This window comes from Micropterus salmoides, unplaced genomic scaffold (genome assembly GCF_014851395.1).
Source record: "Micropterus salmoides isolate LMB-PRFRI ecotype aquatic unplaced genomic scaffold, ASM1485139v1 Ms_hic_scaffold_17, whole genome shotgun sequence".
Classification (NCBI taxonomy): domain Eukaryota; kingdom Metazoa; phylum Chordata; class Actinopteri; order Centrarchiformes; family Centrarchidae; genus Micropterus; species Micropterus salmoides.
This window is the reverse complement of record NW_024040817.1, coordinates 30,726,113-30,870,291: the sequence shown is the minus strand read 5'-3', so window position 1 is coordinate 30,870,291 and position 144,179 is coordinate 30,726,113. Positions and strand designations below refer to the sequence as shown.

At 41.2% G+C, this 144,179-nt stretch overlaps 2 protein-coding genes, 1 long non-coding RNA gene and 3 pseudogenes across 3 annotated transcripts; 2 read left to right on the top strand and 4 right to left on the bottom strand.

Moving 5' to 3' along the window:
* Window positions 1–19,300: 19,300 nt before the first annotated feature.
* On the bottom strand, window positions 19,301–31,287 carry LOC119906865 (annotated as a pseudogene).
* Window positions 31,288–52,540: 21,253 nt separating this feature from the next.
* Window positions 52,541–64,488, bottom strand: LOC119906864 (annotated as a pseudogene).
* Window positions 64,489–65,597: 1,109 nt separating this feature from the next.
* Window positions 65,598–67,686, top strand: LOC119906836 (homeodomain-interacting protein kinase 1-like). The gene has a single exon (XM_038724251.1). It carries the CDS (start codon window positions 65,851–65,853, stop codon window positions 67,528–67,530), a length of 1,680 nt encoding a protein of 559 aa, XP_038580179.1. The 5' UTR covers window positions 65,598–65,850; the 3' UTR covers window positions 67,531–67,686.
* Window positions 67,687–77,928: 10,242 nt separating this feature from the next.
* Window positions 77,929–82,288, bottom strand: LOC119906863 (annotated as a pseudogene).
* A 14,582-nt stretch (window positions 82,289–96,870) lies between these two features.
* On the top strand, window positions 96,871–109,716 carry sdhaf3 (succinate dehydrogenase complex assembly factor 3). The gene is made up of 2 exons (XM_038725804.1): window positions 96,871–97,192; window positions 109,285–109,716. The coding sequence occupies exons 1-2, from the start codon at window positions 97,016–97,018 to the stop codon at window positions 109,477–109,479; spliced, it is 372 nt and encodes a 123-aa protein (XP_038581732.1). The 5' UTR covers window positions 96,871–97,015; the 3' UTR covers window positions 109,480–109,716.
* A 12,251-nt stretch (window positions 109,717–121,967) lies between these two features.
* LOC119906744 lies at window positions 121,968–122,553 on the bottom strand. The gene is made up of 2 exons (XR_005445020.1): window positions 122,303–122,553; window positions 121,968–122,201 (listed from the first exon to the last, which is right to left on the bottom strand). It is a non-coding gene; the product is annotated as an uncharacterized LOC119906744 (long non-coding RNA).
* Window positions 122,554–144,179: the final 21,626 nt, after the last annotated feature.

Here is a 144,179-nt window from a genome sequence, read left to right as displayed (position 1 = left end):
ACAGTGAAGTGAAAGAACAAAAGGAGACACTATAGGAAAACACTGATGACAATCGCATTAATCACCATTCACTCCCTGGTCAAATGACATCGGCAGTGATGCAGGTAGTGTCCTCTGATTAGCAGATGTCTATCAGGCCTCAACATTACAGGCATGTGTGTAGTAATAATACCATACTAGGTCTGCCGGCTGAGACTTTATAGCTGCACTGTTACCAATACCAAATGCCCTATCCTAAAAACCAAATACCCAATCCTAAATACTAAATGCCCTATTCTAAATACCAAATGCCCTATCCTAAAAACCAAATACCCAATCCTAAATACTAAATGCCCTATTCTAAATACCAAATGCCCTATCCTAAATACCAAATCCCCAATCCTGAATACCAAATGCCCAATCCTAAATACCAAATTCATTTTCGACTTTGACTTTTAGTTTTTGATTTCAACTTTTAGTTTCGGTTTTTGACTTTTAGTTTTAGACTTTTAGTTTTAGTTCTGACCAAATAATCCCCCCATAATCTGCAATAGTATAGATGCTAAACCAAAAAATAGTTTCTCAAAATCTTTCTTACCTCAAAATCCTTTTTTTCCTCTATATATTCTGAATGCATTTCTTTCCAGAATTGCCTGATCGGGTAACAAGTAGGTAAATTCTGAAATGATCACCTAACTCCTATCTTATTTCCAGTTGGTGGAATTGGTGTTGTTACAACTCTCCCCATCTTACAACCATACCCAGCCTGCCTTATATAAACCTAATAATTATTTATTGATTAGGGCCAACATAAACGTAATAATGGGGTGCGTTCCGATTGCCTGTGAACTGTGTAGGGAAGAAGGGAACGACGGTTCATCAATTCGCAGGAAGTTGACAAGAAAGATTACCTATAAGCCTTTGCACCTCATAGGAGCTACCAATAGAGCAGACCACAGAGTTTCTGTAATCATATAGGGGTGGTGATGGAGTAGCGCATAAGGCTCATGCCTTTCGTGTGAGAGACCTGGGTTCAAATCCACTATGAGACACCAATGTGTCCCTGAGCAAGAGATTGGATAAAAGCGTCAGCTAAATGAATAAATGTATGTATTGTATCTAGTGTTATTATTATTTTTATGATTATTTCAGAGGTTAGGTTGACTAAAAACAACAATGCTCGTATGAATCTTTTTAAGAATGACGCTACATATCTTGTAAATTAATCCAATCACAATTATTCACAAGTTACATACATTTTAATAGAATATAAATAGAAGACGTTATGGAAATATAAGTTTAGTAATTGTATCAGTTTATTTTAACATATATTCAATATTTAATTTCAGTAAATGTCCACAGTAGCAGCGGGTATCCGAGGCGTTTACGTTACACACTGCGGAACTGACGTGTGCTTTGATGATGTTGCAGGGTGTTCCGAATGGAAGAATTTTGTCGAGGGAGGTTCCCTTAACCGACATTCCCTGAGCAGGGAACAGTGAGTAGGGAGTACTGTTTATGTACACTGTGGATCGGAACGCAGCCATGGTTTTGGTCAATTTCAAATCAATACAAAATGTGACGTCAGGATAATAAGGTTCTTTGACATCATTCAATTATTTATTATTTTTTAAATCAGGTGTGACATTGTGCTTTGATCTTTGAAGATAAAGGCAAAAAGTTACACTGCATTCAAAATGTGACATCACCTGGCACATTTCTTGGGATTGAGTAGGGTTTTTTAGTAATCTATTCAACATTTAGTGTATATACAAATGATCTACCCAGCTTCTGACTTTATAATATACATTAAGTCAGACGTCCAAGGTGATATCTTCACATATCTTGTTCTCAAAGCACGTTTTTTGGCACAAGTTACAACAAAAAAAAAGAGAGCTGGTGGAAACATTTAACTTGTAGAAATGGGATCAACATTAGCTAAAGTAAAGTGTTATTATTACATCCCAAACAATTACTATATGTTTGATGAATCAAGATCAAGATGGTATATTGTAAGAGAGCCCCTGTGGGTTGGAGGTACTGGGCGAGTGTTCCGATGCAAACTATTTCATCGGGCCAAGAAGGACGTGGCTGTGAAGATTATGCATAATAACTTCCCCTGGTCTGGTCAAAGGGAGTTGGCCAACCTTAAAGAACTCAGTAAGCTTGACCCAGACAAGAACAACTTGGTCAGGTTTAATAGGCATTTTAAACACTTTGAACGTGTTTGTCTGGAATATGAACTGCTCGACAAAAGTCTGTACGACTTCATGAAACTACAGCACTTCAAGCCATTGTGTTTATCTGAGATCAGAGTAATCACACAACAGCTCCTGGTGGCTCTGAATGCTCTCAAGAGCATCGGTCTGGCTCATAAAGACATCAGCCCAGAAAAGGTAATGCTTGTGAATCAGTTGCAGTCATTCAAGGTGAAACTGATTGGTTTTGGTGCAGCAGGACCGGTTTCCACATTCAGGCATGGCACCACCGATCAATGCGTTGCTTACAGGGCCCCAGAGGACTTGTTGGGCCTCCCAATGAACGAGGCCAGCGATATGTGGGCACTAGGTTGCACTTTGGCCTTCCTGTACCTGGGACAGCACCTTTATCCAACAGAGTCTGAATATGAGGTCATGAGAGCCATCGTGCAGATGCAGGGTCCGCCTGATGAACACATGCTGAAAGACGGAGGAAGGACCAGCACGTTTTTCGCCTGTGAAAACTATTTATGGAGGCTGAATGATCCAGATGAATACTGTCGCAGAACATGCCAGACAGTCCATCGCTCTGAGGGGATTTTCAACAAGTTTACCAGTCTGGATGACATGGTGAAGACCCACTCAGAAGTGAAGAATGGTGCTGAATATGAAGACACACAGGCCTTTTTAAGCCTCATCAAACAGATGCTGCAAGTGAGTCCTGAAAAGAGAATCACCCCCAGCGAAGCTTTAGGGCACAGTTTTGTCACAATGAAACACTTTCACACTAACAAAGACCCTTATGTGACATCTGCCCGTTTGGCCATGGAGGACTGCCGGCAGGAGCATTCATTGGTTGAAAACAAACCGTTAGGAATATTCGCTGGAGGAATGTATCGTCGTCCAATGAGAAAAAATTGCGTTCTGCATGATGAATCAAGACTGTATGCTGTAAGTGCGCCCCTGTGGAAAGGAATTACTGGGCAAGTGGGCCGGTGCAAACTATTTCAACAGGCCACAGACGTGGCTGTGAAGATGATGCATTATAACATCCCCATGACTGGTAAAACGGAGTTGGCCACACTTGAAGAACTCCGTAAGCTTGACCCAGACAAGAACAACTTGGTCAGGTTTAATAGGCATTTTAAAGTCGCTGCACAAATTTGTCTGGAATATGAACTGCTCGACATAAATCTGTATGAGTTCATGAAACTAAAGCACTTCAAGCCACTGTGTTTATCTGAGATCAGAGTAATCACACAACAGCTCCTGGTGGCTCTGAATGCTCTCAAGAGCATCGGTCTGGCTCATAAAGACATCAAGCCACAAAAGGTAATGCTTGTGAATCAGTTGCAGTCATTCAAGGTGAAACTGATTGGTTTTGGTGCAGCAGGACCAATTTCCACATTCAGGAATGGCACCACAGAGCAATGCGTTGCTTACAGGGCCCCAGAGGACTTGTTGGGCCTCCCAATGAACGAGGCCATCGATATGTGGGCACTAGGTTGCACTTTGGCCTTCCTGTACCTGGGACAGCACCTTTATCCAACAGAGTCTGAATATGAGGTCATCAGAGCCATCGTGCAGATGCAGGGTCCGCCTGATAAATTCATGCTGTATTACGGAAGAAGGACCTACATATTTTTCACCTTTGAAAACTCTATGTGTAGACTGAATGATGAAGATGAATACACCAGCTTAGCAGGCTACGTGGTCCATCGCTCTGAGGGGATTTTCAACAAGTTTACCAGTCTGGATGACATGGCAAAGACCCGATCAAAAGTGAAGAATCATGCTGAATATAAAGACACACAGGCCTTTTTAAGCCTAATCACACAGATGCTGCAAGTGAGTCCTGAAAAGAGAATCACCCCCAGCGAAGCTTTAGGGCACAGTTTTGTCACAATGAAACACTTTCACTCTAACAAAGACCCTTATGTGACATCTGCCCGTTTGGCCATGGAGGCCTGCCAACTGGAGCAGTCATCGGTTGAATGCAAACCCTTTGAAACATCCAGAAAAGTGACAGGTTGGAATGGTTCGTCCATTACTAAATTGGATGATACACTAAATGAACCACCAGCCACAGCTGACATTGTCACTGCTGGAACTACAAACAATGGACAACCAGACAAAGTAGCCAGTGCTGGCTTAAATGACCCCAACTCTGCTGGGACAGATGAAAAAGCATCAGGCACAGATAAGGCAACTTCACCTACTCCTGTTAGTCAGAATTCACATGATAGAACTGAGGAAAATGAACCACCAGCCACAGCTGACATTGTCACTGCTGGAACTACAAACAATGGACAACCAGACAAAGTAGCCAGTGCTGGCTTAAATGACCCCAACTCTGCTGGGACAGATGAAAAAGCACATGGCACAAATAAGGCAGCTTCACCTGCTTCTGTTAGTCACAATTCACATGAGGGAAACACTAACAACGACAAAGGAAACACACACTTTGTTGAAGTCAAATGCCGGAAGAAGTGGCTGAAGAAGATCAAGCAATTCTTCTCCAGGATGATTAAGCCATAAGTTGCTGCAAAGATTTTACTACACAGCACATTTGAATCACATATTGAATTGATAGTAATAATTGACTGTAATAATGCAAATATTCATATTTTGTAAATAACTGCCAGTTTTATATTATTCTTTCATAACATGTAGCTTGTGGACTACATGCATCTATTTAGTCCAAATTTATATATATTTTCTTACATTTATTTATGTCAACTGTATGTTTGTCGAATATTTTTCATATCAATGCACAAACTGCCATTTATATTTGTGTTTCTGACAATTTTATATTTATGTAAGTACAAATCCTCTCCCTCTGTAAAATGTAAATATTAATGTAAAAACAAATCCTCTCCCTCTGTAATATGTAAATAAGTAAATGTTTATGTAAATACAAATCCTTGCCCTCTATAATATGTAAATATTTATGTAAATACAAATCCTTGCCCTCTGGAATATGTTTGCACAACATCCAATGAAGGTTAAAATCAAGGGCAACTGGACTTGGTTGAGACATTCAGAGATCAAAGCTGCAAAGAGGTGCTATGCTGAAAAGCTAAATAACAGCTTTGCAGCCAGCGACCCTGTGTCAGTGTGGAGAAGCCTACGGACACTCACAAACTACAAGAGACCATCCCCCAACACTGCTGGTACTCAACGACTGGCAGACGAGCTGAATGGTTTCTACTGTAGGTTTGAAAAGCCCAGAGTCACACCTCTCCCCCGCAATCTTCAAACAGTCACCTTCCTCCTCTGACCTTTCACCTGCACTCAAGATCTGTGAAGAGGACGTGAGCCACCTCTTCCAAAAGCAGAAGATCAGGAAGGCTCCTGGACCTGATGGTGTCTCACCAACGTGCCTGAAAATCTGTGCGGACCAGCTGGCCCCCATCTTCACTCAGATCTTCAACAAATCACTGGAGCTGTGTGAAGTTCCCTCCTGCTTCAAACGCTCCACAGTCATCCTGGTCCCAAAAAACCCTCCATCTCTGGACTAAATGACTACAGGCCCGTCGCCCTGACATCTGTAGTCATGAAGTCCTTTGAAAGACTGGTGTTGGCCCACCTGAAGGACATTACAGGCCCCTGCTGGACCCCTTGCAGTTTGCCTACAGTGGATGATGCTGTCAACTTGGGTCTGCATTACAACACTCTCCAGGGACATATGCAAGGATCCTGTTTTTGGACTTCAGCTTGGCGTTCAACACCACCATCCCGGACATCCTTAGCACCAAACTCACCCAGCTCACTGTGCCAGCCTCCACCTGTCAGTGGATCACAGACTTCCTGACTGACAGGAGTCAGCAGGTGCGGCTGGGAAACATCACATCCAGCACCCGGACTATCAGCACTGGCGCCCCCCAGGGGTGTGTGCTCTCCCCACTGCTCTTCTCCCTCTACACCAACGACTGCACCTCAAGAGACCCATCTGTCAAACTCCTGAAGTTCGCTGACAACACAACGGTCATCGGCCTCATCCGGTACGGTGATGCGTCGGCCTACAGACAGGAGGTTGATCAGCTAGCTCTCTGGTGCGTCCAGAACAACCTGGAGCTTAACACGCTCAAAACTGTGGAGATGATCGTGGATTTCAGGAGGATCCCCCCCACTCTGCCCCCCAACACCATACTCAACAGCCCTGTGTCTGCTGTGGAATCCTTCAGGTTTCTGGGTTCCACTATATCCCAGGACCTGAAATGGGAGCCCAACACTGACACCATCATCAAGTAGGCCTAGAAGAGGATGTACTTCCTGTGTCAGCTCAGGAAGCACAACCTGCCTAAGGACCTGCTGATCCAGTTCTACACAGCCATCATCCAGTCTGTGCTCTGCACCTCCATCACTGTCTGGTTTGGATCTGCCACCAAAAAGGACAGGAGCAGACTACAACGGACAGTCAGGACTGCAGAAAAAATCATCGGTGCCAACCTGCCCTCCATGGCGGTTGACAACCAGCATTTAGGAGCATTACCGCCACCTACCGGACTGGAGTGTGGAACAGACTAACATAAAAAGCAAATAAACAAATGAAACAAAAACAAACAAACAAAAAAATTAAAAAATTAAAATTGAAAAGCTATATCCTTTCCATTAATCCCGTATCTTTCAGATATTTAATGAGGTGCTTAGATATTCCCCATGCTTTATCCCCAAGGAGGTTCTCGACAGTGAACTTAAGCTTAGCTTTCTCTACAACTGCTGCTATTTTCCTCCTCGCCTCCACATAGCCTCTACACTCAACCAGCACATGTTGAATGGTCTCTATACCATTACACGCACATTACATTAGACAGGTAATGACTGTCTCTGTCTTCCGTCACCCACCCAGTTTTCTTCCCAGACCAACATGTTTCTGTATGCTAGCCAGAGATCTTCCCCGGGACACATCCTTAACAAACGGTGTGTGTGAATGTGTGTGTGTGCAGTCACTGAAAATCTTTCTGCTAGTAAACTGTTAGGGGGAGTAAGATCTCTGAAATTTAACTGGTGACTGACAAAGACCTCATGTTTGTCTGAGCTCCACCTGGCCTGTTAATAATGCTTTATTTGTCGTAATTGCATTAGTTGTGTTTCTGTGTCTACCTCTGGTATGTCTGTGCTTCTGCTCCTTGTGTGAGATTAATGTTCGCCGACTAATAAAGTAAACTAAGTATGTGGTGACAAGTGATGCCAGGAGGGTCTGATGGGTCTGGCGGGTGGCAGCAGAGTTCGCTTGACAATGGGCAGAGGATTAAGCATTCTGCTGACACAGCATATGCTCATCTTTGACAAACAGGGGCAGCTTTTTCATAGTTAGTACTTAACATTTGCTTTATACTTACTTAATAATACACATACTTGGCTTTTGCATGAAAAGATGAATTAATACTGGTACAGCCATGGCCTAGGATCACTTTATAACAACAACAACAAAAGGGTCTTGTTTTCTGTGTTTCTTTGTGACAATGTTGTGTACATGGTTCATTTAGCTTAAAAAATAGCTGATTCTCTCACCCATCAACAAATCATTAATGAAAAATGGGAAGTTATGTATACATAAAGTAACTTGGAGACAAAGAAATGTACATTATGTTATCCTGCAGAGTGACATTACCTGTATTTTGTCAGTCAGGCCTCTTATGAGCAAACTGTTCAAATAGCAGAAATCCAAATACACTTGTATGGGATGTGGGAAGACTACTGTCAACACCAGTCACAAATCTATTATATTTAACCAACACATTCTCACTCCCAAAGCATCACATATTGACGCTTGGTCAACACCCTTTGGCATCGCTTTTTAACTGCCTGGGTACCCTTTTACCAATGTATTTTAACATTTAGGGCTCCACTGTCAAGTTAGCAACAATAGCTACATATGCAACATCCGGTTAGACTAAAATAAAAATGGCCTTTTATTGTGACCAGCCTAAGGCACACCTGTGCAATACCCATGCTGTCTGATCAGCATCTCCAAATGCCACACCTGTGAGGTGGATGGCTTATCTCGGCAAAGGAGAAGTGCTCACTGACACAGATTTAGACAGATTTGTGAAAAATATTTGAGAGAAATAGGCCTTTTCTGTACATAGAGAAAGTCTTAGATCTTTGAGTTCAGCTCATGATGAATGGGGGCAAAAACAAAAGTGTTGCGTTTATAATTTTGTTCAGTGTATGTTATGTACATCAGTTAACTTACGTAAGTTAAGTAGCATTACTTGTATAACTTGCACAATTTAGGTGACTAATAGAAACATTTGTGTTTCACACGGGAAACTAACACCAGTCTCCTGTTTCTGCCCTCTATCCACCCCAACCGCCTCCTCACAGACTTTTCTGTTAAATATCCTACGCCTCCCTTTAGCCTCCATAAACAACGCTACAGGGCTTTCCCATGCGTTGAACCGGGCTTCCCAGTGTGTTACAAACTAACGGCAAGGGCTCTTGACCATGCGTCCAAATGTGACGACTTGGAAGTGAGAACAGGTTGATTTAACCTGTGTGTGTTTTTTACACCCGTGACCTAGTGGCTGTAAAAATTTGAACAGTCATTAATATAAGCCGGACACCAGCCTCAGAAAACCGACCTGGCTTCATGTGCTGATAGGGGTCACTATTTCACACGTCCTCTAGTTCCCATAATGACATAAACCATGAGTATGCCTGGTCCAGCCTTTTTTTTATGGTCCCATGGGAGAGAGACAGTGTTTTCCCGGACAATTAGGCACTGCTTGGAGATGCTAAATCACCCATCTGCAGGTAATTTCTCTGATGAAGTAGATGGTGATTGCAGCTGGAATCACGAGAGGTCTCTTTGTCATTGTTGTAGCTGTGAAGCCACCGGGGAGGAGGTAGTCACTTTCATTATGCCTCCCTATATTAATATGTATTGTTTTCAAACCCAGAGTCCATCTGAATCGGTCCCAATCAGGGGACGAGGGGCTTTTATCATATTTACCCACAGCTTTGGCTGCATTTGGAAACATTTCTAGGGAAAGTTAATTGGGCCAAAACCACTGGGAGGCATCCGTGCCTGGATTGGCTCAGAAATGTACAGAAACATGATAATAAGGTCCCTGACTAATTGCTGTATCATCTAGCCAAACCCAAACAACTAAAAGCCAAAGTTGTCCACATTAAATTGGTGTGAAAAACACCTGAGCTAGACTGCTGGCCCAGAGCAGACAGATACTCTCATGGTAAGGGTTTTAATAGCCTTTTGTTTTAATGGACTCTGGTCTAAGGCCAAAAGAATGCGTTTGTAATTTTGATCGTGAGCTGATAAAAAGGGCTGCAGGAACAGTGGCAGCTATTGGTGGTTAAGGGGGGAAATTAACATACTGGGTGAAAAAAAAACAAAAATCCAGCATAAAAATTTATTGATTTATACACAAATATGGAAAGTATGCCACATAGTTATTTTGTCTCATATGAATCATTAAGGGAATGTAAACCTCTCGTGTATATTATTTATGTCCTCACTAACATCACTGTTGACTGTACTAACAGCCGTTTTGTAACGTCTGGCGGCATATTAGCATTCAAAGAAAATTATATTGATCGATATAGCTTTTTAAACAAAATACAGATAAACACTTGAAATGTAAAACTAACAAAGTGCACAGGAGTTGTAAACATTAACACTTGAACTCTACATTAATCAGGGAGCGGGAGTGTGTCCGCCATTACTCTCATTCTCAGCAGGCGTCCGCCGAGTCAGAGTATCTTATCTGAAAACAACAAAACACATTGTGAATCCTAAAAACATCTTAAACATAAGGGCTAATGATTTACTATGCTTATTTATTATTTATTTATCTTTTGTACACTGTACTGACCTATAAAACAGGAGAAATAATCAAGCAGAGGAAACTTGCTGCCATTCGTGCGGTCGCCAGAATGTCGAGGTTACGACAGCTGCGTCATCTAAACAGTCCCCATCAAGGCGAGCACTCTGCTGCCCCCTACTGTCAGTAGTGGTATACATGTTTGTAATACAGAAGCCTTGATGGACTTACTCGACTCACTTTTAAATGAATATAAACAGTGCTACAAAATATATTACGTTAAATTAAACCAAAAATGTGACCATTAATATTGTGTGAATCACATGCATCAAAATTTTGTTCTGAGCTGAAGGTCGTGGTTTTCCAAAGCCCTTTGTCTCAGTCTTGAGAAGGCTTGGCTGGCATAACTGAGACAATAATGTATTTCAATATCAATGTTATGCTTTGGAGGAGAGATGGCTGCCAAGATATGGCAAGTGTTCCACATTATGGAGTCTGGTGTTGTCTACAGCGATGGATGGGGACAGAGCAGGCATACTTTGCTGGGGGTTGATAGAGGATTTGGGTCTTTTTTATATTAAGGGCCAAGCCAAGCTGCTCGTATGCTTTTGCAAACACGTCCAGCAGGCTCTGTAGGTCGTCTTCCGCGAGGGCACTAAGGCGATGTCTTCGGCAGTTCAGGGATGGACGTGGTGGTAGTTTTGCTTTTAGCACTGAATCTGTTAATGTTCAGAAGTGTGATGTAGGCTAGTAGTCGCAGTACTCTGATTTATTTGTCAGGGCAGCAGCCTATTTTTGTCAGGACTAGCCAGAGGGCCTGGCGGTTCATGGAATCAAAGGCTTGGTTAGGTCAGTAAAGGCCGTACTGTGGTTGGTTCTGTCCCTAGGCTTTATCTTGGAGTTGGCAAGCGGTAATAATCATCTCCATTATGCCTCTGTAAGATATCTGTTAGCTGAGACCCTGGCCAGAGATCTTTCCCGGGACACCTCCTTAACAAAAGGTGTGTGTGTGTGTGTGTGTGTGTGTGTGTGTGCGCGGGCGGGCGTGCTGGTGGGCGTGCGTATATCAAGTCGGAAGCTTCCGGTCTACAATATGAAGCCGATGCGGAAGTCCCTGAAACCTGCATTCTATTGAAAATCCAGCAGGGGGCGACTCTTGACTCTGGTTGCAAAAAGAAGTCTGGCTCCATTAGAAATAATGGGAACATGACCGTACTTCTCAGCTGAAGTACCCCGGTAAACACTTTCCTGATGAGTTTATGGTCTCAGTTGCTAGTTTCAAGTCTTCTTCAATACAAAATGATGTTCATTTAGTAAATTATGGCCCCATTTATTTTAAAATAGACCAAAAAGCAGAGTATATTTCAGGGCGGGATTATCTGACAAGTTGACAAGTCGTTACTATGGGAACCTGTCAATCAGGCTGGAGCAGACTCGTACCCTCGGCCCTGTGTAAATTTAACCAGCACCGTTGAAAAAGCTTATTAGGAGTCGGCTGTTCACTTTCTCTGGTGAGTACATTTAGATTTAAGACTGTTGTTCGCTAGACAAAGTTATCAGCCCTGTTAAAATGACGTTGATGTTAACGTGAATTACAGATGCACCTAGCTAAGCAAGCTAGCTAGCTCCGCACACGGCCGTTAGCTCCGCCGTATCGTCATTTCCGGGCACTTCCTGGTTGCAAAAACTCGACATGGCGGCGACCTATCGGCCAAACTCGAGGCTTCAAAACGGCAGTCCACAAACCAACGGGTGACGTCACGATGACTACGTCCATTTCTTATATACAGTCTATGGTGTGTATGTAAGTAAGTAATGACTGCTGGTCAACACAGTATGTATAAGCTGCAATCTAATCTCCTACTTTTTCCGTGATATGTAAATATGAACAACTATAGCTGCATTTCCACCAAAAGTAGCCGGAACTTTTTAGTCCCCGGATCTCTTTTCATGGAACTAAAAGGTTCCTTCAGCCCATTGTTGTGTGCGTTCAGTGGTCTAAAGACCTGCGAAGATTAGGCAAATGAACCAGCTGACGTAGTCTGTAGGCCTGTATGCCGTACAAAGCGATGCACAGGCATCATTACTTGTAACCACTATCCATGAGCAACATTTCTAAAAGAACATCAGTGATGGTGATCTGATCACAGTATGGAGGTTAACAAGCCGTCTAACTCACTCCTCATTTTCCTTCTTTCCTTTCTCTCTAGTTCTGTGTGCATGTGTGAAGACAGTTAGTTTAAAAAAGATGTAAAGCTCACTAATTAACACCTTATTTGTTTGTTTAAGCCATACAAAAGCCAAAGTGTAAAAATGATAAGCTGTGGTTAGACGGTAAGATCAGTCAATCCCACAAAAATCTCCCCAAATGCTTGATGATCTGACAAGTATGTTTTTCACATTTTGCAGGTTCATTAACATTTAGAACATTATAGCAATGCATGTGGGAATTTTCTGTACTTGTTGATGTGGAAGCCCATTTCCACCAATGTGATGAAAAAAAAAAGATGCTGCAAGTCATTATAATGAGAAACTTTCAAAGAATAATGACTTAGTATCTCAAAATACTGATTTACTTATCTCAAATGATTTAGTATCTCCACGACCCTGTGCACAGGATAAGCGTATCTAACCAAGTCATTATTTTAAGATATAATGACTTACAAGCCTGCCATTGACTGAATATTTTAGTCAGAATTCTCCTCCCCTTCCGTTGTCTTCTGACTAGAGATGAAATGGTATTGACATTTTTAAATCAAGATTAGAGTAAACAACATGATCACACTTATCAGGTTTATTGTGTTATTAAAATGTGCTGAAAATGTTCAAATAGCACCGATACACAGTTAAACCAAGTTTCATATTGGAAACCACAAATAAAATTAGCAGCACTGTGCACATTTTGTTTGCATAAACAACACCTTGTGGAAACATATGGAAACCAAAACACATGTCCATTAACAAGTATAATATTATAAAGTATGAACCAGTGCACAATTTACATAAATACAAATAGTCTTGTATCTGTCTAGAAGACAGTGATAGTACAACTGTTATAAATACAGAGGAGTCTTGTAAAGGAGTCTGCAGCGTTTCTCCTGTTGAGACAAAAACCCAGCGAGTTTTTCAAAGCAAGGCAATTGAACACAGTTTTCATGATAATAAAAAAACCTCGGAACTCGGACATTTGCGCCCCCAACTAGAACTTATATAATATATACTATCATATAGTAGGGCTGAACGGTTTGGGGAAAAAATCTAATTGCGAATTTTCTGTTAGACATTGCGATTACTATTCGATTTGCGATTTATATACTTTAAGTTTAGCTAAAGTTCAATATTCACTGCCAGTCTATTTTTGACGAAACCCGATTCAAGCAGCACAGAGCAGATGAAGTCAGACACAGAACGGCATAGAGAATCCGCTGGACTTTCTAAATAAAACACCCTGTGCAGACTTCCAATCGTGTATCAACTATATACAATTATTTAAATTAAAACAATTTAGATTTGAAAATGATTAATCTTTCAGCCCTATCATCTAGTAAAACCTGTTCTGGATGTAAATTGATGTAGAAATACTGTATGCTGTCATTGTTATTGTAGGTACACCAAGGCCACTGCTGAGGGTTCAACTGTGTGCACACTTGACATCAGTCAGTCAGAACCATCAGTTTGTCACGTCAGCCATGTTTTTCATTCACATTCGGCGTCATTACACATTATGCATCTGGAATGCTTTCAGGTCGGAAGTCTGAAAATTCACCTGGGAAATATCCAAGTTCCAAGCGATCGGGAACGCATCATTAGCAACACCCTAACGGCAGGGATCCTCTGACTGCGTCTACGGTACATTACGGCTGCACCACGGTTTTGATGCGTCCACTGGAAGCGTCTCAGTAGCGGAGCGTGCAGCCTACCCCACGTTGTTGACTTGTTTATTTGTCATTTTGTGTGCTTATACAACCGATCTCAGCGCTCCGTGAACCGTTTTCCCCCAGTTCCCTGCAGGGCTGTAATTCCCACATGGAACGTTTTTCCTGCCTGATTTTGCTGAATTGTTTAGATTTAGTTGATTTTTGTGCTTCTACCGTGGTTAAGGCTACACAGTTAAATTATTTCTTCGTTGGTCTTTTTTGGTCTGTGTTTATTGTTGATATATGATCGGGAGTCTGTACAAGGAATTTTATTTTGAAAATCAACCGAATTCTCTTTGCGCTGCACTGCGGCGCTTCTAGTGTGAGCACAATCATTGACTACAATGGCAGCGATTTGCTCCAGCAGCCGTGGCTCAGCCGTAACGAGGCGCATACGCCGCCTGTGTGAGTATCCCGTCAGTGCAGGTGGTAGGTAGAGGCATTTTAATTTAGATGCAAATAAAATAGTTTCAGTGTGAGTGTGAGTGGTTGTTTGTCTATGTGTGGCCCTGCAATGGACTGGCGACCTGTCCAGGGTGTACCCCGCCCTTCGCCCGATGTCAGCTGGGATTGGCTCCAGCCTCCCTGCGACCATGTACGCAGGATAAGCGGTTGACGATGGATGGATGGAGTTCCACGTTAGCTTTATCATAATAGAGGCTATTCATGGTGGGGTCCAATCACACACCACATTATTAAAAACAGACAAATTCCCACACAACAAAACCATTTGTACCAATTTGACAGCAGAAAAGTCTATAATATAATGAGTATAGCAGAGCTCAAACAACACAAACTCTCTCCTGTAGTCACCCTAGTCCTCTTTCTTTTCTGCCTGTTGTTTCAAAAGGAGGCAAATTTCTGTTGCATCTCCGCTTCCTCAGAAAAATAGTGGGAACAGACGAGGAGCGAGACTTAAAATAAAATTACAAGCACTGAGCGTTCAGTGTGTAATCCATTTATTTCAGGAGGCACCCATGGAACTTATCTGCGCCTAATAAATCGGCTCTGTTGGCCTAAACAAGCTCTTCCCAAAGAGAAAGAGAGAAATGTTTTTAAGGAACAAAGGAAAAGATGAATGAGTGGTGAACTAAATGAGCTGCACTGAGCCAAAGAGGTCAGATTTGTTAAGGTTTGACCCCAACCTGGCTCACTAAAAGATGAGTAGAATGTGAGGCCACATACTGCTGTAGCTGTGTTGAATTCACTTATTTGAATAAGGACAAGGCTGTCTTCTCAGGCTTGACTGAAGCCAATGGCTGTAGGTCAGGCCAGTTTTATTTATGTAGCTCAAATATACAACATACAACCTCTATCCTTACTTAGCCATTAGAATGAGCCTACATAATACAAATACAAAAATGTATTTAAACAAACTTGTGTTCAAACCAAAGAAAAGTCCTACCAAAGTCTTACGAGCGACTACATGACTGTGACTTTACCAGAAAAGACGCAAGCCACTTTTTGTCTTTTAGGATTTGTCACATTCTCTTTTGATAAAAAGACAATGTTACCAGAAGCCTTAACATGGCTCAGTAAGTGACGTGGCAGAGCCCTGTTAATGTAACAGATCCAGAGGCAATGAGACTGAGCGAACACCACCCACATTTACCCACCTCGACCTTTCTAATAAGCCCTTGAATGAGAAAGTAAAAAGTATGAGCACAAGTGTGCCAAACTGTTGGAGTATTCCTTTAAGCTGTAACCTTCCTGCCTCAGGGAGGCTACTTTCCCTTGGCAAATTTTTATTTTATTATTAAATTATTATTATTTATTTATTTTAATTTTCATAATTACATTATGTGCAGGAAAAAGCCTCTCAGATAAATGGCTCGTTAATGCTTCCAGAGCGAGAGAGAGCTCTGTGAATGGGAAAACACGGGACAATTCACTGTGTGCTTTTCGTTCAAATGATGGATGGCTTTTCAGAAGTGAAACACACGGAGGTGGCCATGGACCTGCCCACGGTGATTCATATACAGCACTGACAGCTTAGACTCGTCACACACGGGCTGAGGTTAAGTAGCAGGGCTTTTCCTGGCTCAAAATGAGGCAGAGAGGGTACCATCCTGATCACGTGCACACTTGATGTGTAATGCGCCTTATCACATTAATGTTTATTTTGTCATAAAGGTAATGTGTAGGTGTCCCAGTACTTTTGTCTATATAGTCTAAAGTCAGCTCTTGTTTTCATTTCTAGTTCAGTGTCTTCTTGCAGTGTAGTTGATTTGATATCCTGTCCAGTTTTCTGTAGTATCCTGGTAAGCTTTCATTTCTACAGAGCTGTTTAACTGTAGTAAAGGATGTACATTTTATGGAACAGTACTCCAACAGGAGGAATTGGCACATTTGTAGGGGACTATTTCCAGCATATATAAGATACAGTGGGGAGAACCAGTATTTGATACACTGCTGATTTTGCAGGTTTTCCTACTTATAAAGTATGTAGAGGTCTGTAATTTTTAATCGGTACTCGTCAACTGTGAGAGATGGAATTTAAAACAAAAATCCAGAAAATCACATTGTATGATTTTTAAATCATTAATTTGCATTTTATTGCATGACATAAGTATTTGATACATCAGAAAAGCAGAACTTAATATTTGGTACAGAAAGCTTTGTTTGCAGTTACAGAGATCATACGTTTCCTGTAGTTGACCAGGTTTGCACACACACTGCAGCAGGGATTTTGGCCCACTCCTCCTTACAGACCTTCTCCAGATCCTTCAGGTTTTGGGGCTCTTGCTGGGCAATACGGACTTTCAGCTCCCTTCAAAGATTTTCTATTGGATTCAGGTCTGGAGACTGGCTAGGCCACTCCAGGACCTTGCTTGTTACGGAGCCACTCCGTAGTTGCCCTGGCCGTGTGTTTCTGGTCGTTGTCATGCTGGAAGACCCAGCCACGACCCATCTTCAGTGCTCTTACTGAGGGAAGGAGGTTGAGGCCAAGGACTCGCGATACATGACCCCATCCTCCTCCCCTCAGTACGGTGCAGTCGTCGTGTCCCCTTTGCAGAAAAGCATCCCCAAAGAACGATGTTTCCACCTTCATGCTTTACGGTTGGGATGGTGTTCTTGGGGTTGTACTCATCCTCCTTCTTCCTCCAAACACGGCGAGTGGAGTTTAGACCATAAAGCTCTATTTTGGTCTCATCAGACCACATGACCGTCTCCCATTCCTCCTCTGGATCATCCAGATGGTCATTGGCAAACTTCAGACGGGCCTGGACATGCGCTGGCTTGAGCAGGGGGACCTTGCGTGTGCTGCAGGATTTTAATCCATGACGGCGTAGTGTGTTACTAATGGTTTTCTTTGAGACTGTGGTCCCAGCTCTCTTCAGGTCATTGACCAGGTCCTGCCGTGTAGTTCTGGGCTGATCCCTCACCTTCCTCATCATCATTGATGCCCATCTTGCATGGAGCCCCAGACAGAGCGAGATTGACCGTCATCTTGAACTTCTTCCATTTTTTAATAATTGCGCAAACACTCACCAAGCTGCTTGCCTATTGTCCTGTAGCCCATCCCAGCCTTGTGCAGGTCTACAATTTTATGCCTGATGTCCTTACACAGCTCTCTAGTCTTGGCCATTGTGGAGAGGTTGGAGTCTGTTTGATTGAGTGTGTGGACAGGTGTCTTTTATACAGGTAACAAGTTCAAACAGGTGCAGTTAATACAAGTAATGAGAGGAGAACAGGAGGGATTCTTAAAGAAGAACTAACAGGTCTGTGAGAGCCGGAATTCTTACTGGTTGGTAGGTGATGCAATAAAATGCATGTTGGTGATTTTGCAGGAAAACCTGCAGGAAAACCTGCAAAATCAGCAGTGTATCAAATACTTGTTCTCCCCACTGTATATCAGGCTTTGGATACACGCACGCTCACACAAAATACATGTTAGCAGTATTCCTTGGTGTTACAACCATAAAGCAGTGGCCTGTACTACGAAGCGAGATAACTGGCTTATTCAGGTAACTTCAGGAGTAACTTTGTGATGTCAGGTGTAACTTCCCGATTAACTCGTACTACAGTATTCAGTGTTAATGAGATCAATTAATACCACTTAACAAAATATCTTCACAGCAAAATCCCAATGCATATGATAATATGGTAACTGTAGGCTGAAATCATGAGTATTTCCTCACTGCTAAATCTGACTGCAAAGAAGGCTATATTATTTTTCACTGCATGCGTAATACAGGGCGTGTGTGTGTGTGTGTGATGCTGCAGCCTTGCAAAATGAAGCGATTTGGTTCTTTGACCAAAAAACAACACTATTTTCTCTCATAAATGTCTGACTATAATTTAAGAGAATATTCAGATTTTTTACTTGTAGATTTGAGATCATTTTTCAGTTTTTTCTCAGATTATTAGCCCACTCCCCTGGCTCCTGGCTGGTTTTATTATAGTGGACCTAATATACAGCTGTACCTTTTACATCTTAATCACTGTTAAGATAACTACAAATGTACAGTATACGCTATATACTTTTTACAATTTCCCAAATAAATAATAAAGTAAATAAATAATAATTTCCCCTCACACCACGAACTGAGAAAAACCAGTGCACCTAAAATGACCTAATAATTAGAATTAATTATTATTTTATTTGTCATTTTTATTCCATGGCAGGTGAATATGTTACTGCTGGACATATTTTAAATGCAAGATAAATTTAGTTTTTAGGTCATTTTTAAAAAATAAATATTTTTTAAATGTTATTGTTTATATGATACTTTGAGCTTTGGCAACAGAGAAAGAGACGGACAGAAGGAGAGAGACATAGAAACTGCCACAGAGAGGGAGACGGTGGAGGGACACAGTTGAAGGTCAGCCTGTGGCTGCGTCCTCCGGCAGACAGTTAAAACTATAGATCCAGGACAGAGTCATCAACACAGCTTATTGATCCGAGGCTCAAACAGTGGGAGACTGACCACACTTTAGCTGGAAGGACCAACCAGCGTCCCATCATGCACTGCTTCCACAGGAGTGTTAAATGCAGTCATACCCAGCCAGTCTGATGTTATTGATCAACTGCTGTCCCTCCACTGTTAGCATCGTTAGCATCAACAACAGCTGACCCCACTAACGTGTTTTAGGGAATTACTGAGCCGTTTCAAACGTGAAACTTCATTTCTGTCAGGAAGCATTGAGACGGACCGACATGTTGTTGGTTAAAGTCAGAACATGAGATTTGTTGATAATAAAGATATAGAATAACAGAATCACGCATCAAATCGTAGGACTCAAGAAAACATTTGTGTTTGTGTAACTAATCAATACCGTGATGCTTCAGCTCCCAGCCTCCAATCAATAACCACTCCCCCCCCCCCCCCCCCCCTTTTATAATTGTAAATCAATAACAGGGCGGCCAGCTGTCACCCCAGTTTGTTCAAAAGAGTGTAATTAGCAACGTGTGCTAACATGAGTTAGCGAGCGCCATGGCCTTCAGCGTCACGGCCTCCTCGGGGCTCAGGTTCACCGCCTGTTATCTCGCCGTCAGGTGACGCATAGAGTCTGTGCAGCATTGTTATTGTTATAGAGCTCGGCCAGTCCCGCGGCTCGACACTGGGCCTCGTCCAGCCGCAGGTTCCCGGCGAACACGATCTCCTCCGCCGCTGCGACTGCCAGGCCACGCCCACAAGCAGCGCCTCCATCCAACCGCTCTGCAGCAGTGACATCTGGTCGACCAATGAGAGCCTGGAGAAACCTGAGCGGGGTGGGGAAGAGCCGATTACTGAGTACTAAAATATAATTTGATATATCCGACGTGATCCCTTTTTACTTGTAGTTCTGGGTGAAATTATTAACATAAGTCGCTATAAAGATCTCCTCAAAACGGTAATTTTCACTAACAGTAAAATTTGCAGAACATGGAAGTTGCTGGTTAGTTTGTGTCATTTTGGTGGGTTTTTAAATTTGTGTGACTTGTGTGTTTTAAAGGGTTAGAAACCCCACAGTTACACAATAACACAAACTAACCGATCAAGGCAGCGCTGGACCACAAAGGTAAAATCACTGTTTTTATCAATGGAGTCTGGTGTCTGACAAGAGCAACATAACGACTGTTTGAAACTTCACCAAAGAACACAATTGAAGCCCATTTCGTGTAATTACGACTTCTGTATCTCATAATGAAAATATCTTGTGATTACGATAGTAGCAGGTGTTACGGTGTGTTCTGTACGGTGGCCCAGAGGCATGAGGCCAAATACAAAACCCACAACAGTCATAATTCAGACAAATCCGCTGTATATTAGATCAGAACAACGTATTACTGATTTATCAAACGGGTAAGAAGGTTCCTCCCCCACCAGGTGATTTGAATATTTACCTGGTATCTGTTTGGCCCAGCTAATCAGAACCAGCAGCTCCCGGTTCAGGAGGTCACACAGGGTCAGCAGGGTCCGCAGGCTGCTGTCATTGGTCGAATCGATCAACAGATCGACAGAGCCCGATCATTGGCGGCTGATCGGGCTCTGTCAGCAGCAAATGGGAAATCACCTTGTTTGCTAAAAGACAGGTAATAATTAAAGAAACGACTCCAACATAAACATGAAGTGTGAATGAAATTAAAACCCTGTGTGTGAACGTGTGAACTCACGGCTGCTGACGGCGTGGCTGTACGGGGCTTTGGCGTATAAACTCAGTCCTGTCTCCACCCGCCTCTTGTACTTCTGCCGTCCTCCTCTCACTCGGTCCATCCGAACACCTGCAACACAGAGAGGAGCTTTACCTGTCAGGTAACTGTGCTTCGGCCTGCAGCACCTGACCCGAAATGCATCCGGGTCTGAGGTTGGAGAGGAGGAACCACGGGTGTATCCCGACAACAACGCCCCTACAATCTGAATCTGTTCAGTGATTGGTCAGCTGAAAGAGACACAAACTGACCACAAATGACACAGCCAGTCTTTGTGATCGTTTTGTGTCTGTCGTCGTTTTACATCTTTTTGTAGTTTGTAATTATTTTGTCTGGAAAAGTTTTGCGTCTCTTGTCCTCTCTTTGCCTTTAAACTTCAACTCTGACTTTCCAGTAAGACGTACTAACAGTCTCAGGCTCAACAATGCTGCACAGACTCTGACAGGCCGGCGTGACGTACCTTCCCTCATCATCCCGGCCTGGAGACATTTCTGGAAGCGGCCGGCCTGACAGGCTTTCCTCCTCCGCTTGGTGATCTCACACTGGTTCATCACTGGGCAGCTGTATTCGATGTTGCCTAGATAGATATAGAGAGAGATAAATTATTGTACTAATTTTCAAATTATTATTATTTTGATTGTTTGATATTTTAGTAATTATATCTTTTATTTTTGTTTTAAAATTTCACATTTGATACAGATTTTTTATTTTTCTTTATTTACTTTTATTTTTAATATTTTTATGTAATATTTATTTTTATGTTATGTTTTAAAGAACTTGTTTGTTTTGTTTTATTTACTTATTTAATGAAATGTGTGAAATGAATTGTAGTTTATTTGTAGCTTTGACGAGAGAGAGAGAGCGCGTTTGATTTACAGAAACAACGGAGAGGTTTTTTACATTAAAGCATCAACAACATATCAGACATGTTAAAATACTGTTTCAATGCTAAGCGCGCTAGCATGTTCCCAGCTGACCCCGTCAGTCTCTACACGCTTTATAACTTCCTGTCTTCTCTTCGTCTTCTCTGAAGACATTTACATTTATTAGTTTAGCGGACGCTTTTATCGAAAGCGACTTACAATTGCTGTACATGTCAGAGGTCACACGCCTCTGGAGCATCGAGGGGTTAAGTGTCTTGCTCAGGGACACACTGGTGGATTGAACCCGGGTCTCTCACACTAAAGGCATGTGTCTGATCCACTGCACCATCGTTACTTTACAAAGTCAGATTTTTACACATAAAGAGTTTATAAAATGTAAAGTTTTGTTTAAACTCCCCAACAGTTTATAGGAGTACAGCTGAAACGCTTTGTTGATTGACAGAAATTTAATTGTCAACTGTTTTTTTTTTAAATGACAAACAGAACCACACTAAAAAGATTTTTTACTTTTTAAAAGCAGGTGCTTTTGCACTTTGACTCAAGTAGAAATTTAAATTGAAGACTCTTAGTTGGGTCAAAACAGGAAGGGAGCGGATTTGAACTCTGATGTCTTGTTGACCCGTCCTCCTCGGCGCTCTGTGAAATACCTGATGCTGCCTCGCCAGGAATTGTAGCAATGTGCCAACAAAGGCAGTGAAGAAAAAGAAGACAACCGCTAGCAAGTAATTCCACGTGTTCGTTAGACCTCGCAGATGCTGATAACGCCTTCTAGTGAGAAACATTGAAAGTTAAACTTTTTGTTTGTCTACGTTGGTGTTTTCTTTTAGCATTTCACAACTTTTCCAGTCTTTTGTTGCCAGTGTCACAACTTTTTTTGAAAATTGGCATATCTTCCAAAAACATAAAATTGTCTCCATTTCATCATCTGATGCTGGAGTGTTTGTGCTTTTTACTATTAAATGTGGGGTTTCACTGTTTTGCACACCTTCACATTTTGTTTCTATTTACATTTTTGGAAACGTACTGTAGAAGCACAGATTTCTGTCTGTGGGTAGATTTCAGTGGAAAAACCTGTTTTGCCTGCTAAAACTGCTCCTACTATTAAAACTAGTAGTGAACGTGCTGCTGTGAATACTTCCAGTACTTAAACTAGTATTTACACGACAGCCCCCGGGGCGTTGCTTTGCTTTGTGTTGGAAAGTGGTGGGGACCTCTCAGATTAGAGGCGTGACGATGCACGAAATTGGGGTCACAAGAACAAGACCAGAAGACATTTAACGTTGTTTTAATTAAATCTTCAGTGCTGAAATATGTGAGTGGGGGGTTCTGGGGTTGTTTTTGACCATTAAACATTTAATTTCCTGCATTCTGGAGACATTTTCTGCACTAATTTATGGCGGAAATGTCTTTAGTTTTATAAAGAAACACAAAATTCAGGTGACAATTCAAAATTCAAAAATAAAAGGGTTACTTATTTGGTCAATGCACATTTGTTCCTTCTATATTTACTTTGCATTGCATGTTTTGTTATACAATAACTACATTACTTACGTGACTTAACAATCAATATTGACTTTTTGTTTTACACGGGAAACGAACACCGGCTCCTCGGTGAAAGTCCGGTTTCGGAGCCACCCGTCCACCTCAACCTCCTCCTTACTCAGACTTGCGTGTTATTTATACTAGGCTTTCTTTTAGTGTTGAACTATGAGGCTAAATGCTGCCATGTGCGTCGGTACCAGATGCTGAAGGACGTGAACCTGGTAATGAGAACGGGCTTTCTTAGTATACTTTCACTGCTGGTCTGAGTCTGAACACGGGATTTGAATATCGCCAGAATGATCTCACACATTCATTGTTTTTGGTATAGTGAAAATCAATCAAAGTGTTTTTAATTAATCGTTCACACAGGCAGTGTTGATTATAAAACTTTTATGGTATCTGTAAGTCCGTCAGAGTGCATACATAACAACCTGCAGTGTAAATAAAAAAATGTATTTCTTTTTGAATTTTGGTATCACCTTTTGTTCACAAATTTCAGGATAAAGCGTTCTGACTTCACTAACGTCACATCTCTGATTCACACCTCTGGCAATGGCTGCAGAGGCTCATGGGTATAGTAGTATTTAGAGCCAGCCCACCAGACTGAGCAGATTGTTTAAAGAAAAGATTAAAATGGGAAAACAGAACAGGGCAACCGGTGGCTCCATTAGATATGATTTTCTTACCTATGGTTGGGTTTCTAATATTTTCCATATTAATTATCTTTAAATTTGACTCTTGTAATATTAAATTAATTTAATCAAGATAATTTGTATTTTATCCAACAGAATTACATCTGGGCAGTGTGGAGATTTACACCACCTTCATTTGTCAAGTGAAAAACTAAATAGCTGTAACTAAGCAAGACGAAGCTCCTTAAACTCTTTTACTTTCCACCCCCAAGCTAACACTTTCCAGCCTGTTTATTAACCATTGAGCTAACAAGCTAAAACAAACTAGGCCAGAATATAAAATTGTAACTAAATTGTAATCAAACTTAAATGGATCAACTTGGGATTTATGAGTCATGTCCTTTGTATTTCAATGGCTGCATCACAAATAATTTTTCCAAGTAGAACAATGCTCCTCCAATTAACCCAGCTATTAGCTAATCCAGCATATTAACAGCAGGTAAGAACACCAACCTTAGCTATTAGTTCCTTGCTAGGGGATGGATCATTACCAATACACATGGAGTGTGTTGGAAATTATTTCAGCAACATCAGAACAAACTGTAGTTTCCACATGAACAACACTAGTTACTGCTAGGTTGCTTAAAATAGTAACGTTAGCATAACCTTTCTGTAGCGTGCAATGGGGTCAGATATGTTTGCTAAATTTAGGCACGAGCTATAAAATGAAGAGTGGGATTGTAATTAAAGCAGCCAATATTACTTTTAATTGTTTTACTTCATGTAATTCATTCATTAACATTTATAAAGTCAGACGACGTTTTCTTCTTTGTTTACGTCTACAGATGACGCCCTTTAAATCTTTGCTTTATTAAACAGATTGGTGATTTGTGGTGATAGTGAATGTGGTGTTTTATATATGTTATGCTGTAGATTATGAATGTAATGCATTCTAAAAATCATACAAATACAGTTTACACACCTGAGCGTCAGTTAGACAAAGATCTACAGTATAAGGTGATGTTAATGTCGTTCCCTCTGTTTTTTATTAAGTTCAAATGTAAAGTTATTGTTTTTCACCTGATCTGCTGAGTGTTTCTCTGCAGGTGTCACCCGGTGAAGTCTGTTTAGTTTCCTAATATAACAAACACACATTACTGTTTCTTCTTCTACTGCACAACTTCACACGTCTCAAAGCACTTTTCTACCACTGAAAATAACCTACCAGGCTTTTCAATACATTAAACGTCCAAGCAAGAGTTGTGGTTGATGAACTTTGGCACAGTGAAGGCCGGCCTGGTTTGCACTACGAGGCTAATCAGAGCAAGCCTGGAGGTTAGCCTGGTTTAAACACTGGGCTAAACAGGGCTAGACTGGTTTAGACTGGGCAGAAATCATGTGGATTTTATCTTTGTACTGTTTTAACTTACACTGCACATTTTAACAGACCTTTGTGTGAGGTTTTAATCCCCACATTGAACGTAAACACTTAACTCCTGATCCTTTCTTTTCTGGAATCTTAAAGCAAAGAATTGCTGAGACAATGAACACAATAAACCGGGACCAAAACCAAGTGAGGTTGTACTTAAGTGGCTGAACAAATAATTTACTAACTTAAAAAAGATGTCGATTTAGTGTTAACTTACTCAGTTACTTGTTGTAGGAAAGCAGGCTTTGTGTTTATGGTCAGATAGTTGTTGAAAGCTTGTTTTATCCACTCTAGTTGAGTTGCTATAAGTTTAACTTAACATAAATGAAGTTAAGTTAAGTTTATATTTTTCAATATTTTTTGTGACAGCGACTTCTATGTGAGTGTTTTCCAGCTGGTGTGAATTTTATTTTGACGTTGGGATTAGCAACATTGTAAGCTGTATCAGCCTTCATACGTTCTACTTCGTGTCACGGTTATAGATCGTCAGCACAACTGGACCTGTTAACGAGGGATGGCTAATGCTATCTTACCCTTTCTGGATGAACACAGCACTGAGTGTGAGACAGGTAAAGGTAACAGTCAGTGCTAACATAAGCAAGAAGGGCTAACTAGCTATCTAGCCTAGCCTGCTAGCGTCTACTTTCCAAGCAAAATACAAACTTATCAGCACAATGGGTCCTCCCAAACGATGACTGATAAATCACTAAAGGTACATTTAACATTATGTGTAGTAAAAATACGATCAAAAACTGTTTAATCCTCTTGAGTAATAGAGAACTATTCACACGTAGTCCTCACACAAAAAAATAGGAAAGGTTTAAACGGCACATCAGTTGCAGTGTTGGGCAAATTGCTCAGAATTGTAATGACTTACTGTTTATTTATTACTCATTTAAAAAGTAATAATATTACTTAGTAAATAGTCACGTTACTCGTTCTGTTACAATTACTTTCCACCACCGCACCCCGTCCTTAAAAGTGACAGGAAACCTGTTCAGCAGCGCGTTTTAGAAATTAATCCACTTTACTGGAACAATAATGAACCTGAGGAGGCAACAAGCAGCCGGACTGGAAACACTGCAGCCTCTCAGACCAGAGGATGCTGGATCAGACAGGCTGTTTAAAACTAATCAAAAACAAAGCAGGGCCCTCCTGACTTTTTAACTGATCGCGTCCTCATAACAGCAACAATGAGGAGGATTTTTACGAAGCCTATTACATTTTTGGGAGATTTAAAAAAATCAAGCAAGCGTCTCGACCGTAACGTTCCTGTTTTGCACATATATTTATAAGAGAAGTATTCAGTGCTTTTACAAAACACAAAATGCTGATTAACACCGCTCTGTCCAGCGGAGTGGAGGCTTCACTGGCAGCAAAGTCAGCAGCCGGAGTTTCTTTCTACAGGCCAAGTTTCACGTTTCTTGGCAGATGCTTCAATACAAAATTGTTTGCGGTTGAAAGCTTTTTGCTGGTCGCACAACGTTTACAACAGAAGACCGTGTTCTTTGCACCTCTGAGTGTGACACAGCTAAGTTTGGCCTGATGGCAGCACTTCCAGCTGTGGAGAGAACACCTCTCTCCCTCGTTCTTCCGTTAGCCTTTTAGCTAGCAGCTGACTTAAACGACACAGACCTGCAGCGCGGCTGTGCTGTTATGTTAATATCCAAAATGAAACACAAACAAAAAGATCCAACCCTGAAATGGCAGTTTATTATTAACCAGCGCCGCTGAAAAAGCTTATCAGGAGTCGGCTGCTCATTTTTCAGTAAGTACGTTTTGTTTTTTAAGCCTGTTTTAAATGAACAGATATGTAATTATAAATTAAATGAAGATGTTCTGGAAATAAAGTTTTGCAAAATAATTGTGAAATTAAAGCTGCAAGCAGCGTTGGGCGGGCCCTCGCACTTGTAAGCGCGTCCGCGCGTGAGCCGGCCGAGTTGCACATTCTGGAGTTCTGCCGGTGCGGCTGTGAATTTCCTACGCGTTTCCGACGCCGCATGAATGTACTATATGTCACTTCCTGTGTCCCCTATGTGGAGCTACATAGCACTTGCCGCTATGAATATAAATCGGTATTGACGTGTAGATGTCTGCGGGGTGGGAGAGTTATCAAGCACGTAAAGTTTGTTTCAGATGTGAACATGTACACTGAACAATAATGTACCCAAACAATAAAATAAATTCCTTTTATATTTCCCTGCCTTGTTGTTTATGTGTACATACAGAGGAAGAATGTGAGAACAGCACACATTTCATCGTTACTGTGTGTTAGAGCATGGGAGAACAGTGGATACTTTTAATACAGCCCACACCCCTAATACTGTGTAACTATAACAAGTAGAGAACAGAAGAAAAGATGTTCTTTCTTTACAACTGTCTGCATAGCTTATTCATATTGTGTAATGAATGAAAATAAATAGGCCTACTAGGCTCCTCTCCACTTTGACATTTAAGATTAGCTCTTTTGATCCACCTTCATACACATGTGACATTACTGTACAACTTGAGAAAGGTGAGTTGTTTTCTGCTCCAGCCTGCCTAAAAGAAAAGCGTTTTGGGGATTAAATGGACTTTATTAGCTGCTGCAGTGCAGGATGAACTCAGAACAGACCCATTTCTCACCTTATTATTCTAAACCATGCAACGAAGAAGAAGAAATGCATAATAAATCCTGGGACAAAATCTGTCCACAAATACTGTACAGCATGTAGTCTAATGAACAAGACTCGTGTTATAGCTGACTTGGGCAGTGAAATGTTTAATTTTTTTAATTCATGTGGTCATAGTTGTCCACAACTCAAATCAGAATATGAAGAAATGTTTTATACCACCTCAAGAAGGCTTCCTATCAGAAAGGTAGGAAGGTATTTCAAATGTACAACTGCAGTCCTGAAATCTAAGTAAAGTAATTTCCCTGACATTTTTGTGTTACTTTACTTTTAATAGACGCATGTAACAGGTTTTATACTTCCTGTGAGTATAATCCAATCAATCTTATTTTCATACTGTATATCCGATGTGTAATTTGATAAATTGTGTTGTATGTCAGAGAAGACTCTGACTGCAACATGCGTCTTTGTAAAGAGAGAAACGGACAGAAAAAGTCTCTAACTCTGCCTGTCAGCTCGCTCTGCTCCGTTAAAACTGAATTTACCATACAGAATTGAATACGAGTGCACTCCAGATTTAGCTGCAGCCAGCTGACCGTGTGCTTCTCCCTATACCGCAGTTCTGTGTCCATGCATGCAGCAAACTGAAAGCACTGTCTGTCGGAGCGTCTACGTGAAAAGAGAAGGAAGAAATTGCTGGTAGTATTGTCTTCAGAGTTGTTAAACACCTCAGCGCACTGAAGGAAGCCATCTGACTGTGTGAGGGGCAAGATCGTTGATTTCTGCAGGTAGAGTAGGAGCTCTCCTGTCTGACTGGTCCACCAATAGCAGAGAAGATGACCCCTTGAGACACAGCCCCTCCTCATTTGCATAATGAGACAGAAATTTAAAAAGGACAGGCAGAAATAAATACCATGGGTGAAAATAAATAAGGTAGAAAAATACAAAGGAAGAATAAAACAGACAAAAATATTAAAACACACACATAAATAAATACATTAAAAAAATTAGTAATAAATAAAGTTGAAGATTATAACAGAGAATAAATAAATAATGTAATTATAACAAAGGTGAATAAGTAAAGGAACTAATTAAAATATATACATTTATGTCTCCTTGTATAATTTAATTACTGCCAACATTTATTTATTTACTTTATTTTTTGTGTATTTAATTGGAAGCTTATTTGTTTATTGAGCATTTATTTATTTCTGTATTTATTTCTGACTGTGTCAGGATCGGTCCTCCATAGGGGTGGGAGAGTTATCAAGCACGTAAAGTTTGGTTCAGATGTGAGCATGTACACTGAAGTTACAACAACTTCCTGTGTCATGGCGAAGACTTGATCTCTGACGCCACGCCACGGACACACCCATTGACGAAAACTCGCAAATAGCACAACTTTTCATCTTCAATGCCTTTAGAAGGCACAGCACAAATTTGAAGTCGGTCGGACTAAATCCCTAGGAGGAGTTCGTTAAAGTACGAAGTGTGTAAATCATCCAAAATTTGACGTAAAATTCAAAATGGCCGACTTCCTGTTGATTTTAGGGCATCGCTCCAAGAGGCTTTTTTGTGCGTCTGGACAAGATACACGTACCACAGAAAATTCGTGCACGTAGGTAAAACGTGCGGCGGGGGCTGCTTCGTTAAAAGTCACTTCCTGTTGCCAGTAGGTGGCGCTATGACTGTCTGTGAATGTGAGCATGTACATGTGTTCAGGGCGGGACTCTCATCCTACATGTACAGTTTGGTCCAGATGTGAGCATGTACACTGAAGTTACGACAACTTCCGTGTCATGGCGAAGAGCTGATCTTTGACGCCACGTCACGGACACGCCCATTGACGAAAACTTGCAAATAGCACAACTTTTCATCTTCAATGCCTTTAGAAGGCACAGCACAAATTTGAGGTCGGTCGGACTAAATCCCTAGGAGGAGTTCGTTAAAGTACGAAGTGTGTAAATCATCCAAAATTTGACGTAAAATTCAAAATGGCCGACTTCCTGTTGATTTTAGGGCATCGCTCCAAGAGGCTTTTTTGTGCGTCTGGACAAGATACACGTACCACAGAAAATTCGTGCACGTAGGTAAAACGTGCGGCGGGGGCTGCTTCGTTAAAAGTCACTTCCTGTTGCCAGCAGGTGGCGCTATGACTGTCTGTGAATGTCAGCATGTACATGTGTTCAGGGCGGGACTCTCATCCTACATGTACAGTTTGGTCCAGATGTGAGCATGTACACTGAAGTTACGACAACTTCCGTGTCATGGCGAAGAGCTGATCTTTGACGCCACGCCACGGACACGCCCATTGACGAAAACTTGCAAATAGCACAACTTTTCATCTTCAATGCCTTTAGAAGGCACAGCACAAATTTGAGGTCGGTCGGACTAAATCCCTAGGAGGAGTTCGTTAAAGTACGAAGTGTGTAAATCATCCAAAATTTGACGTAAAATTCAAAATGGCCGACTTCCTGTTGATTTTAGGCTATGGCTCCAAGAGGCTTTTTGTGCGTCTGGACATGATACACGTACCACAGAAAATTCGTGCACGTAGGTGAAACGTGCGGCGGGGGCTGCTTCGTTAAAGGTCACTTTCTGTTGCCAGCAGGTGGCGCTATGACTGTGGGTGAATGTCGGCATGTACATGTGTTCAGGGCGGGACTCTCATCCTACATGTACAGTTTGGTCCAGATGTGAGCATGTACACTGAAGTTACAACAACTTCCTGTTTCATTGCGAATCATCGACGCCACGGACACGCCCATTGACGAAAACTCGCAAATAGCACAACTTTTCATCGTCAATGCCTTTAGAAGGCACAGCAGAAATTTGACGTTGATCCGACTAAATCCCTAGGAGGAGTTCGTTAAAGTACGAAGTGTGTAAATCATCCAAAAATGGCCATAAAATTCAAAATGGCCGACTTCCTGTTGACTTTAGGCTATGGGTTCTTGAGGCTTTTTTGTGCGTCTTGATACGATACATGTCCCCAGAAAATTTCGTACATGTAGGTTGAACGTGAACGAGGGGCTAATCATTTCCAATTTTCAAGGTGGCGCTAGCGAGTCATTTTGCCACGCCCATGTGCGAAACTTGTAGAATACGAAATTTTTCACCGGTTCTGACATGTTTGCAAATTTTGGTGAGTTTTCGAGTATGTTTAGGCCATGTCATTTGGGCCTACTTTGCAGAAAAAAAAAAAAAAAAAAAAAAAAAAAAAAAATATAATCCGAGCAGATTCAATAGGGACCTCGCACGGTCGTGCTCGGGCCCTAATTACAAAAACATACACGAAAACACAAACTTAGTTCAGCTAATTACCCATTTTCTCACAAATTTGAGCCAAATTTTAAAATTTTTTAGGAAACTTTATCTGAAATTATTTGAAAATCAAGTGTTACTACTCACTCTCATACACCCTCCTCGGTGCTCCTCCTCGGCTCCTCTCGGTGAAGGGAGGGCCCGGCCTCCACGCCGCCTCCTCCTCTTCCTGCTCCTGGTAGGGAGCTCTGGGCAGCGGGGCCAGGCTGAGAGGAGCACCCTCAGCCCGAGACGGAGGAGGTGGACGCGCCCCGAGACGGAGGAGGTGGACGCGCCCCGAACGCCCTCTCCGCCCGGGGGTCCGGATGGAAGTGGATGGACGGAGTCCTGGGCAGGGAACCATCCGGGGGGCCAAAGTCTCCTTCAGAGTAGTAACCAGTGCTGAGAGACAGACAGACAGCTGTTAACAAATACAAAAACTAGTCTCCTATAATAGAAATTAAGGCGAGACACCACAGTCCAAAACGATGATTTTGCTTAAATCTGTCAATTTTCTACTATACTCACTATTATTACCATACTTTCATAAAACGTGTAAAATGAGCTTGAATAATATACTGTGTATAAACATTATTATTTGTCTATTTTATACCAAGTCTGTTATGTAAATTTCATCTTTGCCTTTTTAAACACTCCATATTGAAACATATATAATTTGAAAGTTTGTATTCTAGAGCACAAAGTTAGCAGGTCCATATATCAGACATCTATAACAGATGTGTTCATGTGACAAAAGTAAAGTTTCTAGTTAATCTGGGGGTGGTGATGGCGCATAGATAAGATGCTTAGGTGAGACATCCACCATTGTGTCCCTGAGCAAGACACTTAAGCCCTAGTTGCTCCAGAGACGTGCGACCTCTGACATGTATAGCAATTGTAAGTCGCTTTGGATAAAAGCGTCAGCTAAATGAGTAAATGTAATCTTTAACAGCTGTTTTCTCAAAATGACATGTTTCCTGTAAACCAAGTACTTTTAAATGATCATATTTTTACACACTGTTTCTGAGTTCATATAGTGAGACATTTACAGAGTTTTAAAAAATAGTGTTGGGGTAGTAATCCTAAATACCAAATGCCCTATCCTAAATACCAAATGCCCTATCCTAAATACCAAATCCCCAATGCTAAATGAGTAAATGCCCTATCCTAAATACCAAATCCCCAATGCTAAATGAGTAAATGCCCAATCCTAAATACCAAATGCCCTACCCTAAATACCAAATGCCCTATCCTAAATACCAAATCCCCTAACCTAAATACCAGATGCCCTATCCCAAATACCAAATCCCCAATGCTAAATGAGTAAATGCCCAATCCTAAATACCAAATGCCCTATCCTAAATACCAAATCCCCTATGCTAAATGACTAAATGCCCAATCCTAAATACCAAATTCATTTTCGACTTCGACTTTTAGTTTTTAATTTCAACTTTTAGTTTTCGACTTTTAGTTTTAGTTCTGACCAAATAATCCCTCCATAATCTGCAATAGTATAGATGCTAAACCAAAAAATAGTTAGTCAAAAACTTTACTTTCTTACCTCAAAATCCTTTTTTTCCTCTATATATTCTGAATGCATTTCTTTCCAGACTTGCCTGATCGGGTAACAAGTAGGTAAATTCTGAAATGATCACCTAACTCCTATCTTATTTTCAGTTGGTGGAATTGGTGTTGTTACAACTCTCCCCATCTTACAACCATACCCAGCCTGCCTTATATAAACCTAATAATTATTTATTGATTAGGGCCAACATAAACGTAATAATGGGGTGCGTTCCGATTGCCTGTGAACTGTGTAGGGAAGAAGGGAACGGCGGTTCATCAATTCGCAGGAAGTTGACAAGAAAGATTACCTATAAGCCTTTGCACCTCATAGGAGCTACCAATAGAGCAGACCACAGAGTTTCTGTAATTATATAGGGGTGGTGATGGAGTAGTGCATAAGGCTCCAAATCCACTATGAGACACCAATGTGTGCCTGAGCAAGAGATTGGATAAAAGCGTCAGCTAAATGAATAAATGTAATGTATTGTCATTGTATCTAGTGTTATTATTATTTATATGATTATTTCAGAGGTTAGGTTGACTAAAAACAACAATGCTCATATGAATCTTTTTAAGAATGACGCTACATATCTTGTAAATTAATCCAATCACAACTATCCACAAGTTACATACATTTTAATAGAATATAAATAGAAGACGTTATGGAAATATAAGTTTAGTAATTGTATCAGTTTGTTTTAACATATATTCAATATTTAATTTCAGTAAATGTCCACAGTAGCAGCGGGTATCCGAGGTGTTTACGTTACCAGGGTAACACACTGCGGAACTGACGTGTGATGATGATGTTGCAGGGTGTTCCGAATGGAAGAATTTTGTCGAGGGAGGTTCCCTTAACTGACATTCCCTGAGCAGGGAACAGTGAGTAGGGAGTACTGTTTATGTACACTGTGGATCGGAACGCAGCCATGGTTTTGGTCAATTTCAAATCAATACAAAATGTGACGTCAGGATAATAAGGTTCTTTGACATCATTCAATTATTTATTATTTTTTAAATCAGGTGTGACATTGTGCTTTGATCTTTGAAGATAAAGGCAAAAAGTTACACTGCATTCAAAATGTGACATCACCTGGCACATTTCTTGGGATTGAGTAGGGTTTTTTAGTAATCTATTCAACATTTAGTGTATATACAAATGATCTACCCAGCTTCTGACTTAATGACTATAATATACATTAAGTCAGACGTCCAAGGTGATATCTTCACATATCTTGTTCTCAAAGCACGTTTTTTGGCACAAGTTACAACAAAAAAAAAGAGAGCTGGTGGAAACATTTAACTTGTAGAAATGGGATCAACATTAGCTAAAGTAAAGTGTTATTATTACATCCCAAACAATTACTATATGTTTGATGAATCAAGATCAAGATGGTATATTGTAAGAGAGCCCCTGTGGGTTGGAGGTACTGGGCGAGTGTTCCGATGCAAACTATTTCATCGGGCCAAGAAGGACGTGGCTGTGAAGATTATGCATAATAACTTCCCCTGGTCTGGTCAAAGGGAGTTGGCCAACCTTAAAGAACTCAGTAAGCTTGACCCAGACAAGAACAACTTGGTCAGGTTTAATAGGCATTTTAAACACTTTGAACGTGTTTGTCTGGAATATGAACTGCTCGACAAAAGTCTGTACGACTTCATGAAACTACAGCACTTCAAGCCATTGTGTTTATCTGAGATCAGAGTAATCACACAACAGCTCCTGGTGGCTCTGAATGCTCTCAAGAGCATCGGTCTGGCTCATAAAGACATCAGCCCAGAAAAGGTAATGCTTGTGAATCAGTTGCAGTCATTCAAGGTGAAACTGATTGGTTTTGGTGCAGCAGGACCGGTTTCCACATTCAGGAATGGCACCACCGATCAATGCGTTGCTTACAGGGCCCCAGAGGACTTGTTGGGCCTCCCAATGAACGAGGCCAGCGATATGTGGGCACTAGGTTGCACTTTGGCCTTCCTGTACCTGGGACAGCACCTTTATCCAACAGAGTCTGAATATGAGGTCATCAGAGCCATCGTGCAGATGCAGGGTCCGCCTGATGAACACATGCTGAAAGACGGAGGAAGGACCAGCACGTTTTTCGCCTGTGAAAACTATTTATGGAGGCTGAATGATCCAGATGAATACTGTCGCAGAACATGCCAGACAGTCCATCGCTCTGAGGGGATTTTCAGCAAGTTTACCAGTCTGGATGACATGGCGAAGACCCACTCAGAAGTGAAGAATGGTGCTGAATATGAAGACACACAGGCCTTTTTAAGCCTCATCAAACAGATGCTGCAAGTGAGTCCTGAAAAGAGAATCACCCCCAGCGAAGCTTTAGGGCACAGTTTTGTCACAATGAAACACTTTCACACTAACAAAGACCCTTATGTGACATCTGCCCATTTGGCCATGGAGGACTGCCGGCAGGAGCATTCATTGGTTGAAAACAAACTGTTAGGAATATTTGCTGGAGGAATGTATCGTCGTCCCATGAGAAAAAATTGTGTTCTGCATGATGAATCAAGACTGTATGCTGTAAGTGCGCCCCTGTGGAAAGGAATTACTGGGCAAGTGGGCCGGTGCAAACTATTTCAACAGGCCACAGACGTGGCTGTGAAGATGATGCATTATAACATCCCCATGACTGGTAAAACGGAGTTGGCCACACTTGAAGAACTCCGTAAGCTTGACCCAGACAAGAACAACTTGGTCAGGTTTAATCGGCATTTTAAAGTCGCTGCACAAATTTGTCTGGAATATGAACTGCTCGACATAAATCTGTATGAGTTCATGAAATTAAAGCACTTCAAGCCACTGTGTTTATCTGAGATCAGAGTAATCACACAACAGCTCCTGGTGGCTCTGAATGCTCTCAAGAGCATCGGTCTGGCTCATAAAGACATCAAGCCACAAAAGGTAATGCTTGTGAATCAGTTGCAGTCATTCAAGGTGAAACTGATTGGTTTTGGTGCAGCAGGACCAATTTCCACATTCAGGAATGGCACCACAGAGCAATGCGTTGCTTACAGGGCCCCAGAGGACTTGTTGGGCCTCCCAATGAACGAGGCCATCGATATGTGGGCACTAGGTTGCACTTTGGCCTTCCTGTACCTGGGACAGCACCTTTATCCAACAGAGTCTGAATATGAGGTCATCAGAGCCATCGTGCAGATGCAGGGTCCGCCTGATAAATTCATGCTGTATTACGGAAGAAGGACCTACATATTTTTCACCTTTGAAAACTCTATGTGTAGACTGAATGATGAAGATGAATACACCAGCTTAGCAGGCTACGTGGTCCATCGCTCTGAGGGGATTTTCAACAAGTTTACCAGTCTGGATGACATGGCAAAGACCCGATCAAAAGTGAAGAATTATGCTGAATATAAAGACACACAGGCCTTTTTAAGCCTAATCACACAGATGCTGCAAGTGAGTCCTGAAAAGAGAATCACCCCCAGCGAAGCTTTAGGGCACAGTTTTGTCACAATGAAACACTTTCACTCTAACAAAGACCCTTATGTGACATCTGCCCGTTTGGCCATGGAGGACTGCCAACTGGAGCAGTCATCGGTTGAATGCAAACCCTTTGAAACATCCAGAAAAGTGACAGGTTGGAATGGTTCGTCCATTACTAAATTGGATGATACACTAAATGAACCACCAGCCACAGCTGACATTGTCACTGCTGGAACTACAAACAATGGACAACCAGACAAAGTAGCCAGTGCTGGCTTAAATGACCCCAACTCTGCTGGGACAGATGAAAAAGCATCAGGCACAGATAAGGCAACTTCACCTACTCCTGTTAGTCACAATTCACATGCTAGAACTGAGGAAAATGAACCACCAGCCACAGCTGACATTGTCACTGCTGGAACTACAAACAATGGACAACCAGACAAAGTAGCCAGTGCTGGCTTAAATGACCCCAACTCTGCTGGGACAGATGAAAAAGCATCAGGCACAGATAAGGCAGCTTCACCTGCTTCTGTTAGTCACAATTCACATGATAGAACTGAGGAAAATGAACCACCAGCCACAGCTGACATTGTCACTGCTGGAACTAAAAAATATGGACTACCAGACAAAGTAGCCAGTGCTGGCTTAAATGACCCCAACTCTGCTGGGACAGATGAAAAAGCATCGGGCACAAATAAGGCAGCTTCACCTGCTTCTGTTAGTCATAATTCACATGAGGGAAACACTAACAATGACAAAGGAAACACACACTTTGTTGAAGTCAAATGCCGGAAGAAGTGGTTAAAGAAGATCAAGCAATTCTTCTCCAGGATGATTAAGCCATAAGTTGCTGCAAAGATTTTACTACACAGCACATTTGAATCACATATTGAATTGATAGTAATAATTGACTATAATAATGCAAATATTCATATTTTGTAAATAACTGCCACAAAGTTTTATATTATTCTTTCATAACATGTAGCTTGTGGACTACATGCATCTATTTTGTCCAAATTTATATATATTTTCTTACATTTATTTATGTCAACTGTATGTTTGTCGAATATTTTTCATATCAATGCACAAACTGCCATTTATATTTGTGTTTCTGACAATTTTATATTTATGTAAGTACAAATCCTCTCCCTCTGTAAAATGTAAATATTAATGTAAAAACAAATCCTCTCCCTCTGTAATATGTAAATAAGTAAATGTTTATGTAAATACAAATCCTTGCCCTCTATAATATGTAAATATTTATGTAAATACAAATCCTCTCCCTCTGTAATATGTAAATAAGTAAATGTTTATGTAAATACAAATCCTTGCCCTCTATAATATGTAATATTTATGTAAATACAAATCCTTTCCCTCTGGAATATGTTTGCATAACATCCAATGAAGGTTAAAATCAAGGGCAACTGGACTTGGTTGAGACATTCAGAGATCAAAGCTGCAAAGAGGTGCTACGCTGAAAAGCTAAATAACAGCTTTGCAGCCAGCGACCCTGTGTCAGTGTGGAGAAGCCTACGGACACTCACAAACTACAAGAGACCATCCCCCAACACTGCTGGTACTCAACGACTGGCAGACGAGCTGAATGGTTTCTACTGTAGGTTTGAAAAGCCCAGAGTCACACCTCTCCCCCGCAATCTTCAAACAGTCACCTTCCTCCTCTGACCTTTCACCTGCACTCAAGATCTGTGAAGAGGACGTGAGCCACCTCTTCCAAAAGCAGAAGATCAGGAAGGCTCCTGGACCTGACGGTGTCTCACCAACGTGCCTGAAAATCTGTGCGGACCAGCTGGCCCCCATCTTCTCTCAGATCTTCAACAAATCACTGGAGCTGTGTGAAGTTCCCTCCTGCTTCAAACGCTCCACAGTCATCCTGGTCCCAAAAAACCCTCCATCTCTGGACTAAATGACTACAGGCCCGTCGCCCTGACATCTGTAGTCATGAAGTCCTCTGAAAGACTGGTGTTGGCCCACCTGAAGGACATTATAGGCCCCACAACACAACGGTCATCGGCCTCATCCGGGACGGTGATGCGTCTGCCTACAGACAGGAGGTTGATCAGCTAGCTCTCTGGTGCGTCCAGAACAACCTGGAGCTTAACACGCTCAAAACTGTGGAGATGATCGTGGATTTCAGGAGGATCCCCCCCACTCTGCCCCCCAACACCATACTCAACAGCCCTGTGTCTGCTGTGGAATCCTTCAGGTTTCTGGGTTCCACTATATCCCAGGACCTGAAATGGGAGCCCAACACTGACACCATCATCAAGTAGGCCCAGCAGAGGATGTACTTCCTGTGTCAGCTCAGGAAGCGCAACCTGCCTAAGGACCTGCTGATCCAGTTCTACACAGCCATCATCCAGTCTGTCCTCTGCACCTCCATCACTGTCTGGTTTGGATCTGCCACCAAAAAGGACAGGAGCAGACTACAACGGACAGTCAGGACTGCAGAAAAAATCATCGGTGCCAACCTGCCCTCCATGGCGGTTGGCAACCAGCATTTAGGAGCATTACCGCCACCTACCAGACTGGAGTGTGGAACAGACTAACATAAAAAGCAAATAAACAAATGAAACAAAAACAAACAAACAAAAAAATTAAAAAATTAAAATTGAAAAGCTATATCCTTTCCATTAATCCCGTATCTTTCAGATATTTAATGAGGTGCTTAGATATTCCCCATGCTTTATCCCCAAGGAGGTTCTCGACAGTGAACTTAAGCTTAGTTTTCTCTACAACTGCTGCTATTTTCCTCCTCGCCTCCACATAGCCTCTACACTCAACCAGCACATGTTGAATGGTCTCTATACCATTACACGCACATTACATTAGACAGGTAATGACCCCGGGACACATCCTTAACAAACGGGGTGTGTGAATGTGTGTGTGTGCAGTCACTGAAAATCTTTCTGCTAGTAAACTGTTAGGGGGAGTAAGATCTCTGAAATTTAACTGGTGACTGACAAAGACCTCATGTTTGTCTGAGCCCCACCCGGCCTGTTAATAATGCTTTATTTGTCGTAATTGCATTAGTTGTGTTTCTGTGTCTACCTCTGGTATGTCTGTGCTTCTGCTCCTTGTGTGAGATTAATGTTCGCCGACTAATAAAGTAAACTAAGTATGTGGTGACAAGTGATGCCAGGAGGGTCTGATGGGTCTGGCGGGTGGCAGCAGAGTTCGCTTGACAATGGGCAGAGGATTAAGCATTCTGCTGACACAGCATATGCTCATCTTTGACAAACAGGGGCAGCTTTTTCATAGTTAGTACTTAACATTTGCTTTATACTTACTTAATAATACACATACTTGGCTTTTGCATGAAAAGATGAATTAATACTGGTACAGCCATGGCCTAGGATCACTTTATAACAACAACAACAAAAGGGTCTTGTTTTCTGTGTTTCTTTGTGACAATGTTGTGTACATGGTTCATTTAGCTTAAAAAATAGCTGATTCTCTCACCCATCAACAAATCATTAATGAAAAATGGGAAGTTATGTATACATAAAGTAACTTGGAGACAAAGAAATGTACATTATGTTATCCTGCAGAGTGACATTACCTGTATTTTGTCAGTCAGGCCTCTTATGAGCAAACTGTTCAAATAGCAGAAATCCAAATACACTTGTATGGGATGTGGGAAGACTACTGTCAACACCAGTCACAAATCTATTATATTTAACCAACACATTCTCACTCCCAAATCATCACATATTGACGCTTGGTCAACACCCTTTGGCATCGCTTTTTAACTGCCTGGGTACCCTTTTACCAATGTATTTTAACATTTAGGGCTCCACTGTCAAGTTAGCAACAATAGCTACATATGCAACATCCAGTTAGACTAAAATAAAAATGGCCTTTTATTGTGACCAGCCTAAGGCACACCTGTGCAATACCCATGCTGTCTGATCAGCATCTCCAAATGCCACACCTGTGAGGTGGATGGATTATCTCGGCAAAGGAGAAGTGCTCACTGACACAGATTTTGACAGATTTGTGAACAGTATTTGAGAAAAATAGGCCTTTTCTGTACATAGAGAAAGTCTTAGATCTTTGAGTTCAGCTCACGATGACTGGGGGCAAAAACAAAAGTGTTGCGTTTATAATTTTGTTCAGTGTATGTTATGTACATCAGTTAACTTACGTAAGTTAAGTAGCATTACTTGCATAACTTGTACAATTTAGGTGACTAATAAAAACATTTGTGTTTCACACAGGAAACTAACACCAGTCTCCTGTTTCTGCCCTCTATCCACCCCAACCGCCTCCTCACAGACTTTTCTGTTAAATATCCTACGCCTCCCTTTAGCCTCCATAAACAACGCTACAGGGCTTTCCCATGCGTTGAACCAGGACGCTATTTAAAGGGCTTCCCAGTGTGTTACAAACTAACGGCAAGGGCTCTTGACCATGCGTCCAAATGTGACGACTTGGAAGTGAGAACAGGTTGATTTAACCTGTGTGTGTTTTTTACACCCGTGGTCGCTGAGATAACAAACAGAAAAAATTGGCCATTTTCAGTTTGAGTGTATTCAAAGACTAGTGGCTGTAAAAATTTGAACAGTCATTAATATAAGCCGGACACCAGCCTCAGAAGACCGACCTGGCTTCATGTGCTGATAGAGGTCAGTATTTCACACGTCCTCTAGTTCCCATAATGACATAAACCATGAGTATGCCCGGTCCAGCCTTTTTTTTATGGTCCCATGGGAGAGAGACAGTGTTTTCCCGAACAATTAGGCACTGCTTGGAGATGCTAAATCACCCATCTGCAGGTAATTTCTCTGATGAAGTAGATGGTGATTGCAGCTGGAATCACGAGAGGTCTCTTTGTCATTGTTGTAGCTGTGAAGCCACCGGGGAGGAGGTAGTCACTTTCATTATGCCTCCCTATATTAATATGTATTGTTTTCAAACCCAGAGTCCATCTGAATCGGTCCCAATCAGGGGACAAGGGGCTTTTGTCATATTTACCCACAGCTTTGGCTGTATTTGGAAACATTTCTAGGGAAAGTTAATTGGGCCAAAACCACTGGGAGGCATCCGTGCCTGGATTGGCTCAGAAATGTACAGAAACATGATAATAAGGTCCCTGTCTAATTGCTGTATCATCTAGCCAAACCCAAACAACTAAAAGCCAAAGTTGTCCACATTAAATTGGTGTGAAAAACACCTGAGCTAGACTGCTGGCCCAGAGCAGACAGATACTCTCATGGTAAGGGTTTTAATAGCTTTTTGTTTTAATGGACTCTGGTCTAAGGCCAAAAGAATGCATTTCTAATTTTGATCGTGAGCTGATAAAAAGGGCTGCAGGAACAGTGGCAGCTATTGGTGGTTTAAGGGGGGAAATTAACATACTGGGGAAAAAAACAAAAATCCAGCATAAAAATTTATTGATTTATACACAAATATGGAAAGTATGCCACATAGTTATTTTGTCTCATATGAATCATTAAGGGAATGTAAACCTCTCGTGTGTATTATTTATGTCCTCACTAACATCACTGTTGACTGTACTAACAGCCGTTTTGTAACGTCTGGCGGCATATTAGCATTCAAAGAAAATTATATTGATCGATATAGCTTTGTAAACAAAATACAGATAAACACTTGAAATGTAAAACTAACAAAGTGCACAGGAGTTGTAAACATTAACACTTGAACTCTACATTAATCAGGGAGCGGGAGTGTGTCCGCCATTACTTTTTCAACAGTAATGGCGGACTCAACAGGCGTCCGCTGAGTCAGAGTATCTTATCTGAAAACAACAAAACACATTGTGAATCCTAAAAACATCTTAAACATAAGAGCTAATGATTTACTATGCTTATTTATTATTTATTTATCTTTTGTACACTGTACTGACCTATAAAACAGGAGAAATAATCAAGCAGAGGAAACTTGCTGCCATTCGTGCGGTCGCCAGAATGTCGAGGTTACGACAGATACGTCATCTAAACAGTCCCCATCAAGGCGAGCACTCTGCTGCCCCCTACTGTCAGTAGTGGTATACATGTTTGTAATACAGAAGCCTTGATGGACTTACTCGACTCACTTTTAAATGAATATAAACAGTGCTACAAAATATATTACATTAAATTAAACCAAAAATGTGACCATTAATTTTGTGTGAATCACATGCATCAAAACTTTTGTTCTGAGCTGAAGGTCGTGGTTTTCCAAAACGCTTTGTCTCAGTCTTGAGAAGGCTTGGCTGGCATAACTGAGACAATAATGTATTTCAATATCAATGTTATGCTTTGGAGGAGAGATGGCTGCCAAGATATGGCAAGTGTTCCACATTATGGAGTCTGGTGTTGTCTACAGCGATGGATGGGGACAGAGCAGGCATACTTTGCTGGGGGTTGATAGAGGATTTGGGTCTTTTTTATATTAAGGGCCAGGCCAAGCTGCTCGTATGCTTTTGCAAACACGTCCAGCAGGCTCTGTAGGTCGTATTCCGCGAGGGCACTAAGGTGATGTCATCGGCAGTTCAGGGATGGACGTGGTGGTGGTTTTGCTTTTAGCACTGAATCTGTTAATGTTCAGAAGTGTGATGTAGGCTAGTAGTCGCAGTACTCTGATTTCTTTGTCAGGGCAGCAGCCTATTTTTGTCAGGACTAGCCAGAGGGCCTGGCGGTTCATGGAATCAAAGGCTTGGTTAGGTCAGTAAAGGCCGTACCGTGGTTGGTTCTGTCCCTAGGCTTTATCTTCGAGTTGGCAAGTGGTAATAATCATCTCCATTGTGCCTCTGTAAGATATCTGTTAGCTGAGACCCTGGCCAGAGATCTTTCCCGGGACACCTCCTTAACAAAAGGTGTGTGTGTGTGTGTGTGTGTGTGTGTGCGCGCGCGGGCGGGCGGGCATGCGTGCGTATATCAAGTCGGAAGCTTCCGGTCTACAATATGAAGCCGATGCGGAAGTCCCTGAAACCTGCATTCTATTGAAAATCCAGCAGGGGGCGACTCTTGACTCTGGTTGCAAAAAGAAGTCTGGCTCCATTAGAAATAATGGGAAAATGACCCTACTTCTCAGCTGAAGTACCCCAGTAAACACTTTCCTGATGAGTTTATGGTCTCAGTTGCTAGTTTCAAGTCTTCTTCAATACAAAATGATGTACATTTAGTAAATTATGGCCCCATTTATTTTAAAATAGACCAAAAAGCAGAGTATGTTTCAGGGCGGGATTATCTGACAAGTTGACAAGTCGTTACTATGGGAACCTGTCAATCAGGCTGGAGCAGACTCGTACCCTCGGCCCTGTGTAAATTTAACCAGCACCGTTGAAAAAGCTTATTAGGAGTCGGCTGTTCACTTTCTCTGGTGAGTACATTTAGATTTAAGACTGTTGTTCGCTAGACAAAGTTATCAGCCCTGTTAAAATGACGTTGATGTTAACGTGAATTACAGATGCACCTAGCTAAGCAAGCTAGCTAGCTCCGCACACGGCCGTTAGCTCCGCCGTATCGTCATTTCCGGGCACTTCCTGGTTGCAAAAACTCGACATGGCGGCGACCTATCGGCCAAACTCGAGGCTTCAAAACGGCAGTCCACAAACCAACGGGTGACGTCACGATGACTACGTCCATTTCTTATATACAGTCTGTGGTGTGTATGTAAGTAAGTAATGACTGCTGGTCAACACAGTATGTATAAGCTGCAATCTAATCTCCTACTTTTTCCGTGATATGTAAATATGAACAACTATAGCTGCATTTCCACCAAAAGTAGCCGGAACTTTTTAGTCCCCGGATCTCTTTTCATGGAACTAAAAGGTTCCTTCAGCCCATTGTTGTGTGCGTTCAGTGGTCTAAAGACCTGCGAAGATTAGGCAAATGAACCAGCTGACGTAGTCTGTAGGCCTGTACGCCGTACAAAGCGATGCACAGGCATCATTACTTGTAGTCACTATCCATGAGCAACATTTCTAAAAGAACATCAGTGATGGTGATCTGATCACAGTATGGAGGTTAACAAGCCGTCTAACTCACTCCTCATTTTCCTTCTTTCCTTTCTCTCTAGTTCTGTGTGCATGTGTGAAGACAGTTAGTTTAAAAAAGATGTAAAGCTCACTAATTAACACCTTATTTGTTTGTTTAAGCCATACAAAAGCCAAAGTGTAAAAATGATAAGCTGTGGTTAGACGGTAAGATCAGTCAATCCCACAAAAATCTCCCCAAATGCTTGATGATCTGACAAGTATGTTTTTCACATTTTGCAGGTTCATTAACATTTAGAACATTATAGCAATGCATGTGGGAATTTGCTGTACTTGCTGGAAACCCATTTCCACCAATGTGATGAAAAAAAAAAAGATGCTGCAAGTCATTATAATGAGAAACTTTCAAAGAATAATGATTTAGTATCTCAAAATACTGATTTACTTATCTCAAATGATTTAGTATCTCCACGACCCTGTGCACAGGATAAGCGTATCTAACCAAGTCATTACTTTAAGATATAATGACTTACAAGCCTGCCATTGACTGAATATTTCATTCAGAATTCTCCTCCCCTTCCGTTGTCTTCTGACTAGAGATGAAATGGTATTGACATTTTTAAATCAAGATTAGAGTAAACAACATGATCACACTTATCAGGTTTATTGTGTTATTAAAATGTGCTGAAAATGTTCAAATAGCACCGATACACAGTTAAACCAAGTTTCATATTGGAAACCACAAATAAAATTAGCAGCACTGTGCACATTTTGTTTGCATAAACAACACCTTGTGGAAACATATGGAAACCAAAACACATGTCCATTAGCATTAAAGTATAATATTATAAAGTATGACCCAGTGCACAATTTACATAAATACAAATAGTCTTGTATCTGTCTAGAAGACAGTGATAGTACAACTGTTATAAATACAGAGGAGTCTTGTAAAGGAGTCTGCAGCGTTTCTCCTGTTGAGACAAAAACCCAGCGAGTTTTTCAAAGCAAGGCAATTGAACACAGTTTTCATGATAATAAAAATTTGAAACGGTAATACTAACCTTTGGAAATTTTCCCGTGGTTTATCATTAAATCATTAAGCACTTTTTCCTTACTTCTGACACTTTTTTGTAAAGGCACCGTAGCTGCATCCTGGGCTTATGCTGCGATCCAGGTACCTCGGAACTCGGACATTTGCGCCCCCAACTAGAACTCAAAGAAAAAATATGTACCCTGACTTCATGAGAAGCAGCTGAATGATGTCACACTTTGATGGAAATGGTAAACCATAAACTAAAAGACAACATAAAGTATATTAGCCTGTTTAATTAAAATAATATATACTATCATATAGTAGGGCTGAACGGTTTGAGGAAAAAATCTAATTGCGAATTTTCTGTTAGACATTGCGATTACTATTCGATTTGCGATTTATATACTTTAAGTTTAGCTAAAGTTCAATATTCACTGCCAGTCTATTTTTGACGAAACCCGATTCAAGCAGCACAGAGCAGATGAACCGGGCAGGAAGTCAGACACAGAACGGCATAGAGAATCCGCTGGACTTTCTAAATAAAACACCCTGTGCAGACTTCCAATCGTGTATCAACTATATACAATTATTTAAATTAAAACAATTTAGATTTGAAAATGATTAATCGTTCAGCCCTATCATCTAGTAAAACTTGTTCTGGATGTAAATTGATGTAGAAATACAGTATGCTGTCATTGTTATTGTAGGTACACCAAGGCCACTGCTGAGGGTTCAACTGTGTGCACACTTGACATCAGTCAGTCAGAACCATCAGTTTGTCACGTCAGCCATGTTTTTCATTCACATTCAGCGTCATACACATTATGCATCTGGAATGCTTTCAGGTCAGAAGTCTGAAAATTCACCTGGGAAATATCCAAGTTCCGAGCGATCGGGAACGCATCATTAGCAACACCCTAACGGCGGGGATCCACTGACTGCGTCTACGGTACATTACGGCTGCGCCGCGGTTTTGATGCGTCCACTGGAAGCGTCTCAGAAGCGTTTCGGCAGTGGAGCGTGCAGCCTACCCCACGTTGTTGACTTGTTGTTTATTTGTCATTTTGTGTGCTTATACAACCGATCTCAGCGCTCTGTGAACCGTTTTCCCCCAGTTCCCTGCAGGGCCGAAATTCCCACATGGAACGTTTTTCCTGCCTGATTTTGCTGAATTGTTTAGATTTAGATGATTTTTGTGCTTCTACCGTGGTTAAGAAGGCTACACAGTTAAATTATTTCTTCGTTGGTCTTTTTTGGTCTGTGTTTATTGTTGATATCCGATCGGGAGTCTGTACAAGGAATTTTATTTTGAAAATCAACCGAATTCTCTTTGCGCTGCACTGCGGCGCTTCTAGTGTGAGCACAATCATTGACTACAATGGCAGCGATTTGCTCCAGCAGCCGTGGCTCAGCCGTAACGAGGCGCATACGCCGCCTGTGTGAGTATCCCGTCAGTGCAGGTGGTAGGTAGAGGCATTTTAATTTAGATGCAAATAAAATAGTTTCAATATGAGTGTGAGTGGTTGTTTGTCTATGTGTGGCCCTGCAATGGACTGTCGACCTGTCCAGGGTGTACCCCGCCCTTCGCCCGATGTCAGCTGGGATTGGCTCCAGCCTCCCTGCGACCATGTACGCAGGATAAGCGGTTGACGATGGATGGATGGAGTTCCACGTTAGCTTTATCATAATAGAGGCTATTCATGGTGGGGTCCAATCACACCACATTATTAAAAACAGACAAATTCCCACACAACAAAACCATTTGTACCAATTTGACAGCAGAAAAGTCTATAATATAATGAGTATAGCAGAGCTCAAACAACACAAACTCTCTCCTGTAGTCACCCTAGTCCTCTTTCTTTTCTGCCTGTTGTTTCAAAAGGAGGCAAATTTCTGTTGCATCTCCGCTTCCTCAGAAAAATAGTGGGAACAGACGAGGAGCGAGACTTAAAATGAAATTACAAGCACTGAGCGTTCAGTGTGTAATCCATTTATTTCAGGAGGCACCCATGGGACTTATCTGCGCCTAATAAATCGGCTCTGTTGGCCTAAACAAGCTCTTCCCAAAGAGAAAGAGAGAAATGTTTTTAAGGAACAAAGGAAAAGATGAATGAGTGGTGAACTAAATGAGCTGCACTGAGCCAAAGAGTTCAGATTTGTTAAGGTTTGACCCCAAGCTGGCTCACTAAAAGATGTTTATGTTTGTTTATGTTTATTTGTTTAGCACGTTTGGTACAAGTCCAGAACAATGCAAGGAGGGAACGAAGCCAGACTAGGCTTGTACAGAGTTCCACTCCTTTTCCCATATTAAGTCACGAGATATGCAGACTAAGCATCAAAGTAGAAGAAAAAAAGAACAACAACAAAAAACAGAACACACAAGAAAAAAAGAAAAAATGAAAATAAAATAAACAACAAGCGATAGAAAGCAATTCAATACAAACCAACAATACTTAGAAAAAAAAAAAAGAAAAAAAAAAAAACTACATAAAGGCATCAAGCTAGCAGTAGTAAACTCTTCAAATGCTTTTTAAAAGCTGAATAAGAGGACATTGATCGCAACGATGGACTTAAGTCACTCCAGAGCTTAGGACCTCTAAAAGAAATATTAAATTGTTGTCTTGTAGTTCGTGTGATTGGTAAGACTAAGTTATTATTGCTATGTCTAGTGTGAAATGAATGAACATGTGAGATAGGAATAAACAAATTCTGGAAAGAATCTGGTAGATCTTGTTTCCTATATATAAACTTATGCATAAGTAAACATATTTGATAAATATTTACCTTATCAATAGGGAGAACTTTAAATTTATTATAAAGAGGGGCCGAAGGAGCGTATCTATTTGAATGTGAGATAAATCTGAGATATTTTTTCTGTATAACTAATAATTTCTTAAGGTGGGTAGGATAAGTAGCTGCCCAAACAATGTTGCAATAATTAATAAATGGAAACAAAAAACTATAATATAAAGTTAAAAATGCTGATGAATGAACCAAAGGACAAACCCTCCTCAATATGCCCAACATTTTAGCTGACCTCTTAGATACAAAATTGATATGGTTAGACCAATTAAGACCACTATCTATAATGACTCCTAAAAATCTGGTATGCTGAACCAATTCGATTTGAGTATTATTTATGAAGATCTTAGATAATTCAATTGGGTAATGTTTGTGAGTATTACAAAAAATCATAAAGTTACATTTTTTTACATTAAGAGTAAGTTTGTTCCATTGAAACCATTCCATAATATATGATAGTTCCTCGTTAACCATTTTTATTAGAATATTGAAGTCATGGTGCGAAGCTACAAGATTTGTATCATCAGCGAATAGAACTGGGAGGAGTTTGGTACAAGTCATAGGCATATCATTAATATAAATTAAGAATAAAAGAGGCCCCAAAATTGATCCTTGAGGGACCCCAATCTTAATTTGTGACTTCATTGATTCATAGCCTTCCAGGTAAACATATTGCTCTCTATTAGCTAAGTAGAAGAAGATGAGTAGAATGTGAGGCCACATACTGCTGTAGCTGTGTTGAATTCACTTATTTGAATAAGGACAAGGCTGTCTTCTCAGGCTTGACTGAAGCCAATGGCTGTAGGTCAGGCCAGTTTTATTTATATAGCTCAAATATACAACATACAACCTCTATCCTTACTTAGCCATTAGAATGAGCCTACATAATACAAGTACAAAAATGTATTTAAACAAACTTGTGTTCAAACCAAAGAAAAGTCCTACCAAAGTCTTACGAGCGACTACATGACTGTGACTTTACCAGAAAAGACGCAAGCCACTTTTTGTCTTTTAGGATTTGTCACATTCTCTTTTGATAAAAAGACAATGTTACCAGAAGCCTTAACATGGCTCAGTAAGTGACGTGGCAGAGCCCTGTTAATGTAACAGATCCAGAGGCAATGAGACTGAGCGAACACCACCCACATTTACCCACCTCGACCTTTCCAATAAGCCCTTGAATGAGAAAGTAAAAAGTATGAGCACAAGTGTGCCAAACTGTTGGAGTATTCCTTTAAGCTGTAACCTTCCTGCCTCAGGGAGGCTACTTTGCCTTGGCAAATTTTCAACATAATTACATTATGTGCAGGAAAAAGCCTCTCAGATAAATGGCTTGTTAATGCTTCCAGTGCGAGAGAGAGCTCTGTGAATGGGAAAACACGGGACAATTCACTGTGTGCTTTTCGTTCAAATGATGGATGGCTTTTCAGAAGTGAAACACACGGAGGTGGCCATGGACCTGCCCACGGTGATTCATATACAGCACTGACAGCTTAGACTCGTCACACGGGCTGAGGTTAAGTAGCAGGGCTTTTCCTGGCTCAAAATGAGGCAGAGAGGGTACCATCCTGATCACGTGCACACTTGATGTGTAATGCGCCTTGATATCCTGTCCAGTTTTCTGTAGTATCCTGGTAAGCTTTCATTTCTACAGAGCTGTTTAACTGTAGTAAAGGATGTACATTTTATGGAACAGTACTCCAACAGGAGGAATTGGCACATTTGTAGGGGACTATTTCCAGCATATATAAGATACAGTGGGGAGAACCAGTATTTGATACACTGCTGATTTTGCAGGTTTTCCTATTTATAAAGCATGTAGAGGTCTGTAATTTTTAATCGGTACTCTGTGAGAGATGGAATTTAAAACAAAAATCCAGAAAATCACATTTTATGATTTTTAAATCATTAATTTGCATTTTATTGCATGACATAAGTATTTGATACATCAGAAAAGCAGAACTTAATATTTGGTACAGAAAGCTTTGTTTGCAGTTACAGAGATCATACGTTTCCTGTAGTTGACCAGGTTTGCACACACACTGCAGCAGGGATTTTGGCCCACTCCTCCTTACAGACCTTCTCCAGATCCTTCAGGTTTCGGGGCTCTCGCTGGGCAATACGGACTTTCAGCTCCCTTCAAAGATTTTCTATTGGATTCAGGTCTGGAGACTGGCCACTCCAGGACCTTGCTTGTTACGGAGCCACTCCGTAGTTGCCCTGGCCGTGTGTTTCTGGTCGTTGTCATGCTGGAAGACCCAGCCACGACCCATCTTCAGTGCTCTTACTGAGGGAAGGAGGTTGAGGCCAAGGACTCGCGATACATGACCCCATCCTCCTCCCCTCAATACGGTGCAGTCGTCGTGTCCCCTTTGCAGAAAAGCATCCCCAAAGAACGATGTTTCCACCTTCATGCTTTACGGTTGGGATGGTGTTCTTGGGGTTGTACTCATCCTCCTTCTTCCTCCAAACACGGCGAGTGGAGTTTAGACCATAAAGCTCTATTTTTGTCTCATCAGACCACATGACCGTCTCCCATTCCTCCTCTGGATCATCCAGATGGTCATTGGCAAACTTCAGACGGGCCTGGACATGCGCTGGCTTGAGCAGGGGGACCTTGCGTGTGCTGCAGGATTTTAATCCATGACGGCGTAGTGTGTTACTAATGGTTTTCGTTGAGACTGTGGTCCCAGCTCTCTTCAGGTCATTGACCAGGTCCTGCCGTGTAGTTCTGGGCTGATCCCTCACCTTCCTCATCATCATTGATGCCCACGAGGTGAGATCTTGCATGGAGCCCCAGACAGAGCGAGATTGACCGTCATCTTGAACTTCTTCCATTTTTTAATAATTGCGCAAACACTCACCAAGCTGCTTGCCTATTGTCCTGTAGCCCATCCCAGCCTTGTGCAGGTCTACAATTTTATGCCTGATGTCCTTACACAGCTCTCTGGTCTTGGCCATTGTGGAGAGGTTGGAGTCTGTTTGATTGAGTGTGTGGACAGGTGTCTTTTATACAGGTAACAAGTTCAAACAGGTGCAGTTAATACAAGTAATGAGAGGAGAACAGGAGGGATTCTTAAAGAAGAACTAACAGGTCTGTGAGAGCCGGAATTCTTACTGGTTGGTAGGTGATGCAATAAAATGCATGTCGGTGATTTTGCAGGAAAACCTGCAGGAAAACCTGCAAAATCAGCAGTGTATCAAATACTTGTTCTCCCCACTGTATATCAGGCTTTGGATACACGCACGCTCACACAAAATACATGTTAGCAGTATTCCTTGGTGTTACAACCATAAAGCAGTGGCCTGTACTACGAAGCGAGATAACTGGCTTATTCAGGTAACTTCAGGAGTAACTTTGTGATGTCAGGTGTAACTTCCCGATTAACTCGTACTACAGTATTCAGTGTTAATGAGATCAATTAATACCACTTAACAAAATATCTTCACAGCAAAATCCCAATGCATATGATAATATGGTAACTGTAGGCTGAAATCATGAGTATTTCCTCACTGCTAAATCTGACTGCAAAGAAGGCTATATTATTTTTCACTGTATGCGTAATACAGGGCGTGTGTGTGTGTGTGTGATGCTGCAGCCTTGCAAAATGAAGCGATTTGGTTCTTTGACCAAAAAACAACACTATTTTCTCTCATAAATGTCTGACTATAATTTAAGAGAATATTCAGATTTTTTACTTGTAGATTTGAGATCATTTTTCAGTTTTTTCTCAGATTATTAGCCCACTCCCCTGGCTCCTGGCTGGTTTTATTATAGTGGACCTAATATACAGCTGTACCTTTTACATCTTAATCACTGTTAAGATAACTACAAATGTACAGTATACGCTATATACTTTTTACAATTTCCCAAATAAATAATAAAGTAAATAAATAATAATTTCCCCTCACACCACGAACTGAGAAAAACCAGTGCACGTATAAAGTGACCTAATAATTAGAATAAATTATTATTTTATTTGTCATTTTTAATAATTGTTCCATGGCAGGTGAATATGTTACTGCTGGACATATTTTAAATGCAAGATAAATTTAGTTTTTAGGTCATTTTTAAAAAATAAATATTTTTTAAATGTTATTGTTTATATGATACTTTGAGCTTTGGCAACAGAGAAAGAGACGGACAGAAGGAGAGAGACATAGAAACTGCCACAGAGAGGGAGACGGTGGAGGGACACAGTTGAAGGTCAGCCTGTGGCTGCGTCCTCCGGCAGACAGTTAAAACTATAGATCCAGGACAGAGTCATCAACACAGCTTATTGATCCGAGGCTCAAACAGTGGGAGACTGACCACACTTTAGCTGGAAGGACCAACCAGCGTCCCATCATGCACTGCTTCCACAGGAGTGTTAAATGCAGTCATACACAGCCAGTCTGATGTTATTGATCAACTGCTGTCCCTCCACTGTTAGCATCGTTAGCATCAACAACAGCTGACCCCACTAACGTGTTTTAGGGAATTACTGGGCCGTTTCAAACGTGAAACTTCATTTCTGTCAGGAAGCATTGAGACGGACCGACATGTTGTTGGTTAAAGTCAGAACATGAGATTTGTTGATAATAAAGATATAGAATAACAGAATCACGCATCAAATCGTAGGACTCAAGAAAACATTTGTGTTTGTGTAACTAATCAATACCGTGATGCTTCAGCTCCCAGCCTCCAATCAATAACCACTCCCCCCCCCCCCTTTTATAATTGTAAATCAATAACAGGGCGGCCAGCTGTCACCCCAGTTTGTTCAAAAGAGTGTAATTAGCAACGTGTGCTAACATGAGTTAGCGAGCGCCATGGCCTTCAGCGTCACGGCCTCCTCGGGGCTCAGGTTCATCGCCTGTTATCTCGCCGTCAGGTGACGCATAGAGTCTGTGCAGCATTGTTATTGTTATAGAGCTCAGCCAGTCCCGCGGCTCGACACTGGGCCTCGTCCAGCTGCAGGTTCCCGGCGAACACGATCTCCTCCGCCGCTGCGACCGCCAGGCCACGCCCACAAGCAGCGCCTCCATCCAACCGCTCTGCAGCAATGACATCTGGTCGACCAATGAGAGCCTGGAGAAACCTGAGCGGGGTGGGGAAGAGCCGATTACTGAGTACTAAAATATAATTTGATATATCCGACGTGATCCCTTTTTACTTGTAGTTCTGGGTGAAATTATTAACATAAGTCGCTATAAAGATCTCCTCAAAACGGTAATTTTCACTAACAGTAAAATTTGCAGAACATGGAAGTTGCTGGTTAGTTTGTGTCATTTTGGTGGGTTTTTAAATTTGTGTGACTTGTGTGTTTTAAAGGGTTAGAAACCCCACAGTTACACAATAACACAAACTAACCGATCAAGGCAGCGCTGGACCACAAAGGTAAAATCACTGTTTTTATCAATGGAGTCTGGTGTCTGACAAGAGCAACATAACGACTGTTTGAAACTTCACCAAAGAACACAATTGAAGCCCATTTCTTGTAATTACGACTTCTGTATCTCATAATGAAAATATCTTGTGATTACGATAGTAGCAGGTGTTACGGTGTGTTCTGTACGGTGGCCCAGAGGCATGAGGCCAAATACAAAACCCACAACAGTCATAATTCAGACAAATCCGCTGTATATTAGATCAGAACAACGTATTACTGTTTTATCAAACGGGTAAGAAGGTTCCTCCCCCACCAGGTGATTTGAATATTTACCTGGTATCTGTTTGGCCCAGCTAATCAGAACCAGCAGCTCCCGGTTCAGGAGGTCACACAGGGTCAGCAGGGTCCGCAGGCTGCTGTCATTGGTCGAATCGATCAACAGATCGACAGAGCCCGATCATTGGCGGCTGATCGGGCTCTGTCAGCAGCAAATGGGAAATCACCTTGTTTCCTAAAAGACAGGTAATAATTAAAGAAACGACTCCAACATAAACATGAAGTGTGAATGAAATTAAAACCCTGTGTGTGAACGTGTGAACTCACGGCTGCTGACGGCGTGGCTGTACGGGGCTTTGGCGTATAAACTCAGTCCTGTCTCCACCCGCCTCTTGTACTTCTGCCGTCCTCCTCTCACTCGGTCCATCCGAACACCTGCAACACAGAGAGGAGCTTTACCTGTCAGGTAACTGTGCTTCGGCCTGCAGCACCTGACCCGAAATGCATCCGGGTCTGAGGTTGGAGAGGAGGAACCACGGGTGTATCCCGACAACAACGCCCCTACAATCTGAATCTGTTCAGTGATTGGTCAGCTGAAAGAGACACAAACTGACCACAAATGACACAGCCAGTCTTTGTGATCGTTTTGTGTCTGTCGTCGTTTTACATCTTTTTGTAGTTTGTAATTATTTTGTCTGGAAAAGTTTTGCGTCTCTTGTCCTCTCTTTGCCTTTAAACTTCAACTCTGACTTTCCAGTAAGACGTACTAACAGTCTCAGGCTCAACAATGCTGCACAGACTCTGACAGGCCGGCGTGACGTACCTTCCCTCATCATCCCGGCCTGGAGACATTTCTGGAAGCGGCCGGCCTGACAGGCTTTCCTCCTCCGCTTGGTGATCTCACACTGGTTCATCACTGGGCAGCTGTATTCGATGTTGCCTAGATAGATATAGAGAGAGATAAATTATTGTACTAATTTTCAAATTATTATTATTTTGATTGTTTGATATTTTAGTAATTATATCTTTTATTTTTGTTTTAAAATTTCACATTTGATACAGATTTTTTATTTTTATTTATTATTTATTTATTTTTACTGTTTTCTTTATTTACTTTTATTTTTAATATTTTTATGTAATATTTATTTTTATGTTATGTTTTAAAGAACTTGTTTGTTTTGTTTTATTTACTTATTTAATGAAATGTGTGAAAGGAATTGTAGTTTATTTGTAGCTTTGACGAGAGAGAGAGAGCGCGTTTGATTTACAGAAACAACAGAGACGTTTTTTACATTAAAGCATCAACAATATATCAGACATGTTAAAATACTGTTTCAATGTGCTGTCTGAGTAATAAAAATAAGGGTTTTAAATGCATGTCCTCTGTTTGATTCCTTCCTTCCTTCCTTTCCATCTTGTGTATTCTCACAGAAATCTATAGTCTATCCAGACACCCCCCCCCACAAGTGTTTATTGGGGCTTAAGCTCCAGAGTCCTGTTAACAGGATATTGACTGATGATACTCACACTGTTGAGCATCGACACAGTGATCGATGGACCCTGACCCTGATTCACAAAGCCAGTTCAACTTGTTCTGGCTCTTCATGGAGTCTAACATCAGAGGTTATAAAATGGCTCAGTTAACTCTTTTCCTCTCCACCTGTGAGGTGGAGCTCTTCACTCCTGGTTTGTTCTTAATCTCACAGGAGAAGAAACAAAGATGAGCATAAATTCGGTATATTATCGGATACTCCAATAAATACAAAAACCACTTGTTATGTGGTAAGCCGACTTCTAATTGCACGAATGTTTTCTGAAGTGTTAAACAGTTTCAAGTTACAGGAGAATTCAAACTATGAAGCTTCAGAGAAACAGTTTTTGAAATAAATAAATAAATTACATTTCAGTATAAGTGGGCAGAGGTGGAAGATGTGTTGGGATATTTTACTCAAGTAAAAGTAATAACGCCACTGTGTAAAAATACTCCAGTACAAATGCTGAAGCATTAAAATTTAAAAGAACTCCTGCAAAATGTCATCTATTTTGTTTTGTTTAATTTAATTAATTAATTCTTTTTAGTACTTAGCTATTTTTATCATGTAGCACTTTGGGATTTAAATATAAATAAAATATTATTATTTTATTTCCTGTTTTTTTGCAATTTCAAGTTATATTTTATTTGTTGTTTTTTATTGACTGTTATTTTGGCTTGCCTTTCTTGTCTTCAGTATTTCACTCCTATGTCTCATCTCTCTGTGAAGCACTTTGTTTGATAAGTACTATACAAATAAAGTTTTTATATTTATATATATATAGTGTAATTTATAAGAATGCATATTTCTTAAACTGATCACAAATGTTTTACATGAAAACTGACTAGTAACTAAAACAGTCAGATAAATGTACTGCAATATTTCTGCAGAGTAGAAGTCAAAAGTAGCCGGAAATGGAAAATACTACAGTATTGTACTTGAGTAAATTTTTACTTACTTTCTATAAGGGACAAAAGTGTTTTGGCCTCTCTTTATTTCCATAGATCTGTGAAAACCAAATGACTGAACTGATCAGATCAATCACTCGTCTGAGCCTGCGATGCTGCAGGTCTGAATCCCGCAGCTGATGTGTGAGCTCACAGCTTCACACACTAATTAATGCAGCGGGTGTTGAGCTGCATCGACCTGCTCTGCTCATTACGACTCTTACTGATTAACAAACACACCCTGTCGCTCTCACCTTGTATGGTCCTCTTGAAGAAAGCCTTGCAGGCCTCGCAGAACGTCACGCCGTAGTGATACCCGGGGGCGAAGTCGCCGCACCCCAGACAGAGCCTCTTTGGCCCCGCGGCGCCCATTGGCGTCAGGAAGTCGCCCCTCAGGATGGAGTCCACCTGCAGAGAGGAAACACTCCACGTCACTGAGTCGACCTCATTAAATGATCTAGATTTCTTTCTGGTCGACAAATCTCTTTAAACGTGTTCACCAGCATTTAAAACTTTATCCACCAAATTAAAAATGTGAGTATAAACTGCTGCTGTGTCTCAGGCAAGGCTGTTGAAAAGTGGTGGGGACACAAGGGCTCAGATCACGAGACACAGACATCACGATACACAACATAAGGTTCACGAGAACGAGACAAAAAGATCCTTAACGTTTTTAAAGACATCCTCAATGCTGAGATATCTGGGGGGGACAATTCATATTTGTTTCTTCTAAATTTTAATTGCATCGACTGTTTTCTTAATGTGCAAATAAACCTTTCATTTATTAGTTAACTACAAGCTGTATTTCAGAACGTTTTTAACAAGTTATGCTTTAAAAAGTGCGTTAGTGCGTTCACGCTGAGAAGTACGGCAACACGCAGCGCAGTAGAGTTCCCAGACGGTGCACTCATAACGGTGGAAAAGTTGAGTTTGGGACGCCGGACACTTCTCCCGCTCAACAGTCGCCATCTTGGCTACGTAGCAGAAGAGGAGGGACCACCAACGTGTTTTCAAACTTGCAGATGAGGAACATTTTTAATAAAAAGTAGAAGGTGGTGAAGAAGAAGAAAAAGGCAAAGAAGGCAGCGAAGAAGGTAAAGTAGAGGAAGACAGCAAAGTAGCAGGTGGTGAAGAAAAAGAAGTAATAATAATAATAATTCCGGCAGCACGTCCATGTTTGATTTGAGACGACACTACCCTGTCAAAATTCACGAACTACACAAGTACACAGTGTACTGCATGTTCGTGCACTAACCAAAGTATCCAAACTGACACACAGCTTTGTCAACCCGTTAGCGAGCAAGCTAACGACCCGTTAGCAGCCTGAGCTTCTTTCTCTCTTCAGCGACTCTAATGAATGAAATGTCAGAGAAAAGAGGAAGAAGCTAAGAGCGCTAGCATGTTCCCAGCTGACCCCGTCAGTCTCTATGCGCCTTATAACTTCCTGTCTTCTTTTCATCTTCTCTGAAGACATTTACATTAGTTTGGCGGACGCTTTTATCCAAAGCGACTTACAATTGCTGTACAAACGTACTGTAGAAGCACAGATTTCTGTCTGTGGGTAGATTTCAGTGGAAAAACCTGTTTTGCCTGCTAAAACTGCTCCTACTATTAAAACTAGTAGTGAACGTGCTGCTGTGAATACTTCCAGTACTTAAACTAGTATTTACACGACAACCCCCGGGGCGTTGCTTTGCTTTGTGTTGGAAAGTGGTGGGGACCTCTCAGATTAGAGGCGTGACGATGCACGAAATTGGGGTCACAAGAACAAGACCAGAAGACATTTAACGTTGTTTTAATTAAATCTTCAGTGCTGAAATATGTGAGTGGGGGGTTCTGGGGTTGTTTTTGACCATTAAACAGTTAATTTCCTGCATTCTGAAGACATTTGCTGCACCAATTTATGGCGGAAATGTCTTTAGTTTTATAAAGAAACACAAAATTCAGGTGACAATTCAAAATTCAAAAATAAAAGGGTTACTTATTTGGTCAATGCACATTTTTTTCTTCTATATTTACTTTGCATTGCATGTTTTGTTATTGTGCAAATAAACCTTTCTCTAAGCTTTTTCAGTTGTAAGTTAACATTTATTGTTGTTATTTTCAGAACAATGTTTTAAAAAAGGCACGGGGACACCTCTGCACAGCGTATCTCAGACGTGAAACTGGAGTGAGCCATGTTTGTGTCTAATGTTTCAAGACATCAGTGAATTTAATGATTCATAGTTCAGATTTTATAGTTCACCTGTGTTGTTGTTGTTGTTGTTGTTTAAAGCTGGTATTAAAGTTATTTTCCTGGGAAGTTTTATTCACATCTTAGATAATGATCCTTTAAATGACCAAAATAGTTGCTTCTATTAAAAAACCAAATCAACAGCTGACATATCGTCTGTTTTATTTAAACTCCTAAATATTGCTATAAGCATCACCCTCAGACTTCCAGCATCGTATAAAAAGTCCTACTTATCTACACCTTGTAGCAGTAAAAGTACTCCTGGTGCTGCTGTTACAGTGGCAGAAGTTATATTTCTCTTTCTAACTTTATCTAAAAGTGCTTTGAAGTGTTTGAAACAAGTTGAACATCACAGAAGAAATACTTGAAATAAATAATGAGCCATCTGTTTCTCACCGCTGTGGACTGATGAAGGGATAGCGGTCTGTCAGACAGAAGTCCTTCAGCTCCATCCTGAACCTGATCCCAGATCAATTCCAACAGCCTGAACCGCAAACGTCAGACCTGCAGCTTCACCGCCCCCCAGATCCACCCAAAAAAAGTGCAAAAACACCTGCTTCTGTCCTCCGTGGTGCCTTCACACGCTCAGCTTTCAGCCAGTGAAAAAGGCTTTCTGATGGTACCTTTAAGGACCAACACCAACGCAGGAAATAATGAACTCCGGTTTCCTGCAGAGAGGAGGGTGAGACGAACAGATGACTGTGGAAACCTCGTACAGACAGACATCTGGTACTCAGAGGTGTCCGCAGTGTTATTTATGTGTCTCTCCTGTCATCCCACAGGAGGCGAGGTATGGGGGAGGGGCCTGGAGGATCAGCCAATCAGTGCGCAGCATCATCCGTCTGTACAGGGGATTGACGACTTCTTCTTCTGTCATCTCTATTGATTTGGACAGTGACAGATGTAGGCCACGGCAGCCTGAAGCGCCGCTCAGTTCAAGTGACTGACAGCCTCCTTATTATGATAATAAAGCAGAACTCCAGCCTAAGACTGATCTTCTACCAGAAAATGAACGATTCACAACTTCATCTAAGTGTTTTGAAGTGTTTGATGCAAGTTGAACAGAATAACACAAAGGTCCTCTGTGTTGTCTCTGGGGAACTTTTAACCACTTCATAGAAAAACTACATTCAAATAAAAGGGGTTTAGTATTTATCTCCCAGATACAGCATCTCACAAAAGGGAGTCCACCCCTCACATGTTTGTAAATATCTGATTCTATCTTTTCATGTGACGACACTGAAGAAATATACTTTGCTCCAGTGCAGCTTGTATAACAGTATAAAGTAGCGAGCGTGCAGCTTGTATAAAGTAGCAGCTTGTATAAAGTAGCAAGCGTGCAGCTTGTATAAAGTAGCGAGCGTGCAGCTTGTATAACACTGTAAAGTAGCGAGCTTGCAGCTTGTATAAAGTAGAGAGCGTGCAGCTTGTATAACACTGTAAAGTAGCGAGCGTGCAGCTTGTATAAAGTAGCGAGCGTGCAGCTTGTATAAAGTAGCAGCTTGTATAAAGTAGCGAGCGTGCAGCTTGTATAAAGTAGTGAGCGTGCAGCTTGTATAACACTGTAAAGTAGCGAGCATGCAGCTTGTATAAAGTAGCGAGCGTGCAGCTTGTATAAAGTAGCGAGCGTGCAGCTTGTATAACAGTGTAAAGTAGTGAGCGTGCAGCTTGTATAACAGTGTAAAGTAGCGAGCGTACAGCTTGTATAACAGTGTAAAGTAGCGAGCGTACAGCTTGCATAACAGTGTAAAGTAGCGAGCGTGCAGCTTGTATAACGGTGTAAAGTAGCGAGCGTGCAGCTTGTATAAAGTAGCGAGCGTGCAGCTTGTATAAAGTAGCAGCTTGTATAAAGTAGCAAGCGTGCAGCTTGTATAAAGTAGCGAGCGTGCAGCTTGTATAACACTGTAAAGTAGCGAGCGTGCAGCTTGTATAAAGTAGCGAGCGTGCAGCTTGTATAAAGTAGCGAGCGTGCAGCTTGTATAAAGTAGCGAGCGTGCAGCTTGTATAACAGTGTAAAGTAGTGAGCGTGCAGCTTGTATAACAGTGTAAAGTAGCGAGCGTACAGCTTGTATAACGGTGTAAAGTAGCGAGCGTGCAGCTTGTATAACGGTGTAAAGTAGCGAGCGTGCAGCTTGTATAACAGTGTAAAGTAGCGAGCGTGCAGCTTGTATAAAGTAGCGAGCGTGCAGCTTGTATAACAGTGTAAAATAGCGAGCGTGCAGCTTGTATAAAGTAGTGAGCGTGCAGCTTGTATAACAGTGTAAAGTAGCGAGCGTACAGCTTGTATAAAGTAGTGAGCGTGCAGCTTGTATAACAGTGTAAAGTAGCGAGCGTGCAGCTTGTATAACAGTGTAAAGTAGCGAGCGTGCAGCTTGTATAATGTAGTGAGCGTGCAGCTTGTATAACAGTGTAAAGTAGTGAGCGTGCAGCTTGTATAAAGTAGCGAGCGTGCAGCTTGTATAACAGTGTAAAGTAGCGAGCGTGCAGCTTGTATAACAGTGTAAAGTAGCGAGCGTACAGCTTGTATAACAGTGTAAAGTAGTGAGTGTACAGCTTGTATAACAGTGTAAAGTAGTGAGCGTGCAGCTTGTATAACAGTTTCAGGTAGTGCAGCTTGTAGAACAGTGTAAAGTAGTCAGCGTACAGCTTGTATAACAGTGTAAAGTAGTGAGCGTACAGCTTGTATAACAGTGTAAAGTAGTGAGTGTACAGCTTGTATAACAGTGTAAAGTAGTCAGAGTGCAGCTTGTATAAAGTAGTGAGCGTGCAGCTTGTATAAAGTAGTGAGCGTGCAGCTTGTATAACAGTGTAAAGTAGCGAGCGTACAGCTTGTATAAAGTAGTGAGCGTGCAGCTTGTATAACAGTGTAAAGTAGTGAGCGTGCAGCTTGTATAAAGTAGTGAGCGTGCAGCTTGTATAACAGTGTAAAGTAGCGAGCGTGCAGCTTGTATAAAGTAGTGAGCGTGCAGCTTGTATAACAGTGTAAAGTAGTGAGCGTGCAGCTTGTATAAAGTAGTGAGCGTGCAGCTTGTATAACAGTGTAAAGTAGTGAGCGTACAGCTTGTATAACAGTGTAAAGTAGCGAACGTACAGCTTGTATAACGGTGTAAAGTAGTGAGTGTACAGCTTGTATAACAGTGTAAAGTAGCGAGCGTACAGCTTGTATAACAGTGTAAAGTAGTGAGCGTACAGCTTGTATAACGGTGTAAAGTAGCGAGCGTGCAGCTTGTATAAAGTAGCGAGCGTGCAGCTTGTATAACACTGTAAAGTAGCAAGCGTGCAGCTTGTATAAAGTAGTGAGCGTGCAGCTTGTATAACAGTGTAAAGTAGTGAGCGTACAGCTTGTATAACAGTGTAAAGTAGTGAGTGTACAGCTTGTATAACAGTGTAAAGTAGTCAGAGTGCAGCTTGTATAAAGTAGCGAGTGTGCAGCTTGTATAACAGTGTATAGTAGCGAGCGTGCAGCTTGTAGAACAGTGTAAAGTAGCGAGCGTGCAGCTTGTAGATCAGTGTAAAGTAGTGCAGCTTGTATAACAGTGTAAAGTAGTGAGCGTATAGCTTGTATAACAGTGTAAAGTAGTGAGCGTGCAGCTTGTATAACAGTGTAAAGTAGTGCAGCTTGTATAACAGTGTAAAGTAGTGAGCGTGCAGCTTGTAGAACAGTGTAAAGTAGCGAGCGTGCAGCTTGTATAACAATACAAGTGAAAGTTGAAGAAACCGTGATTTAAACTTTTCTTTATGGTCAGAACACGTGAGGCCAAACAGTGGATCACTTCACAGAGTGAGGTAGAACATTCAAAACTATTATGATAAAACTTTGTCAACAAATATGCACAAGTGAAATTAAGTAAAAGCTTTTTTCAGTCCGTTTTTGAACAAAATAAACATCCTAAGTCCTAATTCGTGTATGATTCTAGTGAATAATATCAAACATTAATTGAACAATTGTTACATTGTTATTGAAGAAAATATATCACAATAATTATTAGTATTGTTGAGAACCACTAGTAAAGTGTTTGATGGTGTTTCAGTTTTGAAAAAGAGAGTTTTGTGGGACCAGATCCTAACTAAGTAAAGTCCTAATAACGCTGTTCTGTATCTATTCGATTTGTAGTAACCGTATTGATCACAGCAGCAACATTAAAACCTCTGTGCTCTTGTGTCATTTTAATGCAGGCGGAAATTTATTTTTAGTCTGGAGGGTAAACACAGCTGGTTTGTGGGAGAGCTGATGATATCAAAAGCTTAAAACTGGATAAAGGTATTTACTGAGCGTTGCATTCAGTGTCAAAAAAACAGTGATTTAAACGACCTGTAGTTGAGATGGTTAAGGTTAAATTAAGGGTTAAAGGTCAGGCCTGTAGTTGAGATGGTTAAGGTTAAATTAAGGGTTAAAGGTCAGGCCTGTAGTTCTGATGGTTAAGGTTAAATTAAGGGTTTAAGGTCAGTTAGTTGCATTATGTTTATGTCAATGAGATGTCCCCACAGGGATAGAGGAACAAACGTGTGTGTGTGTGTGTGTGTGTGTGTGTGTGTGAGGATGCTGAAGCAGCACTTCCTGACACACCAAGACGTGAGAACCACACACACTAACCCGGCGTCCTAATCTCACCCTCAGACAGGCAGCTCAGATCAGTCTCACCTACATCTGCTGTTTCATTCAAGTGCTGCATAACTGGGCCTGTCTGTCTGCCCCGTGGAGCAGTGTGCTTCAGGGAGCTGCTTCCCAAAGTGACTTGTGACCGCCGTTTCACATCCAGTTTCACAAATGTCTGTTGCTAAATGTGCAAAGTGCTGCAGGCCTCTCGCGTGCTCATGCATGAGTGTGACGTTTGTTTTGATCAGTAAAGCTAACCCCCTAACATGCATTTCCTGTTCTATCTACTTATAACTCTCTTGTCTTGGTCGCATTATTCGTTAACTCTCACTGCTTCCCCTGGGTATTTACCCCATTAGCTGTGTTCCATTAAAGTTTGACCTAACTTGAGGTGGTCTTTGCCTTTCAACATTCTAATCAATAGCGGCCGGGTGAAATAGGATGAATCTTCTCCCCGTTGAGAAATACAGCAGCATAACTTTATTGATTATTTTAATTTCCCGGCACACTGACTCTGATGACTGACTCTGATGAGGAAAGGAAATCATTAAAGATGCAGAATTCTGTTTCTGCACGATCCAATATGATAAAGATGCAGAGAAATAGAATATTGTCAATATTTTAGGCTACGCTCAGACTGCAGGCCAATCAGATCTGAGTCAACCACATGTGACTCAGATCTGATCTTTTCTGACCGTGTTAACAGGCCAAGTCACATGGAATCTGATCTTTTCCACTTCGGATTTGTTTATAACTGGAGTTTTTCCTCCTTTGTTTAAAAAAATCTCCGTCCACATGAAAACGCAAACACACGCTATCAAGCGCTGTCAAGAGCACACCAAACTGCCTGGCAGCGATATGGCCCTAGCTGTAAAGCCACGTTGGCCAATCAGAGCCTAATAAAATTGTAAACAAAGCAGGTAGTGGCGCACAATCTGACGTCGCGAGGCAAAACCCTGTCCACACGACAGCACAGCAACCGGCGTTTCTGAAAATCCTCACCCCGGCAGGGGTTTTCAAAAATGGATGGACGGCCGAACCGCGTACAAAAAGTCATGGTTATGAAAATACCCGTGTTCGTGTAGACAGTTCGTGTTTACATTGGAGCGTGCCCATTTTAAACCCAATTCTTAAAACCTCTCTTCACATTTCTCACATTCATGGTCTTTAGGTCCATGCGACTGGTTTTGTTTCCGGTTTTTAACCTCTACTTCCTGTTTGTTTATTACAGCCAGTAATCAGTTTATATCTAAAACTGACATAAAGTGCTGCAGATCAGTGGTTTGTCTCGACATTCATGCTGGTCCTCCAGCAGAGCATGACATCCTTTCATTTCCTTTCCTCAGCAGAGTGGTGAAATGATCCTCGAGAGAGATAATCTGAGTATAAATATCCAGAGATAAACGGAGTAAATCTGGATTCACACGGTGAAATCCCTCTGAGAGCCTGACGGCGTCCACACAGCTGACCCACTCACCTCGATCAGATCTGGGTCACTGCTGCTCCGGATCGGCGCCGCCTTCACCTCACAGCAACTCGGCTCTCTCTGCAGGTCGAAAGCAGCCTCACTTTCAGAGGAGAGACCATCTCTGCTGAGAATCAGAAACGGCCTCTCTGCTGTTTTTTCTGTCTAAACAGAGCGACAGCAGCTAACAACAACTCTTTCTCTCTGTTAATGAAACGGGAAAATGTGTTGAACATCTTCTGGTGTAACTCACGTGCCTTCACATCTCATCACCTCCTTCTTGAGAGGCCCGCTCGTCGTCGTCAGCTACGAGCATTTTGATTAGACTCGTCCACTTCACGCTTCAGTTTAACAAACCTGACGCGTTTTATCTGGCAATTTCCAATTGGTGGAATTGGTGTTGTTACAACTCTCCCCATCTTACAACCATACCCAGCCTGATAATTATTTATTGATTAGGGCCAACATAAACGTAATAATGGGGTGCGTTCCGATGGCCTTGTAGTTCCCTGCTAAGTGGACTGCACAGGGTATTCCAAACCGCAGAGAGCACAACATGTTCACTTCAAAGGGCACTGTGAACTGTGTAGGGAAGAAGGGAACGACGGTTCATCAATTCGCAGGAAGTTGACAAGAAAGATTACCTATAAGCCTTTGCACCTCATAGGAGCTACCAATAGAGCAGACCACAGAGTTTCTGTAATTATATAGGGGTGGTGATGGAGTAGCGCATAAGGCTCATGCCTTTCGTGTGAGAGACCTGGGTTCAAATCCACTATGAGACACCAATGTGTCCCTGAGCAAGAGATTGGATAAAAGCGTCAGCTAAATGAATAAATGTATGTATTGTCATTGTATTATTATTCTATTCTATTATTATGTGTTATTATTTATATGATTATTTCAGAGGTTAGGTTGACTAAAAACAACAATGCTCGTATGAATCTTTTTAAGAATGACGCTACATATCTTGTAAATTAATCCAATCACAATTATTCACAAGTTACATACATTTTAATAGAATATAAATAGAAGACGTTATGGAAATATAAGTTTAGTAATTGTATCAGTTTATTTTAACATATATTCAATATTTAATTAAAGTAAATGTCCACAGTAGCAGCGGGTATCCGAGGTGTTTACGTTACCAGGGTAACACACTGCGGAACTGACGTGTGATGATGATGTTGCAGGGTGTTCCGAATGGAAGAATTTTCGAGGGAGGTTCCCTTAACCGACATTCCCTGAGCAGGGAACAGTGAGTAGGGAGTACTGTTTATGTACACTGTGGATCGGAACGCAGCCATGGTTTTGGTCAATTTCAAATCAATACAAAATGTGACGTCAGGATAATAAGGTTCTTTGACATCATTCAATTTTTATTTTTTAAATCAGGTGTGACATTGTGCTTTGATCTTTGAAGATAAAGGCAAAAAGTTACACTGCATTCAAAATGTGACATCACCTGGCACATTTCTTGGGATTGAGTAGGGTTTTTTAGTAATCTATTCAACATTTAGTGTATATACAAATGATCTACCCAGCTTCTGACTTTATAATATACATTAAGTCAGACGTCCAAGGTGATATCTTCACATATCTTGTTCTCAAAGCACGTTTTTTGGCACAAGTTACAACAAAAAAAAAGAGAGCTGGTGGAAACATTTAACTTGTAGAAATGGGATCAACATTAGCTAAAGTAAAGTGTTATTATTACATCCCAAACAATTACTATATGTTTGATGAATCAAGATCAAGATGGTATATTGTAAGAGAGCCCCTGTGGGTTGGAGGTACTGGGCGAGTGTTCCGATGCAAACTATTTCATCGGGCCAAGAAGGACGTGGCTGTGAAGATTATGCATAATAACTTCCCCTGGTCTGGTCAAAGGGAGTTGGCCAACCTTAAAGAACTCAGTAAGCTTGACCCAGACAAGAACAACTTGGTCAGGTTTAATAGGCATTTTAAACACTTTGAACGTGTTTGTCTGGAATATGAACTGCTCGACAAAAGTCTGTACGACTTCATGAAACTACAGCACTTCAAGCCATTGTGTTTATCTGAGATCAGAGTAATCACACAACAGCTCCTGGTGGCTCTGAATGCTCTCAAGAGCATCGGTCTGGCTCATAAAGACATTAGCCCAGAAAAGGTAATGCTTGTGAATCAGTTGCAGTCATTCAAGGTGAAACTGATTGGTTTTGGTGCAGCAGGACCGGTTTCCACATTCAGGAATGGCACCACAGAGCAATGCGTTGCTTACAGGGCCCCAGAGGACTTGTTGGGCCTCCCAATGAACGAGGCCAGCGATATGTGGGCACTAGGTTGCACTTTGGCCTTCCTGTACCTGGGACAGCACCTTTATCCAACAGAGTCTGAATATGAGGTCATCAGAGCCATCGTGCAGATGCAGGGTCCACCTGATAAATTCATGCTGTATTACGGAAGAAGGACCTACATATTTTTCACCTTTGAAAACTCTATGTGTAGACTGAATGATGAAGATGAATACACCAGCTTAGCAGGCTACGTGGTCCATCGCTCTGAGGGGATTTTCAACAAGTTTACCAGTCTGGATGACATGGCAAAGACCCGATCAAAAGTGAAGAATTATGCTGAATATAAAGACACACAGGCCTTTTTAAGCCTAATCACACAGATGCTGCAAGTGAGTCCTGAAAAGAGAATCACCCCCAGCGAAGCTTTAGGGCACAGTTTTGTCACAATGAAACACTTTCACTCTAACAAAGACCCTTATGTGACATCTGCCCGTTTGGCCATGGAGGACTGCCAACTGGAGCAGTCATCGGTTGAATGCAAACCCTTTGAAACATCCAGAAAAGTGACAGGTTGGAATGGTTCGTCCATTACTAAATTGGATGATACACTAAATGAACCACCAGCCACAGCTGACATTGTCACTGCTGGAACTACAAACAATGGACAACCAGACAAAGTAGCCAGTGCTGGCTTAAATGACCCCAACTCTGCTGGGACAGATGAAAAAGCATCAGGCACAGATAAGGCAACTTCACCTACTCCTGTTAGTCAGAATTCACATGATAGAACTGAGGAAAATGAACCACCAGCCACAGCTGACATTGTCACTGCTGGAACTAAAAAATATGGACTACCAGACAAAGTAGCCAGTGCTGGCTTAAATGACCCCAACTCTGCTGGGACAGATGAAAAAGCATCAGGCACAGATAAGGCAACTTCACCTGCTTCTGTTAGTCATAATTCACATGAGGGAAACACTAACAATGACAAAGGAAACACACACTTTGTTGAAGTCAAATGCCGGAAGAAGTGGCTGAAGAAGATCAAGCAATTCTTCTCCAGGATGATTAAGCCATAAGTTGCTGCAAAGATTTTACTACACAGCACATTTGAATCACATATTGAATTGATAGTAATAATTGACTGTAATAATGCAAATATTCATATTTTGTAAATAACTGCCACAAAGTTTTATATTATTCTTTCATAACATGTAGCTTGTGGACTACATGCATCTATTTTGTCCAAATTTATATATATTTTCTTACATTTATTTATGTCAACTGTATGTTTGTCGAATATTTTCATATCAATGCACAAACTGCCATTTATATTTGTGTTTCTGACAATTTTATATTTATGTAAGTACAAATCCTCTCCCTCTGTAAAATGTAAATATTAATGTAAAAACAAATCCTCTCCCTCTGTAATATGTAAATAAGTAAATGTTTATGTAAATGCAAATCCTTGCCCTCTATAATATGTAAATATTTATGTAAATACAAATCATCTCCCTCTGTAATATGTAAATAAGTAAATGTTTATGTAAATACAAATCCTTGCCCTCTATAATATGTAAATATTTATGTAAATACAAATCATTTCCCTCTGGAATATGTTTGCATAACATCCAATGAAGGTTAAAATCAAGGGCAACTGGACTTGGTTGAGACATTCAGAGATCAAAGCTGCAAAGAGGTGCTACGCTGAAAAGCTAAATAACAGCTTTGCAGCCAGCGACCCTGTGTCAGTGTGGAGAAGCCTACGGACACTCACAAACTACAAGAGGCCATCCCCCAACACTGCTGGTACTCAACGACTGGCAGACGAGCTGAATGGTTTCTACTGTAGGTTTGAAAAGCCCAGAGTCACACCTCTCCCCCGCAATCTTCAAACAGTCACCTTCCTCCTCTGACCTTTCACCTGCACTCAAGATCTGTGAAGAGGACGTGAGCCACCTCTTCCAAAAGCAGAAGATCAGGAAGGCTCCTGGACCTGACGGTGTCTCACCAACGTGCCTGAAAATCTGTGCGGACCAGCTGGCCCCCATCTTCTCTCAGATCTTCAACAAATCACTGGAGCTGTGTGAAGTTCCCTCCTGCTTCAAACGCTCCACAGTCATCCTGGTCCCAAAAAACCCTCCATCTCTGGACTAAATGACTACAGGCCCGTCGCCCTGACATCTGTAGTCATGAAGTCCTCTGAAAGACTGGTGTTGGCCCACCTGAAGGACATTACAGGCCCCACAACACAACGGTCATCCGCCTCATCCGGGACGGTGATGCGTCGGCCTACAGACAGGAGGTTGATCAGCTAGCTCTCTGGTGCGTCCAGAACAACCTGGAGCTTAACACGCTCAAAACTGTGGAGATGATCGTGGATTTCAGGAGGATCCCCCCCACTCTGCCCCCCAACACCATACTCAACAGCCCTGTGTCTGCTGTGGAATCCTTCAGGTTTCTGGGTTCCACTATATCCCAGGACCTGAAATGGGAGCCCAACACTGACACCATCATCAAGTAGGCCCAGCAGAGGATGTACTTCCTGTGTCAGCTCAGGAAGCACAACCTGCCTAAGGACCTGCTGATCCAGTTCTACACAGCCATCATCCAGTCTGTGCTCTGCAACTCAATCACTGTCTGGTTTGGATCTGCCACCAAAAAGGACAGGAGCAGACTACAACGGACAGTCAGGACTGCAGAAAAAATCATGCCAACCTGCCCTCCATGGCGGTTGACAACCAGCATTTAGGAGCATTACCGCCACCTACCGGACTGGAGTGTGGAACAGACTAACATAAAAAGCAAATAAACAAATGAAACAAAAAAATTAAAAAATTAAAATTGAAAAGCTATATCCTTTCCATTAATCCCGTATCTTTCAGATATTTAATGAGGTGCTTAGATATTCCCCATGCTTTATCCCCAAGGAGGTTCTCGACAGTGAACTTAAGCTTAGCTTTCTCTACAACTGCTGCTATTTTCCTCCTCGCCTCCACATAGCCTCTACACTCAACCAGCACATGTTGAATGGTCTCTATACCATTACACGCACATTACATTAGACAGGTAATGACTGTCTCTGTCTTCCGTCACCCACCCAGTTTTCTTCCCAGACCAACATGTTTCTGTATGCTAGCCAGAGATCTTCCCCGGGACACATCCTTAACAAACGGGGTGTGTGTGTGTGAATGTGTGTGTGTGTGTGTGTGTGTGTGCGCGCGGGCGGGCGTGCGGGTGGGCGTGCGTGCGTGCGTATATGAAGTCGGAAGCTTCCGGTCCACAATATGAAGCCGATGCGGAAGTCCCTGAAACCTGCATTCTATTGAAAATCCAGCAGGGGGCGACTCTTGACTCTGGTTGCAAAAAGAAGTCTGGCTCCATTAGAAATAATGGGAACATGACCCTACTTCTCAGCTGAAGTACCCCAGTAAACACTTTCCTGATGTGTTTATGGTCTCAGTTGCTAGTTTCAAGTCTTCTTCAATACAAAATGATGTTCATTTAGTAAATTATGGCCCCATTTATTTTAAAATAGACCAAAAAGCAGAGTATGTTTCAGGGCGGGATTATCTGACAAGTTGACAAGTCGTTACTATGGGAACCTGTCAATCAGGCTGGAGCAGACTCGTACCCTCGGCCCTGTGTAAATTTAACCAGCACCGTTGAAAAAGCTTATTAGGAGTCGGCTGTTCACTTTCTCTGGTGAGTACATTTAGATTTAAGACTGTTGTTCGCTAGACAAAGTTATCAGCCCTGTTAAAATGACGTTGATGTTAACGTGAATTACAGATGCACCTAGCTAAGCAAGCTAGCTAGCTCCGCACACGGCCGTTAGCTCCGCCGTATCGTCATTTCCGGGCACTTCCTGGTTGCAAAAACTCGACATGGCGGCGACCTATCGGCCAAACTCGAGGCTTCAAAACGGCAGTCCACAAACCAACGGGTGACGTCACGATGACTACGTCCATTTCTTATATACAGTCTGTGGTGTGTATGTAAGTAAGTAATGACTGCTGGTCAACACAGTATGTATAAGCTGCAATCTAATCTCCTACTTTTTCCGTGATATGTAAATATGAACAACTATAGCTGCATTTCCACCAAAAGTAGCCGGAACTTTTTAGTCCCCGGATCTCTTTTCATGGAACTAAAAGGTTCCTTCAGCCCATTGTTGTGTGCGTTCAGTGGTCTAAAGACCTGCAAAGATTAGGCAAATGAACCAGCTGACGTAGTCTGTAGGCCTGTACGCCGTACAAAGCGATGCACAGGCATCATTACTTGTAACCACTATCCATGAGCAACATTTCTAAAAGAACATCAGTGATGGTGATCTGATCACAGTATGGAGGTTAACAAGCCGTCTAACTCACTCCTCATTTTCCTTCTTTCCTTTCTCTCTAGTTCTGTGTGCATGTGTGAAGACAGTTAGTTTAAAAAAGATGTAAAGCTCACTAATTAACACTTTATTTGTTTGTTTAAGCCATACAAAAGCCAAAGTGTAAAAATGATAAGCTGTGGTTAGACGGTAAGATCAGTCAATCCCACAAAAATCTCCCCAAATGCTTGATGATCTGACAAGTATGTTTTTCACATTTTGCAGGTTCATTAACATTTAGAACATTATAGCAATGCATGTGGGAATTTTCTGTACTTGCTGGAAACCCATTTCCACCAATGTGATGAAAAAAAAAAGATGCTGCAAGTCATTATAATGAGAAACTTTCAAAGAATAATGACTTAGTATCTCAAAATACTGATTTACTTATCTCAAATGATTAAGTATCTCCACGACCCTGTGCACAGGATAAGCGTATCTAACCAAGTCATTACTTTAAGATATAATGACTTACAAGCCTGCCATTGACTGAATATTTCAGTCAGAATTCTCCTCCCCTTCCGTTGTCTTCTGACTAGAGATGAAATGGTATTGACATTTTTAAATCAAGATTAGAGTAAACAACATGATCACACTTATCAGGTTTATTGTGTTATTAAAATGTGCTGAAAATGTTCAAATAGCACCGATACACAGTTAAACCAAGTTTCATATTGGAAACCACAAATAAAATTAGCAGCACTGTGCACATTTTGTTTGCATAAACAACACCTTGTGGAAACATATGGAAACCAAAACACATGTCCATTAACATTAAAGTATAATATTATAAAGTATGACCCAGTGCACAATTTACATAAATACAAATAGTCTTGTATCTGTCTAGAAGACAGTGATAGTACAACTGTTGAGTTTTTCAAAGCGAGGCAATTGAACGCAGTTTTCGAATGCGAATTTTCTGTCAGACATTGCAATTACAATTCGATTTGCGATTTATATTTTTTAAGTTTAGCTAAAGTTCAATATTCACTGCCAGTCTATTTTTGACGAAACCCGATTCAAGCAGCACAGAGCAGATGAACCGGGCAGGAAGTCAGACACAGAACGGCATAGAGAATCCGCTGGACTTTCTAAATAAAACACCCTGTGCAGACTTCCAATTGTGTATCAACTATAAACACAGTTAAAACAGACAAAAAATTTTTTTACTGCGTGGCTACTTAACAATGGTAGACGCACAAAAATCAATGACAACCGAACAAATCCACAAAATCTGAACAAATCAGCAAAATCAAGCAGGCAAAATGCTCTTATTCTGAAATGCTCCGTGTGGGAGATGTAACATGCAGACAACGGAACGGTTTGTAATTTAGATTTGAAAATGATTAATCGTTCAGCCCTATCATCTAGTAAAACCTGTTCTGGATGTAAATTGATGTAGAAATACAGTATGCTGTCATTGTTATTGTAGGTACACCAAGGCCACTGCTGAGGGTTCAACTGTGTGCACACTTGACATCAGTCAGTCAGAACCATCAGTTTGTCACGTCAGCCATGTTTTTCATTCACATTCGGCGTCATTACACATTATGCATCTGGAATGCTTTCAGGTCGGAAGTCTGAAAATTCACCTGGGAAATATCCAAGTTCCAAGCGATCGGGAACGCATCATTAGCAACACCCTAACGGCGGGGATCCACTGACTGCGTCTACGGTACATTACGGCTGCACCACGGTTTTGATGCGTCCACTGGAAGCGTCTCAGTAGCGGAGCGTGCAGCCTACCCCACGTTGTTGACTTGTTTATTTGTCATTTTGTGTGCTTATACAACCGATCTCAGCGCTCTGTGAACCGTTTCCCCCAGTTCCCTGCAGGGCCGAAATTCCCACATGGAACGTTTTTCCTGCCTGATTTTGCTGAATTGTTTAGATTTAGTTGATTTTTGTGCTTCTACCGTGGTTAAGAAGGCTACACAGTTAAATTATTTCTTCGTTGGTCTTTTTTGGTCTGTGTTTATTGTTGATATACGATCGGGAGTCTGTACAAGGAATTTTATTTTGAAAATCAACCGAATTCTCTTTGCGCTGCACTGCGGCGCTTCTAGTGTGAGCACAATCATTGACTACAATGGCAGCGATTTGCTCCAGCAGCCGTGGCTCAGCCGTAACGAGGCGCATACGCCGCCTGTGTGAGTATCCCGTCAGTGCAGGTGGTAGGTAGAGGCATTTTAATTTAGATGCAAATAAAATAGTTTCAATGTGAGTGTGAGTGGTTGTTTGTCTATGTGTGGCCCTGCAATGGACTGGCGACCTGTCCAGGGTGTACCCCGCCCTTCGCCCGACGTCAGCTGGGATTGGCTCCAGCCTCCCTGCGACCATGTACGCAGGATAAGCGGTTGACGATGGATGGATGGAGTTCCACGTTAGCTTTATCATAATAGAGGCTATTCATGGTGGGGTCCAATCACACACCACATTATTAAAAACAGACAAATTCCCACCATTTGTACCAATTTGACAGCAGAAATGTCTATAATATAATGAGTATAGCAGAGCTCAAACAACACAAACTCTCTCCTGGTGTCACCCTAGTCCTCTTTCTTTTCTGCCTGTTATTTCAAAAGGAGGCAAATTTCTGTTGCATCTCCGCTTCCTCAGAAAAATAGTGGGAACAGACGAGGAGCGAGACTTAAAATGAAATTACAAGCACTGAGCGTTCAGTGTGTAATCCATTTATTTCAGGAGGCACCCATGGAACTTATCTGCGCCTAATAAATCGGCTCTGTTGGCCTAAACAAGCTCTTCCCAAAGAGAAAGAGAGAAATGTTTTTAAGGAACAAAGGAAAAGATGAATGAGTGGTGAACTAAATGAGCTGCACTGAGCCAAAGAGGTCAGATTTGTTAAGGTTTGACCCCAAGCTGGCTCACTAAAAGATGAGTAGAATGTGAGGCCACATACTGCTGTAGCTGTGTTGAATTCACTTATTTGAATAAGGACAAGGCTGTCTTCTCAGGCTTGACTGAAGCCAATGGCTGTAGGTCAGGCCAGTTTTATTTATATAGCTCAAATATACAACATACAACCTCTATCCTTACTTAGCCATTAGAATGAGCCTACATAATACAAGTACAAAAATGTATTTAAACAAACTTGTGTTCAAACCAAAGAAAAGTCCTACCAAAGTCTTACGAGCGACTACATGACTGTGACTTTACCAGAAAAGACGCAAGCCACTTTTTGTCTTTTAGGATTTGTCACATTCTCTTTTGATAAAAAGACAATGTTACCAGAAGCCTTAACATGGCTCAGTAAGTGACGTGGCAGAGCCCTGTTAATGTAACAGATCCAGAGGCAATGAGACTGAGCGAACACCACCCACATTTACCCACCTCGACCTTTCCAATAAGCCCTTGCATGAGAAAGTAAAAAGTATGAGCACCAGCAGTATGTGTGCCTAACTGTTGGAGTATTCCTTTAAGCTGTAACCTTCCTGCCTCAGGGAGGCTACTTTGCCTTGGCAAATTTTCAACATAATTACATTATGTGCAGGAAAAAGCCTCTCAGATAAATGGCTTGTTAATGCTTCCAGAGCGAGAGAGAGCTCTGTGAATGGGAAAACACGGGACAATTCACTGTGTGCTTTTCGTTCAAATGATGGATGGCTTTTCAGAAGTGAAACACACGGAGGTGGCCATGGATCTGCCCACGGTGATTCATATACAGCACTGACAGCTTAGACTTGTCACACGGGCTGAGGTTAAGTAGCAGGGCTTTTCCTGGCTCAAAATGAGGTAGAGAGGGTACCATCCTGATCACGTGCACACTTGATGTGTAATGGGCCTTATCACATTAATGCTTATTTTGTCATAAAGGTAATGTGTAGGTGTCCCAGTACTTTTGTCTATATAGTCTAAAGTCAGCTCTTGTTTTCATTTCTAGTTCAGTGTCTTCTTGCAGTGTAGTTGATTTGATATCCTGTCCAGTTTTCTGTAGTATCCTGGTAAGCTTTCATTTCTACAGAGCTGTTTAACTGTAGTAAAGGATGTACATTTTATGGAACAGTACTCCAACAGGAGGAATTGGCACATTTGTAGGGGACTATTTCCAGCATATATAAGATACAGTGGGGAGAACCAGTATTTGATACACTGCTGATTTTGCAGGTTTTCCTACTTATAAAGTATGTAGAGGTCTGTAATTTTTAATCGGTACTCGTCAACTGTGAGAGATGGAATTTAAAACAAAAATCCAGAAAATCACATTGTATGATTTTTAAATCATTAATTTGCATTTTATTGCATGACATAAGTATTTGATACATCAGAAAAGCAGAACTTAATATTTGGTACAGAAAGCTTTGTTTGCAGTTACAGAGATCATACGTTTCCTGTAGTTGACCAGGTTTGCACACACACTGCAGCAGGGATTTTGGCCCACTCCTCCTTACAGACCTTCTCCAGATCCTTCAGGTTTTGGGGCTCTTGCTGGGCAATACGGACTTTCAGCTCCCTTCAAAGATTTTCTATTGGATTCAGGTCTGGAGACTGGCTAGGCCACTCCAGGACCTTGCTTGTTACGGAGCCACTCCGTAGTTGCCCTGGCCGTGTGTTTCTGGTCGTTGTCATGCTGGAAGACCCAGCCACGACCCATCTTCAGTGCTCTTACTGAGGGAAGGAGGTTGAGGCCAAGGACTCGCGATACATGACCCCATCCTCCTCCCCTCAGTACGGTGCAGTCGTCGTGTCCCCTTTGCAGAAAAGCATCCCCAAAGAACGATGTTTCCACCTTCATGCTTTACGGTTGGGATGGTGTTCTTGGGGTTGTACTCATCCTCCTTCTTCCTCCAAACACGGCGAGTGGAGTTTAGACCATAAAGCTCTATTTTGGTCTCATCAGACCACATGACCGTCTCCCATTCCTCCTCTGGATCATCCAGATGGTCATTGGCAAACTTCAGACGGGCCTGGACATGCGCTGGCTTGAGCAGGGGGACCTTGCGTGTGCTGCAGGATTTTAATCCATGACGGCGTAGTGTGTTACTAATGGTTTTCTTTGAGACTGTGGTCCCAGCTCTCTTCAGGTCATTGACCAGGTCCTGCCGTGTAGTTCTGGGCTGATCCCTCACCTTCCTCATCATCATTGATGCCCATCTTGCATGGAGCCCCAGACAGAGCGAGATTGACCGTCATCTTGAACTTCTTCCATTTTTTAATAATTGCGCAAACACTCACCAAGCTGCTTGCCTATTGTCCTGTAGCCCATCCCAGCCTTGTGCAGGTCTACAATTTTATGCCTGATGTCCTTACACAGCTCTCTAGTCTTGGCCATTGTGGAGAGGTTGGAGTCTGTTTGATTGAGTGTGTGGACAGGTGTCTTTTATACAGGTAACAAGTTCAAACAGGTGCAGTTAATACAAGTAATGAGAGGAGAACAGGAGGGATTCTTAAAGAAGAACTAACAGGTCTGTGAGAGCCGGAATTCTTACTGGTTGGTAGGTGATGCAATAAAATGCATGTTGGTGATTTTGCAGGAAAACCTGCAGGAAAACCTGCAAAATCAGCAGTGTATCAAATACTTGTTCTCCCCACTGTATATCAGGCTTTGGATACACGCACGCTCACACAAAATACATGTTAGCAGTATTCCTTGGTGTTACAACCATAAAGCAGTGGCCTGTACTACGAAGCGAGATAACTGGCTTATTCAGGTAACTTCAGGAGTAACTTTGTGATGTCAGGTGTAACTTCCCGATTAACTCGTACTACAGTATTCAGTGTTAATGAGATCAATTAATACCACTTAACAAAATATCTTCACAGCAAAATCCCAATGCATATGATAATATGGTAACTGTAGGCTGAAATCATGAGTATTTCCTCACTGCTAAATCTGACTGCAAAGAAGGCTATATTATTTTTCACTGCATGCGTAATACAGGGCGTGTGTGTGTGTGTGATGCTGCAGCCTTGCAAAATGAAGCGATTTGGTTCTTTGACCAAAAAACAACACTATTTTCTCTCATAAATGTCTGACTATAATTTAAGAGAATATTCAGATTTTTTACTTGTAGATTTGAGATCATTTTTCAGTTTTTTCTCAGATTATTAGCCCACTCCCCTGGCTCCGGCTGGTTTTATTATAGTGGACCTAATATACAGCTGTACCTTTTACATCTTAATCACTGTTAAGATAACTACAAATGTACAGTATACGCTATATACTTTTTACAATTTCCCAAATAAATAATAAAGTAAATAAATAATAATTTCCCCTCACACCACGAACTGAGAAAAACCAGTGCACCTATAAAATGACCTAATAATTAGAATTAATTATTATTTTATTTGTCATTTTTATTCCATGGCAGGTGAATATGTTACTGCTGGACATATTTTAAATGCAAGATAAATTTAGTTTTTAGGTCATTTTTAAAAAACAAATATTTTTTAAATGTTATTGTTTATATGATACTTTGAGCTTTGGCAACAGAGAAAGAGACGGACAGAAGGAGAGAGACATAGAAACTGCCACAGAGAGGGAGACGGTGGAGGGACACAGTTGAAGGTCAGCCTGTGGCTGCGTCCTCCGGCAGACAGTTAAAACTATAGATCCAGGACAGAGTCATCAACACAGCTTATTGATCCGAGGCTCAAACAGTGGGAGACTGACCACACTTTAGCTGGAAGGACCAACCAGCGTCCCATCATGCACTGCTTCCACAGGAGTGTTAAATGCAGTCATACCCAGCCAGTCTGATGTTATTGATCAACTGCTGTCCCTCCACTGTTAGCATCGTTAGCATCAACAACAGCTGACCCCACTAACGTGTTTTAGGGAATTACTGGGCCGTTTCAAACGTGAAACTTCATTTCTGTCAGGAAGCATTGAGACGGACCGACATGTTGTTGGTTAAAGTCAGAACATGAGATTTGTTGATAATAAAGATATAGAATAACAGAATCACGCATCAAATCGTAGGACTCAAGAAAACATTTGTGTTTGTGTAACTAATCAATACCGTGATGCTTCAGCCTCCAATCAATAACCACTCCCCCCCCCTTTTATAATTGTAAATCAATAACAGGGCGGCCAGCTGTCACCCCAGTTTGTTCAAAAGAGTGTAATTAGCAACGTGTGCTAACATGAGTTAGCGAGCGCCATGGCCTTCAGCGTCACGGCCTCCTCGGGGCTCAGGTTCATCGCCTGTTATCTCGCCGTCAGGTGACGCATAGAGTCTGTGCAGCATTGTTATTGTTATAGAGCTCAGCCAGTCCCGCGGCTCGACACTGGGCCTCGTCCAGCCGCAGGTTCCCGGCGAACACGATCTCCTCCGCCGCTGCGACCGCCAGGCCACGCCCACAAGCAGCGCCTCCATCCAACCGCTCTGCAGCAGTGACATCTGGTCGACCAATGAGAGCCTGGAGAAACCTGAGCGGGGTGGGGAAGAGCCGATTACTGAGTACTAAAATATAATTTGATATATCCGACGTGATCCCTTTTTACTTGTAGTTCTGGGTGAAATTATTAACATAAGTCGCTATAAAGATCTCCTCAAAACGGTAATTTTCACTAACAGTAAAATTTGCAGAACATGGAAGTTGCTGGTTAGTTTGTGTCATTTTGGTGGGTTTTTAAATTTGTGTGACTTGTGTGTTTTAAAGGGTTAGAAACCCCACAGTTACACAATAACACAAACTAACCGATCAAGGCAGCGCTGGACCACAAAGGTAAAATCACTGTTTTTATCAATGGAGTCTGGTGTCTGACAAGAGCAACATAACGACTGTTTGAAACTTCACCAAAGAACACAATTGAAGCCCATTTCTTGTAATTACGACTTCTGTATCTCATAATGAAAATATCTTGTGATTACGATAGTAGCAGGTGTTACGGTGTGTTCTGTACGGTGGCCCAGAGGCATGAGGCCAAATACAAAACCCACAACAGTCATAATTCAGACAAATCCGCTGTATATTAGATCAGAACAACGTATTACTGTTTTATCAAACGGGTAAGAAGGTTCCTCCCCCACCAGGTGATTTGAATATTTACCTGGTATCTGTTTGGCCCAGCTAATCAGAACCAGCAGCTCCCGGTTCAGGAGGTCACACAGGGTCAGCAGGGTCCGCAGGCTGCTGTCATTGGTCGAATCGATCAACAGATCGACAGAGCCCGATCATTGGCGGCTGATCGGGCTCTGTCAGCAGCAAATGGGAAATCACCTTGTTTCCTAAAAGACAGGTAATAATTAAAGAAACGACTCCAACATAAACATGAAGTGTGAATGAAATTAAAACCCTGTGTGTGAACGTGTGAACTCACGGCTGCTGACGGCGTGGCTGTACGGGGCTTTGGCGTATAAACTCAGTCCTGTCTCCACCCGCCTCTTGTACTTCTGCCGTCCTCCTCTCACTCGGTCCATCCGAACACCTGCAACACAGAGAGGAGCTTTACCTGTCAGGTAACTGTGCTTCGGCCTGCAGCACCTGACCCGAAATGCATCCGGGTCTGAGGTTGGAGAGGAGGAACCACGGGTGTATCCCGACAACAACGCCCCTACAATCTGAATCTGTTCAGTGATTGGTCAGCTGAAAGAGACACAAACTGACCACAAATGACACAGCCAGTCTTTGTGATCGTTTTGTGTCTGTCGTCGTTTTACATCTTTTTGTAGTTTGTAATTATTTTGTCTGGAAAAGTTTTGCGTCTCTTGTCCTCTCTTTGCCTTTAAACTTCAACTCTGACTTTCCAGTAAGACGTACTAACAGTCTCAGGCTCAACAATGCTGCACAGACTCTGACAGGCCGGCGTGACGTACCTTCCCTCATCATCCCGGCCTGGAGACATTTCTGGAAGCGGCCGGCCTGACAGGCTTTCCTCCTCCGCTTGGTGATCTCACACTGGTTCATCACTGGGCAGCTGTATTCGATGTTGCCTAGATAGATATAGAGAGAGATAAATTATTGTACTAATTTTCAAATTATTATTATTTTGATTGTTTGATATTTTAGTAATTATATCTTTTATTTTTGTTTTAAAATTTCACATTTGATACAGATTTTTTATTTTTCTTTATTTACTTTTATTTTTAATATTTTTATGTAATATTTATTTTTATGTTATGTTTTAAAGAACTTGTTTGTTTTGTTTTATTTACTTATTTAATGAAATGTGTGAAATGAATTGTAGTTTATTTGTAGCTTTGACGAGAGAGAGAGAGCGCGTTTGATTTACAGAAACAACGGAGAGGTTTTTTACATTAAAGCATCAACAACATATCAGACATGTTAAAATACTGTTTCAATGCTAAGCGCGCTAGCATGTTCCCAGCTGACCCCGTCAGTCTCTACACGCTTTATAACTTCCTGTCTTCTCTTCGTCTTCTCTGAAGACATTTACATTTATTAGTTTAGCGGACGCTTTTATCGAAAGCGACTTACAATTGCTGTACATGTCAGAGGTCACACGCCTCTGGAGCATCGAGGGGTTAAGTGTCTTGCTCAGGGACACACTGGTGGATTGAACCCGGGTCTCTCACACTAAAGGCATGTGTCTGATCCACTGCACCATCGTTACTTTACAAAGTCAGATTTTTACACATAAAGAGTTTATAAAATGTAAAGTTTTGTTTAAACTCCCCAACAGTTTATAGGAGTACAGCTGAAACGCTTTGTTGATTGACAGAAATTTAATTGTCAACTGTTTTTTTTTAAATGACAAACAGAACCACACTAAAAAGATTTTTTACTTTTTAAAAGCAGGTGCTTTTGCACTTTGACTCAAGTAGAAATTTAAATTGAAGACTCTTAGTTGGGTCAAAACAGGAAGGGAGCGGATTTGAACTCTGATGTCTTGTTGACCCGTCCTCCTCGGCGCTCTGTGAAATACCTGATGCTGCCTCGCCAGGAATTGTAGCAATGTGCCAACAAAGGCAGTGAAGAAAAAGAAGACAACCGCTAGCAAGTAATTCCACGTGTTCGTTAGACCTCGCAGATGCTGATAACGCCTTCTAGTGAGAAACATTGAAAGTTAAACTTTTTGTTTGTCTACGTTGGTGTTTTCTTTTAGCATTTCACAACTTTTCCAGTCTTTTGTTGCCAGTGTCACAACTTTTTTTGAAAATTGGCATATCTTCCAAAAACATAAAATTGTCTCCATTTCATCATCTGATGCTGGAGTGTTTGTGCTTTTTACTATTAAATGTGGGGTTTCACTGTTTTGCACACCTTCACATTTTGTTTCTATTTACATTTTTGGAAACGTACTGTAGAAGCACAGATTTCTGTCTGTGGGTAGATTTCAGTGGAAAAACCTGTTTTGCCTGCTAAAACTGCTCCTACTATTAAAACTAGTAGTGAACGTGCTGCTGTGAATACTTCCAGTACTTAAACTAGTATTTACACGACAGCCCCCGGGGCGTTGCTTTGCTTTGTGTTGGAAAGTGGTGGGGACCTCTCAGATTAGAGGCGTGACGATGCACGAAATTGGGGTCACAAGAACAAGACCAGAAGACATTTAACGTTGTTTTAATTAAATCTTCAGTGCTGAAATATGTGAGTGGGGGGTTCTGGGGTTGTTTTTGACCATTAAACATTTAATTTCCTGCATTCTGGAGACATTTTCTGCACTAATTTATGGCGGAAATGTCTTTAGTTTTATAAAGAAACACAAAATTCAGGTGACAATTCAAAATTCAAAAATAAAAGGGTTACTTATTTGGTCAATGCACATTTGTTCCTTCTATATTTACTTTGCATTGCATGTTTTGTTATACAATAACTACATTACTTACGTGACTTAACAATCAATATTGACTTTTTGTTTTACACGGGAAACGAACACCGGCTCCTCGGTGAAAGTCCGGTTTCGGAGCCACCCGTCCACCTCAACCTCCTCCTTACTCAGACTTGCGTGTTATTTATACTAGGCTTTCTTTTAGTGTTGAACTATGAGGCTAAATGCTGCCATGTGCGTCGGTACCAGATGCTGAAGGACGTGAACCTGGTAATGAGAACGGGCTTTCTTAGTATACTTTCACTGCTGGTCTGAGTCTGAACACGGGATTTGAATATCGCCAGAATGATCTCACACATTCATTGTTTTTGGTATAGTGAAAATCAATCAAAGTGTTTTTAATTAATCGTTCACACAGGCAGTGTTGATTATAAAACTTTTATGGTATCTGTAAGTCCGTCAGAGTGCATACATAACAACCTGCAGTGTAAATAAAAAAATGTATTTCTTTTTGAATTTTGGTATCACCTTTTGTTCACAAATTTCAGGATAAAGCGTTCTGACTTCACTAACGTCACATCTCTGATTCACACCTCTGGCAATGGCTGCAGAGGCTCATGGGTATAGTAGTATTTAGAGCCAGCCCACCAGACTGAGCAGATTGTTTAAAGAAAAGATTAAAATGGGAAAACAGAACAGGGCAACCGGTGGCTCCATTAGATATGATTTTCTTACCTATGGTTGGGTTTCTAATATTTTCCATATTAATTATCTTTAAATTTGACTCTTGTAATATTAAATTAATTTAATCAAGATAATTTGTATTTTATCCAACAGAATTACATCTGGGCAGTGTGGAGATTTACACCACCTTCATTTGTCAAGTGAAAAACTAAATAGCTGTAACTAAGCAAGACGAAGCTCCTTAAACTCTTTTACTTTCCACCCCCAAGCTAACACTTTCCAGCCTGTTTATTAACCATTGAGCTAACAAGCTAAAACAAACTAGGCCAGAATATAAAATTGTAACTAAATTGTAATCAAACTTAAATGGATCAACTTGGGATTTATGAGTCATGTCCTTTGTATTTCAATGGCTGCATCACAAATAATTTTTCCAAGTAGAACAATGCTCCTCCAATTAACCCAGCTATTAGCTAATCCAGCATATTAACAGCAGGTAAGAACACCAACCTTAGCTATTAGTTCCTTGCTAGGGGATGGATCATTACCAATACACATGGAGTGTGTTGGAAATTATTTCAGCAACATCAGAACAAACACATGAACAACACTAGTTACTGCTAGGTTGCTTAAAATAGTAACGTTAGCATAACCTTTCTGTAGCGTGCAATGGGTCAGATATGTTTGCTAAATTTAGGCTCGAGCTATAAAATGAAGAGTGGGATTGTAATTAAAGCAGCCAATATTACTTTTAATTGTTTTACTTCATGTAATTCATTCATTAACATTTATAAAGTCAGACGACGTTTTCTTCTTTGTTTACGTCTACAGATGACACCCTTTAAATCTTTGCTTTATTAAACAGATTGGTGATTTGTGGTGATGGTGAACGTGGTGTTTTATATATGTTATGCTGTAGATTATGAATGTAATGCATTCTAAAAATCATACAAATACAGTTTACACACCTGAGCGTCAGTTAGACAAAGATCTACAGTATAAGGTGATGTTAATGTCGTTCCCTCTGTTTTTATTAAGTTCAAATGTAAAGTTATTGTTTTTCACCTGATCTGTTGAGTGTTTCTCTGCAGGTGTCACCCGGTGAAGTCTGTTTAGTTTCCTAATATAACAAACACACATTACTGTTTCTTCTTCTACTGCACAACTTCACACGTCTCAAAGCACTTTTCTACCACTGAAAATAACCTACCAGGCTTTTCAATACATTAAACGTCCAAGCAAGAGTTGTGGTTGATGAACTTTGGCACAGTGAAGGCCGGCCTGGTTTGCACTACGAGGCTAATCAGAGCAAGCCTGGAGGTTAGCCTGGTTTAAACACTGGGCTAAACAGGGCTAGACTGGTTTAGACTGGGCAGAAATCATGTGGATTTTATCTTTGTACTGTTTTAACTTACACTGCACATTTTAACAGACCTTTGTGTGAGGTTTTAATCCCCACATTGAACATAAACACTTAACTCCTGATCCTTTCTTTTCTGGAATCTTAAAGCAAAGAATTGCTGAGACAATGAACACAATAAACCGGGACCAAAACCAAGTGAGGTTGTACTTAAGTGGCTGAACAAATAATTTACTAACTTAAAAAAGATGTCGATTTAGTGTTAACTTACTCAGTTACTTGTTGTAGGAAAGCAGGCTTTGTGTTTATGGTCAGATAGTTGTTGAAAGCTTGTTTTATCCACTCTAGTTGAGTTGCTATAAGTTTAACTTAACATAAATGAAGTTAAGTTAAGTTTATATTTTTCAATATTTTTTGTGACAGCGCCTCCTACGTGAATGTTTTCCAGCTGGTGTGAATTTTATTTTGACGTTGGGATTAGCAACGTTGTAAGCCTGCTAGCGTCTACTTTCCAAGCAAAATACAAACTTATCAGCACAATGGGTCCTCCCAATCACTAAAGGTACATTTAACATTATGTGTAGTAAAAATACGATCAAAAACTGTTTAATCCTCTTGAGTAATAGAGAACTATTCACACTTAGTCCTCACACAAAAAAATAGGAAAGGTTTAAACGGCACATCAGTTGCAGTGTTGGGCAAATTACTCAGAATTGTAATGACTTACAATACATCAATTTTCTACTATACTCACTATTATTACCATACTTTCATAAAACGTGTAAAATGAGCTTGAATAATATACTGTGTATAAACATTATTATTTGTCTATTTTATACCAAGTCTGTTATGTAAATTTCATCTTTGCTGGCATTTTCCAAAGGTTCAACTTGCCTTTTTAAACACTCCATATTGAAACATATATAATTTGAAAGTTTGTATTCTAGAGCACAAAGTTAGCAGGTCCATATATCAGACATCTATAACAGATGTGTTCATGTGACAAAAGTTTCTATGCATTAGTTAATCTGGGGGTGGTGATGGCGCATAGATAAGATGCTTGCCTTTGGTATGGGAGATCTAGGTTAGATTCCCACTGTGAGACATCCACCATTGTGTCCCTGAGCAAGACACTTAAGCCCTAGTTGCTCCAGAGACGTGCGACCTCTGACATGTATAGCAATTGTAAGTCGCTTTGGATAAAAGCTTCAGCTAAATGAGTAAATGTAATCTTTAACAGCTGTTTTCTCAAAATGACATGTTTCCTGTAAGCCAAGTACTTTTAAATGATCATATTTTTACACACTGTTTCTGAGTTCATATAGTGAGACATTTACAGAGTTTTAAAAAATAGTGTTGGGGTAGTAATCCTAAATGCCAAATGCCCTATCCTAAATACCAAATCCCCAATGCTAAATGAGTAAATGCCCTATCCTAAATACCAAATCCCCAATGCTAAATGAGTAAATGCCCTATCCTAAATACCAAATCCCCAATGCTAAATGAGTAAATGCCCAATCCTAAATACCAAATGCCCTATCCTAAATACCAAATCCCCTATCCTAAATACCAAATCCCCAATCCTAAATACCAAATCCCCAATGCTAAATGAGTAAATGCCCAATCCTAAATACCAAATGCCCTATCCTAAATACCAAATCCCCTAACCTAAATACCAAATCCCCTATCCTAAAAACCAAATGCCCTATCCTAAATACCAAATCCCCAATGCTAAATGAGTAAATGCCCAATCCTAAATACCAAATGCCCTATCCTAAATACCAAATCCCCAATCCTAAATACCAAATCCCCAATGCTAAATGAGTAAATGCCCTATCCTAAATACCAAATCCCCAATGCTAAATGAGTAAATGCCCTATCCTAAATACCAAATCCCCAATGCTAAATGAGTAAATGCCCAATCCTAAATACCAAATGCCCTATCCTAAATACCAAATCCCCTATCCTAAATACCAAATCCCCAATCCTAAATACCAAATCCCCAATGCTAAATGAGTAAATGCCCAATCCTAAATACCAAATGACCTATCCTAAATACCAAATCCCCTAACCTAAATACCAAATCCCCTATCCTAAAAACCAAATGCCCTATCCTAAATACCAAATCCCCAATGCTAAATGAGTAAATGCCCAATCCTAAATACCAAATGCCCTATCCTAAATACCAAATCCCCAATCCTAAATACCAAATCCCCAATGCTAAATGAGTAAATGCCCAATCCTAAATACCAAATGCCCTATCCTAAATACCAAATCCCCTAACCTAAATACCAAATCCCCTATCCTAAAAACCAAATGCCCTATCCTAAATACCAAATCCCCAATGCTAAATGAGTAAATGCCCTATCCTAAATACCAAATCCCCAATGCTAAATGAGTAAATGCCCAATCCTAAATACCAAATGCCCTATCCTAAATACCAAATCCCCTATCCTAAATACCAAATCCCCAATCCTAAATACCAAATCCCCAATGCTAAATGAGTAAATGCCCAATCCTAAATACCAAATGCCCTATCCTAAATACCAAATCCCCTAACCTAAATACCAAATCCCCTATCCTAAAAACCAAATGCCCTATCCTAAATACCAAATCCCCAATGCTAAATGAGTAAATGCCCAATCCTAAATACCAAATCCCCTATCCTAAATACCAAATCCCCAATCCTAAATACCAAATCCCCAATGCTAAATGAGTAAATGCCCAATCCTAAATACCAAATGCCCTATCCTAAATACCAAATCCCCTAACCTAAATACCAAATCCCCAATGCTAAATGAGTAAATGCCCAATCCTAAATACCAAATGCCCTATCCTAAATACCAAATCCCCTAACCTAAATACCAAATCCCCTATCCTAAAAACCAAATGCCCTATCCTAAATACCAAATCCCCAATGCTAAATGAGTAAATGCCCAATCCTAAATACCAAATGCCCTATCCTAAATACCAAATCCCCAATGCTAAATGACTAAATGCCCAATCCTAAATACCAAATTCATTTTCGACTTCGACTTTTAGTTTTAGTTCTGAACAAATAATCCCTCCATAATCTGCAATAGTATAGATGCTAAACCAAAAAATAGTTCGTCAAAAACTTTACTTTCTTACCTCAAAATCCTTTTTTTCCTCTATATATTCTGAATGCATTTCTTTCCAGACTTGCCTGATCGGGTAACAAGTAGGTAAATTCTGAAATGATCACCTAACTCCTATCTTATTTTCAGTTGGTGGAATTGGTGTTGTTACAACTCTCCCCATCTTACAACCATACCCAGCCTGCCTTATATAAACCTAATAATTATTTATTGATTAGGGCCAACATAAACGTAATAATGGGGTGCGTTCCGATTGCCTGTGAACTGTGTAGGGAAGAAGGGAACGACGGTTCATCAATTCGCAGGAAGTTGACAAGAAAGATTACCTATAAGCCTTTGCACCTCATAGGAGCTACCAATAGAGCAGACCACAGAGTTTCTGTAATCATATAGGGGTGGTGATGGAGTAGCGCATAAGGCTCATGCCTTTCGTGTGAGAGACCTGGGTTCAAATCCACTATGAGACACCAATGTGTCCCTGAGCAAGAGATTGGATAAAAGCGTCAGCTAAATGTAATGTATTGTCATTGTATCAAGTTTTATTATTATTTATATGATTATTTCAGAGGTTAGGTTGACTAAAAACAACAATGCTCGTATGAATCTTTTTAAGAATGACGCTACATATCTTGTAAATTAATCCAATCACAATTATTCACAAGTTACAAACATTTTAATAGAATATAAATAGAAGACGTTATGGAAATATAAGTTTAGTAATTGTATCAGTTTATTTTAACATATATTCAATATTTAATTTCAGTAAATGTCCACAGTAGCAGCGGGTATCCGAGGTGTTTACGTTACCAGGGTAACACACTGCGGAACTGACGTGTGCTTTGATGATGTTGCAGGGTGTTCAAAATGGAAGAATTTTCGAGGGAGGTTCCCTTAACCGACATTCCCTGAGCAGGGAACAGTGAGTAGGGAGTACTGTTTATGTACACTGTGGATCGGAACGCAGCCATGGTTTTGGTCAATTTCAAATCAATACAAAATGTGACGTCAGGATAATAAGGTTCTTTGACATCATTCAATTATTTATTATTTTTTAAATCAGGTGTGACATTGTGCTTTGATCTTTGAAGATAAAGGCAAAAAGTTACACTGCATTCAAAATGTGACATCACCTGGCACATTTCTTGGGATTGAGTAGGGTTTTTTAGTAATCTATTCAACATTTAGTGTATATACAAATGATCTACCCAGCTTCTGACTTTATAATATACATTAAGTCAGACGTCCAAGGTGATATCTTCACATATCTTGTTCTCAAAGCACGTTTTTTGGCACAAGTTACAACAACAAAAAAAGAGATCTGGTGGAAACATTTAACTTGTAGAAATGGGATCAACATTAGCTAAAGTAAAGTGTTATTATTACATCCCAAACAATTACTCTATGTTTGATGAATCAAGATCAAGATGGTATATTGTAAGAGAGCCCCTGTGGGTTGGAGGTACTGGGCGAGTGTTCCGATGCAAACTATTTCATCGGGCCAAGAAGGACGTGGCTGTGAAGATTATGCATAATAACTTCCCCTGGTCTGGTCAAAGGGAGTTGGCCAACCTTAAAGAACTCAGTAAGCTTGACCCAGACAAGAACAACTTGGTCAGGTTTAATAGGCATTTTAAACACTTTGAACGTGTTTGTCTGGAATATGAACTGCTCGACAAAAGTCTGTACGACTTCATGAAACTACAGCACTTCAAGCCATTGTGTTTATCAGAGATCAGAGTAATCACACAACAGCTCCTGGTGGCTCTGAATGCTCTCAAGAGCATCGGTCTGGCTCATAAAGACATTAGCCCAGAAAAGGTAATGCTTGTGAATCAGTTGCAGTCATTCAAGGTGAAACTGATTGGTTTTGGTGCAGCAGGACCGGTTTCCACATTCAGGCATGGCACCACCGATCAATGCGTTGCTTACAGGGCCCCAGAGGACTTGTTGGGCCTCCCAATGAACGAGGCCAGCGATATGTGGGCACTAGGTTGCACTTTGGCCTTCCTGTACCTGGGACAGCACCTTTATCCAACAGAGTCTGAATATGAGGTCATCAGAGCCATCGTGCAGATGCAGGGTCCGCCTGATGAACACATGCTGAAAGACGGAGGAAGGACCAGCACGTTTTTCGCCTGTGAAAACTATTTATGGAGGCTGAATGATCCAGATGAATACTGTCGCAGAACATGCCAGACAGTCCATCGCTCTGAGGGGATTTTCAACAAGTTTACCAGTCTGGATGACATGGCGAAGACCCACTCAGAAGTGAAGAATGGTGCTGAATATGAAGACACACAGGCCTTTTTAAGCCTCATCAAACAGATGCTGCAAGTGAGTCCTGAAAAGAGAATCACCCCCAGCGAAGCTTTAGGGCACAGTTTTGTCACAATGAAACACTTTCACACTAACAAAGACCCTTATGTGACATCTGCCCGTTTGGCCATGGAGGACTGCCGGCAGGAGCATTCATTGGTTGAAAACAAACCGTTAGGAATATTCGCTGGAGGAATGTATCGTCGTCACATGAGAAAAAATTGTGTTCTGCATGATGAATCAAGACTGTATGCTGTAAGTGCGCCCCTGTGGAAAGGAGTTACTGGGCAAGTGGGCCGGTGCAAACTATTTCAACAGGCCACAGACGTGGCTGTGAAGATGATGCATTATAACATCCCCATGACTGGTAAAACGGAGTTGGCCACACTTGAAGAACTCCGTAAGCTTGACCCAGACAAGAACAACTTGGTCAGGTTTAATCGGCATTTTAAAGTCGCTGCACAAATTTGTCTGGAATATGAACTGCTCGACATAAATCTGTATGAGTTCATGAAACTAAAGCACTTCAAGCCACTGTGTTTATCTGAGATCAGAGTAATCACACAACAGCTCCTGGTGGCTCTGAATGCTCTCAAGAGCATCGGTCTGGCTCATAAAGACATCAAGCCACAAAAGGTAATGCTTGTGAATCAGTTGCAGTCATTCAAGGTGAAACTGATTGGTTTTGGTGCAGCAGGACCAATTTCCACATTCAGGAATGGCACCACAGAGCAATGCGTTGCTTACAGGGCCCCAGAGGACTTGTTGGGCCTCCCAATGAACGAGGCCATCGATATGTGGGCACTAGGTTGCACTTTGGCCTTCCTGTACCTGGGACAGCACCTTTATCCAACAGAGTCTGAATATGAGGTCATCAGAGCCATCGTGCAGATGCAGGGTCCGCCTGATAAATTCATGCTGTATTACGGAAGAAGGACCAACATATTTTTCACCTTTGAAAACTCTATGTGTAGACTGAATGATGAAGATGAATACACCAGCTTAGCAGGCTACGTGGTCCATCGCTCTGAGGGGATTTTCAACAAGTTTACCAGTCTGGATGACATGTCTTTGACCCGATCAAAAGTGAAGAATCATACTGAATATAAAGACACACAGGCCTTTTTAAGCCTCATCAAACAGATGCTGCAAGTGAGTCCTGAAAAGAGAATCACCCCCAGCGAAGCTTTAGGGCACAGTTTTGTCACAATGAAACACTTTCACTCTAACAAAGACCCTTATGTGACATCTGCCCGTTTGGCCATGGAGGCCTGCCGACTGGAGCAGTCATCGGTTGAATGCAAACCCTTTGAAACATCCAGAAAAGTGACAGGTTGGAATGGTTCGTCCATTACTAAATTGGATGATACACTAAATGAACCACCAGCCACAGCTGACATTGTCACTGCTGGAACTACAAACAATGGACAACCAGACAAAGTAGCCAGTGCTGGCTTAAATGACCCCAACTCTGCTGGGACAGATGAAAAAGCATCAGGCACAGATAAGGCAACTTCACCTACTCCTGTTAGTCAGAATTCACATGATAGAACTGAGGAAAATGAACCACCAGCCACAGCTGACATTGTCACTGCTGGAACTACAAACAATGGACAACCAGACAAAGTAGCCAGTGCTGGCTTAAATGACCCCAACTCTGCTGGGACAGATGAAAAAGCATCAGGCACAAATAAGGCAGCTTCACCTGCTTCTGTTAGTCATAATTCACATGAGGGAAACACTAACAATGACAAAGGAAACACACACTTTGTTGAAGTCAAATGCCGGAAGAAGTGGCTGAAGAAGATCAAGCAATTCTTCTCCAGGGTGATTAAGCCATAAGTTGCTGCAAAGATTTTACTACACAGCACATTTGAATCACATATTGAATTGATAGTAATAATTGACTGTAATAATGCAAATATTCATATTTTGTAAATAACTGCCACAAAGTTTTATATTATTCTTTCATAACATGTAGCTTGTGGACTACATGCATCTATTTTGTCCAAATTATATATATTTTCTTACATTTATTTATGTCAACTGTATGTTTGTCGAATATTTTTCATATCAATGCACAAACTGCCATTTATATTTGTGTTTCTGACAATTTTATATTTATGTAAGTACAAATCCTCTCCCTCTGTAAAATGTAAATATTAATGTAAAAACAAATCCTCTCCCTCTGTAATATGTAAATAAGTAAATGTTTATGTAAATACAAATCCTTGCCCTCTATAATATGTAAATATTTATGTAAATACAAATCCTCTCCCTCTGTAATATGTAAATAAGTAAATGTTTATGTAAATACAAATCCTTGCCCTCTATAATATGTAAATATTTATGTAAATACAAATCATTTCCCTCTGGAATATGTTTGCACAACATCCAATGAAGGTTAAAATCAAGGGCAACTGGATTTGGTTGAGACATTCAGAGATCAAAGCTGCAAAGAGGTGCTACGCTAAAAAGCTAAATAACAGCTTTGCAGCCAGCGACCCTGTGTCAGTGTGGAGAAGCCTACGGACACTCACAAACTACAAGAGACCATCCCCCAACACTGCTGGTACTCAACGACTGGCAGACGAGCTGAATGGTTTCTACTGTAGGTTTGAAAAGCCCAGAGTCACACCTCTCCCCCGCAATCTTCAAACAGTCACCTTCCTCCTCTGACCTTTCACTTGCACTCAAGATCTGTGAAGAGGACGTGAGCCACCTCTTCCAAAAGCAGAAGATCAGGAAGGCTCCTGGACCTGACGGTGTCTCACCAACATGCCTGAAAATCTGTGCGGACCAGCTGGCCCCCATCTTCTCTCAGATCTTCAACAAATCACTGGAGCTGTGTGAAGTTCCCTCCTGCTTCAAACGCTCCACAGTCATCCTGGTCCCAAAAAACCCTCCATCTCTGGACTAAATGACTACAGGCCCGTCGCCCTGACATCTGTAGTCATGAAGTCCTTTGAAAGACTGGTGTTGGCCCACCTGAAGGACATTACAGGCCCCTGCTGGACCCCCTGCAGTTTGCCTACAGTGGATGATGCTGTCAACTTGGGTCTGCATTACAACACTCTCCAGGGACATATGCAAGGATCCTGTTTTTGGACTTCAGCTTGGCGTTCAACACCACCATCCCGGACATCCTTAGCACCAAACTCACCCAGCTCACTGTGCCAGCCTCCACCTGTCAGTGGATCACAGACTTCCTGACTGACAGGAGTCAGCAGGTGCGGCTGGGAAACATCACATCCAGCACCCGGACTGTCAGCACTGGCGCCCCCCAGGTGTGTGTGCTCTCCCCACTGTTCTTCTCCCTCTACACCAACGACTGCACCTCAAGAGACCCATCTGTCAAACTCCTGAAGTTCGCTGACAACACAACGGTCATCGGCCTCATCCGGGACGGTGATGCGTCGGCCTGCAGACAGGAGGTTGATCAGCTAGCTCTCTGGTGCGTCCAGAACAACCTGGAGCTTAACACGCTCAAAACTGTGGAGATGATCGTGGATTTCAGGAGGATCCCCCCCACTCTGCCCCCCAACACCATACTCAACAGCCCTGTGTCTGCTGTGGAATCCTTCAGGTTTCTGGGTTCCACTATATCCCAGGACCTGAAATGGGAGCCCAACACTGACACCATCATCAAGTAGGCCCAGCAGAGGATGTACTTCCTGTGTCAGCTCAGGAAGCGCAACCTGCCTAAGGAGCTGCTGATCCAGTTCTACACAGCCATCATCCAGTCTGTCCTCTGCACCTCCATCACTGTCTGGTTTGGATCTGCCACCAAAAAGGACAGGAGCAGACTACAACGTACAGTCAGGACTGCAGAAAAAATCATCGGTGCCAACCTGCCCTCCATGGCGGTTGGCAACCAGCATTTAGGAGCATTACCGCCACCTACCGGACTGGAGTGTGGAACAGACTAACATAAAAAGCAAATAAACAAATGAAACAAAAACAAACAAACAAAAAAATTAAAAAATTTAAATTGAAAAGCTATATCCTTTCCATTAATCCCGTATCTTTCAGATATTTAATGAGGTGCTTAGATATTCCCCATGCTTTATCCCCAAGGAGGTTCTCGACAGTGAACTTAAGCTTAGCTTTCTCTACAACTGCTGCTATTTTCCTCCTCGCCTCCACATAGCCTCTACACTCAACCAGCACATGTTGAATGGTCTCTATACCATTACACGCACATTACATTAGACAGGTAATGACTGTCTCTGTCTTCCGTCACCCACCCAGTTTTCTTCCCAGACCAACATGTTTCTGTATGCTAGCCAGAGATCTTCCCCGGGACACATCCTTAACAAACGGGGTGTGTGTGTGTGAATGTGTGTGTGTGTGTGTGTGTGTGTGTGTGTGTGCGCGGGCGTGCGTATATCAAGCGGGAAGCTTCCGGTCGACAATATGAAGCCGATGCGGAAGTCCCTGAAACCTGCATTCTATTGAAACTCCAGCAGGGGGCGACTCTTCTGGTTGCAAAAAGAAGTCTGGCTCCATTCAGGACTTATACATTTCCAGAGTCAGGAAACGAGCAGGAAACATCACTGCAGATCCATCTCACCCCGGACACAACCTGTTCCAGCTCCTCCCCTCTGGTAGGCGCTACAGAGCACTGCACGCCAAAACCACCAGACTCAGAAGCAGTTTCTTCCCACAAGCCGTCACTCTGATGAACAGCTGATTTCTGACTCACTCTGTCAGGAACAATTCCTGTGCAATAACCCAGTAACTCTGCCTCTAATCAGCACCCATTTACTGGTTTCCACTTATTATTTATTTTTTCACCATTCTCTATTTCAGTGCTGTTCATACTATGTCATATATACTGTATACCAGTACACCTACCTTAGGTCATAAGGTCATAGGTCTTATTTATTTTTTCCAGCATCCTTTGCACTATGTTCCATCACACTGTGTACATGTGTACATGTATGCATGTATGTGTACCTGTATATCATATCCACCTTCAACATGTACATAATGAGAATAATAGTTTAAGCTTGCATCCTTTGCTCTCTGCACTGCACTGCACTATTTGTGAATATGTCTATATTGTTTTGTGTGTATGTTAGTGTTGTCTATACTGTAGTTGTGTCTGATTTTATTTTATTATTATTTTATCATTGTGTTATGGTATTTTTGTACGAGTAAGCACATCGTGAGCAATGAACAATCCTGAGTCAAATTCCTCATATGTGTACACATACCTGGCAATAAAACTGATTCTGATTCTGAAGGTGGGGCTGCAATTGTATTGTCCAGCAACCCCAGTCTAAATAAGTTGTGTTTTTATACTAGTAATTTGCAACAGAAAATTTGTTTTGGAGGCAAGGTAATGCCAACCAGAAACTTCTTTTATCAACACAATGAGGAAATATTGTGAACTTTTGCTTCTGACATTGCATCTGCAAAATGTTACTGACATACTAACATACTTCATATGTATTCCTCCAGTATTTAATTATCCAGGCTATTGCAGGAGCGTCTGTATCTGTAGACTGGTGTAGGTACCAGATGTGCAGGGGGGCAAGCCAGAGTTGGAACAGTGAAGCCGACCAAAGCCTGCATGGAGGGTTCCATGGTGCCAACAGGAAGTTGGAACAAATAATCTTAAAGTAAATAACATTTAAAATTTGGTGGCAGAACCCTTGCTTGCAATAACTGTCTCAAGTCTGCGACCCATCGACATCACCAAACTGTTGCATTCTTCATTTGTGATGCTATTCCAGGCTTTTACCGCAGCTTCTTTCAGTTCTTGTTTGTTTCGGGGTGTTTCTCCCTTCAGTCTCCTCTTAAGGAGCTGAAATGCAGCTCTGTTGGGTTAAGGTCAGGTGATTGACTTGTCCTGCTGCATGATAAACTTCCTCCCCATTAGTTTCAATGCATTTCTCAGTAAATTGGCAGACAAAATGTTTCTGTCCACTTCTGAATTCATTCTGCTGCTCCCATCATCAGTTCCATCATCAGTAAATATTAATGAGCCTGTTCCAGAAGCAGCCATGCACGCCCAAGCCATGACATTACCTCCATCCTTCACAGATGAGCTTGGATGCTTCGGATCATAAGCAGTTCCTTTCTTTCTCCACACTTTGGCCTTTCCATCACTTTGCTAGAGATTAATCTTGGTCTCATCAGTCCATAAGATTGTGTTCCAGAACTTTTGCGGCTCATCTCTGTACTTCTTTGCGAATTTATAATCTGGCCTTCCGATTCTTCCTGCTGATGAGTGGTTTGCATCTTGTGGTGTGGCCTCTAGATTTCTGCTCTCTGAGTCTTCTTCCAACAGTGGATTGTGATACCTTCACCCTGCACCGTGGAGGTCGTTGCTGATGTCACTTCCTGATGTTTTGGGGGTTTTCTTCACAGCTCTCACCATATTTCTGTCATCAACTACTGTTGTTTCTCTTGGCCGACCTGTTGGACGTCTGTTGCTCAGTACACCAGTAGTTTCTTTCTTTTTCAGGACGTTCCAAATTGTTGTGCTTGCTATGTCCAATGTTTGTCCAACGGCTCTGCTCGATATTCCTTCTTTTCTCAGCTTGACAGCGGCTTGCTTTACTCCCATAGACAGCTCTCTGGTCTTCATGCTGGTTTATCCTCTTTAACAGGAAATGCAGTCTTTATAGGTTTGAACTAAGGATGAAAACTTCGACTAGTCATGCAGAGCTATTTAATGTTTAAACAATCAACCTAAAAGGCAACACCTGGGCAACAAGAAACATCTGTCAGTCACATGTTCCAATAGTTTTGCTCACTTGAAAAAATGGGTGGGTTCAAACAAAGGGTGCTATGTCCTGAGTTGTTTAACACATCTAGATGTGAATACCAGGAAATGAGAGCTGAAATTCTGAACTCTTGTCTCATACTCTTTGATCTTAAGCCCAAATGTCTTCAGTGAACAACAAAAACAAAGAATGTTTTTATTTTAAAAAATATATATAAACATAACAGAATATAATGCAGTGCAGCTCTCAGGCATTCTGTGTTGCTTTCAGATCTGTTTCTCTTGTAGATCCACTTTTCTCTTCCCTGCTGAGGCAGCACACATGCAGGCATGATTTAGACTTTCCTCCTCTTTTGTCGTGTTCACGGGGAGAGAACGGAAAACTTGTCCAAAAAGAAACTTTGTTGTTAGTTACTGATTGCTGATTGCACATTTTTTGTTTCATTTTATAATCAGTAGCTTGTTTTTGTTTTTTTAAGTTACTTTTTTTGGACAATGCACATTTGTTTCTTCTATATTTGAATTGCATTGCATGTTTTCTTATTGTGCAAATAAACCTTTCTAAAGGCATTTTCATTTGTTCTTTATCTGCAAGCTATATTTCAGAACGTTTTAAAAAAAAAAAAATTAATTTAGCTTTAAAAAAGAGATGGGGACAAAATCAGCCATTTCAAAAAGTATAGGGGACATGTCCACAGCATCCCCAGAGTAAATGACACCTATAGGTTCAGTGATTCATGTGGAAGCTAAATCTTCAAGCATTTAGTTTACACAGTAAATGTTTGAGTTTGTAAAGACATATGCAGACACTTGTATTTTTTTTGAATAGCATATTATTCCCTTTCCCTCATTTTCTGTGAAATAATGCCAAATTTGATGATTTTTTTTCTTCATATTTTGATTTAGATTCGTTCCCAATGCATTTGCGTGTATGAAAAAAAGCTTTTTTAAGGATTTGGGCCTTTAGTGACTTTTTTCAAGACACTGCTATTGTTTTAAACACAACTGTAAGTCGGCGAAAGGCAGCCGCAGTCATCTCGAACGCACCTTTTTTCTGCCGAGCTAGTGCTCCAGCTCAGCAGGTGGCAGTAATGCACCTGTTAGTGAATTTCCAAGCAGAAGAAAAAGGTTAATTTCCGGGATAAACAAGGACATGTGTTAAATAACTATCCTTGTGAATGTTGGTTTCTGAACACCTCTATGTCTGCCTGTGTTTTTGAATTACAGTAATAGTTAGTTGTAGTTTTATTTAACTGTTCCGTCCAGCGTTGCTTCATGGCGGCATCTGCTCATGTCTCCAAAGTCCGCTCCTTGTACAAGAAGATTCTGGTCCTGCATCGGTTCCTGCCGTTAGATTTAAGAGCCCTCGGTGACCAGTATGTGAAAGACGAGTTCAGAAGGCATAAAACTGCATCAACCGAAGAGGTGAAGAACTTCATGGCAGAGTGGGAGGTAAAACACTTCGCGCTCACTATCTCTGAATTAAAGCTGAATGTTGAGGAGGGCACCTTAACGTTACTGTTATAACGTGACAACATGCATCCAAACTTTTTACTAATTTTACAATAAATTTACACAAACTTCATGTTTTCCAACAGAATGTAGGCTCCAGCTTCATTTGGTTGATTTAGCGTTAGAGAATGGGGGGCAGAGAAATGAAAGCGCTGTGTGTTTATATCCCGCACTAACCACGAGATGTATCAAGGCATAGGCATAGGAACAAGGATGCATTAAAGGGGAAAATTTCTTGTTCAATTCAGTGTTATTGATAGGGTATTTAACACAAGTTATCTTAATGCACTTTTCATACAGAGCAGGTCTAGACTCTACTCTGACCTGTTGTCTCTATGTTCTCTAAGGAGGGCTGCAGCGCCAGTGTTATGTCAGTCCGTCACCACACGGTGGCAGAGCAGCTTCAGTAAACGGGAAGGGACTGCTGGAAGGAAATGGAAACTGTATTCAGATTTGAGTTAGAGTTTTCACCTATGCAGTCACTGAAAATCTTTCTGCTAGTAAACTGTTAGGGGGAGTAAGATCTCTGAAATTTAACTGGTGACTGACAAAGACCTCATGTTTGTCTGAGCCCCACCTGGCCTGTTAATAATGCTTTATTTGTCATAATTGCATTAGTTGTGTTTCTGTGTCTACCTCTGGTATGTCTGTGCTTCTGCTCCTTGTGTGAGATTAATGTTCGCCGACTAATAAAGTAAACTAAGTATGTGGTGACAAGTGATGCCAGGAGGGTCTGATGGGTCTGGCGGGTGGCAGCAGAGTTCGCTTGACAATGGGCAGAGGATTAAGCATTCTGCTGACACAGCATATGCTCATCTTTGACAAACAGGGGCAGCTTTTTCATAGTTAGTACTTAACATTTGCTTTATACTTACTTAATAATACACATACTTGGCTTTTGCATGAAAAGATGAATTAATACTGGTACAGCCATGGCCTAGGATCACTTTATAACAACAACAACAAAAGGGTCTTGTTTTCTGTGTTTCTTTGTGACAATGTTGTGTACATGGTTCATTTAGCTTAAAAAATAGCTGATTCTCTCACCCATCAACAAATCATTAATGAAAAATGGGAAGTTATGTATACATAAAGTAACTTGGAGACAAAGAAATGTACATTATGTTATCCTGCAGAGTGACATTACCTGTATTTTGTCAGTCAGGCCTCTTATGAGCAAACTGTTCAAATAGCAGAAATCCAAATACACTTGTATGGGATGTGGGAAGACTACTGTCAACACCAGTCACAAATCTATTATATTTAACCAACACATTCTCACTCCCAAATCATCACATATTGACGCTTGGTCAACACCCTTTGGCATCGCTTTTTAACTGCCTGGGTACCCTTTTACCAATGTATTTTAACATTTAGGGCTCCACTGTCAAGTTAGCAACAATAGCTACATATGCAACATCCGGTTAGACTAAAATAAAAATGGCCTTTTATTGTGACCAGCCTAAGGCACACCTGTGCAATACCCATGCTGTCTGATCAGCATCTCCAAATGCCACACCTGTGAGGTGGATGGATTATCTCGGCAAAGGAGAAGTGCTCACTGACACAGATTTAGACAGATTTGTGAACAATATTTGAGAGAAATAGGCCTTTTGTGTACATAGAGAAAGTCTTAGATCTTTGAGTTCAGCTCACGATGACTGGGGGCAAAAACAAAAGTGTTGCGTTTATAATTTTGTTCAGTGTATGTTATGTACATCAGTTAACTTACGTAAGTTAAGTAGCATTACTTGTATAACTTGTACAATTTAGGTGACTAATAAAAACATTTGTGTTTCACACAGGAAACTAACACCAGTCTCCTGTTTCTGCCCTCTATCCACCCCAACCGCCTCCTCACAGACTTTTCTGTTAAATATCCTACGCCTCCCTTTAGCCTCCATAAACAACGCTACAGGGCTTTCCCATGCGTTGAACCAGGACGCTATTTAAAGGGCTTCCCAGTGTGTTACAAACTAACGGCAAGGGCTCTTGACCATGCGTCCAAATGTGATGACTTGGAAGTGAGAACAGGTTGATTTAACCTGTGTGTGTTTTTTACACCCGTGGTCGCTGAGATAACAAACAGAAAAAATTGGCCATTTTCAGTTTGAGTGTATTCAAAGACTAGTGGCTGTAAAAATTTGAACAGTCATTAATATAAGCCGGACACCAGCCTCAGAAGACCGACCTGGCTTCATGTGCTGATAGGGGTCACTATTTCACACGTCCTCTAGTTCCCATAATGACATAAACCATGAGTATGCCTGGTCCAGCCTTTTTTTTATGGTCCCATGGGAGAGAGACAGTGTTTTCCCGAACAATTAGGCACTGCTTGGAGATGCTAAATCACCCATCTGCAGGTAATTTCTCTGATGAAGTAGATGGTGATTGCAGCTGGAATCACGAGAGGTCTCTTTGTCATTGTTGTAGCTGTGAAGCCACCGGGGAGGAGGTAGTCACTTTCATTATGCCTCCCTATATTAATATGTATTGTTTTCAAACCCAGAGTCCATCTGAATCGGTCCCAATCAGGGGACGAGGGGCTTTTGTCATATTTACCCACAGCTTTGGCTGCATTTGGAAACATTTCTAGGGAAAGTTAATTTGGCCAAAACCACTGGGAGGCATCCGTGCCTGGATTGGCTCAGAAATGTACAGAAACATGATAATAAGGTCCCTGTCTAATTGCTGTATCATCTAGCCAAACCCAAACAACTAAAAGCCAAAGTTGTCCACATTAAATTGGTGTGAAAAACACCTGAGCTAGACTGCTGGCCCAGAGCAGACAGATACTCTCTGGTAAGGGTTTTAATAGCTTTTTGTTTTAATGGACTCTGGTCTAAGGCCAAAAGAATGCGTTTGTAATTTTGATCGTGAGCTGATAAAAAGGGCTGCAGAAACAGTGGCAGCTATTGGTGGTTTAAGGGGGGAAATTAACATACTGGGGGAAAAAAACAAAAATCCAGCATAAAAATTTATTGATTTATACACAAATATGGAAAGTATGCCACATAGTTATTTTGTCTCATATGAATCATTAAGGGAATGTAAACCTCTCGTGTGTATTATTTATGTCCTCACTAACATCACTGTTGACTGTACTAACAGCCGTTTTGTAACGTCTGGCGGCATATTAGCATTCAAAGAAAATTATATTGATCGATATAGCTTTGTAAACAAAATACAGATAAACACTTGAAATGTAAAACTAACAAAGTGCACAGGAGTTGTAAACATTAACACTTGAACTCTACATTAATCAGGGAGCGGGAGTGTGTCCGCCATTACTCTCATTCTCAGCAGGCGTCCGCCGAGTCAGAGTATCTTATCTGAAAACAACAAAACACATTGTGAATCCTAAAAACATCTTAAACATAAGGGCTAATGATTTACTATGCTTATTTATTATTTATTTATCTTTTGTACACTGTACTGACCTATAAAACAGGAGAAATAATCAAGCAGAGGAAACTTGCTGCCATTCGTGCGGTCGCCAGAATGTCGAGGTTACGACAGCTGCGTCATCTAAACAGTCCCCATCAAGGCGAGCACTCTGCTGCCCCCTACTGTCAGTAGTGGTATACATGTTTGTAATACAGAAGCCTTGATGGACTTACTCGACTCACTTTTAAATGAATATAAACAGTGCTACAAAATATATTACATTAAATTAAACCAAAAATGTGACCATTAATTTTGTGTGAATCACATGCATCAAAATTTTTGTTCTGAGCTGAAGGTCGTGGTTTTCCAAAGCCCTTTGTCTCAGTCTTGAGAAGGCTTGGCTGGCATAACTGAGACAATAATGTATTTCAATATCAATGTTATGCTTTGGAGGAGAGATGGCTGCCAAGATATGGCAAGTGTTCCACATTATGGAGTCTGGTGTTGTCTACAGCGATGGATGGGGACAGAGCAGGCATACTTTGCTGGGGGTTGATAGAGGATTTGGGTCTTTTTTATATTAAGGGCCAGGCCAAGCTGCTCGTATGCTTTTGCAAACACGTCCAGCAGGCTCTGTAGGTCGTATTCCGCGAGGGCACTAAGGCGATGTCATCGGCAAACTGCAGTTCAGGGATGGACGTGGTGGTAGTTTTGCTTTTACCACTGAATCTGTTAATGTTCAGAAGTGTGATGTAGGCTAGTAGTCGCAGTACTCTGATTTATTTGTCAGGGCAGCAGCCTATTTTTGTCAGGACTAGCCAGAGGGCCTGGCGGTTCATGGAATCAAAGGCTTGGTTAGGTCAGTAAAGGCCGTACCGTGGTTGGTTCTGTCCCTAGGCTTTATCTTCGAGTTGGCAAGTGGTAATAATCATCTCCATTGTGCCTCTGTAAGATATCTGTTAGCTGAGACCCTGGCCAGAGATCTTTCCCGGGACACCTCCTTAACAAAAGGTGTGTGTGTGTGTGTGTGTGTGTGCGCGCGCGCGGGCGGGCGGGCATGCGTGCGTATATCAAGTCGGAAGCTTCCGGTCTACAATATGAAGCCGATGCGGAAGTCCCTGAAACCTGCATTCCACTGAAAATCCTGCAGGGGGCGACTCTTGACTCTGGTTGCAAAAAGAAGTCTGGCTCCATTAGAAGTAATGGGAAAATGACCCTACTTCTCAGCTGAAGTACCCCAGTAAACACTTTCCTGATGTGTTTATGGTCTCAGTTGCTAGTTTCAAGTCTTCTTCAATACAAAATGATGTTCATTTAGTAAATTATGGCCCCATTTATTTTAAAATAGACCAAAAAGCAGAGTATGTTTCAGGGCGGGATTATCTGACAAGTTGACAAGTCGTTACTATGGGAACCTGTCAATCAGGCTGGAGCAGACTCGTACCCTCGGCCCTGTGTAAATTTAACCAGCACATTTAGATTTAAGACTGTTGTTTGCTAGACAAAGTTATCAGCCCTGTTAAAATGACGTTGATGTTAACGTGAATTACAGACGCACCTAGCTAAGCAAGCTAGCTAGCTCCGCACATGACCGTTAGCTCCGCCGTATCGTCACTTCCGGGCACTTCCTGGTTGCAAAAACTCGACATGGCGGCGACCTATCGGCCAAACTCGAGGCTTCAAAACGGCAGTCCACAAACCAACGGGTGACGTCACGATGACTACGTCCATTTCTTATATACAGTCTATGGTGTGTATGTAAGTAAGTAATGACTGCTGATCAACACAGTATGTATAAGCTGCAATCTAATCTCCTACTTTTTCCGTGATATGTAAATATGAACAACTATAGCTGCATTTCCACCAAAAGTAGCCGGAACTTTTTAGTCCCCGGATCTCTTTTCATGGAACTAAAAGGTTCCTTCAGCCCATTGTTGTGTGCGTTCAGTGGTCTAAAGACCTGCGAAGATTAGGCAAATGAACCAGCTGACTTGGTCTGTAGGCCTGTACGCCTTACAAAGCGATGCACAGGCATCATTACTTGTAACCACTATCCATGAGCAACATTTCTAAAAGAACATCAGTGATGGTGATCTGATCACAGTATGGAGGTTAACAAGCCGTCTAACTCACTCCTCATTTTCCTTCTTTCCTTTCTCTCTAGTTCTGTGTGCATGTGTGAAGACAGTTAGTTTAAAAAAGATGTAAAGCTCACTAATTAACACCTTATTTGTTTGTTTAAGCCATACAAAAGCCAAAGTGTAAAAATGATAAGCTGTGGTTAGACGGTAAGATCAGTCAATCCCACAAAAATCTCCCCAAATGCTTGATGATCTGACAAGTATGTTTTTCACATTTTGCAGGTTCATTAACATTTAGAACATTATAGCAATGCATGTGGGAATTTTCTGTACTTGCTGGAAACCCATTTCCACCAATGTGATGAAAAAAAAAAGATGCTGTAAGTCATTATAATGAGAAACTTTCAAAGAATAATGACTTAGTATCTCAAAATACTGATTTACTTATCTCAAATGATTTAGTATCTCCACGACCCTGTGCACAGGATAAGCGTATCTAACCAAGTCATTACTTTAAGATATAATGACTTACAAGCCTGCCATTGACTGAATATTTCAGTCAGAATTCTCCTCCCCTTCCGTTGTCTTCTGACTAGAGATGAAATGGTATTGACATTTTTAAATCAAGATTAGAGTAAACAACATGATCACACTTATCAGGTTTATTGTGTTATTAAAATGTGCTGAAAATGTTCAAATAGCACCGATACACAGTCAAACCAAGTTTCATATTGGAAACCACAAATAAAATTAGCAGCACTGTGCACATTTTGTTTGCATAAACAACACCTTGTGGAAACATATGGAAACCAAAACACATGTCCATTAACATTAAAGTATAATATTATAAAGTATGACCCAGTGCACAATTTACATAAATACAAATAGTCTTGTATCTGTCTAGAAGACAGTGATAGTACAACTGTTATACAGAAATTTGCCAAATACAGAGGAGTCTTGTAAAGGAGTCTGCAGCGTTTCTCCTTTTTTTTTTTCGAGTTTTTCAAAGCGAGGCAATTGAACGCAGTTTTCGAATGCGAATTTTCTGTCAGACATTGCAATTACAATTCGATTTGCGATTTATATTTTTTAAGTTTAGCTAAAGTTCAATATTCACTGCCAGTCTATTTTTGACGGAACCCGAGTCAAGCAGCACAGATCAGATGAACCGGGCAGGAAGTCAGACACAGAACGGCATAGAGAATCCGCTGGACTTTCTAAATAAAACACCCTGTGCAGACTTCCAATTGTGTATCAACTATAAACACAGTTAAAACAGACAAAAAATTTTTTACTGCGTGGCTACTTAACAATGGTAGACGCACAAAAATCAATGACAACCGAACAAATCCACAAAATCTGAACAAATCAGCAAAATCAAGCAGGCAAAATGCTCTTATTCTGAAATGCTCCGTGTGGGAGATGACGCCTGCAGACAGCGGAACGGTTTGTAATTTAGATTTGAAAATGATTAATCGTTCAGCCCTATCATCTAGTAAAACCTGTTCTGGATGTAAATTGATGTAGAAATACAGTATGCTGTCATTGTTATTGTAGGTACACCAAGGCCACTGCTGAGGGTTCAACTGTGTGCACACTTGACATCAGTCAGTCAGAACCATCAGTTTGTCACGTCAGCCATGTTTTTCATTCACATTCGGCGTCATTACACATTATGCATCTGGAATGCTTTCAGGTCGGAAGTCTGAAAATTCACCTGGGAAATATCCAAGTTCCAAGCGATCGGGAACGCATCATTAGCAACACCCTAACGGCGGGGATCCACTGACTGCGTCTACGGTGCATTACGGCTGCGCCACGGTTTTGATGCGTCCACTGGAAGCGTCTCAGTAGCGGAGCGTGCAGCCTACCCCACGTTGTTGACTTGTTTATTTGTCATTTTGTGTGCTTATACAACCGATCTCAGCGCTCTGTGAACCGTTTCCCCCCAGTTCCCTGCAGGGCCGAAATTCCCACATGGAACGTTTTTCCTGCCTGATTTTGCTGAATTGTTTAGATTTAGTTGATTTTTGTGCTTCTACCGTGGTTAAGAAGGCTACACAGTTAAATTATTTCTTCGTTGGTCTTTTTTGGTCTGTGTTTATTGTTGATATACGATCGGGAGTCTGTACAAGGAATTTTATTTTGAAAATCAACCGAATTCTCTTTGCGCTGCACTGCGGCGCTTCTAGTGTGAGCACAATCATTGACTACAATGGCAGCGATTTGCTCCAGCAGCCGTGGCTCAGCCGTAACGAGGCGCATACGCCGCCTGTGTGAGTATCCCGTCAGTGCAGGTGGTAGGTAGAGGCATTTTAATTTAGATGCAAATAAAATAGTTTCAATGTGAGTGTGAGTGGTTGTTTGTCTATGTGTGGCCCTGCAATGGACTGGCGACCTGTCCAGGGTGTACCCCGCCCTTCGCCCGACGTCAGCTGGGATTGGCTCCAGCCTCCCTGCGACCATGTACGCAGGATAAGCGGTTGACGATGGATGGATGGAGTTCCACGTTAGCTTTATCATAATAGAGGCTATTCATGGTGGGGTCCAATCACACACCACATTATTAAAAACAGACAAATTCCCACCATTTGTACCAATTTGACAGCAGAAATGTCTATAGTATAATGAGTATAGCAGAGCTCAAACAACACAAACTCTCTCCTGGTGTCACCCTAGTCCTCTTTCTTTTCTGCCTGTTATTTCAAAAGGAGGCAAATTTCTGTTGCATCTCCGCTTCCTCAGAAAAATAGTGGGAACAGACGAGGAGCGAGACTTAAAATGAAATTACAAGCACTGAGCGTTCAGTGTGTAATCCATTTATTTCAGGAGGCACCCATGGGAGTTTTCTGCTCCTAATAAATCGGCTCTGTTGGCCTAAACAAGCTCTTCCCAAAGAGAAAGAGAGAAATGTTTTTAAGGAACAAAGGAAAAGATGAATGAGTGGTGAACTAAATGAGCTGCACTGAGCCAAAGAGTTCAGATTTGTTAAGGTTTGACCCCAAGCTGGCTCACTAAAAGATGAGTAGAATGTGAGGCCACATACTGCTGTAGCTGTGTTGAATTCACTTATTTGAATAAGGACAAGGCTGTCTTCTCAGGCTTGACTGAAGCCAATGGCTGTAGGTCAGGCCAGTTTTATTTATATAGCTCAAATATACAACATACAACCTCTATCCTTACTTAGCCATTAGAATGAGCCTACATAATACAAATACAAAAATGTATTTAAACAAACTTGTGTTCAAACCAAAGAAAAGTCCTACCAAAGTCTTACGAGCGACTACATGACTGTGACTTTACCAGAAAAGACGCAAGCCACTTTTTGTCTTTTAGGATTTGTCACATTCTCTTTTGATAAAAAGACAATGTTACCAGAAGCCTTAACATGGCTCAGTAAGTGACGTGGCAGAGCCCTGTTAATGTAACAGATCCAGAGGCAATGAGACTGAGCGAACACCACCCACATTTACCCACCTCGACCTTTCTAATAAGCCCTTGAATGAGAAAGTAAAAAGTATGAGCACAAGTGTGCCAAACTGTTGGAGTATTCCTTTAAGCTGTAACCTTCCTGCCTCAGGGAGGCTACTTTGCCTTGGCAAATTTTCAACATAATTACATTATGTGCAGGAAAAAGCCTCTCAGATAAATGGCTTGTTAATGCTTCCAGAGCGAGAGAGAGCTCTGTGAATGGGAAAACACGGGACAATTCACTGTGTGCTTTTCGTTCAAATGATGGATGGCTTTTCAGAAGTGAAACACACGGAGGTGGCCATGGACCTGCCCACGGTGATTCATATACAGCACTGACAGCTTAGACTCGTCACACGGGCTGAGGTTAAGTAGCAGGGCTTTTCCTGGCTCAAAATGAGGCAGAGAGGGTACCATCCTGATCACGTGCACACTTGATGTGTAATGGGCCTTATCACATTAATGTTTATTTTGTCATAAAAGGTAATGTGTAGGTGTCCTAGTACTTTTGTCTATATAGTCTAAAGTCAGCTCTTATTTTCATTTCTAGTTCAGTGTCGCTGATTTGATATCCTGTCCAGTTTTCTGTAGTATGCTAGTAATACGTGAATGTTAAATGTTTTAGTAAATACTTCAAGATTTGAAGCCAAGTCTTCATGGGCTTTCATATAAACTTCAATGCATGAAAAAACTCCAGCTAAAGTTCAAATGCTATTGAAAACACACAGGTTGGTGCACTTTCACGCAGGAGGTTTTTATCTGAGCTTTCATTTCTACAGAGCTGTTTAACTGTAGTAAAGGATGTACATTTTATGGAACAGTACTCCAACAGGAGGAATTGGCACATTTGTAGGGGACTATTTCCAGCATATATAAGATACAGTGGGGAGAACCAGTATTTGATACACTGCTGATTTTGCAGGTTTTCCTATTTATAAAGCATGTAGAGGTCTGTAATTTTTAATCGGTACTCTTCAACTGTGAGAGATGGAATTTAAAACAAAAATCCAGAAAATCACATTGTATGATTTTTAAATCATTAATTTGCATTTTATTGCATGACATAAGTATTTGATACATCAGAAAAGCAGAACTTAATATTTGGTACAGAAAGCTTTGTTTGCAGTTACAGAGATCATACGTTTCCTGTAGTTGACCAGGTTTGCACACACACTGCAGCAGGGATTTTGGCCCACTCCTCCTTACAGACCTTCTCCAGATCCTTCAGGTTTCGGGGCTCTCGCTGGGCAATACGGACTTTCAGCTCCCTTCAAAGATTTTCTATTGGATTCAGGTCTGGAGACTGGCTAGGCCACGCCAGGACCTTGCTTGTTACGGAGCCACTCCGTAGTTGCCCTGGCCGTGTGTTTCTGGTCGTTGTCATGCTGGAAGACCCAGCCACGACCCATCTTCAGTGCTCTTACTGAGGGAAGGAGGTTGAGGCCAAGGACTCGCGATACATGACCCCATCCTCCTCCCCTCAGTATGGTGCAGTCGTCGTGTCCCCTTTGCAGAAAAGCATCCCCAAAGAACGATGTTTCCACCTTCATGCTTTACGGTTGGGATGGTGTTCTTGGGGTTGTACTCATCCTCCTTCTTCCTCCAAACACGGCGAGTGGAGTTTAGACCATAAAGCTCTATTTTGGTCTCATCAGACCACATGACCGTCTCCCATTCCTCCTCTGGATCATCCAGATGGTCATTGGCAAACTTCAGACGGGCCTGGACATGCGCTGGCTTGAGCAGGGGGACCTTGCGTGTGCTGCAGGATTTTAATCCATGACGGCGTAGTGTGTTACTAATGGTTTTCTTTGAGACTGTGGTCCCAGCTCTCTTCAGGTCATTGACCAGGTCCTGCCGTGTAGTTCTGGGCTGATCCCTCACCTTCCTCATCATCATTGATGCCCATCTTGCATGGAGCCCCAGACAGAGCGAGATTGACCGTCATCTTGAACTTCTTCCATTTTTTAATAATTGCGCAAACACTCACCAAGCTGCTTGCCTATTGTCCTGTAGCCCATCCCAGCCTTGTGCAGGTCTACAATTTTATGCCTGATGTCCTTACACAGCTCTCTGGTCTTGGCCATTGTGGAGAGGTTGGAGTCTGTTTGATTGAGTGTGTGGACAGGTGTCTTTTATACAGGTAACAAGTTCAAACAGGTGCAGTTAATACAAGTAATGAGAGGAGAACAGGAGGGATTCTTAAAGAAGAACTAACAGGTCTGTGAGAGCCGGAATTCTTACTGGTTGGTAGGTGATGCAATAAAATGCATGTTGGTGATTTTGCAGGAAAACCTGCAGGAAAACCTGCAAAATCAGCAGTGTATCAAATACTTGTTCTCCCCACTGTATATCAGGCTTTGGATACACGCACGCTCACACAAAATACATGTTAGCAGTATTCCTTGGTGTTACAACCATAAAGCAGTGGCCTGTACTACGAAGTGTATGTGTGTGTGTGTGTGTGTGTGTGTGATGCTGCAGCCTTGCAAAATGAAGCGATTTGGTTCTTTGACCAAAAAACAAAACCATTTTCTCTCATAAATGTCTGACTATAATTTAAGAGAATATTCAGATTTTTCAGTTTTTTCTCAGATTATTAGCCCACTCCCCTGGCTCCTGGCTGGTTTTATTATAGTGGACCTAATATACAGCTGTACCTTTTACATCTTAATCACTGTTAAGTTAACTACAAATGTACACTGCCAACAAGCCTAACCTGGATTTGTTGGCCACCACAGTGTTAGATTTTGCTGTTAACGTTTCTTTACACTCCTCATACCCTGCCTTCACTGCTGAACACACCCCTTTTAAGTGAACGTGCACCAACTACAATTAAGTTAACACCGACTAACCAACATCTTATTCACAGTTGTTTGTTCTGTTGCACCAGTGTCCGATCAGAGTTTGTTACCCAGAGTTTGCTTGATAACCCGGAGTCGAATCTGAGTAGGTTTAACTCTAGTACAGGCCACTGGTCTGCAGGTCACAGACTTATCTTTTTATAAAGGGTAGACTACATTCTCACTTAAATTTTTGTTGTGATGTTGAACCATATGTTCAGTCTCTGTCTGTGCCCCTCTCCCCCCACAGAACTACAAGGACACCCTGCAGACCCAGGTTCTGGAGTCAGCGGGGAAGGGACCCAGCACAGTCAAGTTTGGGGCCGACCTATCAGAAAGGAAACTCAACGACTTCCAGGAAGAACAGATAGGCCAACTGTACGAACTCCTGCTAGAATCCACCAAACCCAACAGACAGTTTGACATCCAGGAAGACAGCAAGTGAAGCAGCAGGCCACAGAGATGTGCTCGGACAAAGGAAAAACAGAAGGCACAATGATGAATTCAGACCACTAATGTAATACCTGTCAGTGCTTCAAGTGAAGAGTGGTACTCAAAGGCAGAGATTTTTGATTATATTAAAGAGCTGCGTACAGGCTCTGTGTTCCTGTAGTTGTCTCTTTTACTGTGACAATAAAGAGGGTCCTCGTGCTTCTCCGCAGGTGCTTTAAGGTGGCACTAATTGGTTTCCTTTGTCAACTTTCCTTGCACAAATACAGTTGTGAGCTCATGGTCGTGGAGGAAAGGAAAAGGATGTCTAGTCGGCAGATGCAGCCAGAGCTCACATCAGCAATGCCTCTTTCAGCCTCAGTGGTGATGTCAGTATTGTCGGGGTGAAAATATCAACAGTAGAATCTACACCGACACAAAAGCCATGAGCTTGGGGAGAAACGGGGGTGTTAGAGCGGTTATAAAAGTCGACTCACGGCTTTTGATCCACCGATTTCCTCCCACAAATTCAAACAATGGTTTCCCCTTGAAATAAAGGGTAATCAGGCATGCACCATACAGCATCTGTTCCAAATATAATGCTGCTTTGAACCCAGACCTCCCACCCACTTCTCACTTTCTGATATCTAAATGACATTGTTAATCATTTAGCCTTACATTCCACCTACTTACAAAACACCTTGTGATGCTAATTTTACATGTTGTCTTATGTGTGAAAGAGCACCTGTGTCACTTGTGTAAAAATTGTAAGGACACAATGTCTTACCAGGTCAAACAGTAATGTTTCTGGACAACTTGGCGTAAGTCTGAATTGAATATCATCAGGTTGACATAAGTCTAAAGCAGCACCTGTTAAATAAGAACAGTGACAGATTAAAGCAGCTACATTCAATATTTTGATATTAACAATGGATCACATGACTACTTGTATGTGAATGGTGTCATTTGTAGTGACGAACCCGCAGAGAATAACCGCCTGATTCTGCAGTTTTAGCTCATTGTTTTGGATTTCCGCCCTGCAACACAGCTGTTTTGGGTCAGCCATCATCCTCATTCCCAGCACCAGGACGCAGCTGTTTTCCTTACGCAGCACCAAACAGCAGACAGACACAGTTAGAGACTAGCTGGTGACAAAAGTGGAACATTTAGCAGCAAACGAGCCAGATAGTTTTCTCAGGAGCTGGTGGAGACTAAGAAGATGGAAAAAGGAGAGCGAATATTGGACTGCCATTTGCCAGGTGACCCGAAACACAACTCAAAATGAATAATACTGTTGCTCTGGATTTTTAAAGGCAAATGTTTGTTAACACATTAGCCATGTAAACTTAAGGTACTCTGTGGAACGCGATTCCCCGTTTTGTTTGTTTCATGCATCTGAAAGCACACGGGCGGCGCAAGCACCTTTTTCCAAGAAAGCTCCACAGGTCACCTTTTATAAGTTCAATTCAATTTTATTTATATAGCGCCAAATCACAACAACAGTTATCTCACAGCACTTTTCATAAAAGCAGGTCTAGACCGTACTCTATGATATTATTTACAGAAGCCCAACAGTTCCCTCCAAGAGCAGCACTAGGAGACAGAGGCAAGGAAAAACTTCCTTTAAGAGGCAGAAACCTCGAGCAGAACCGTGGCTCAGGGTGGGCGGCCATCTGCCTCCACCGGTTGGGGGTGAAGGGGAGAGAGTGAGAGAGAGAGATATCAAGAGAGGGCAGGAGAGGAACAGAGAGAAAAAGAGAGGGAGGGAAGGAGAGAGAGAGAGGCAGCCTACACAATATACACACAGAGGTACAGACAGTAAAGGTAATGTTGCTATAGACTAAATGAAAAATGGTACAGATATTTATAATAGTGTTAATGGTAACCATCGTAATGTTAATGATTATAATAACAATAATAACAATAGGACTAGTAACAATAGTCGTTGCAGCAGAGGGTGTCGAGCAGGAACACGGGGGCAACAGGTGACCCGCAGCCACAGATCCAGACTCCACAGCTCCAGAGCCAGAAAACCTGCAGGAAGTGATAGGAGGAGAGAGGAGAGGGACGAGAAAGCACAAGACTACCGGAAAGGGAAGAAGTTGTGTTAGTAACATGCAATAATGGGATGAGGTTGCATACAGAGGGAGAGGAAGTAGAGGAGAGAGGAGCTCAGTGCATCATGGGAAATCCCCCGGCGGTCTAGGCCTATAGCAGCATAACTAAGGGATGGTTCAGGACTCATCTGAGCCAGCCCTAACTATAAGCTGGCTCAGAGTCCTTATCACTATAAGGCAGACTGAAGTGGTTTGAAAGCAAAATGAGGCACTGTTTGTTACCCATTAGCTATGTTTGAGTCTTACATCCTGTATCAATACTTCTTTAGTTACCAAAACTAGAAAAAAGATTGTCAGCTTCAGTGCACAGATACAAATGGACCGACCTGTAATTAGTATTTGTGATATACTGTATGTCATGGTATGATATGTAAATTCACTTTTAACCATCTCTGAGTTCAATCTCTTAATTAAATCAGTGATTAATATCAGCTGTGAAAGGCCCAGGCTGTAACTGATTGAGGGATAATAAGCAAGGCGGTGCTTTCACTATTTATTTAACATGACCTCCATCACTTCCCCATGGCAGTAAGAAGTACCACCATATGTCACCAAGTGGCTACAGTGGAGGGGGGGGGGGCATGGTCCGCAGAGAGCAGTGAATAAGAAAGGGACACACTAGACCCACAAACAATATGAGAAAAAATAAATAATGCCTAAAACTATGCACACAAAACCGGAAAATATTGTTTACCAACACACGTGTTACTTTCACTGTTAAAATGACAGTTACCGTGAATTACAGATGCACCTAGCTAAGCAAGCTAGCAAACTAGTTAGTTCTGCACACGGCCGTTAGCTCCACCGTCTCGTCCAAATATGGTCACGTATTTTTGCTAGTTTCAAAAACTCGGCCAAACTCAAGGCTTCAAGACAGCAGTCCACAAACCAACAGGTGACGTCACGATGACTGCATCCACTTCTAACAAAATAGTGGTTTAGCTTTGTCACTTTGTACTTCAGCTGTTGGCACAGCCACTTTTCTTGAGGCACCGCCATTAGTTTTAATTTTGGTTATGCAACTGCGTTGTGGACAGTGTCCACTGTGATGGCAGCAGTTTTCACTCAGGTGAAAAGTTAATGAGGGCTTGATAAAAAAGACCAGTCGATGGTTCAGAAAGTCTAAAGCCTTGCCTGACACCCCTAGAGGCTGCAGTGTTCATTACACCTCATTACAAAAACAAAATACAAAAAACAAAATGGTTCAGAACAAACTCCATCTGCGGATGAAGAATGTGGGTGAAAGCTCCGTAGGAAGTGATATTTTTTTTCCTTTAGGGATGTGATTGTTTGTCAGTCAGTCCACCTCTTTGTTTCATACTGACATTTCTCAACTATTTGATGGATTACTGTGGTCCCACCATGGTCCCCAGAGGATGAATTCTTTGGTAATCCCTTGACTTTTCCTCTAGCACCACCATGATCTGTACATCTGTGGTTTAGTGTAAAACATTTCTACAAGTATTGGATGGTTGGTCATGAAATTTGGTTCACACATTTATGTTCCCCACAGGATGAATTTTAATAACTTTGGGACTCTCTTGACTTCAACTGAGGAGGTAATTGGGCAGTGGAAGAAACACTTTGAGGAACTCCTAAATCCAACTCTCTAGTAGAGGCAGAGCTGGAGGCTGATGGGGGATTCTCATCAATTTCCCTGATGGCGATTACTGAGGTAGTCAAACAACTCCACAGTGGCAAAGCCCCAGGGGTTGATGAGATCCGCCCAGAAATGCTAAAAGCTTTGGGTGTGGAGGGGCTGTCTTGGATGACAAGTCTCTTTAACATTGTGTGGAAGTCGGGTACAGTGCCCAAGGAGTGACAGACTGGGGTTGTGGTTCCCCTGTTCAAAAAGGGGGACCAGAGAGTGTGTGCCAATTACAGGGGCATCATACTTCTCAGCCTCGCTGGTAAAGTCTACTCCAAGGTGCTGGAAAGGAGGGTTCCGCTGATAGTCGAACCTCGGATTGAAGAGGAACAATGTGGTTTTCGTCCTGGTCGTGGAACAACCGACCAGCTCTTTACTCTCACAAGGATACTGGAGTGGGCTTGGGAGTATGCCCATCCAGTCTACATGTGTTTTGTAGATCTGGAGAAGGCGTATGACTGGGTCCCCCGGGAGATACTGTGGGAGGTGCTGCGGGAATATGGGGTGAGGGGGTCCCTTGTCAGGGCTATCCAATCCCCGTACATCCAAAGCGAGAGCTGTTTTCGAGTACTCGGCAGTAAGTCGTACTCTTTCCAGGTGAGGGTTGGCCTTCGCCAGGGCTGTGCTTTGTTTGTGATATTCATGGACAGGATATCAAGGCGTAGTCGTGGTGGTGAGGGGTTGTGGTTTGGTGGGCTTGGGATCTTGTCACTGCTTTTTGCAGATGATGTGGTCCAGATGGCATCATCGGTCTGTGACCTTCAGCTCTCACTGGATTGGTTCGCAGCTGAGTGTGAAGCAGTTGGGATGAGGATTAGCACCTCTTTTTTTCATACATATCTATTCTACAGCTTTAAAGAAGATGATATTGAAGTTCAGAGTGCATTTACCTTACATCTACAGATGGAGATCATGTGATACAATCAAAAGCTTCAGAAAAGCTATAAGCTAAAAGGTCTTATTTTCTTGGCTTTTAATGGTAATTATATCAGTTATAATGACAGTATATTAATTGCTGAGATGTCAAAAAACAGCAGTTTAGCCAAATCATCTAAACCAGTAGTTCCCATCCCTGAGGTTTGGAGCCCCATAAGGGGTTGCAGGACAAATCTGAGGGGTCGTGAGACAATTAAAAAATTGTGACTAATTCAGACTAATCTTTGCCTTTTATTGTAAAATACTGAGAATTCATACACAAGTAACCTGTGACAAGGGGGTCCCAAGTTTTAATTTAAAAGGGTTACAAGCCAAAAACATTGGGACCCATGCATCTAAACCACTTTATTTGCAGGTAAAACATGAAAATGAGAACACCTGAAATGTCAGTAATCTTAGTGTAGTGTTAGCAAAACTACAAACACAAAACTCCTGTATGCCTGTATGAAACTTTCCCTCAAAAAACAGCACTGCACCAATTTAGCATTGCACATAATATAACAGTGATGGATTCATGATGGACAGCTGAAAAATAAAAGCATCAAAATGGATGCAGCAGAACCAGAGATATCGTCATCAGACAGCATCAAGCGCTGACTTGTCCAGTGGTCTCACCTGCGCTTGTAACAGCCAGTGATCCTAAACCATGCCTATGAGACAAAACACAGCTTAAAATAGCAAAGCACAAACATGTCGATGCACAGAGAAAGAATATCACCTGGTCAAGTGTTACAGTTTCCACAGGGACGGGTACTGGGGTGTTGTCAATTACTGCTACCATAAAACCATGTGTCTAGAAGTGTGTGTAACATGAAAGGAAAAACATCAATCCCCCACAACAGCTTAATTTGCAGCGTTATGTGAGATGAGGAATCAGTGGTACTTAAACGTGGAAGAACAGTTGGGGATCCGGGTTCATTTTTTTTTTTACATCAATTAAACAGGGAGACTATTTGAAACTATTCTAAGGTTCTATGCCATTATAAGTCATTATAGCGATGACCTTCATAGAAAGTGTTACCAAATTTACTTTCATAAATAAGGCGAACAGCTTTAAAACTGATTGAATGAAACTTGTAATGCATTTGCTTTATGCTTTTTTCAAACTAGGAAATACAAGGAGGCAGGAGGCAAAGCTGCAATACTACAAACTTCTCTGCACTTCCATTAGAGCAGTCACCCACCCCATACCCCACAGTGACGGTGTCTGCCCCTGACCACTTAATTAAATGAAAAATAAACAGAAGAGGAGCTGTACATAAAAGCCTAATAAAAAATATTAAATGTGGACTAAGCAGGGTTAATATTTGTTTAACTTTAACCCGAGGTGTGACGCAGCCTGTCTCAATTCCAGCCAACTCCTAGTTCTCAGCCTATACCCCCTTGAAAAACAAATTACTGTTGTGAATTTCCAAAACTGCACAATAACAGATCAGAATCACTTTTAATGGCCAGGTGTGCGTCCACATATGAGGAATCTGACTCCGGTCTTACATTGCTCTCAATGTACATACACAGAACATGCATGTCCAACAACTTACCATAATGAAACTGCTGTAACTGGAATTAATATTATACTAGTGGCGATAAGCTATAGAGGATACTATTATGTGAAATTCTAATGAACACATTAACATTAACCCTAAACTAACCGTAACAAGACTTTTATTAGAGGTTTTATTTGTGAATCAGTTGAATTGTTTAATCTTAATAAGCTGCTGAAATGTTACAAATAGCTGTTCTATCAACAATCTGTAGGTTGTGTGGGGGTGTGTGTGTGTGTGTATGTCGGGGGAGATCCGTGTGAAGCAGAATGCATGACCTGCAAAGCTGGTATGTATGTGTCAGTGTCAAATAAAGGTGATAATAACACAGTAGCATGGTTTCCACCCCCTCCCATACACATTGTCACGGTGCCACCAATTATTTGAATCCCCCCCAGCCCCAACCTTCCACCCACTGCGGGTATCTGTCTGCCTCCTGCCCCAATTCTATGAAAAATACCATGACAGAGTGAACAATGACACAGCAAGTAATGCAACTAACATTACCTAAGTTGTGGCTTAGCATACTGTCGCTCCAGTCGCTGCTGTGAACTAGCATGAAACTAACATGCAGAGAGGACGAGACGTTCCCAGAGCCAGCACAGCAGCGATACTCACAACTCTCCTGCTACTATAGCTAACATCACAACAACAGCATGTCTTGGTGAACTAGAAAGTAAAGTAAATGTCCGTGGGCAAGTCTTTTAACGTTACTGACACATAAATCATGGCTGCAACAGCTGGAATAGTGTTGTGTTTCTGCAGCACCTCTTTTAACCCTATGTGTTAAACGCTCCGTTTTAGCTACAGAGTGATGCGTCTCACTTCTAGTTAATCTTTGTTGGGAGTTGCACATGCACAGTATCTAGTTAAGGACTACTAGCCAATCAGAAGCAGAGAAGGGCGGGTCCTGACAAGCAAGGAAGTGTGATCCAAAACACAGCCGCTTCAGGCGGTAGTAATGGCTTCAGTTCAACCGTACATTTTCAAGCCCAAGTCTGATCCTGAAACATAGGTGGAACTATCTTAACCAGCTTTGCAACCTAGACTGGAGCAAGTTATTAATTTATCTAACTAGCTTTCACACCGGGCATAATTACACACTATTTAAAAAATATTATCGACAAATGATAAAGCATACTTACAGGTTGTGGGCGTGCCACACTAGTCGCATTATGACGCGTGTTACAAAGTGACACAGATAGGTTCAACAACAATTCCCACCATGAGCAGGCACTGACGACACAGGCAAGGAAAAAGTTTCTTTTAAGAGGCAGAATCCTCGAGCAGAACCACGGCTCTGGGTGGGTGGCCATCTGCCTCGACTGGTTGGGGGGTGAGGAAAAGTGAGAGAGAGAAAGAGAGAGCAGCCAACACAATATCCAGAAATACAAACAGTAAAAGTAGTAGTGGTACAGAAAATGAATAATGGTAATTGGGCTAGTAATAATTGTAGCAACGCATGTTGTGTAGGAACAGGAGGGCGGCAGGCACAGAGCCAGAAACACCTGCAGAAAGCGACAGAAGGAGAAAGGAGAGGGACGAGAAAGCACAGTTATTCTTGCTAACTTGACCGCAGAGCCCTACACGTACAAAAACAACACCAAGCTTCAATATGTGACGCCCTGGGAGGAGAATGGGTTGAACAGTTCCTAATACACCCAGCAGATTAAGAGCAGCATTAGCATTCATTTGGAGGCGTGTTTCTGGCCATCCAACAAGCACAAGCCCCAGTATCTGTCTCCTTATAGCTCTGTTTTGGCCTGCTCCAACTCCACCAGTGGGTAGTGTACAGTGGGAACAAGCAGCAGGCTATCTGAAGAGGGCCAGATCCACTGCTGGGAGCTACTGATGAATCAATTATTATAGCAAACACTGTGTGTTATTAGTGTGACATTAGAGTGTTGGAGAACAAACAATGCTGACGACAGTCAATAATGTGACAGGACAAAGATAAATTATTGAATTCTGTTTAACAGTGATCAAAGCAATGAGCTGGTGTCATTCATGGAGTTCATTTAAAAAATGTTCTTATACTGTACTAAGGGAAAGGTAGTTTAAACTGTTGTTCCACTCTATGTGCAAGTGGCATGTAAGCCCTTCTTGCAAAATGATTGTATATCATTTTATACATGTAAATGTATTTACTTCTGTTCTCTGATATACTATTATATTAGTTATTCCATTATTTGTTGGTGCCTTTGTGTTCATCCCCTAAAGCTTGCAAACTATTGGTGCTTCGTACAGTACACTGTTTATGTATAGATTCATAAACTTTATTTGGTAACGCTTTATATGACAGCCTGCAACATTCAGTGTCATTTTTCCTAATATACAGTGTGATCAGCTGAGCCTGTCAAGGATGTGCATTTGTGTTCCGCTAACACCAGCTCACAGCACTGTGAGCAAGTGACCTACGAAGCTACATACTAATTAAGCCAGAGGTCGAAAACAGTCAATCTGAAATAGAAATTGACAGAAAATTCTGTGGAGCACTGTGCTGGCTTTGACAGTGAAGTCTGATGGCCTCCTGTTCTCAGACCTCAGGGTTGGCTCTTCACAGCCCTTAATTGAAAAGTTAACACTGAATGAATCGAGTGTTCCAGTTACCTGTAGTAATTGGCCCATTTTGCGGTAGCACGGACAAATACTATTTGTGATGCACTCCATGTTGACTTGAAAGATCACAGGTCCATATGGTCAGCAGTGACTCACTCTGCCTCCTTGTTCAAAAATGATGTAGGCTCAACAGCTGTGCTGTGTCTGTGTGTTTCACATCCCCCTTAACAACCGTAAAACTCATAGTCCCAGCGCACAGTCTTCAGGAACACCAAATACAGTCCTGTACATTTTTCCTTAATGCTGGTATGTTTACTGTGTGGTGTTTTTCTCTATTGCATGGTAGTATGTCAAAAATTATTATCTACCTGCGGGACCTTTTTAATGGTAATGACCATGATTCTTACTGTAAAATATACCTATGAATGATAGAGTTGGTCACATTAAACTAATAGTTGTGGATCATAGCAGCTATTAGAGCTGTCAAGAATAAAATCATAATATTATGAAAAAAGTGTCAGAATTTAATTACATAAAGTCAAAATGTTTATATAAATAAATATTTTAAGAAATAAGTTGAAGAAAGAAGAAAACATAATTTTATTACTAAAAATATATGGTACTGTTTTTGTTAGAGTTGATAGTCTTTATTCAAGAGCATTGTATTTCAATTTGAGAGAATGATTTATTGATTTCACGTTCAGAACACCCTGCCCAAGCTCTCAAACAGTTACTCTTCAACCTTTGGAATAAAAGGACAGTATAGTACACTGGCCTCCGATCAGGGAGTAGGTTATTTTGTTTTTCACCATTTTTATTCACACCTACACCTCTGGTGCACCACATGCTGTATACTCTGCAGCCATTAATATGCCTGACTGCCTGCGGTACAGTCTATATGTGGGAAACACTGGAGATCTCTGGTCTGTGTTACTGTCACCTCTGGCTCTTTTGCAGGTGCCTGATGCCATGATTAGCTTTGTCTGAAGAAGTATAACTCTGATTGGTAGTGTCACAGCCCGGGATGCTTCCATGTTTTGCACTTTAAGGGAGGTGGGAAAGTTAACATTTCTGTGCACAATGGTAAGATTTGTGGCCAAGCCGGCAGGACTCCATGCTAGGCTAAAGGCTAACCAGAAATTCTATCAGTGATGCTTGCTAAGGAATGGTGACTATACATCCTCTGTTTCCTGGACATGTCCTCGTTTTGGGACCTAAAAAATGCATCTGGACGGGATTTCTAATTCGCCCACAATGTCCGGGATTCAGCTTTTGCGTTCTACAGTCGGCATTCATTGTGTGCGTTTTTACATTGCTTTGACCTTTCTCTTTAGTTCCCGCATTCTCGCATGCAACCATTGGTCTAAACTACATCTCAATCATTACCCTCCGCACCACAGCAACAGCAGAGAGACAGCAGCAGCTTGCTTGTAAACATTGGCACATGGTGCCTAAACAGCACAGCTAAAATGCCCAAAAGCAGTGCTTGAAATGAGCCAGTACTCGCTGGTAGGCTACGCAGTACAGGCACTTCTACATTTTACTTTTCGGCGTACCGGGACTTCTCATGAGCTGCTGAAACGTTACTCTTTTCTGCCCTCTCCACCGGTCGGGAGAAGATCGGGTGCTTTTTTATCAAAGCGTGTGCATAAAGTTGTTCGTCAATGTCACTTTTCGTGAACCGACCAATCAATGACTGGATGGGGCGGGACATAAAAAAAAGGCTGACATGCTACAGCAAACTTTTGAAACTAATAAGCTAACCACCATGAATAAGAACAATGTGCCATAATGAGACTGCTGTAGCTGAAATTAATATTATACTTGTGGTAAGCTATATACGTAGAATACTATTATCTGAAATGATAATGAATACACTAATAGCTAGTAACCTTAACAAGACAGAAAACTGATTTGCAAATCAGTTGAATTGGCGAATCTCTATAAGCAGCTGGAATGTTACAAATAGGCCTAGCCAATCAAAGTCTAACCTATAAATACATATTAGTATTACACTAACATTAATCTTTTTATTGTCGTTTTATTCAATGTTAATATTTTACTACTACACTATGTTATATTATACTACAACACCAATTTATACTAGTTACTCCTCCAGGTGGATAGAGCCTTGGCAGTAGCCTAAACTCTGCCATGGTGCCCCCACTGATCTACCAGTCCCCCCAGGCCCAACCTCCTGCTCCCACTGTCCTCTTTTTTGAAAACCAAAATATGGTCACCCTAGTTAAGGACAACAAACTAGCATGTCAAATCAACTTTTCTTTTTCCTTAATGGACTGGTAATGTAACTGGGCAGCTTCAAATAGCTTAACTGTGTAACGTTACTTGGCTAAGCATGTGCTATGTACATGTACGGAGCCCCTGAAGTCCCATAAGATCATTTTTTTTAATCTTGCTTGGTAACATTCAGTTTAGGTTTATTGTAATTTTTCTGATACTCTGGTACAGAGCTACTCCACCTCAGAGATACACAAATAGCAACGTTTAATTACAGTCACACTACCATCTTTTGCGGGAGTATTGTGTAAGTATGCGGCTCACTGGGCTGTATGAGCACAGCGAGGACATTGAAGTAATAGAGCTTGAACATGTCTGTGTGAAAAGCCTTGGCCTGTGTTTCCTCTGTATGAAAGCTGCTGTGTTTCAGATTATTATTAGCACTCAGACAAGCACACACCTCTTTGCAATCTTAAAACTGCACCGCTACTGGCTGCTAAAAAACTACATATTGCCCCTTTAACTTACATAATTAACTAAGTAAAGTTACTTGCGTAACTTCTCCTGTTAAATATTCTAATTTAAATAGCGTTCAAAAATGACACTACAGGGCTTTTCCCAGTGCGTTGACCTATGCCGCTAAGGGGCTCTCCTGTGCATTACAAGCTGACGCCAAAGGGTTGTGACCATGCGTCTATATGGGAAGATTGGTATCAAGCTAGCTGAGCTCGCATTTGCTGTAGTAAAACACATTTTAGTGGACGTAGACATGGTTCGAATTACGGGGGGGATTGGGGGGCAAAAGAGGCAAAAACAACAGTTCAGGGGGGTCTTTCTTACCTGTATTTGTAAATATTACAATTTATTTCCCATGTTCATGCCTTATATTGAAGAAACTTAAAATACAATTTCAAACACCCCTAAAATAGACCATACCATTTCCTAACCTTGAAGTTAGTTGGACATCTTGTCTGCCCACATCACTTGGAGCAGAAGCTGCTCCAGTCCAGTCTACCACACACTGGTGTGTCAGTAGTTAGCTATCTAGCTTCTTAATACTTTCCTACCTGCAGAGTTTCGTAATTAGCATTTATTTTACTTTAAATGAGCTATTTGATGTTAGCTAGCTGTGAGCCCATCATATCATTACAACTATATCCATATTTAAGTGTCATGAACAGTGAAATGGAGGATTAGAGTAGAGATACATTTTGACATCAATATAGAGTTTGTTTTTGCATTTTAAGTCTTTTGTGAGTCTCTTTACAATAAGCAGCCTTTTGTTTTCACTCTGGAATTCAGGAGTTCTACCTGGCTAGGTAAATGTTAAAATCCAGGTTTCTTATTTCAAATGTATTCAGTGTCAGTTTTATTTATGTAGCGCCAATTCATAACAAAAGTCATCTCTTTGCACTTTTCATATTAAGCAGGGAAGAGATCCAACAATTCCCAATTCCCCAGCAGTGTATGACAACTGCTTTATTGAACATAATACATTGTATTCCAGTCAACATGAGCAAGAGGAAAGGAGATATTAGCTCACAAAGATTAAGTTGAAACAGGCCTGTGTTAAGTTTAGTAAGACTGAGGACATATCGCACATATCTGCGCATAACTGGGTTTCCTTTATCAACTGAAAAAAAAGTTGACTGACAATCTCTTTCATCCAGACAAGTACAGCCGACTTCATCACAGACTGTGAACACAAAAAATCTTTCTATTAGCAATCCCATTACCATCGAAATTCAATTTACACAAGATCAAAACAATAAACATGTTCGGAACACCATTACTCACTGAAATGAACAAAGTTATGCCAACTCCTTTTCCCTGTTACTGCACCAGGATTCTTGGTTCTATTTTGGGCTGCATGCCAGATGTCCAGTGAATGGATTACACCTCAGTCCTTGTTCCTCCCTTTCTCTGAGTCTGGAATAAAGAAACACTCACACACACACACACACACACTATCACACACCACCTCTTTGCCCTTTCCCCTTCTCCTGAGGTCTAGGTTTATTTTCTCTTCCCACACTACACATTTTATATACATCGTTTATAAATTTTTTACTTTTTTACTACAAACTGCACATATTTACTGTGAATGTTTTTTTGCACATTGCTTTGTTAATAATTTTACTTAATCCTGTAGATTTTTCTATTTGTATTATTATTTTGTCCATGTTTGAACGCTTTACTTTATCTATATTTATATTTCTATATTTATGTTTAAAAGCACCAATATACCGAGGCAATTTCCTTGTATGTGGAATTGTATTTTTCCAATGAGAGCAGTATGCTGATGGGTAATCAGAGTTTGATGTTCGTAGGAAAGAACAGGGACTAAATAAGAATGTAGGCATTAGTAGGTAAGATAAAAATACTATATACAAGCAGGTAATCAGAACAAGATATGTGTATGCCATCACACAGTTATAAGTGTGCGTGATCAATTCGGGCTGGAATTTAAAGTGGGTTAGTATGTACACGCTTTCAAAGCAAGTATACACTGATTTAGCTGTTGTGCAGGTTCCCATTACGGTATAAAGCGATAAAAGCATAAAGTGTACTACAGTGTAGAATAAGTGGGGTGATTTCTAGCAGGACATTTTTTTATGTTATTTGTCAGTCTTTCTTGCTACTTGCTACTCTGTGAGTCATGCCATCCTTTGTAGGGGATAAAATAGATTAAATGAGGAATGTAAACTCCCACTCCACACCCTTTGAATGAAGTTTCACCTGAAAAAGTGAAATCACATTCAGTACCTGTCTGGTGGTAATTGCACTTCTTGATAGGTAGCTGGAGGAAAGTGGCTAGTTTTGTCAAGCTGCTGTTGTAGGTGATTTATGCAAGCTGGTCAATGACGTCGCCTCTAAAATCGACCCCCTCAGGGCCAGTGAAGGCGGGCATCCCCACGTTAATGTACACTCACCTAAAGGATTATTAGGAACACCTGTTCAGTTTCTCATTAATGCAATTATCTAATCAACCAATCACATGGCAGTTGCTTCAATGCATTTAGGGGTGTGGTCCTGGTCAAGACCAATCTCCTGAACTCCAAACTGAATGTCAGAATGGGAAAGAAAGGTGATTTAAGCAATTTTGAGCGTGGCATGGTTGTTGGTGCCAGACGGGCTGGTCTGAGTATTTCACAATCTGCTCAGTTACTGGGATTTTCACACGCACAACCATTTCTAGGGTTTACAAAGAATGGTGTGAAAAGGGAAAAACATCCAGTATGCGGCAGTCCTGTGGACGAAAATGCCTTGTTGATGCTAGAGGTCAGAGGAGAATGGGCCGACTGATTCAAGCTGATAGAAGAGCAACTTTGACTGAAATAACCACTCGTTACAACCGAGGTACGCAGCAAAGCATTTGTGAAGCCACAACACGCACACCCTTGAGGTGGACGGGCTACAACAGCAGAAGACCCCACCGGGTACCACTCATCTCCACTACAAATAGGAAAAAGAGGCTACAATTTGCAAGAGCTCACCAAAATTGGACAGTTGAAGAGTGGAAAAATGTTGCCTGGTCTGATGAGTCTCGATTTCTGTTGAGACATTCAGATGGTAGAGTCAGAATTTGGCGTAAACAGAATGAGAACATGGATCCATCATGCCTTGTTACCACTGTGCAGGCTGCTGGTGGTGGTGTAATGGTGTGGGGGATGTTTTCTTGGCACACTTTAGGCCCCTTAGTGCCAATTGGGCATCGTTTAAATGCCACGGCCTACCTGAGCATTGTTTCTGACCATGTCCATCCCTTTATGGCCACCATGTACCCATCCTCTGATGGCTACTTCCAGCAGGATAATGCACCATGGCACAAAGCTCCAATCATTTCAAACTGGTTTCTTGAACATGACAATGAGTTCACTGTACTAAAATGGCCCCACAGTCACCAGATCTCAACCCAATAGAGCATCTTTGGGATGTGGTGGAACGGGAGCTTCGTGCCCTGGATGTGCATCCCACAAATCTCCATCAACTGCAAGATGCTATCCATCAATATGGGCCAACATTTCTAAAGAATGCTTTCAGCACCTTGTTGAATCAATGCCACGTAGAATTAAGGCAGTTCTGAAGGCGAAAGGGGGTCAAACACAGTATTAGTATGGTGTTCCTAATAATCCTTTAGGTGAGTGTAGGTCCAGTACAGTTTCCTCAGTGGTATGTGTTCCACTATACAGTGTTCAGAAGGCCCGTCTGGCCGTATGCCACGTTCAAATTTGCTTAAATCACCTTTCTTTCCCATTCTGACATTCAGTTTGGAGTTCAGGAGATTGTCTTGACCAGGACCACACCCCTAAATGCATTGAAGCAACTGCCATGTGATTGGTTGATTAGATAATTGCATTAATGAGAAATTGAACAGGTGTTCCTAATAATCCTTTAGGTGAGTGTATGTGGCAGGTTATCTAATCAGGAGATGATGACTTGTAACTTCATCACAAATAAATATAGAGTATGTATAGTGTGTGTGTGTGTGTGTGTGTGTGAATGTGTATGTGTGTGTATATATATATATATATATATGTAGTTATTTTGATGACCACTTTTACTTCTGCTTGACTACTTGTTTTTGCAAAGTAACAGTACTTTTCCCTGAGTGTAGTTTTGGCCTATCTGGATCTGATATCATAACCTCTTGCATGGTTGTATGTCCATAATGGGAATGTTGACATTGGTACTGACTCATATTAAAAGCTGGAAATTATTCTTTTCCAGTTGTTGATGCAGGAAAACCTGGATGCTTACTTGGTGTCAGTGTAGTTGAGCCAGTACCATTGCTGTGGTTTGTATCTTACGATATCAGCGAAATCTGTCAAATTTAGAATGCTGGAAAATAAATTACAACCATATTTAGAATAACATTACTGTACTGTAATGTTCCTATATTTTATTTGGACCACTGAAGAATTGATACTAACTAGTTTGTCGTTTGCTAATTCCTTTACCAAGCTAATGTTGTGAACAGAGACTGCATATAAGAAGTGGACTTAGCCACCACTAATTATTTTTTACCATGCATCAATCACATTTGAGCTGGTTTTGGTTGCATACTGCTTTTTTGGTGATGTTACTAGTCACACTCATTGGTGTAGCCTGATAAAGAGAGACAGTAAAGTAGAGACCCAATTATGCACACAAAAAAGACAAACTACTTTAATTTCATGTGGACAGGACTGACATAATGTTTCCACCACAGATGGTCTTCCTCGGGTAAAGGTGAAGGCGTGAACACACCTATATTTAACAGGCAATTAATGATGAAACATCACTTTCTCAAAAAAGTAAATTAGTGCACTTTTAAGTTCAATAACAGGACTTTTAAAATGCAGTATTTATATATTTGATATTGCTACTTATGCTTACTACATGGATCTGAATACCTCTTTCACCAGTTAGTAATGGCAGGTTGTTAACATGTGATTCTTTGTGACCACTGACACAGCTACCAAATTAAACCCAGCACAACATGAGACCCCTTCTGCTCTTACTTAAGAACGTTATTGATTGTAACTAAATTGTATCTGCTATGGAAAACGGTGACACCTGGAGTACCGTATTCTTTTTCATCTGAGCTTCTAGAGTTCCTTTCATGACTTTCAATCCAAGATCTTTGACTTTGTCTTACGACACATGAGGCAATTATTGGAGGATTTCAGGCTGAGCTCCTCAGTGACATGTTTTCTGTCACATAATATTGACTCAGTGTCAGAGTTGATTAAAGGCTATTTGATGACGCCGACTCTTGCTTACATTGTACTTTTTTCTCCTGCAGTATAGAGAACAATTACGCACCCTGTCATCATGGTTTTAAAATAAAATCACACGCTATTATACTTTCTCTGAGCTGCTCTGCCACCATACACTGGGAAATTTTATAAATTTGCAGTTAAATCATCATAATAACTGTCATGTTACTTCCGTAGACTGATAAAACCGGCCTCTCCTCCTAATCTCCTCCCTTCTGAACAGTCCCCTCAGCGTTCATGAAAATGAATAGGGAGCTGGGGAGAACATCAATTATTCAACGTCAATTACTCAGCACGTTTTTGCAATGGGACAGAGTGGTCTGTAGCCTGCTTCAGAGATATTTTTAGGATTTTATCATGCTGAATTTCTGCATCTCATGATAGTCACAAGGGGAAAAAATAAGAAAGCTCTCTCCTCATTAAAAGATCCAGCTTTGTAGTATAAAACATGCTTTATTGTCATCTCTACATGTTACCACTGCTTTCTGAATTTCTAATCCATAAACAAAGTACATTTATACAATGGCATTGCTTGCGGATTAATATTACACTGTGTGAGACAATGTCTTTTTATGTAGCAATAAAAAGTTTGTGCTTCATCTTTAATCTTCATTTGAAGTATAGCATGCTGTTTACCACGAGCCTCCGATAGCATCTGGCAAGAAAAGCAGCAAAGACTCTCAAAGCTCCCATCTCAGCTTTGCTATTTGACGCCTCAAGGACTGTGATCATTTTTATCACAGATGGCATCTCTTCAATGAAAAAAAGCATATTTTCAAACTAACATTTTTTATTATTTTGACATATTTGAAAATGTCTCCTGCATGTCCCTCCAAGCACACACTCGTACATCTGAGTAACAACCAGGCTTAAATGAAAGCACAAGAGAGACACTCACTCTGAATAAGAGTGTGATGCTTTTATCCATAGGGTGTCAAACCTTGAACTATTCCTTCCTAGTGCAAACATATAAATATGCTATCCTACTTCTGCCTAACATCAGCTATAATATTTAATTTATCGTGACGATGGATCAGCTTTGGCCTGACAGTTGCATCCTGTGTCCTATAAAGGAGGAGGAATAAAGGATAGAGGAATGAATCGTTCATGTATGAGCTACGGTATGTATGAGAGGGACAAACTGGGGCTATGGTTAGCCAGTGTTCTGCACTTTTTATTTACCGCAGCAGCTCCCAGGTCAGAAAAAAGTGCTCTTAAAGGCACTGAAAATACACTTGAAATTCACATAGTATGCTTATAGTACATTTATACTTTTAAGTATATTCAAGATATATTCTCCTGAGCTTTAACATACTTCTGAAAAGTATACTTTGAATAAATTGGTAATAAATATATACTTAATTAAACTTTTAATAAATATGCTTAAATAAAAGTATATTTTTATTTTAGTCTGTTTATTAAAAATATATTAATTTTCACTCTTAGTAAATACTATTTAGGTGTACTTTGTGGAAGTACATTGTTAAACAGTTACACTTTTAGTGGGTTAAAAATATATTTATGCCAAATGTGCTTCAAAATATTGTAATTATTTATTTAATTGCCACATGTTTCAGCCTGATTTCCAGAAGTATGATTTTTAAAACATTTTTTTTTACATTAAAATATATTTTTCAAAAGCATATTATTTCTTTTCTTTCTTTAAATTTTTTTAAATCAGGGAAATAGCTAGTTGAGATCAGAGACCTCTTTCATAAGGGTAACCTGGCCCAGCAGAAAGCAGCACATGTTGTTAACTTTACTTAACAAACAACCACATATAGAAATAAGCATGCTTTAAATCATAATGTAGCTTTACTTGTTTCTGTTTGTAAACAGCAAACACATTAGTGTTGTGTTGTTCAAAGAACATTTCGTTCATTTGACCTAATCTTGTATGTGACTCAGGAGGAACGGGTTGTCTCAGTGAGTAATTCTTCATTTAGTCTTGGACTCTTAAGTTCACTTGTAACACACGGCAGCTGCATGGTCTCCGTCAGCACAGGAAACAGAATTGATTATTTCACGACTCATAACTGTGGTTCTCTGGGTTTGAGTCGTTCATTTGTCACGTGACAAAGCAGGAATGAACTAATCGTTCAGCGCTCCCATGGGTCCTCCTCAGAGTCTGTCATCACTCGGCAGGCTGACTGGCATCGGGGAATGAGAGGCAAGTCTGTTGTCAGGTAACAGTCACTGGACTGACATATATCTAATATCTATTTTGATCATTTTGTGACATTTTATAAAGCATAACATTATTACAGCGTAGTGATGTTATAGTTTTAACACTGCCGCACCATAACTTTAGTTTTACAGCTAACAGCTGATGAGAGTTGTTCTGGGTCCGCTCCACTTCAGAGCCCTGACAGAGTTCTACCTGGAGCTGAATTACCACAGAGGTCGTCTCCTCTCCAAAACAAACGGACCCAGACATTAAACCATTAAAACGCAGCCACATAGCCCTGTGGTTTGTTTACAGCTAACAGCTGACCCGGTCCGCCAGAGAACACAACTTAACTTTTACTTTTTATTTATCGACAGAGCCGTGCTGTTGTTTCACAGCTCCTCACTGGTGAACAACCAGTGTTTGAGATTATTATTAAATTTGTTACATTTTAATAAGAGTGTGTTTTATTCATCTAGTGTGGCAAGCTTATTACTTCAATATATTCCCTGTAAATCTGACGTTAATATATAGATGTTACTCATGGATAGGCGTTAGACTGCTGTATGAATGAGCACTGAGACCGCACGCTAAAACACAAGAAAAGCAATCTAGTGTATGCGGTCCAATGCAGTGAGGAATGCACAGACCTGTATATTGGGGAGACTAAACAACCACTACACAAACGCATGGCTCAACACAGAAGGGCCAACTCCTCAGGTCAAGACTCTGCAGTCTACTTACATCTGAAGGACAGAGGACACTCGTTTGAGGACCACCAGGTGCACATTTTAGACAGAGAAGATGGATGGTTTGAAAGAGGTGTCAAGGAAGCATCTACACCAGGGTTGAGAAGCCGTCATTGAACAGAGGAGGGGGTCTACGCCACCACTTATCCCCCACTTACAATGCTGTCCTTTCATCACTTCCCAGGAAACTCAACAAACGTAACCTATTGGCCTCAGGTGAAGATACCAACGATGGTCGTTCAGTCTTGGCCACAGGTAGTCTTAACGACTGTAACGACTGTTGTCACAGCAACCAGGAACACTAACGAACCAGCGGTATCGATGACCCGGGCCAACGACCCCACTGAGGTTAAATAGCTGAGTTTCCCTGCCAGTCAGTCAGAACTGAAGAAGTCCTTTGGATGAGGGACGAAACGTCTTCCAGTATCTTCAACCAAGTCCAGTTGCCCTTGATTTTTACCTTCGTTGGAGGGGTGGAAGTACGCCCTCCCGCCCAGCCCACTAGTGCAGTGCATTCAGTTGGACCAATCAGAATCAAGGTTTTCAAATCGACGACCATCACACAGCGTGAAAGTCCCCTTCATGAAAGTTAACGTGTGAACTGTCGTTGAGAGGGAAGCTATTTCTGGCCAGAAATCATTTTGTTTCTCAGCTTTCCTTTGTTTTACTTTACAGACTCGGACTTGGAAGGTGGACACCACAGACATAATAAGAAAATACACAGAAGAGAAGAATATCCGGTCAGCTCCCTGCAGAAGTTAAATGTGAAAAGAGCTAAAGAGGCGTGACTGGCAAGTTCAAGCAGGAGAGGACAGACCAGAGACTGCCAGCAAAAATCGTCTTGCATGGTAAGTTTATTATTGTTAGCAGGACAACACAATTGTGTAAGTTAACTAAAGCTGAGCTCACTCTGGGTTTGAAAATATTCCTTGGTGGATAGCTATGGTGTGCATTAGCTAATGCTAGCACATAGATTAGCACAGGGGTCGGCAACCCGCGGCTCCAGAGCCGCATGCGGCTCTTTCATCCTTATACTGCAGCTCCGAGTGGCTTGGGAAAATAAAATACAAAAAAAAAAAAACTAAGTATTTAATTGAAGTGTATTTTATTTGTGTTAGTTCTTTTTTCGCCTTTGGAGTCCTGTCCATCTTTGGATCCACATATGTATGTGAGCAGCTATTCTCTACCATGAACTACATTAAAAACAAACACCGTTCACGCCTCACAGATGACCGCTTACAGTCCTGCGTAAAAATGAAAGTGACTTCGTACAGCCCCGATTTGCAGACGCTGTGCGCAGAGGTTCAGGAGCAGAAGTCCCATTAACTAGGTAAAATAAATATTTATACAGATATTTTGCAAATATTTATTTTTCATTGTTTAGTGACACAGTGCTTTTTTTCTCAATTTATTTTTTATATTCAGGTCAAGGCTCCGCTACATGCTCTGAAAGCCCAAAGGCGATACTATAAGGATGACGGCTCACAGCATTTTTTGCTTTTGTTTGCTACATGGATATTTTAAGTTCAGCTTTTTAATTTATTTGAAAGAGACATTCAGACATTGTTATTATTTTTTCAAGAATTCAAAATGTTGTTTGGCTGGGGTGAACCCCGAAGCATGAAAGGGAAGTTGTTGTTGTTGTTGTTTTTTTAAATAAATGAGGGTTTTTTTTCATTTTAGATGTCAAAGTATTTGCGGCTCCCAGTGTTTTCTTTTCCGTGGAAACCGAGTTCAAATGGCTCTTTCGGTGTTAAAGGTTGCCGACCCCTGGATTAGTATATTTGTTAGCTAACGTTAGTTAGCATTTTAACAGCTTCATAATAGAGACAGCAACTTCCGTGTGCCTTAAACAGTGTTGGGAGTAACGCGTTACACAAGTAACGCAATTAACATTACAGTAATGTATTGCTTTTTGCTGTAAGGCAGTTTTTAATGTTACTAAAATTTCGGTAATATACAGTCTCTGTAACCCTGTTGCTGGAATTTGATGCATGAGATTTTAACAAGGCAGGCCTGTGCATGTGTGTGTATGAGCCCTCAATTCTGCTTTTGCACTGTTAAAATGACCAGTGAGGTCTTTATCAGAGTAAGAAATGCAACTAATATGTTGCTGTCTGTGTGCTAAAGGGTCACATTTTTATAGTCTACCTTAATACTCACATGTCCGTGTTTACAGTAAGTTATTGGTCACTGTAATCATTATTCCTGCCCATACAGTCTGTAAAGACATCACACAGTTGTCATTTTTGTATAAATTCATTCTAAAGTTTAGCTGAAGCTACAATGAATCATCAGCTAAGCATCTGCGTTAGACTATTCAAAAGTGGATATCTTCTAAAGGTACACTGATTTTTTGAGATTTCACTTCACTGCAGCCATGGAGGGGGAATCATTACAGTGACCAATAACTCAGTTATAACAGCAATGTACACGCGTATGTGAGAATTATTTTAAGACATACTTTAAATAATGTTTTTATGTACTGCAATTCCTGACCACACGATATAATAGCATGTGATGTTATGTAAAATACTGCTCAACTTTATGTCCATTTGTATGGTCATAGATCCTGTATTCAACTTTTAAAAGTTGAACCTACCGTTTGCCAACTTTAACCAACTTAATGCTAAACCCACAGTTGGAATTTCCTGCCTTAGCTCAAATAATAATTAAAAAAAATCAAATAAAGAACAATAATAAAGATTTGCAATAAGAATAGAATTACAGTGTTTATAATGATACGCAAATTAAGAACTAAACTAGGTGGAAGTACTGGCCTAACTGAATATTTATTATATCTCATTTGCAACTGCATTTCTTTTCTTTTAGGGGTTCCTGGGATCGTTGCCTCACTCAAAGATGGCTTAGAGGCCACGAAAATCTCAAAGGACCAGCTGGACCCTCACAAGCTCAATGTGCTCATAGGTATATCTGGCTCCTGCACACCATCACTGTTCTTGCTCTCACTACATGTCAACGCGGTCAGACTAAATAAACAAATGTTCTTGTGAAAAAATTATTTTATTTAAAATATTGTTCTACATTAAGTAATTGTCTACTTTTGTACTTTTTTTGTAAATTGCTGTGTTAATGTGAAATGACATGTAGACAGAACAGTTGTTAAGCAAGTCTGTATGTTTGTGTTATTTGTTGTACCTGTTTAATAACATTTTATCATCTACAGCTCCTTGGCTGAATGTACAGTAGTGTTTATGTAATGTTTTTGATCATGTTGTAATGGAAGAACCGAGCATTAACTGGGAGGGGTCCCTTGTGGAATACCATTTCACCTGAACCTAAACAGTTAGCATTATCAGAACAGTTAGACATGATGTCATATTGATGACAGTGGTTATTAATTAATTAGAGGTAATATTGCTTTGATATAAGTAAAATATTTCCTTTTCCTTCCACAGATGCTGTGTGATAAAGCAGTTTCCAAATCCCAGTGTCTGCAGTTGCAGCAAATGCAACGAGTCCTACTCAAAGATAACCGACCCTCCACTCCAAGGATAAGGATTGACATTTTTGTACTGTATGCTTGTGACGAAGTGCCTTTACTACAGCTGAGTAAGCGCTTGGACTGCCATACCAACAAGCCTGCTTCTTTGGCCTTGCTGTCAAAGTTGCATGTTTGGTACCCTGTAGACCTGTGTTTGAATCTGGGCAGGGTGACGCATATGGTGTCGTAAGTGGGATGGCTTGCTGTGAGGTCATCTGAGCCGGGCCCAGTGTCCGAACTGTATGAGGGACCCCCATGGGTAACATTAATGATGGGATGTGTAAAGTGTACTTTTCAGTAATACTGATTATATGTCATCATTTTACTGATTTTATTTTTATTTGAAGGTATTTTGGTAAAGATGTGATACATGCTGCTACCTTTTAATGTACAGGAATTTATTTTTGTAATGTATACAAAATTAAAGTTTTTAGTTGTCTATATGTGTGTGTTGTGAAATACTTTTTTTTAACTGTTTTTTATTATTATGCTAAAAGGGCATTTTGCAAGATATTTTTAATGCATTAATAATGCATTATTCTCATCCTGAATGGTTTCATAAAGCAGCTTCCCAAGATTGACTTTAAGTATTTCTAAATGACACTTAACATACTTTAAGTTGTTCCAAAATAACACATTTAATATACACTTAGTATAGTACAATTAAAATGTGATAAGTGCATCCAAAAAAAGTGCTACTTAAGTATATTTCTTTTTCACTTGGGCTACTACCACAGTTAAGTGGTTCGGCATACGTAATAGACCTCAGAGGCTTGCCGACACTGTAGAGAGGGGCGAAGAGAATTCAGCGAAACCAGACTTTCGAATCCAAGCTGACACATATAAGCTAATTTTGAGTGAAAAAAGCAGTTTTACAGTTGAATCACATTTGATGCTTGAGACACAATTTTCATTATAGGACCCGCTAGTCTAGTAGCCTTTCGATAAGCTTGGACCTTATTGATTTTTGAGTTTTGAGAAAATTTTTAAAAAATTTTGATCCCTAGCCATGATGGAAAACTACATTTTTATGCAGCTTTGATGAATAATAAAACCAATATCCCACTGCCCATTCAACACAGAAATAGAATAATATATGCTAAATTTCACTTCACATAATATATGTTATGCTTTAGAAAGTGAAATGCATACTATGAATGACATTTATTTATTGCTAAAACCATATTGCTCTGTGTATTTCCCTGTAGATTACAAGAGGTTCTCGCTCAGGCAAATGTGATTTGTCTTATCTAGATGCCACTGATGGATCTCAATGCTGAAATATGCTTTGCTGATTTCAAATTACCATATAATAGATAGAGATGGAGATTACAACCCTATTGTCCATCACCACCAGCCTTACCAGCATCTCTGAGCCATCTATTTGTACTGCCATCAAACCAGAGGCCTCAGTCAGATTTTTTATAAAGGGATGATACTGATCGGGTGATAAAATTAGTCTATCCTAATTGTAAGATTGGAGAATACAACATTTGTAGGTTAGTAAGACTGTAAGTCTCATTGCTATTGATTTTTGGACAACCTCTTATCCCTGAACTGTGAGACAAGAGGGATCTGGGATCAATCAGCAGGTCAAACAGTGTAATAGTAATCAGGAGCCTAATGCGAAGAGGCAGCAGAGAGAATAGAGTCAGTCCTCTGAGTGACACCTTCATGAAAAGGCGTGACATTTCATCTGGGCATGTTTCCGCCAGCTTACCACAGTGACGTGCTGCAGCAGAGCGCCCAGCAGCGACAAATTCAATACCAGTTCACATCCTCACACGCGCCACATCACACAATTTTCAAGCTCTGAAGCCACACAATGATGTGACATAATGTGTTAGCTTTGGCTTTTTTCTCCATCCAGTTAGAATGATTCCTCTGGCATTGTGTTATCACACATCTCTGACTCACTCGCACCATTGGTCAGAGCTTAGAATGAGTATGGAGAGTTTCATAACAAATTATCACCGGAAGGATCTTCAAGAGATCATGTTGCCACACTACAAACAATAGACAAAGGACATCTAAGGACAGTCTTAGGAGGGAGCTGTGGTGAAACGACACACTAGCCCATGAAAGAAAACAGCATCATGTGTCTATAGTTTTATGGTTTTATTTAGTAGTTTGTGGATTAGTTAATATATATCTCTGAAGAGACAGACTGGACAGACAAATTAAGTCCACTATACACGTTAAGGGACTGTACGAGAGTTATGGATGGTGGTAGGGGATTTGATCATTTGAGATTTATTGTAAATGTTTAAACGAGAGGAACTAATCTAGAATTCAAAAAAGAAGCCCCAAGACGAGGAGGGTGAGGAGCTCAGGCATCCAGAAAGAGCTTGGAGTGGCACCTCTGCTCCTTTGTGTTGAAAAGAACCCCCCTTAACGGGTCAGCTATTCTGGTCATATGCAGCTGGGAGGAGACCTGGGGGGCAGACCCACAACACACTGGAGGGATTATATTTATCTCACTGATCTGGGAACCCCTCAGGATCCCCAGGAAGAGTTGGAGTACCTGGCTGTATGAGAGTAGTGGAGTGAAGGAATGGAAAGAGAAAAGGGTTTTTGTATGTTTGGTAAAGCCAGTTAAAATAAACGTTAAGATAAATCCAAACTGCTGAATTTAAACATTCTTATTTACTTATAACATTTTGTTAACACACCACACAAAAGACAATAGATTCAATAGAGTTCAGTCTCACTCAGTTGTCCCTGCTGGCTCCCTTACAGTCAAGATGACTGCAATTATAACAAAAACCTGGGATTTGTTCATCTCGTATCATACCTTTAGCGGATCGTAACATGTTGGGTGGAATTCAGCTGCTGATGCTCCGATTCAAGATGAGACCAAACTTCTCTATGGATGGCTGTTTTTTATAACGCATATCAATAAACGATGAATACTGCTGAAAAAGACAAGAGTGACAGAATGTATATATTATATATTACATATATGCAAATATCTGGAAAGCAGAGTTTACGCTTACTAACATAATTTAAAGTCTTAGAGGTGGGCCGCATTAACGGCCGCCCAAGTATCTTTGGCAACCCATTTAAGCATTTTGCAGAGAAACACTGAGAGAGATGTTATCTATTACGTTATAAGACGCAAGTGGAGAATGAAGTAGAATTAAAATGGTTAAATAAGAAATAACCTAAGCTACTAGAAATAGAAATATACTGTCGTTCTGTGGAAAACACTGAATACATAATAATTATATATAATAATAATTGCTGTGGTTATAATAATAATATGCTATGCTAATAATAATTATAATAATAAATGTAAAGCATTTGGCCCAGTTGGCAACGGCCAGCCTTGTCCTGAGAAGGGCTGACAAACTCGATTAGCTTTCTTAAATTGGGCCATTCAGTCAAAATGAAACACCTATTCAGAGAGATTGTCAGTAAAGTTACTTTTGTCAGAACAGATAACCATTTACCAGACTTACTTATTTTTATTCACGTGTATTCCAATGTTGAGAGCAGTGTGTGAGGAAACATTTTTCTGCAATGGTTACATCCTATACTGTTTTCATGAACTAGGATGTTACTGGAATCAGCAAAGCCAGAGACCCCTGGTCTTCTAGTACCAGTGCTGTGAGGTAGGATACTACTGTAGGCCTAGCTGAGATAGGGAGGAGCGTGGTAGCGCTAGGAAGTAAACTGACCCACAAATGTTTAGTTTGTAATTAACTCTGAAGTAGAAAAAGACAGTAACAGCAGATAAACAGACAGAGAGCACACAGACTCTACAACATACTCAGATGGGCAGCCATTGTTTTATCTGTATGTGCAAATTTGTTAAATGTGTGCTCTTTAAAAACTATTAAGCACTGTGTGCCAGTCACATACATTAAATGTTACAAATCTGTTATATAAGGTAAGACTACTTCTTATTGCTTGAGTAGTGATTGCGTGTTCGTAAGTGGGGATGAGTGGGGGGCTGAATTTTTATCCCAGTCCGCCCATGCTAACCTTCCATTTCGCTCTAAGATCCTTGAGGAAGCAGTTGTAAAACAGCTGTGTGACTTTTTATATTGTAATAGTTTATTTAAGGATTTCAGTCAGGATTTAGAATTCATCAAAGCACAGAGACAGCACTGGTGAAAATTACTAATGACTTTCTAACTGCATCAGACAAAGGACTTGTCTCTGTACTTGTCTTGTTAAATGTTAGCGCTGCATTCGACACCATTGACCATCACATCCTATTACAGAGTCTTGAACATTTAATTGTCATTAAAGTAACCGCTCTAAGCTGGTTTAAGTGCTATTTATCAGATCAATCTTTGTACATGTTAACAATAAATCCTTCATGTACGTTGAATTTAGTCAAGAATGGGTGGTGATGGAACAGTAGATAAGACACATGCCTTTGGTGTGAGAGACCCGGGTTTAAATCCACTGTGAGACACCAATGTGTCCCTGAGCAAGACAATTAACCCCTCGTTGCTCCAGAGGCGTGCAACCTCCGACATACATAGCAATTGTAAGACGTTTAGGATAAAAGCGTCAGCTAAATGAATAAATGTCATGTTGCATTCTTGAATCGATCCTATTGACCTTAAATATTCTTGCTTTAGGTAATATTATCAGGAAAAACTCCATAAACTTTCATTGTTATACAGATGATACCCAGTTATATCTAACAATCAAGCCAGATGAAACAAATCAGTTAGCACCAAGTGTGCCTTCAGGACGTAAAAACCAGGATGACCTGCAATTTTCTAATGTTAAACTCAGAAAGGTTATAGTGCTTGGCCCCAAACATCTCCGAGATGTATTATCGAAACGGGCTAAACTGCTGTCTCAGAAGGTGTCTAACAGAACAGCGAGGCATCGAGTGCTGTTTGAACGATCTCTTCCTGTCTCCTGAGATGCCTTCAAGCTGCCCCAGTAACGGCCAGTTTTGAAGGCAGCATCGATGGTGACTTGATGCTGACTATTACCCATAAAGCAGTGCGGCTGCCGCCGCCGTAGCTTTCGAAAACTGATCAAGATGGCGGACAAAAAAGCCAAATTTGTACACAAATATACGTTTTTAAAAGTTTTCAGTAGTTTTCTCGCATTGATTTTTGAAAAGCTAGCGAGAACTAAACACTGAACTATCATATTAGCCTGTGACTGTAACCAACCAAGTTTGTTCAGTATGATTTCTGAGGCATCTGTTAGCCGTTTGGCTTTTCAATAGCTAGTTAGCTGATGCTAAGGCTAGCGTCTCAGCCAGAAGAGACGCAAGACGGCATGCTGACATCACACGTTGCCGTAAGTGCTGCCCTAGAAGGCTGTTCGAAACCAATACAATAACAGAGATGAGGCAGCTGTCTATTACAATATCGAGGCAGCGAGGAAACTGCCTTCCGTTTCGAACACAGCCATTGTTACTCTGGATGGCGTCGCCCGAGCCTCCAGCACCACCACGCGACAGAAGGAGAGAAAAGATAAATTCTAAAATGTTTGTGACCTACTGACTTATGCCACCTTCAGGGTAAGTTGTCCATTGTTACTCAAGAAATATGGAGATCTAATGGCCAGATTGCTTTTAAATTACAGAAAAAAACAAAATATGTTTATGTTAACCAGACAAGGACCTTTTGTGACGTCTAAATCCTGACTATCAGTCAAGAACAAGGGAGGAGCCCACTTGACATTTTTAGAGCCACTAAATTTGGATTGTGGGTGGTTGGATGAATCAACAAAGCTTGTGACTTGGACACAAAGAACGACCACCCGAGCCACATGAAGAATGTGAGAAAAAAAAGCAGTACATAATAAAAACACAAAATAATTGCACAGTGCATATATACATAATAAATACACAGTAAGTGGTAACAAATGCACAATAAGTACATAGTATGTAATAATATAATAACACAGATAGATACATAAAATGCAGACCTGGTGCATAAAGGTTACCAAAACGCCTGTCTAAAGACCTCAAAAGCTGCATCACCAGAGCCTGCAGGTGCTACGCTCTGATACATTTACCCAAAGCAACGTACAATTGCTGTACATGTCAGAGGTCGCACGCCTCTGGAGCAACTAGGGGTTAAGTGTCTTGCTCAGGGACACAATGGTGGATGGGTCACAGTGGGGGATTGAACCCAGGTCTCTCATACCAAAGGCATGCATCTTATACATTGGGCCATCACCACCCCAGAAATAGTGAGACCATTGAACAGGATCCTATATGTGGCAGGGAGCCAGTGAAGAGATCTGAATATAGGGGTAATGTGAGACCACCTATTTGTCCTGCAGAGTAGCCTTGCAGCATTGTTGATTACCTGTAGACGATCAAGGGCAGACATGCTGAGAGATAAGAATAGTGCATTACAGTCAGTGTTGTTCTCTTGTAACCATGACCACAATGTTTCCTTAACTTTAACCTAGTAGTTTTAGATATGCTAAAAATATCTCTCCGTGGTCGATCCAGGCTGAAATAAAAACCACAGAATGGATTGCCATGAATTTTGTATGGTTGCTAGAGGATGAATGAGTGAAAGAATGAACACATGAATACAGCTTCACAGAGATGCTAAGTGGCTGTGGGCTCCTACCCTTGTTGTACACAGACCTAACCTAAACCAGTGGTCATTTGAAAAGTTTGATGAGGGAATGACAATCTGCACATTTTGCCATTTAGTTAATTCATTTCATACTCCCCAGAAATATATTCTTTCTATGTTTGATGTTACATGTGTTTATCTCTAGCACAATGTAAATTTTGCTAAGCACATTCATGCTCCCCAGATGACGAACCCTTTTGTTTATGCACTTCTTTGTTCATGGCCAGACGCTCCAGGCTACCCAGTGTGGCAGATGGACCTGAATTTTGTTGAGAGCTGCATACACAAATCGCACAGGAGTAGGCGGTTTTAACATCGGGTAGGAGCAGGCGGTTAAAAAACATACTGCGGGTCCGGCAGTAGCACTGATAAGATGGAGTCAACAAACAAAGTTGAAAAGAAGATTATCAGAAGCACATGCGACTGCTCACGAAAACGTACTTCAAGGGCCTGACCTCAGGTGCGAGAGGCAAACACGCTGACGAGGGAGCTAAACCCCGTGACCACTGATGTCAGTCACCAGTACGTCTACTAAGGTGTCAGGAGTGAGGTTTACTCACTGCACAGCGTGCTAGCGTGTTTAATTTCCTACTGATTAAAAATCAAAAGACAACTATTTGTTCAGTTATCCACCGGGAAATACACATTTTCCGCGACATAACCTTCTGGACAAACCTTTCATTTTTAGCTCCTTTGCTCCACTCGGAGAATGGCGGAATGTTCAGTATTTGCCATTTGTCATTCAGTGCTTTTGCACTACAATGTAGTGTAATGACCTTTAGCCAGATTTTCGTACAATCATAGAGCTAATATACCTGGAAATTGAATTAGAAGAAGATCACAATGTAAAAAATCCATTACTCCCCTCATCAATAGACAATGACAGAGCTTTGAAGATTAATTTTACCACCTAATGTAGACTGAAGCCAAGTCAAAGGTCAAGTCTCAGTAGGACCTGAGCCCATCAATGAGGCTCACCCTGGTATCTGAGCAGTCACTGAAAACCCATGGAGACTAATTAACACCAGGCAGCTTTCTGATCCCTCAATCTTTTGACAGATGCCATGGGGGTAAACCATTCACAAGCACTTGCCACCTGATGTCCCTCCTGTCACAGACAAAAGTGATATATGTGCAGCACTGTGTGATAACTGAACCTGAAGAAAGTGTTTCTATCTGAAAAATCTTACATAAGCATTCACAATCACATCCATAGATATAGTGCCATGTCCATCACTGTATTGTCATAATTCACATGCTCAGAAAAAATTCTAAATTGGTGTCCAGAAATAACAAACATTTTATCTGCACAGAGAGACTTATTCTTCTGTATTCAGTATTCTGGAGCTGATTATCATCGGTGAAGTGATGGCTTTTCTTTCAATCTATTTGACTTTGATGAGCTCGGAGAACGGGGAACGCAGACTGCACAGACACAAGCAGCGCCCACTTACTGTCGCTAAAAAATTGACTGGCAAAAGCATTCCTGATGGCTTTCAGTCAAGATGACATGCAGCATGTCAAACAGCAGCTTGTTACTCTAAGACGACACAAAGCTCCATTGAGATAGAAGGATTTGATTGAAAAATGAAACCTGAGTTAATGAAAAAGTGATGAAAGAATGAACTGGGACCTTCTGCTGTTTGAGGAGCACAGCGCTGCTGTCAGCAAAGAGGAGGTTAGATCTTCTCCACCAAGCGCTGACTGTTGGAAGGACAATAATTTGTTCAAGTTCTAATTCAACTTTGTTGACAAAAACAAGAACATTTTGTGTCCTTTTCCGACTATTACTTTAAACTTACTTTTGGAAAACAACATTCGAAATGTTCATTACAGACACATTCTTCCTTTTACAAATGAAAAGTTTAATAAGCAATAAACATGCCCCTGCTAACTTCAATACACTCAGTAGTCTTACTGCTATAGCTACTACCATAACGCAAACCTGTGGGTCCCCTCTGCAGCTAGTCTGGCCCCCTTTGTGCACTAATGCCCCAGTACGCATGGGGAGCAGGCTGGACTATGAATTCAATATTTGCAGAATTCACTCAGACCTTCACACGTGCACTTTTCACCACTAGGCTGCATACAATTTTAAAAAGAAGCCCCTCGTATATGGTTAGGGTCTCTATCCACATCTAACTCCATGCTATTCTATGCTATTGGTAATTTATTTTAAATGCACAAGGAAATAAAACAGTTACCTGACAGAACGAAAATTTCCAAACATCTGTTATATATTGGTGAATGACACTGATTGTAAACAAAACTAAAAGGTTTTTTTCTGTTTGGAGCTAACAGGATTTCAAGCAGCATCTCCCTATTGATTCCCTGTGTTCCATATTTCAGCAGAGTCAACACATTCAGACCTGTGACTGGAAGGAGACATCCTTGTCATCACAATGAGAATTGCTTAACTCCCACAGGTGCTGCGCTTTCACACAATGGATTAGCACAAGAAGAAGGATGAGATGCAATGCAAAGGTCAGATTGTACCTTCTATCCCATTAGCCAACAACAAAGGCTTAAAGTGTAGGTAAAAAGTCCTGTGTAACTGCTGTGGCTCTAACATGAAGATGTGTTAATCCAAATCTTTAGTTAGTAAAATGTGTGTGTATCTAAGCAGAGATTATACAGGAAGGTTTACACTAGGCGCTATTGTCAGATTGTCTATTACGGAACATTACAAAAACTGTAGGACCAGCTCTACCAATGCCACGGTTGAAAGTTTCCCAAACTCTACCACAGACTGTCCTCCCAACAGTGAAGTCCCTCAAAGCAGCACAATAAGTCCCCCTCATTCATTTTCTATGGGAAACAAGCACAAGCATGGCATTGTGGGATTCCAGGCAATGTGGAACTGACCAGTGATAGAGGGTACAAAAGTTTAAAATTCTCAACTTGCATATAAGAGGTACAGAAACCAAAAAACCAATGCAGAGCTGGATCAGCAAGTTTAGTCCTTTCCTGCTGTGGAGAAGAACTATTCTACTTTCTGGGATTCCTCTTTTCTATGTCCCTGGCCTCCAGGATTACAGAGACAAATCAAAAACGACACAATGTCAGGTAAATTGTTGGAGAAAACCTACTTGCCTGGGCGCAGTGTTTGCTCATGAGCACACATCGTGTCAATAAGCAGCTTGCAAGCGTTGACATGCCCACACTGACCAGTGGCATGGACAATGTCATTTGTTCACTTGCAGTTAGCCTTCTACCTATCACCGCAGGCCCACTGTATGCAACCAATTCCTAAACTTGCGTAAGCCCTGTATGCTTGGACCAGTATGCTTCTCATATAAAAAGTATGAGTGCAGATTTTATCAGTCAGTTTGCATATGTGGTGTCCAAACAATAATGCTGCGATGATGTGTTGAGAAGAAACCTGCTTGACACTGTTCTTGATCATAAATGTTTATTAAATCAAGGAGTTCAGCATCAATTACAAGCTCTGCAGCAGCTTGGAGAGAGACCCAGCCCGATGACCACTTTGTCTCTCAAACATAGCTTATATAGGATATGTGTAGGTATCTGTTAGGTACCATAGCAGGGTTTGAGTCTGCAAAAAAAAAAGGTCAAGCCCATAGAAGGGTACAGTACTATTCTGAGGTAACAAAACAGAGGTCAAATTCTATAGAAGGGTTCAGTCCCTACATAACCACCAATCACTGCTCTCCCCGTAGAAGGTCACTGACCCTCTGTCCTGCTGCTACAGTGCTATTTTGAACTGTTATGAGTCAAATGCACAAATATCGGAACGAGAACAATTTCTCCAACACATGCTTCTTGTAGTATTATTTTTAACAATATATCACCTTTATGGAGTGTGAGAACGAAAAACCTGTCCGGCAGCCTTCATTCCAAAATGCCCTCTAAGACAATCTAGAGAGGAAAATTTTCTCACGGCCCCTAAAAGACGTCTTTATCAGTCTATGCAGAGATATGGTTTAGCCAATACATGTGAAAACCTCAGGAAATGAAATAAAATCAAAACAATGTCCGAATTCAGGCTAGTCAACCCATCGGACCCTCCAACGGACCTTTCCCTGCCTAGACCCTATATCCCTAAGCATCAAGAAAAAAGAAAAAACCTGAGGTCCCCATATATTAACCCCATAACTGAAATCTGAAGTCTTTACACAGTTAACACTAAAAGAATATGATAGTGGGCGTGCACAGAAAGACAGCACAACATGGTAGGAATTTGAGCCCTGTGGCCTTGGTGCCCCGCTGCGCTTCCCCAGCTGATTTTCTCCTCTCCCTCTTTTCTGTCAACATGGCTTTTAGACACTATTGCCTTTTGTTGAGATTCTGAATTTTGATTGGACATCGAGTGAAACAATGCAAACACAGTGGGTTCAATTGCTGAAAAACCGGGCTATATATGACGATAGCTTGACACAAATCCAGCACTGGCCAACCAGGAGACTTAATCAAACTCTTCCTGATGTGCCAATCCTGCAAATCTGTGACTGAGTGAACTTCTGAGAAGAGAGGGTTGACTCAGCTTAAGTTTAATAACTTACCGAACCAATAAGACAAGAAACCATAGTTTGACTGGCTATCAAGAGCACTGGGTCACTTTGTGGGCATGAACAGCCCAAACAAGAGTGAGAGTGATGCATCGTTGGCCCACTTTGATTATGTACCAATGCATATCCTCCTCCTCGAGATTCTCAAAACCAGTTCATCAGTATGTGCTTCACTCATGAACAGAAAACTAAGGAAAGGTGCAAATGACAGGCATACACTCACAGAAGTGATTTCAGTGCAGCTTAAGACTTGGTTAAGCCACCACCATTGTGTGTGAGGAAAAGCATCATTTAAAGTTAAATTGTTAGAGCATTTCAGTATCTCAGAGAGAGACTCAAGATTAGTAAAAGATATGAAGCAGACAATGGTACTAGTGTGTCCAT

What these genes read in the sequence shown, in the direction of transcription:
- LOC119906836 (XM_038724251.1), top strand. Translation starts at nt 65,851, where the DNA reads ATGGGATCAACATTAGCTAAAGTAAAGTGTTATTATTACATCCCAAAC.
- sdhaf3 (XM_038725804.1), top strand. Translation starts at nt 97,016, where the DNA reads ATGGCGGCATCTGCTCATGTCTCCAAAGTCCGCTCCTTGTACAAGAAG. An exon ending in ACTTCATGGCAGAGTGGGAG is followed by an intron (nt 97,193 to 109,284) that starts GTAAAACACTTC and finishes CTCCCCCCACAG; the next exon opens with AACTACAAGGACACCCTGCA.